Source organism: Pogoniulus pusillus, chromosome 8 (assembly GCF_015220805.1).
Source record: "Pogoniulus pusillus isolate bPogPus1 chromosome 8, bPogPus1.pri, whole genome shotgun sequence".
Lineage (NCBI taxonomy): Eukaryota > Metazoa > Chordata > Aves > Piciformes > Lybiidae > Pogoniulus > Pogoniulus pusillus.
Genome location: NC_087271.1, coordinates 13,346,715 through 13,464,425, shown reverse-complemented (window position 1 = coordinate 13,464,425; position 117,711 = coordinate 13,346,715). Strand labels below are relative to the sequence as shown.

The 117,711-nt window shown below is 43.7% G+C and overlaps 1 protein-coding gene across 6 annotated transcripts; it reads right to left on the bottom strand.

Moving 5' to 3' along the window:
• Positions 1-11,929: 11,929 nt before the first annotated feature.
• On the bottom strand, positions 11,930-77,790 carry ARHGAP29 (Rho GTPase activating protein 29). Of its 6 annotated transcripts, none has more exons than XM_064147311.1 (25): positions 77,132-77,790; positions 76,312-76,504; positions 74,089-74,433; positions 50,747-50,890; positions 35,817-35,913; positions 35,407-35,479; positions 28,242-28,302; positions 27,696-27,833; positions 27,370-27,434; positions 26,775-26,885; positions 26,570-26,650; positions 26,107-26,295; positions 25,742-25,879; positions 24,266-24,456; positions 22,088-22,254; positions 21,424-21,552; positions 21,159-21,257; positions 19,573-19,736; positions 19,151-19,339; positions 18,868-19,005; positions 15,203-15,435; positions 14,181-14,478; positions 13,878-13,986; positions 13,421-13,540; positions 11,930-12,897 (listed from the first exon to the last, which is right to left on the bottom strand). In XM_064147311.1, exons 3-25 carry the CDS (start codon positions 74,348-74,350, stop codon positions 12,008-12,010), a joined length of 4,086 nt encoding a protein of 1,361 aa, XP_064003381.1. In that variant the 5' UTR covers positions 74,351-74,433; positions 76,312-76,504; positions 77,132-77,790; the 3' UTR covers positions 11,930-12,007. The 6 variants fall into 6 exon arrangements, with proteins under 6 accessions (XP_064003381.1, XP_064003380.1, XP_064003385.1 ...); XM_064147310.1 differs by having other exon boundaries at positions 76,392-76,504; XM_064147315.1 differs by having other exon boundaries at positions 21,162-21,257; positions 76,392-76,504.
• Positions 77,791-117,711: the final 39,921 nt, after the last annotated feature.

The following is a 117,711-nucleotide window of genomic DNA, read 5'->3' as shown; positions in this document are numbered from 1 at the left end:
TTAATTTAGACATCAACAGGGGAGGAGGTGGCCAACACTGAGGAAGGGATCCTAAAGAATGTGCAGACCTCTTGTGGCATACAAGGTAAGGAAGAGATGGGAGCAGAATATTTAAGGCCAATCTTAGCTAGAACTGGCTCTGCTGCATATAATGAAACAACGATTCTGCAGAAAGAACATTCACACAAAACCCACTCTGGCAACACTTGGAGCTCTTCACATATTTGGTAAGCCAACAGCTTCAGGCAGTTTTCAGTGTTACTTGATCAAGTTTAATTACTTGAGCCACAGAGCACCACGAGAAGTGAGACCAGTTATGAAAAGCTGTTGCAGTTATAGAGAGTAAATGGAGTAACACTTGATGGTTTCTTAAGCCGTTAGCATATTCGTAGAATCATAGAGTAGCTTAGGTTGGAAGGAACACTAAAGATCATCTTGTACCAAATGTCTTGACCATGGACAGGGACACCTGCCACTAGACCAGGCAGCTCAAAGCCCCATCCAACCTGACCACACTTCCCATAGACAAGGCATCCACAGCCTCTCTGGGAAATCTGTTCCAGTGCCTCACCACTTCCACAGTGAAGAACTTCCTCACATGTAGTCTAAATCTCCCCTCCTCTAGTTTAAATCCATTAGCTCTTATCCTATCAATACATGCACTTTAAAAACGCCCTTCTCCAGCTTTCTTGCAGGTTCCTTTCAGGTACTGGGAAGTTGCTATTAGGTCTCCCCAAAGTCTGCTTTCCTCCAGGCTGAACAACCTGAAGAATTCATACTAACAAATTAATTCTGCAGCTGAGCAAATGAGGAAGAACTGATTTTGTTCAACCTCTCCTCATCTTCCTCTAAATCCCAGATAAGAACTGTTATCTTCCTGCAACAGAAAGATGGTAAGGCCATAAAAATCTGCAGTTTGCCCCTCCTCTTCCCCCTGACTCCTTACTGATTCATCCACCACTATAAGCTTCTTTCTCAACAAGGAAATCCTCAGCAGTACTGAGTCTTAGCTCCCATTCCTACATTTCTGGCTATGTCTGGTGTAGCTGCAGTCAGTCACCCTGTAACTTTCAGTATTGTTAGCCAGAAAATGTGGAGTGCAAGGCTCTAAGCAAGGAAATGGCTGCTGGCATTTGCTCTGGAAAAATTTACCTATTTTTGTGAAACTAAAAATGTAAGTAGCAATTATGCTAAACCAAATAAATCTGAGGGGAAAAACAGACAGCAAGTAAGATTATCCAGATTGTGCTTGGTATCTAACCTTCGAGGATTGTTTTATAGAGCAAAATCCTCATTAGTTACATTTATTGATAGTGATAAGGAGAAATGCTACTTGTAAGTGGAATAACTCAGTGACAGACAACCTAATTCACAAAGGGTTGGGATTTTGCTAAATGAGTCAGAATTTACAAGGTGGTTTTTTTTTTGTTGTTGTTGGTTTTTTTCTTGGCCTAAGTCAAACTATTTAAGCTATGGCATAATAGATGAAGTGTAATCAATGTATAAAACTTTAATGAAGATACCATTGTGCTCGTGGAACACTTAAGAGTCATCTCTAATATATTTACAAGAATACATTTGTATTGCCCCAGGCTCCTTCATTTATAAAACCTTAGAGGAAAGAAAGAAAAGAACTTTACTTCAAAGATGTGTTAATGCATATTAACCTTATGCTGCTTAGAAACCTGGACTAGACAGGTGAACAGGAGACAGTGTGGGGAAAGAAAGAACTTGAGGACCAGAAGACATTGGACAGATGAGCCTCAGGGTCTGCAGCAGTGGAAAATAAATCAGGAGCCCCCAGATATTCTTTCCTGACTACACATTGAAGTAGAGCAAACCACTGTAATACACTAATGGAGTCTGAGCACAATAAAAATGGTGCCTAGAAAGAACTTGTTAGGGACTCCACTTGGGCTCAGCAGATATAGAAATTTCTGGAGTGGTTAGTCCTGGTAGACATGTCTCTTGCATCTTGCTCAGTAAATCAGCAGTGACTTGAGACAGGTGCAATTAGAAGCACATATGCACTAGGAGAAAGGCAGTTTCCAGAAAAGCAAAGCTTGTTGAGACAGATATTAACCCCCTCCTAAACCCAGAGCCAGCCCCGCACCCTTGTCAGCTGTTTGTTCAGGTTTGCACTAAGACAAACAAGGGCTGTCACCAGCCTGAAGGGCAGCACACTCATGGGATGTGATCTGCACTTTGGTTGTTCTCCTCTGGCAGGAACTGAGTTCTCTTTCCAGAGGGCTGATTGGAAGGGCCACCAAGAACAGCTTGGTCCTGTCACCAGCATACTACTGAAGCAGCCTATGGAGCTGTTGCTTAGGGACGTGGCTTTGTGTTGACCCTTCAGTGCTGCATCAAAGATTGGACTGGATGAGCTTGGAGGTCTCTTCCAACTTGATGTTTTCTGTAACTCTGTGAAGTGTGGAAAGACTCTTAGAAAGCCCCGACTCAAGGAAAGAAAAAAAAATAGTACTTTTCGGGTTTACTTTTTTCTCTCTCCTTTTTTTTTTTTTTTCTAGCAGTTCATCCAATAACATATTACAGTATCACAGTATCACCAACATGCAAGAAGGAATTCCTGTACATATTCAAAATTCACATCTATTGTAGGCAGAATGCAAGAAAATTAAGTCAGCAATTGGTTACATCAACCATTACTGTTAGTTTGGATACACAGTATAATACATCTAAATACTGATTGCAAGTCAGTAGGAATAAATTAATTTATACATTTTTAAAAAATCCCGAATTACTTAAACTTCAGTCCTGTCTTAAAATATCCAAGACAACATCAGAAGAAAAAACAAAATGCAAGATTTTTTTAGAAATAATCTTGTGACAGTGTGGTAATTAAAAAAAAGCTTTTTCTTAACTCTGGCTTTGGCATTTTGGCAGGGAAATGAAGAGACAACTTCTACCACGTAGAACTTTTCATCAGACAGCACATTTTGTAGTGTTACAGCTGGAAGCACAGAAAGGTGTCTGGGTCAGGAATGAAGTTAACCATTTCTTTCTCAGCTGGACATACTGGAGGCTGGACAGTTATGCAGTATTTCTGTATTTTACTTTATGTGAGGTGGGTAACAGCAAGGCCTGGAAATGAGGCAAGCAAACAACACAGCACAGAGTGAGGTTTCGTGTTCTGAAGGGCTTCCAAACACAAAAAAATACCTCTTCCCTGTGTCTTGATGGTTCAGTAGAACATATCTGGCCTCCAGACTGTCAACAGAAGTTAGCAAAGGATCCTCTTACCCCACTTATATGACATCAATTACACCTTAGTATCAACAGCTAGCCAAAATTTCTCTAATTCTTCTACATTTGATCATTACCTACAGTTTGTTCTTGCTTTTCTGATGAGTCTGAACTCCAGGGCTATACAGGGCTAAGAACAGTGCTGCAGGTTCCTTCTATCTCCTGCTCCTCAATATGATCCTGATAAACAAGCAGCACCTTTGGCAACTTGATTAGCAGGTGGTTCCAACTGTGTGGCTGCCAATGTGGCCTTAGAGGACACAGAGTTGTGTCCCACTACTCCAAGCCTTAGTCAATGGGATTTTCAACACCTTCCCTAAGTTTCTCCTGCCTCATGCAGGTTACACAAGTGTTTATTTCCAGTGAAGCAGATATTTTAGAGACAAGGCTTCCAGGCTTTCTAGGCAAATCAGAACACAGTAACTGCAGGTGAAAATTTTGTTTCACCCCACTCATTTTTTGTGAATTATTCTGACAAAATTAACATCCTTGTTGTTGCTACACTTCCTTCATGAAACACCTGGGAAGTTTGTTTTTGTAACATTTGTGAGTGAAGTGCAATATAGGCAATTTAGTACCAGTTCTTCATGGATCATCACTCTCTAAGAACAAAGACAGCAAGACACCGCTACAGGAGAGAAAAAAATCAATTTGTCTCATCTGATCTTAGATGTTCTATTTTCTAGAACTTAGAAAACATCAGCAAGCTGCAAAGTCACTCAATACTTAAATTGTGTGTTCTGACTCATATCTGCAGAGATGCAAACATAGTTGAAATAGGACAGAGCTTGTTGAAGTTCTAATAATTACTAAATCAAGCTAGAAATTAGTATCATTGCTCACTTAACGCCCCCTGCAGAAACTGCCTCTCCCTCTTTCCCCGAACCCCAGGTAGCATGGTCAGGTTCAGAAGTAAAAGAAGCACTGAGTGAACACTGAATTCTTTATAGATCTTCAGAGACAGCAACACAGCAAAACCTCCAAGCAGTGCCCACACCAGGCAATGGCTCTGCACAGCCACTACCTCTGTTCCCCTCATTGCCTCACTGTGACTACTCTTCCGAGAGGCTGCTGTTTCTTTCTCATTAACAGGCCTTCAAAGAGACATTCGAGAATCCTCCACAGAACTTCATTTCCCTGAATTTGCCACCCAGCAGATTTAGAGCAGGCCATACCATAGCTCTGACAGCACAGCACCACAGCCAGCGCACTGCTGCTCTGTGTGCCATCTCAGGACCTTCCAGACTGGGCAGATTTGCCAGCTAGCAGCTGACTGACTTCAACCTGGCTTCACGAAGCATGACATGGTCACCTCCTCTTTCACGAGTGGCTTTGATCTAGTCTCTGTAGGACACAGGTTCACATCACAGCTGAGACTCGGGCTGCTGTGACCTTGCTCGAGAAACAACGGGCTTTATAAAGCAGCAGAGGCAGGGCCACTGTGATTAATGGCGCTGCAGAGCTGAGGAATTAGTGCTGCTGCTTGGCTGAAGGCTGTTTAGGCAAGCACTACGGCTCTGTTTGAGGCAATTTAGTAGCTTACTCAGGAAACAAAGATTTGAACCCTGAGATTTTAAGTTATTTGAAGAAAATGTTTCTGTTTTTTTCCCCTGCTGCCTGCTTGTACACGGAGATGAGTCCAACATAAACTAATCTCTCCTAATTAGATTTTTTACATCACAATCGGATGATGGCAGGGTATACCTGTTTTGTACATTCAACCACATTAGCTGTGCCTGTGACTCATTTCTGCTCTCTAAAGGATGGGATCTTTGCAAGCACAGAGAAAGTTTATGTGAGGCCATTCATTTCACGAGGGAAAGGAAAACGAGGGAAAGGAAAACGCAGTTCAATCCCTCTGCTAGGGGGATTGCCCCCCATCGTCATCTGGGCATTTCCTAACCATCTGCATTTTGGTGACAGCAGCAGCAAAAAAGGAGGCATTCCATTCATCAGTCAGAAGCAATGAAAACAAGGAGCGGAAAGAGAGATTTGGTGCTAAATTGTTCTTGAAAGATGACTGTGATAGATACCTGGTAATAGCAGTGCCCTGAGATGCAGTTCATGAGTACCTACATGCAGGGTCCTGAAATGTGTACGTTATCTCTTCACCTACACCACTTGAACAGTTTTTAAATGCCAGCATTTTATTAGATTTCCAGGGTTGTACTGGACTTTTGACTACTGATCTGCTTAAATGCTGTTTGTCCAGCAGATTATGAAAAAATCTCTAATAAGCTCTGCAGGAAAAAAAATGCACACTGGTGTGTAGTGGGTGTGCTCATAGGCCAATACTTCTGATTTTCAGCAGTAATGCTTTCCAGCATCCAGACAGTTTCTTCACTGGTGAGATGTTCCTGCTTACACAGGTAAAGAGCATGTCCCTAGACACAACCTCACTAGAAAGAGAACAGGCAAATGACAGGGGTGTGCATGGATAAATTCATCTCACATAAACAGACACCTATTTGTGTGCATAGTGAAACCCACACAAACACAGGCTAACGTTTGCTGACCTAAGTTTTACACCCATTTATCTTTTGCTGGGGAAAACACCCAAGCTGAAAGTTTTGGAAGTTTTCATAACGTGTTTCAGAGGCCTCCCTGAAACAGATAAGGAGTAACCTAGAGGACAATAATGGGAAGTTCTGGCAAGCTGGGGTCAAATGGTATTTCTTGGACAGAGTTGCTAATAGTAATAAAAATTAAAGAGAAGTGAGGAAATAAATTGCACTGCTCAGATGGCAAAGGACAGGCTGCAAAGAAGTGGGTGCACAGAAACTAGCAAAAGTTGCATCAGTCACAAAGTTGCCAAAATAATCCTTATGGGGAGTGCTGAAAAGAGTAAGAAAAGTTCCAAGGAAACGTCTGTTTTGGTTCTAAGAATCAAAACCAACCAGAATCAGACTCCTCCACAGAGAACTGTGGCATTTAAACAGACCCTGTCCATCTGCAAACACAGCGATGCGCTTATCACCCCAATCTGTGCTTAGACAGCACCCAAGTGCGAACTCGAAAAGCATGGTTTCTGCTCTAGCCTAATCCGGTTTACTTCACATAGAAACGTCTTTCATCTGGCAGCATGGGGGCTGAGGAGTGAGGACTTTAATATTCCCCAAACATTTCACATTTTGGAAGATTTAGGATATTTTTTCACCTGTCAGTGAAAACACTTTCCAAAGATCTCGTCTCTTTGAATTAGAAACAGAACTCCCCTCTGTCTACAGAGATAAACGGGCATGCAGGCAGGACATCTTCACTAGAAGCATCCTGTGAAGCATTCTCCCGTGAAACTTATCTCCACACAGACACAATTCTACAGGATGGCATTGTTCGCAAACATCGGAGATCTCCATCCTCCCTCTGGAAAACAAACAAACAAAAAAACTATCAAGCTACTACCTACCTACCTACCTATCAGTGGAAGGCTGAAAGGGTTTGTCTCCTCTCCCCAACCTGCTATGTTTTACAGTGAGGGAGAGTGCTGAGGACGCAGCATAGCGTCAGAGCTGTCCCTGTCTGCATGGAGTGAACGTCTGTCAGCAGCTGCAGCACGGCAGCTCTCTGCTGAAGCCAACCTTCCAATTTAGTTTAATCTACAGAAACAAAGCTCATCTGCCCTGAGCTCACTCTGTGCTACAAAGCACAGTAGTACATAGAGGAAAAAAAGTATAGACATGCTCTGAGCTAAGTCCCCAATATCAGCATGTATGTGCAGGCTGCCTTCACAGAGCCTCCGGGGCAGTCAGGCCTCGGCCATGCTACAGAAGCTAGAGTTCACGGATTTGCAAGCCAAACACAGACTTCTGAAACACAGGCAACGAAAAACAGCCAAAATTACCACAAAAGCTTACCTCATGTGAGCACTGCTGTGCCAGGTGAAAGAGAAGTGTCCGCAGGACTATTCAGTTTGGCTGCAAAGAAACACACACTCCAGACGCAGCTGGTGCCTGCACAATAACAGCTCTTAGCTGTAAGGAGATTGTTTTAATCCCTTGCTCGATACAGAACAGCTCAATCCGTGCGTTTAAGGACTGCTGAACAAAACCCCTCGCAAAGAGCCCATCGGAGCAGTGCATGCACAGGAAAGCCTGCACTAGGGAGCTGGCAGCACATTGCGACTTCAGAAAACAGAATTACCTAGAAACTCTGGCACAGAAAGTTCTCCTCCTCAGAGGGCAGGCCGCCTATGCCTGCACTCTGCATGACCCCAGAACCTGCTCACCTGAGGGTGGAATTACAGCAACTGCCTCGAAGTGAAGCCCTTTCAAGCACAAGAGCTCAGATCTGCATCAGAACCGACAGAAACAATAAGGCCCTTCAGGACCATTTCCAGTCCAAAAGAAAGCCATTGACCTAAAGAGTCTGCCAGGGCACAGGGCACGTCCAGCCACTGCCCCCAGGCTCCGCGGGGCCGTGCTGCTGAGGCAGCCGAGGTGCAAAGGTTACAAACATCTACAGATGAAGAATTCACACACAGGCCCTTCAGACTTTGCTTTCCAGCACCAAGCAGGCTGCCTCCTGGTCCATAGGTCTGCCTGGAAATTTCTGGAGGAAGCCTCTGCCCACCCCTCCCTTCCTCTTGCTGCTGTCACCATGCTGTGTAGCAGTGTCGCAGAGGGGCATTCTGCCACCTACACTGATTTTGGCGGAGGGGAGAAATTAATTGATGTGAGATAATATTATATAAAAATATTTATTTATTAAACTCAATGTTCTGAACTCTCGCCACCCCCAACCACGGTATATTAATATTCGTTCTACACAGTTATGAAAACATTCTAGGATAAAATATGTACAGTGACTTATTAATTACTAGCAAACATTCAAACTATAAACAGAGAGAGGAGTTTTCCCCGCGGCTTAATGCCTTTTGGGGTCTATACACTATTTGCCCAGCAGAGCAGGCTGGAAAATGATTCTGCTCTATGGCAGAGACAACTTATATTACAGAGGCATCAAAACAATTACTCACAATTCTGATTAATCAATAATCACCCTCCGGAGCTATGTCACAGCCTATCCCTAGTGTCCAAACTTCAGGGGATCTCTGCCCATGGACTTTGAAGCTGGAATCCTCCTGGCTTTAGGGGAAAGGAGAATCTTCCCAGCTTCTGGGGAATGACAGTCTCTGACCTGGTTCTCCTGGTGAAGGATGCAATCTCTGCCTTTGTGCTGCTGGCTTCTTCTGGATGCTCTGTCCAGGGATTCCTAGCAGGCAGGATCTCAGGTGCAGGAGGAGGATATCGTGCTGTCTGAGCACGGTCTAAAGCTGGCCAGACAGGCCAATCGTGTGCAGACAATTCACTGCTTCCTGGTTAACTCAGCGGCCAATCGTGTGCAGACAATTCACTGCTTCCTGGTTAACTCAGCGGCAACGGCACATACCAGCAATGATAAGGCAGCAGGCATGCAAGGTGTGCACGGCTGCTCGGGAGTCTGAGCTCCGTAGGTAGAGGCCGGCAATACATGATCTGGTCCTGGTAACACAGTGGCGTGCAGCTGGCTAGGAGACTATAGGCTCCACATATATATATAGGCAGGCTTAAGTGAGCTCTGCAACTAAGGTACACAGGCAGGCAATTGATGTATGGAGTCCGGGCTATGCAGGGGGAGTCCGCACTGCATGTGGGTCAGAGCATGAGGGTCTGAGCACGTTGTTTACCTGTGTACTCCTATTTATTGAAGGTGGGCCGAGATTAATGATCCCTTAGCAACTAGAATGACCAATCAGGTTGGCAGTCAGCCAAACCTTACCATAATAGGCAAATGCCCCTTGCCTGGACTTTCCCCAAATATGGGAATCACATGGGCTTACACAATTTGTTTACAAACAGGGGTCCTGGCAGGCCTATTGTGCCCCTTTTATCCATTTAATGTGTTTACCTCTGGTTTAGGCAGAAAAACCTGTCCAGGCAGGGCAAGGCATAAACAAGCCTATTTTCGGGCCTACAGGCACTCCACAACAAGCAGTCACGTAGCACATTTGCTTCTTCACTTGTACTGCACAAAAGCAGCCCAAGGCATACTAAAGCAAGGCCATGCAGTCATTCACCAGATGGTGACCAGGTGGTCATTTTCCCATAAAATGATGTGGATTTATGAGGCACCTCCTCACCCATACACACTGGCATGCAGCAGGCTGCTGTGCCCTCCCACTAGCCACTGAGCCTACCTGTAGCTGGCTGTGAGACACACTGCACAAAGACCTGCACCACATTTGAAGCAGAAGCCTTTCACACTAACAAATCATGGAAGCAGATGCTACATGAACAATAGGGTAACAACCAGTAGCAACCAGTCTTAGACCTGGTTAGGAAGTGTTCACCTGTTTCTCACAGCTATTGTAATTCTCCATTTCAGCAGCCTGCTCTGAAGAGCACCCGAGACACCCCAGCCAACTGCACAAACAGACTTTAGTACAATTCCTTGAGCCATTAGCATATTCAGAATCATAGAATGGGTTAGGTCAGAAGGGACCTTACCTGTACCAGCTGCCTTGACTCCATATAAGGAACATTTTCCACTACAGTAGGTTGCACAAAGACCCTTCCAACCCAGCCTTCCCAGACATGGCATCCACAACCTCTCCGGGCAATCTGTTCTTTCATTGTGAATGACTTCTTCCTAACATTTAATCTAATTCTACCCTCTTTCCACTTGAAGCCATTACCTCTCGCCCTATCACTGCAGGCCCCTTTAAAAAGTCCTGCCTCAGCTTTCTTGTACATCCCTTCTAAGTACTGGGAGACTGCTGTTAGGTCTTCTCCAAAGCCTTTATTTGTCCCACCTGAACAACTCTAACTCCTCTCAGCCTGACTTCACGGAAGAGGTGTTCCAACCCTCTGATCACCTTTGTGACCTTTCTCTGTACTCACTTCAGGAAGTCTATGTCCTTCCTCCATGTACTGGGAGCCAAAAAGCTGAGAGGAGAGTTCAGTGCTAGGCATATGCTAAAACACTAAAATCTAGCAAGACAATAGATTTAGTGGTAGCTCAGAAATTCATTTGCTGTCTTGTGACCCTCATTTATATAAGCACCATCCTCTCACAGCTGTGCGATGAGGTTCTGCTATAATGTCCATAAGGTGTCAACAAAGCTATTTCTGCTCATTAACCAATTGTGTGGGATCCTCCCCCACATTCTCAAAGTGGAACAAACTCACATCTATGGTAAAAAGTCCTTATCCCTCCTCTTATTTTATTATGGAACTCACTATGCTAGTTGGGGCAGATAGCAGCATCTGGCATCTTCAGCTTTTCTACAGCATGAGGCAGCTCCTTAAAGAAACAGTTTCTAGCATCGCCTCTGCAAAGACCATAAGTCATGCTTCCATGGAACTATGTCAAGGAGTTGGAAGCTCGGCACAGCAATTTTAGTATCTTCAGTTCTGGAAACTAAAACCAGACAACATCCACTGAATGCCATAGGGGATTTTATTTGGGGTATTTTGGGAACAAGGGCAAAGGGAATGGGGGTAGGCAAGTCAAGTATGTTTTATGTTGTTGCAGACAAGTGATTCTTTGCTTTTCTTGTCCTCTGAGGAGCCTCTTAGTTCTTTTAGCAGCAGAGAGTACCATGCTGTAAGAACTATGCTCTGCAGTATGTGAGGAAGAGTGGAGCAAATTGTAATCTCCCGCAAAAGCATGCCACTCTCCCTGGCCTGGGAGATGGATGCAGCAGAATACCATGCTTTTGCAAAGGCCAAACATCTGTATGTTAATGGGTCAGAAGAAATCCAGGAGTCATTCAAGTGTTAACAAGTTAATATATTTTATAGCAAATATAAACACAGTGTACCCATAAAAAACTTTTAATACAAAGTGAAAACCATTAGATGCACCTACTAATGCACAGTTTGGGTTACTTTCAGCTCTTTCACTGAAACTTGGACACAATGCTCTTCATTTCAGTTACACATGGTGAAACTGATCTACAGCAAGCCAATCACTGCCTTCTCATTCACCTGGCAGAGACAGCACCACCTCATCTGACAGTCTCTCCAGAGAGGGATCCAAACAAACAAGGCTGTGCACATCTGCCCCACTTGCTAAGCTATACAAGAAACTAGATGTGGATTGATTGCTGCTTCTAAAGTTCAGTAAGTGCATCCTTGCTGTAAAACAAAAAAAATTAAGGTGACAAGACAGAGAAGTGGCAATAGATAACAACATCTGCCCAAAATATACACAACACGATACAGCATTACAGGCCACACTGGCCAGTACGTTACGTCTGCTCGGAAGCAAATCTTTAATTATACAAGTCTGAAAAAGGAACAAATGCTCTTGCAGAGCAAAGCACAAGATTTGGTTTATGCTGAGACAGATAACATAATAAAAATGGGAGGTTTAACACCACCTACTCTGACCAACAGCTCCTTTCACTGCCACACGTATCAGCTGTTTCTCAATGAATGAGCACTCCATTCCCCACAAAGAAATGCAGTGTCTCATTCAACCACCCCTTAACCGTAGCTAGAATGGGAATGCAGGAAGTCTTCACAAAAAGCTACTGACTTAGAAAACATTTGACTATTTCCTTCACAACTCCCCAGCCCCCCCCCCCCCCCCCCCCCCCCCATTTTTAAAATGCTGCAAATACAAAAATAACTCAAGTATGGCACAAAGGTGGGATTCCTTAAGAGAAGGCAAGGGATAAGGGATAAAAGGGACAAAAGGAAGCCACCTCTGGCAATAGCAATGGCAATAAATCACAGAAAGTCCAAGAGTAACCAGTACCCTAAACAAAATGAGCTTCCCTGTGTTCCAGTTCTTGGATCCTTTTTGGTCTCAGTCTCTGATAAGTAGGCCTCAGATCTGTGGGCTGACTCTCCTCCAAGCTAGGTTTTTGTTCATTTGCGTTTTGCTCAGGATCATCTGATGGAAGTGTAGAGCTCTTAGCTAGTTTCACAGTGTTATCCTGGTGAGGCACAGAGCTAGTACTGGTTGGTGCACAAGTTTTAGCAAAAGAACACTCTTCATTTTGTTTTGTTTTGTTAGAGGGTGGTTTATAAAATGTCCCCGGGGGTGGCTGCAATGTTCTTGGTGCCCTGAAGGCAGCAGGAGGATTGGCATCAGTACCATTCCCTTCTGTTGCTGTTTCTCCTGACCTGACAGAAAGAGAATATGGCTTACTAGGAAGAGTCACGTTGGCAGAGCTGTTGCCAGTGCTAGAGGATGAAGCCAAGACAGCTGCAGCTGTGGTCTCCAGCGCTTGGCTCTCCTGAGGCACATTAGTCATGATCATGACTGTTCTCGCTGTCATCTTGGACTGCTTGTCCCATGCTTTCCGCAGCGGCTGGGTGTCGTAACAAGGAAGTCTGTGGCAGGTACTAGCAGCAGGGAGTGCCTTCACCTCTGAGGCTTCTTCAATAGTGGGACTCCTGTCAAGGTGCTCTGGACTTACTGCTGCTGCATTGCGAGAATTTCTTTCATTCAGCACACATGGAGGAATCATTGGGTCTGCAGGCAGGCTCAGAGGGCGAGGGGTGGGCTTAGTCCTTGGAACCCGCAGCAGGACCTTGTTAACCTGGTGGTTAGGTTTTGCAGGAAACAAATAAATTTTGCAGCTGTCTTCACCTAAAGAAACAGATGCATCGTCTCTCTCTGAAGCTGGCCTCACAGCATCACCTGGAAACACACAAGGAGATAAACCAGCAAGAAGACAAACCAGCAAGACTTGTGTCAACAGAATATATACTCCATTACTGAAGTACCAATGGTATTTGAGTGGGGTAACAACTTTTAGGTATCCCTTTCACGCACACTAGGAGTATCCTATTCTACCCAAATACTGAAATGTTAGCACTGCAATAGCAGTAGGACACGTACTCCATAGAGACAACCAAGGAAGGCATTAAGGAGGAAAACTGCAAAGAGACACTGTACTACACATTTTGGCTGCTGCTTTCTCACCCCTGAATGTTTGCCGTTACAATAGGTTTCAGAATGTTGCACTGCTAATGTACAGGAAGTGACTGAACTGGTAACACCACCTGAAAATCAGTATAATTAAAAGGGATCATGGAAACGTCTCTTTAAGTCCAAAAGTAGCTGAAATCATACCTATGTTAAAACAAACCACTGCAGGAACACAGGCAGATGAACAGAAAAGAGAAAATTATAGAGAAGATTTTAATTTAGGTTAGCAAACCTGGCTTTTTGGCAGAAGAAATGTTAATATCCAAAACGTCAGTAGCTGATGAGTCTGTCAGAGAATTACTTTTCTTCCAGCCTTCTGGCTTAGTTCCAGTGAGCAGCAACGATACACACTCTGGGGAAAACAATGGTCAGAAGATGTTAAGTTACTGGGTATTGGTTTGCAGCACCACAGCAGATTTCAGAACATACAGTCACAGCACAAGGATCATAAAATAAGTCTCTTCTTTTGTAAAAAAGGAAGAAACACTGTTGTGTTCTCTTATCAAATACTTCGAGTTCTAAGTCTATAAGCACATGTTCTTGAAAGCCTTTACAAGGATTTAATGCTGTTCCTCTAAACAGTATTAGCAAGCACTGATAAGCAAGTTTATCACTTGCTGCATGCTCTATAATCTAACACATCCCCAACTGCTATTCACCGACCCCAGACCTAGCCAAAGTGCACTAACCAGTCACAGATGTATCTGCTTGTTCTTTTGTATTCCTGCTATTGTTCGGTTCCAAAACCAAAGCAGCTGCTTCTGAAGCTCTGCTTTCACTTCCAGAAAGAAGAATACCCTGTTGGCAAAAGTCCGGGCAAGAAGTAAATGAGAACAAGAGGAAAGACACGCAACAAAACCCAAAATCAACCCCCAGTAAAACCCCAACCACAACAACAAACAGCAGAGGTTAACGAGCACCCTGGCATGCTGCATCCCTTGACACAGAGGTTAAGTTGGCATATTGCAGCAGTTCAGGAGAAAGCCACTCACTTCTTTTACAGCACCTAAGGACTTCCTCTGCTGTCGTGGCTCCCTCTCTTCTGTTGTGACAGCAGCTTTGACTGTTTCCTCAGAATGAACTGTGCTCAGAAGTGGTTTAATGGAAACATCAAATATCTTTTCATAGTGTGTTATGAGCAGCTCCACTACTCGGGCTTGGTAAGGGTAATCCACAAGTGATGATAAAGAAACTGTAGCATCTGTCTGACGTGGCCTGATGAGAGTTGGGCCAAATATTATACCAAGGTTGCTGGCTGACATTTTATTTTCATCACACTGCTCTGTAACCCTGTAAAGAAGGGAAAAAGAATCAAACTAAAATCTCAAGAATCAGAAGGACTTTACTACTTCAGAAGCATTTTAGATATTATCGTGTACCTAAAGATGCTGAAAGGCAATTAAAAAAATGCAAGTGGTAGCCAGGTAGAATTTGCTGTGCAGACCATATTTAACAGCAGCTCAGGCTAAATGCTTTCCACATAAGGATGTTTGTGTCTCGTTTGGTTGATGCTATTTGAAAGTGGCTGTTTGGGATTTCTGGAGTCACAGAGAAGGGTGGCTCTCTCATTCCCAGTAGTGATATGGCAGAGGTACATTACCCATTTTACTGGCACATACACATCAATACAATCCAGCAAGAGCAATGTAACCAGCAAATTGTTATTAATAGACACAAACCAAGTTTTGATTTCCTGTTCAATCACTGCCCTGTCTGGGTCGCATCCTGACACACAACACAGGGCCTAAAAGCCACCACTGGTTATTACTTGCTGACCCAAATGCAAGCAAAGAATCAATAACAATGGAGGTCAACTCTTTCCCTCCTTTCTTTCCATGTCATACTCTTCTGTAACCTGAGGATTCCTTAGGCTGGAAAAACAAATTGTAGCAGAAGGAATGTCTTCTAAGGCACTTGAAACTTCTTCCTCTGGTCATCAAGAGTATAAGTTTCCCAGCATGCAGCATGTAGCAGCTTTTTTCCACGTCAGTTTGCATTTGAAGTCTTTTCTCACCTGCGAAGGTGTCCAATTAGGTACTGAAGAGTGTTATAATTTGGTACAGGCAGCTGTTTAAGAAGATCTTTCATTTTAATGATGATCCTGTTCAGCTCAATACAGATTGACTGCCTTGTCCTTGATCTGGGGCTAGCTTGTTTAGCATCCAATTCCTCATTAATGTTCTGACTTTCTTTTGCAAGTCCAATGAACTCATTGTAAAGCCGAAACAAGATCAAAGGTTCTGGAAGCTGAAGAAGCAAGAATATTTCAAAATCATGCTCAAGCCTCAATTTCACCTTCTTTGTTTCCCTCCTTTTCCTTCAACTTTATCTAGCTCAGCATCTTTTATTAGATGATGACATTGTTTAACTTTTTGTTCAGTAGTTCAAAGCACAGTTTGTTACCCGGGATCAGATTCGACAAAAATAGCTTCCTACACCTATCTCCTGAAACCTTTTGCTAGCTCTCTCCTGCAACAGCTTCAAGACTGAGCATTTATCAATACAGGTACAGACTAATCTGCATATGCATTAGTACCATGATAATTTATTATTCCAGGCTTTGATAGTATATCACATGTGGCATCAATTTAAAAAATGGATTTTAGGCCACATAACACTTACTTTTAATTGTGATTGAGATAATCATTAGGTATGAAAATGAAAGTTAATAATAATAAACAAATTCCCCAAAAAGACAAAAACCTCAAACATGACCTGGCTATTTGCTTTACCTCCAGCTAAAGGCAAAAACCAGGGAGACTAAAATATGAAATAATTTAATAATTATTCTGAAATACAGTGTGTCTCTGGATTCTGTCTCAAAGTGTTTTAACTGCATATTTCTAGCACTGTTCCTACAGTTAAAGTGAACAGGTTTACCTAAACATCACACCACCAGACTGGCTACAAAGAAAGTAGAATCATGGAATCACGGAATGGTCTGTGTTGGAAGGGACCTCCGAAGCTCATCCAGCCTAACCCCCTCTGCAGTCAGTAGAGACATCCTCAACTAGAGAAGGTTGCCCAGAGCCCTGTCCAGCCTCACCTTGAACATCTCCAGGGATGGGGCCTCAACCACCTCCCTGGGCAATCTGTTGCAGCGTTTCAGTACTTGCATGGTGCAGAACTTGTTCCTCACATCCAATCTCAATCTGCTCTGCTCTAGTTGGAAGCCACTACCCTTGTCCTGTTCATGCAGGCCTTCGCAAACAGTCTCTCTGCAGTCTTCTTGTAGTCCCCTTTGGGTACTGGCAAGTGACTATTAGGTCTCCCCAGAGCCTCCTCTTTTCCAGGCCAGAGGTAAGGCCAGAAGCCAAGGATGTTGATCCTTTTAAATTGTAAGCCATATTCAAAATCCCGCCCAGCGCCTCCAACAGCTGCGTCAGAGTGATGGATGTCAATCTGCCACCTTTTAACTGGAGTTCAGTAGGCAGAGTACATCTTTGCAATTTTTCCAAAGCCCTTAATGGTGATGATCACAGGATTGGAATAGTCATCTCTGACAGCCAGCAGAAGGAACAGGACAAGACCATGCAGTGAAGGTGCATGAACTCTGAATTCCTTTCATGGTTAATGGGTTTTCAGAGGGACTCAGTAACTTCACTGCACAACATCCCAGACTAATGTTTTCAGATACATACTACAATTCTTTCAGAAAACTCAGCCATGGAGCTTTAAAGCTCCATTCTGAAAGGAAAAGATGGACCATGTCTCCATAATCCCATAAGAAATACTTCCATAGATAGGTAAGTGACAAAAATTAAAAAAAAAAAAACCAAACCACAAAACTAAGGAAAAGTTGAGCCCCTTCCAGAAGGAAATAGGGAACCTGGTCACCCAGGATAAGGAGAAGCCCAAGGTACTCGGTGACTTTTTTGCCTCATTCTTACCAGCAAGGGCTCTAACTACACTGCCCAAGCTACAGAATCTAAAAGGGCAGAAGAGGGAAAAAAGAAAAAGCTGCCCACTGTACATGAATAACAGGTTCAAGCCCACTTAAAGCATCAGAGAGTGTACAAGTCTGTTGGACCACACGAGATCCTGAGGGAATGGGTGGATGAAGTTGCTAAGCTTCTTTCCACCACATCTGAAAAGTCATGGCAGTTCACACCAACTAGAAAACAGGCAATGTAACCCCCACTTTCCAAATAGTGAAAAAAAGGAAGACCCAGGGCACTATAGAACAGTCAAAGTTCTGTGTCTGGCAAAACTACGGAGCAGACCATCCTGGGAACTCTGCTAAGGCACGTGAAGCACAAGAACATGACTGGTGGCAGAGTACCAGGCTTCACCACGGAAAAGTCATGCCTGACAAAACCAGTGGCAATGCCCGGGTAACAGCACCGATGAACAAGGGAAGACCATCAATATAATCTGCCTGGCCTTGTGTCCCCACAACATCCTGTCTCTAAATTGGAAAGGATAAGGAACTGGCTTGATGACTGCACTCAAAGAGTGATGGTGGATTGCTTGATGTCCAAGCAGATAATGGTGACAAGTAATATTCCTGCAGGGTCAGCACGGGGACTGGTGCTGTTTAACATCTTTGTCAGTGACATGGCCAGCTGGATTAAGTGCAGGCTCAGCAAGCTTGTGGACAACAGCAAGCTGCATGGTGTGGTTGACATGTTGGGTTGAAGGAATGCCATCCAGAGGGACCTTGACAGGTGGGACAATGTCAATCTCATGAAGTTCAACAACCCCAAGTGCAAAGTCCTGCACCTGTGTCAGGGCAATCCCAAGCACCAAAAGCAGGCCCGAGGAGAAGCATTTGGGAGTGTGGCTTGATGAGAAGCTCAACATGAGCTGGCAAGGTGTGCTTTCAGCCCAGAAAATCAGCTGTGCTACAGCAAGAGAAATATGGTCAGCAGGTTGAGGGAAGCAATTCTCCCCTTCTGCTCCACTCTCGTGAGACCACACCTGGAATACTGTGTCTAGCTCTGGAGATCCAAGTGTGAGAAAAGCATGGAACTCTTTGAATGTTTGAAAGGGGCCAGCTGGAGGGGGACTTTACAAGGCATGTATTGACAAGATGAGGGGTAATGACTTCAGACTGGAAGAAGACAGATTTAGATTGGACACCAGGAAATTCTTTCCCATGAGGTTGGGTGAGGCACTGGAACAAGTTGCCCAGAGAGGCTGTGGATACTCCATCCACAGGAATTGCCCAAGACCAGGTTGGATGGGGCTTTGAGCAACTTCCTCTAGTAAGAGGTGTCTCCATCCACAGCAGAGGCATGGAAACTAGATGATCTTTAATGTCCCTTCCAACCTAAACCATTCTATGATAATGAACATGACACCACAACCATTGTGCGTCATGAAATACCTGGCAGCCTGTGTTAGCATGATATCAGCAGCTGTGTGAGATGGCAAGAACAGAGAAGTATTTTCAACTCCATATAAGACAAGCAAAGGCAGCAGCCAGAAAGGTTTCACAAATGAAATCTCCACTGCAGCATAAGCCTGTTGTAGTGCATAGTACCAATATTGAAAGAGGCATTGTGCCCATGTGAAACACAGTTTAAAATACAATGTGAGAAGAAGCCTATTGCTAAGATACAAGGCACTCCTTTTATCTCCTGCTGCAGGGCTGCTGGAAAGGATTTTTTCCTCCTTTCTGTTCTGAAAAACATACTACGTGACTTTGGCTTTTCATCTGACCTGTCGAGCACATACCTGACGGAGATAGAGCTTGAGAACATTACTGATATCATGTGCATAGAGTTCAGAGAGCTCAACCAAATCCTTTCCATTTTCAAAAGCTTGACACAGCTTTTCAACTCTTGATTTGGCTCCATTCACACGATAGATACCCTGAAATTAAAAGACCAGCACAACTCTAATTTGAAAGACAAGTGTAGAACAGTTGCTATCAGTTGTACGTCATTGACATCTGAAGAGATTTTATCGTTTTGGTGAAAATTGTTCATAGTTAAGTTTTCCAAACCTTGGACTATACCTTGACGTTCAGCGCTCTGCTCTCGATTTCCGACGTACACTTTTTGATGATGAAAGGAATGCCATCGGGAATATTTTTAGCAGCTTGGACAAAGTCCACTCCAAACAAGTGAAGCCTCCCATGAAGTTTTTTGTGCCCACATTGAATAGCTAAAGTCTCTAAACACTTTTTGTGGCATGCAAGTGAACACTACAGGGGAGGGGAAAAAAAAAAAAAGAAAATCAGGTTTGATACAATCCGTTGCTGTTTGTCACTGCCTGTGTGAGCAAAAGGAAAGGTTCATTTGTCCATCCTGCTTTTGCTTTGAGTTTATGATTCTACAAGCCACTTTTTTGGTACTTTTTATACAGAAAAACAGAGTTTGCAAGACTCCTGACTTTGCACCAATCCCAAGTAGTAAATTAAACTATTTTTCAACTTACCTCCTCACACTCAGCTCCATGAAACATCACTAAGCTGTCACACTCTCTGCATTTAGATGGAGCTCTCAGCTTCCGTAGTTTGTGTGTTTGAGCAGCTTTGGACATATTAGCATTTCTAAAAGGTCCTGGAGAATTTGCAGTTTCAGATGTCAGATCATTTAAACCTGAAAAGAATTTCTGTTACAGTCATTCTAATATCTACTAGGATAGGATATTAATTCTGTTTAGAAGCATGTTGCAGAACCCAGAATTCTGTGAACAATAGCAACTATCAAAGCAGTCTAAAGTATTTCAATCACACTGGGGCAAACCACTGTAGCAGTTTGCATTAACAGAAACAATAACTGTCCAATAGCTCACATAAAAGTGGATTAAAACAATCAGTTTAGTGGTTTGAAGCATTTCCAGTTTGTCCTGCATTAATAAGCACAGGAACATTAAGGTCATTTAATTCCAGCTGCCCTGTAGGCAGGCAGCTGTCCACAAAAGCTTCTTTCTCTGCATTTCAAAACCCTGTCCTAGAGGATGGAAGGTGACATCATGGCTCGGCCTGTAGCATTTCTGAAACACTTGGCAGCAGGGAAGAATTCACAGGCACTTACAGAAGAGAAAGAATCCCTGATTCTGTCTCCTATGAAAACACCAAAATATTTTACAGAGTGTTCCAAAACAGAGTAGCAGCTGCTTCTTTTTGTGGCCATTCTTTTTTCCAAGCAGTGGAAAAGCTGGTAGAAAAGCTATCCTTTGTTTTACAGGTAAACTTAAAATTAAGACATACAGTCAATTGCCCAGAAAGCTTCTTCAAAGCTCATGTATTGATTAAACAATTCCTCTCCAAGTGACAGTTTGCATTCATTGCCATGTTGCCATGATTTAAATATGAGTCTACAGTAGTGTTAACTACAGGCTGATTCCTAGAAGGTAAAGTATACATTTAGGAAGTAAGGACTCTGGAAAAATTCCCTAAATGCTTCAGTAAACAAGCGCTGCAGGTATTTCAGAACTAGTTTGTAAGCTCTGCAGACATTCCAAGGAGCTACGCCTGACATTCCAGTTATTCAGGTTCCAGTATTTCTGGCAGCACTGCCTTCATACAGCCCAAACCTGAGAACGAGAAATGTCTGCTCCAGTCTGGGACAGACATTACCAAACTTGCTTATCTAAACTGAGAACAGTAAGAGCTCAGTTATTACCCTAAACATTTGGGTCCACCTTTTTTCCCATGATTTGCCAATTACCAACTCTCTGTAATCGCACATTTCACTTCCAAATTTAGAAGCGATCTTGCATACTTCAGTGCCATGTGGCTAATTTTAAATGTAAATGTCCAAAGGGAACATTTAATGAGTACTTTAACTCAGGAGGGTGAAGATGTTAGAATATCTTCAAAGGGTCTAGGAGGACAATTCTGCACAACTTCATCACAATGACCTGACCTTTAATTTTCACTTCTCAGGCTCAAGTGGATATGCACTGCATTGCAAAGCAATGCTGCTGGTAAGAACAGCCTCCTACAGCACACGGAAAAGCCTCGCTCTGTAGCAAAACAAGTCTTTTGGGGACTTCAGGTATAGAAACAACATTACCACAGTCTGAAGGAGATGGTGGCTCTCTTTCATCAAGATCATCTGCAGAGGACATAGTACCAGTGGAAGGTGTTCGGGGAAGTCGTCTTTTAAAATCCCCTAGCAGATGAGAAAGATTTTCAGGAAGCTGTAAGTATCAGTTCCACCCAGATGGATACTGCCATTATAGGCTCTGTCCAACACTTGTTAAACTAACAATAATGTCTTACTTATGTCACAATTGAAAGAGGACTTCAAATTAGTTTAACATTAAGAGTCACTGTACCTGGGCTAGCAGATGGAGAATCCATGGATCTTGACTCGCTGCTTCCTCCTGCACTTTCAGAGTCGCTGCACATTCCTCCACTCTGGTTGCCAACTGACCATGATCTAAAGGGTGGTGGCCCTCGTGGCACTTTGGACAGGAAAATCCACAAATTCCAAAGGTCAAGGACAACAGTACATTCTATTTAAAGACTAAGATTGTATTCAGAACAGGAGAATATTGCAGAAGTTACACAAACATACAGCATAGCAAAAGAAGGTAAAACAAAAATCATAGCACACAGCTTCGAGATGCAAGAAACTGAACTTCAGAGCCTGGACAGTCACGCCTTTGCCAAAGACCTGGAATCAAAACAGTATTTTAAACAAATAGATTTTTATCTGCTGAAATGAAGTGGTTTAGTACACTGAACTAGACAGGACTTGCTGTTTGAACTGTGTCTCATCCACTTTGTCAAAGAATGCAGGAATGCATATCGGCAGCTTATCAATATGCATTACCATCAAGCACTGACCTGGTTCCATAGGCTGTGACTTACAAATACATGTCTCAATATCTCCGCTGCTGCATTCCTGACAGAGACAGCAAGTATCTAATTTTTTTTAGTTTTCCCCTGCTAGTTTTGTTTTGAAACTGAACTCCAGGTGAAATGCAGAGCAATTACCTTGGATGCCATTGCTCCTGGAAGAGTTCTTTTCTCCAGTGTTTTGCAAGCGATGATAAAATGGATTTCCCACATCATCTAACATCTGAGCAGGAAAATCTGCTGAATACTGTGATAAGTTCCCATGTGATGTATGGACACTGTTGGCTAATTCCCTATTAAAAACCCTTCAGAAAGAATAAAGTTAAATTGAGAATGAACAAGATAAAAAGACACAGCTCTTCATTTATTTTTATTTTTTTAATCTCTGGGCATTAGAGATACTTTGTGTGATTGTTGGTCATGAACATATGCATTCAACATGTAATTATTAAAGCTCAAATTATAAACCAATAATAATAATGAAAAGGAAGATGGCCATTCATCTGTAATTAAACATGTGCAATTTCCCAGTGTTTCCCTGTCCCACTGAAAATCAGCTTTTTGACATATCAGCAAGGTGTTACAGACTCACAGAACACATCCAGTTGGATGAGCTCATCCAGTCCAACCTTCCACCCAGCACTGCAGGGTCAACACCAAACCATGTCTCTAAGCACCAGCTCCATAGACTGCTTAAACACCTCCAGGGACAAGGACTGCAGCACTGCCCTGGGCAGACCATTCCAGGGGCTGAAAACCCTCTCTGGGAAGAAATATTTTCTAGCATCCAGTCTGAACTTCCCCTGGGACAGCTTGGAACCATTTCCTCTGCTCTTGTCCCTTGCCACTAAGGAGCAAAGGCTGTCCCTTCCTCGCTCCAACCTCCCTTCAGGGAGTTGTAGAGAACAGACTTCAGAAAAAAAGAGATCGGTTGTTAATCTAAAGATCAGAAGAATTCAGCATTCTACTTTTATGCTTCCACCAACTCTCTGCCCAGCAATCAAGACTATTCAACACATAGGCAACAAAATGTCATGCTTTTTAAAAAGCATGGAAGATGTTAAAGCTGCCAAAGAGCCTACAGTCTGTCCACTGTGAAAACCTGCTATCAAAGACAGAAAATTCTTCACAGCAATTGATGTAAAATGCTGAGGCACCCTGTGGACAGAAAGGTCAGGAGGCTTTTCTATAAACTACCTGCCCAGCTAAGGAGATAGGGACTTAGAAACATTAACATTTGCATCTGTCTAGGCTACTGTGCTTTACATAGATGAAGTCAGAAACAACAGAAGTGATCACAAGATCATCCCAAACTAAACAAAAGGTGCAAAGGAGAGAGGAGGAAAAAAAAACACTCCTGTAATTCTCCAGCAGCATAGCTGGGAGAGAACATGAAGAGTTGGAAAGGTCACCGCTCAGTTTCTCAAGGAGCCACATGGTTAAATCCCTGTAAGTAAAAATTTGTGAGTAAGGCCTAAAAATCAGTCTTAAAAGGCAGGAAATTTATAGAGAACAACTCAGAATCTGAGCTTTAACTCTGAATTTCCTGGCTTTTATTGGTAGAAGTCTGACTCAAGGCAAGGGGTTTTGTATTTAGTTTCCTTTTGAAAGATGACAAAGAATGACAACAGCACTTTCCTGCAGAGTTGTGAAACTCTGTGGGGGATTGGAATGGATATGCTGCAGCTGTAGTGCCCAGACAACCACTTCACAAGTTAAAGGTGGAGACGCATTTGGCATACTGACTTTACTTCCACTTCAGCTAAAAACAAAACAGTCAAATCTGCCATTTCTACATGGGTTGGGAAAAAACAAACAAAGAGGCCATCGTAACATAGGGACCTTTTCTAAGTCGTATATCACAAGAAAGACTTTCTGCCAAAAAAAGCTGTGAGAGGTAAACACTACAAAGAAAAATATTGTAGCAGCAAGGTCTGCAGGAGAGGAAAGTGACCTCCTTGGGCTTTCTAAAGTGATGATCAAGTACTGCTCCACACCACATCACAGAAGGCAAGATTCAGTTTCCATACTACCCAGTGTCTGCATGGAAACAGCCAGGAGACAGTCCTTGCCCAGCAGTGGTCAATGCTGCAGCAAGGCTTCCTACAAAGCAAGAGGATGTGTTGCCTCAGGGTTTAAAGTCAGGTTCTGATGTCAACATTACATACAATCGACCAAAACATGGAGTCAAAAGAAACAGAGAATGGTGAAAGACTGAGATGTAGTTCCTTCAGAAACCCTGGTTTACTGTTAGAGATGTTTGCCTAAGATTAAATTCTAAATCAAGCAAACAAAAATCTATAGTTTGGGACTCACCCATCAACATGGGAACAGGGGGTCTCAAAAGAACCAGATTCAATGGGAACATCTTCCTTTGGCAAACTTCTCACAAATTCTGAATACTGCTGGCCGGGGTCATAGAGTTTGGCACTCTCACAGAGGGACTGGCAATTAACAGGAAGACATACAACCTGAGCATGCTGCAGCCGAAACAGATTAACTGTTGCCTGATGGAAAGGGAAAAAAATGTCATTATTTGTAGGTCATTTACTCGATATTTCATTTGTACTTTCCACAACCCAAATTAATACCCCCAACAAAAAACTGTTTCAAAGAAAAAAAGCCAAGAACAGTTATAGAAAACAGAAGCAACATCTGTGAGAATGGAGTTTGGGCAAGACTCCTGAAAGTCAACTGCAAAAGCTTCATCTGTAATGAATATACTGGTAGTCCTCTCCTCTCTGTACGATCGAGTCTCACAGGTAGCAGAGGCAGTTCCAGTGACTTCCCACTTTGGGTTAACCATGATAATCACAATCATGCTACCAAAAAGGCTTTACCATGCTTTGGAGTAAACTGTAGTCACCACTACAACGATGAAGTAACTGGAGTTAAAGCTCACATGAGCTCCATATAATCTTGAGAAAAAAATCTTTGTCCCAACAGGTAATTTAACAAAGAAAACATTCTAAAATTTCTACAATATTTTGTCACAAGACAGAGACCAGGGAAGGGGACAGTGCCTGGCTGCTGCTTCAGCCTTGCGGCTGCAAAGTACTTTACAGTTCAAGTGATACTTGAACTGGCGAGTTTGTCTGAGCACTCTACCAGTCTTGGCCCTATGGGTTGTTTTTTGGGTTGCATGAGGAGGGAGTGTGTGGTTTGGGGTTTATTGTTCTATTTTCCTTCTCCACCTCTCACTTCAGCATGAAATAATCTGTTCTGTCAAAAAAAAAGTATCTATGGGCACATTTACGGGCACCACACACTCAAAGATTTTCTTAAAGTCTGTGTGCAGATAGACAGTTCTGACAACGTTCTGCTTATTCACATGTGTCAATACATCATTCACAACAAATAGTGCAGTAATCCAGACTGCCATTCAAATCAGCAGGCTCCACACTGCACACATTCACATCCATTCTCTGCTGGAGCCAAACCTCTTTGCTAATGACCTGAAGGAGATAACAGGAGTGAGAACTGTGCTCTTCAGTAATAGTACTTGCATCAATATTCTTAGAAAGACTTCAGCAGAATGGTGTAGTCAGGGTTCTTGCACAATAACAAATCCACTCAAGATGTACAACATCCTCTCTCCTCAATTTGTGAAAAAGCTCCAAACAGAAAAAGAACACCACAAACATTACAAGTTTTCCTTCTTTTTCTATTGGCTGGACTTCCATCCTTTGAAAACTTTCTGGTTTAAGCAGTTAATGCTACAGACAGGACTTGCTGTTAGTCTTAACAACATTTACAGATCTGTGCCAAATGTCATTCACGACGCATGCTTACAGCTTTCAGAGTATCATCACACTGGTAAATAAGCTTCCGAAGCTGTGTTAAGACATCACTTTTAAAGCTTTCCAAATAATTTCTTTTTTCTTCAACCTCTGCCATGCTTGCTTTGTAGTGTTCATTGGCCTCTTCAGCCTAGAGAAAACACAAGTATAAGGCACTGACAGACTACAAGCCTTAATATTAGAAACAAGAAAGAAACCACACAAGATGCTTGTAACTGGAGAGTACAGCTTAGAAGAAAAGCCTGAGATAGCATAGCATGATTAACTATGAACGGAACACTTGCTCAGATGCTCCCGTTGGGAAAACATAAGCACAGTGCAGCTTTAGTTTTAAAAACAAGGAACAAAACCTCTTACTTTTTGAAGAGCTTCCTCTTCTAGCCTCCGTTTTTTTTCCAGTTGCTTGCTGAAGTCTTTCACAAAGCTTCCACTTGAGCCAAGATGTTCCTCCTCAGCACGAGCGGTGCAGGATTTTGCCTTTTCATACTCATCTTGACGCTGTGTATATAGCAACTTCGCTTTTCTCAGCGCAGCTTCCAGCTCTTGCTGCAGAATGCCGCAAAATAATTAACTATTTTTATCTTTCAATTAATGTGATGTTGAAAGACCTGTTATGGACAGGTCTGTAGACTGCAGTCCAAAGTACAGTCACAGAAAACCTATCACAACAGTATGTCATGACATGCACAGTTGCACACTACATCCAGTAAGCTCTATACATTTTACATGTGAATTTAAGGCCAAAGCAGCCTAGTTTGAAAGTTTCATCCTTTTGAGGAATTTTCGATTGAACACCTTGAGACATGAAAGAAACACCAACCATTTTTTTCTGCTCTCGCTGCCAAAGCTCCTTGATATCTTTCCTCTGTTTATCCAACTCATTTTTCCTTCCAAGAAGAGGCTAGATGTGAAACAATAAAGGAGTACATAAAAGGCTTGTGGGCTGCAAGTTCTTTTGAATAATCTGTGTTGTCCCAAAACTTATAAAAATCCTACATTACCTTGCCCTTTTCGTTTAAGCTTACCTGCACAAATTTGTTAGACTGGAGAGCAGAAGCTGTTTGCTGCCAAAGGTGATTGCTCTCAATATCATTTTGAAAAGCCGTAATGAATATGGATTGGAATGGCATATAATCCTAAAATCACACAGAACAAAACTTTCAGGTTCTAGGGAAGGCAGAGGGATACTGACATTCTAGGTGTCTGCAGAACAGACACAGGTGAAACTAAATCCAGTAAGATTCTGAAATGTGCATGGAAGTCAGAACTAAGTGCAAATGGAGAAAATTACCGATTTCTCATCTCCTTTTCACTTTACTAGGGAAGTGCTCTGAAAGAGAAGTCTACAAGTTCAAATCATAAAGCCTTAGACAAAAGTATATTGTGTAAACTAGAAAGCCATTCTGCAATTCCAACAAACAAACAATTATTTATCTACATTTCCCTGGGAGATGGGAAGACAAAGTACAGCAGATCTCTTAAGCAGGGATTTAAAGTACAAATACATTCTGCATCAACTTAAAAATTCATTCCTCAACATCACCATGTTGGTGTGGTATATTGGAAGCCCTGCCCAGAAGTATTTCAGATTTGATACTAAAGTCCCTTAGGTGCACTCACCTGGTGTCCGACAATAGCTTTAGCAGTTTCAGCCATTTTGGCTAAGTTTTTAGCACACTCCACTTCTGTAAAAATAAAATTCAGTTACAGTTTACACTGATAATTGTACCACATACTATATGCCTTTTACATTCCTCCTCTGACAGACAGGCTCTAGACAGGGCCACCTTCACTTTGCTACAGGTCATTAATATAGTTCCGTTCACTGCAATTGAACAGCTACTAATTTAGAAATCACATTACTGACAGTCTGCAGTACAGAGGCCTGACAGAGGATTTCATTTCTTCATGACAAAGCTGATTAAATGCCAGAAAAAGCCACTCACCCAAGCTAAGCTTTTTATCTACCCAAGCAACTATGTCCTTGGTATATTTTGACCATGCTTTAGCATAGGACAGAGCCGATTCGATTCCACTGTCATTTCTTAGGAGCATGCTATCGACCTCCTCTGCTTGAAGATGGCCTGAAAAGAAAGCATGGAACACAAACAAGTTAACTGTAGATGTGACTACACACCGAGAGCAAAGCCAATATTAGCCATCTGTGAACGCTTAAGCAGCTCTGATCTGGAGCTGGTCTTTAATGCCAGTTGATTCTAAAAAGGAGTGACAGAGGGTTTAGAAAAAAAATCAAAGGGTCACAGTATTTTATCTGGAAGTCATATGGTCAGCACAATTTTCTGAAAGGAAGTGACCCAACAAAACACCAATCAGCTGATGCCTCCAACCTGGCAATATCAATTCTTTTTTCACAGTGACATTTTAAATTGCGGCACAGGTGTTAAAGGGACAGAGACCTTATTTATAAACATTATTTGCATCTTCTAAAAAGACAGAGAACAGTGTTCATTAACAGTAAATTAATTGCCTACCTTGAATATAATCCCTTTCATGCAGTGAACCCCCAGACTCCACAGAGAGATTTTCAAAAGACTAGCATAAGAAAAACAAAGCATTAAGTTAGCAAAGAAAAGCTCTCACTGGAACTGACAGACTAACAAAATAAATGGCATCATCTGTGCCTTTCTTCTTTTGCAGATAGAGCAATAAACTCCTTTGCGGCTCCCTCTCATTTAAGGCTCACTCAACTGTCAACGGAGATGTAATCCACAGCAAAGTAATGTTATATATATATCTTCGAGTCAACAACCTTGGAACGCTGTCACGAAGAAGTTGAATAGGGACCTGATTTGCTAAACAATTTTTCTTAGATTCCTACTCATCTTTTAAAAAACATGCACACAGACATTATGTAGAAGAGTGCCTTGTGCATGTGACAAGCCACTAAAATTCCGTGTTGCTTCCCCAAAAGTGATGACTTCTACATTACTCACAGGGGAGTACCATAGGCACAAGGGCTGACCAATAACACTTGCTAACCATCTGTATAACCTGAATAAATATAATCCAATAACAAAAAGCATTTACCACAAGATTTGATCTCTAGTTTTGTCCCCATGCTGCATTTTGCTACCCTTCTAATTGTACAAATCAAACTATTTTTAGGACCATACTGTAAGCCAGGGTGCTGAATGAATTTAAATTAATAAGAATTTTACCTGGTAACCACCATCCCCTCTTAAAACACAAAGATAAAACAATCCTACACCATTTCCAATTAACAAACTACTCTTGAAAACTCTGAAGCAGTAAGCAGGAAGAAGGTAAGGACTCAGAAATATCTGCAAAGCAGCCGTCAGCTTTACAAGAACAGCTTCTTTCCATTTCAGACTCTGCTGTTGTTGTATTTTCAGACTTAAAACTAAAGTGGAGCACAGTAACAACGATGCAAATAGTTTTTTGTTCAGTGGGAGGGTTTTGTTTGGTGGGTTGCTGTTTTTTTTTGGGGGGTGTGTCTTGGAGGGCCTGTAGGCCCGAAAAGAGGCTTATTTATGCCTCGCCCTGCCTGGACATGTTTTTCTGCCAGGACCCCTGGCTGTAAACAGTTTCTGTAAGCCCCCACACACCCAGCTCGTGTCTCCCTGGGGTAAGCCCATGTGATCCCCATATTTGAGAAAGTCCAGGCAAGTGCTTTTGCCTATTATGGTAAGGTTTGGCTGACTGCCAACCTGATTGGTCACTCTAGTGGCCAAAGAGGCCATTAATCTTGGCCCATATTCAATAAACAGGGGTGCACAGGTAAACAACGTGCTCAGACCCTCAGGCTCAGATCCCTGCTCAGACGCCACTGCTCGCACTAGGAGCCCCACTTGCAGCTCAGACCCTGAATGGCTCAGACCCCCACGCTTGAACTCCATTGCATAGCTCCGATGCTCAGAGGCTCAGACCCCCATGCTCTGACCCACTTGCAGCTCCCCTGCCTGTGTACCTTAGTTGCAGAAGCTCACTTAAGCCTGCCTATATATATATGTGTGGAGCTTATAGTCTCCAGCCAGCTGTGCACATCTGCACACCACGGTGTTATCAGGACCAGATCCTTCATTGCCTACCTTTACCTACGGAGCACAAACTCCCAGTAGCTACGCACATCTTGTATGCCCGCTGCCTATCATTGCCTGGTAAGCGTGCCACTGCCTCTAAGATAACCAGGAAGAAGACTCTGGATTGTCTGCACACAAGTGGCCTGCTAGCCATGAAGAACCGTGCCAGAGACAGCACGATATTCTCCTTCTGCACCTGAGATCCTGCCTGCCTACATATCCCTGGACAGAGTATCCAGAAGAAGCCAGCAGCACAAAGGCAGAGATTGCATCCTCGGCAGGAGAACTAGGTCAGAGATCACCATTTCCCCAGAAACTGGGAAGATTCATCCTTTCCCCTCAAGCCGGGAGGATTCCAGACTCAAAGTCCATGGGCAAAACTCCCCTGAAGTTTGGACACTGGCATAGGCTGTGACATAGCCCCGGAGGGTGATTGATAATTAATAAGAGCTGTAATTGCTTTAATACCTCTGTAATATAAGTTGCCTCTGCCACAGAGCAGAATCAGTTCTCAGCCTGCTCTGCTGGGCAAATAGTGTATAGACCCCAAACGGTATTTGCTGCGGGGAAAACTCCTCTCTCTGTTTATAGTTTGAATGTTTGCTAGTAAGTAGTAAGTCACTGTACATATTTTAGCCTGGAGAAGAGGAGGCTCAGGGGTGACCTTATTGCTGTCTACAACTACCTGAAGGGTGGTTGTGGCCAGGAGGAGGTTGCTCTCTTCTCTCAGGTGGCCAGCGCCAGAACAAGAGGACACAGCCTCAGGCTGCGCCAGGGGAAATTTCGGCTCGAGGTGAGGAGAAAGTTCTTCACTGAGAGAGTCATTGGGCACTGGAATGGGCTGCCTGGGGAGGTGGTGGAGTCGTCGTCCCTGGGGCAGTTCAAGGCAAGGTTGGATGTGGCACTTGGTGCCATGGTCTAGCCTTGGGCACTGTGGCAAAGGGTTGGACTTGATGATCTGTGAGGTCTCTTCCAACCTTGGTGATACTGTGATATTTTATCCTAGAATGTTTTCATAACTGTGTAGAACGAATATTAATATTAATATACAGTGGTTGGGGGCGTCGAGAGTTCAGAATATTGAGTTTAATAAATATATATTTTTATATAATATTATCTCGCCCCAATTAATTTCTCCCCTCCGCTAAAACCGGCATACAGGCAGAATAACCCTCCGCAACAGGGTGTTGTTGTACTTGAGGTTTTTGTTGTTGTTTGTGGGGTTGTTTTTTTTATTTAGCTTGAAGGTTGTCTCTTTTTAAATGCAAAAGGACACCAGTTATACACACAAATCCCTCAATCATTATTTGCTTCACAGCAAAAGCAGCTTTTCCATATACACAAACATGCAACGTATAAATGATCAGTTAAACTGAACACAATCAAACTACAGCCTAAAGAACATCTTAGTTCCAAAGCCATCTACCAACCAAGCAATAAAAATAATAATCTGATTTAGACATAGATCAAGTTGCATTCAGTTAACATTCCTAGATTTAGCTCTGATTTGACTCTAAAGTATTATTGACTTCAAGTTAATGTTCAAGTGGCATAGTTTTTTGGGGAGAACAAATAGGAGCAAAAAAAACCCTATACTTTATATTAACTCAGGAGACAGAAGTTCTGGTCCTAACAATTATTTCCCATTCTATAAGAACAGAAGAACTTGAAATCTGAGAACTGACTACTCCTTTCCAGTAATTGAGGCATGCTGTTAGGGCAGCTCATCAACACTCACTCCTTCATCCGCCCCACTGCAAACACATAATAGTACATTTTGAAAGCAAACACCTGGATGACTACTTTTACTTATGTCCTACAACTGATTATCAGAACTTCACCTCTAGAGCTTACCCCCTCCAGCATCCAATTAATCACTGTAGTGAGCCTAGCAACAATTGAAAAAGCCTGAATTTGAGAGAAATTTCATTTCTCAGCTTCACAAGAATCACAGAAACATTCCGGTTGGAAAAGCCCTTCAGGGTCACCAAGTCCAATCCAGAACCCTACTCTACAAGGTTCACCCTATACCATATCCCCAAGCACCACATCCAAATGGCCTTTAAACACCCCCAGGCTTGGTGACTCCACCACCTCCCTGGGCAGCACATTCCAATGCCTGTCCACTCCTGCTGGGAAAAAATTCTTCCTAATGTCCAGTCTAACACTGCCCTGCCGCAGCTTGAGGCCATTCCCTCTTGTTCTGTCACTAATGACCTGTGAAAAGAGACCTGTCCACAACCTCCTTTTGGGTACCTGTAGACAGCCATGAGCTCTGCCCTCAGCTTTCTTTTCTCCAAACTAAGCAGACCCAGCTCCTTCAGATGCTCTTCACAAGATTTATTCCCCAGGCCCTTCACAGCTTCCTTGCCCTCCTCTGCACTGACTCTAGCATCTCCACATCTCTTGTAATGAGGTGCCCAATACTTAACACAACACTCGAGGTGTGGCCTCACTGGAGCTCAGTCCGAGGGAACAATCACCTCCCTGTTCCTGCTGGCCACAGCATTTCTAATCCCAGCCAGGATGCCTTTGGCTTTCTTGCCCACCTGGGCACACTGCTGGCTCATATTCAGCTGCTTGTCCATTACAAACCCCAGGTCCCTTACTACAGGCAGCCTTCCAGTCACATTGACCCAAGTCTGCAGCACTGATTGAGGTTGTTGTGACCCATGTGCAGGACCTGGCATTTGGCCTTGTTGAATCTCAGCCCATAAATGTTGCCCAACCAATCTCTTCTGCCTTTTGACCCCCATTACCTAAGAACTTTAATCATGATAGAGGCAAATCCCTGCACTCATTTTGAATATTTTATCTTTCTCCTTTTTCATGCTCTCAGATGTCCACAGCATTGAACATTATTCAAATGGTTTGCGTGATAAAAGGCAAGACATGTCTGTCTGGTCTTTTTCAATATATTCTGAAGCTATTCTGGTTTTAATTAAAAAATTACCTTTTCTTCCACCTTGTACTTCTGGTTTTAATGCAAAGACTTAAGAACTATTACAGTTGCTAAGAGAGAGTACACACATCATTAAACTTAAGCTTCCAAGCAGAATCTCTGAACTAAAGAATGCAGACTCCCCTGTAGTCAAGAGAAGCATGATGAGCTCGCCACCCCAGCACTTAAAGCAATTTTTAACATCTTAGGAAGGTCCCTAATTTATCAAACAATTAAAATATCTTTCCTTAATTAACCCTCAAAGCATTTACATGTTAAATTCTACCAAAATGTTATTCTCTAACCTTTTTGAGATACAGCTAGCTGCTATGTTCAACCACTGAATGTACACATCAAATAGAGTTAATACAGCTAATGAACTATTTTGCATTTAACTCCTCCTAGCACTCACTTGCTCCTGGTGCCCTCCAAATTGCTCTCTGCAAATTAAAGTGAAATGCTTCATCTGTTAGATGTGTATTTATTTGCCTGAATGAAAATGCACTTAAATATAAGACAGAAGTTGAATCGGTTTCTCCTTGTGTCCTGGAGTCCTGTATACCCCAAAATTCCTCTCCCTCCATGGTTTGAATGGGAGAGGAAAGGCGCAAAAACCCTGTTTCCCCCGCCCCGCCCTGCAGGCATGAAGGGGGGGGGGGGTGGAGAGAGCAAAGGGTTCTTCAGGCACGAGGGGTGACCCATTCAGATGCCCGCGTTGGAATTGGGCTGGTGATTGGCTGTGGTCTTCACACCTAGGAAGTGGTAAATCGTCTCTTTGTCTAGAAAAGGTATAAATATTGGGGTACTTCCCATCTGTGGGTTCCCACCCTAGAGTTCTCCCCCGCCTGGATAGTTCCTGCAGAGAGTCCCCTGGCACTGTGAAGGACAAGCTCCTGAAGGACAGGACCGTCCCTGCTTTAGAAGGCTTCCCACCATAAGCACCTCCTTTATGCAGGCTTGATAGGCCTTAACGAGCCTCAGATGTCTTTTGAAAGAGAGCGAGAAGACAAGCATCTGGACCACCCTTTCTCTCAGACACCCTAACTCACCAGTGAGTAAACTTTCTGCTCAGCCTGATTAATAGCGGGGAATGCTGTGTTTAGTAGCTCAGCCTTTTCCATCTCCTGACTTCTAAAATTGTCAAATTTATCTATGGTATCCTTGTAAGATCTTCTCAATCAAACTGAATCTGCTCATTAAAACTAAATTAATTTCTGTATATAGTTTTGGGAGTGGGTTTCAGGAAAATAAAATAATTCTATTTTTATATATATTCCTGACTTGGCCACATTAATTACCTGCCTCCACAACACCTTGATACTACAAAATTTGTAATTGTTCCACTCCACATTAGGAAACGCAAATGACTACCAAAAACCAGGCTTTTCAATGTAACCTGAAGCGTCTAGAACAGAATGTCATCTTCTCTTTGCTGAACTGTACTTTCCCCTTGCTTTTCCCCAATCCCCATGGTCAGAGAAAATTATCTTTTTAGCCAAGTATTCATTCACTTTGCAATACAACATAAAGGACCACCTTGCTCCACAGGAACACACTGGCATTGCAAAGCCATTACCAAATTAGAAGGCTGGTAAATTCAGCACCTTACTTCTGGCTCCTGAACTAATTTGCCCAAATAGTACTTGTTCAGGTCATCTCATGAGTTACATGAGATGCTATCTTCTGTTTTATTTCATCAGCAACCTAATTCTAAGTCTGCTGGAACCAGCTTTCCGAACAGTCTCCTTCCCTTCCACATTATTCGCAAAGATGAGTTTTGTAGCAGCTACCTAAGTGGAACTTGTGTAACCATCCATCTGTAAAACACTGAAAGGTTAAAAAGACTACTTCTCAGCTGTAGCTGCACTTCATTGCTATGATCAAGCCTCTGTGCAGAAATGCTAAGCTTCAAGCACATGTCAACAAAGCCTTAAAAAAACTCCACAGCCTAAAACTTTGCACTTTTTTACACCTTACCATATCATACACACCAATCACCAGCTGCATTTTTGCAACATTTGCAAAGTTGCAAACAACTTTGAATTTGATTTTACTGGAAAACTTGCTCCTGTGTGCACAAAACTCAGAATTTGGTAGTGCGCATTTTTCATCTCACCTGCCAAGTGTTTAAAAGGGGAGCTTAAAATGCTCCTGTTTTCCTTTGACTGCCTACAGGATGTTGACAGCACTATTTCAGTGCTCTAAGTGAACGGCTTTTGAAATAGCTACAGCACAAACTGGGCTCTGGAAGAAGAAAAGGTTATTGTGTGATGACATTGATCTTCCAAAGCCGTAAGAGAGGTCATTAAACTTTTTGCTTCTAGGTCTAACAGGTCTGTTCTAACTGCTTCAGTATGCAAATCGCTTGAGTATTTTACTTTTAAGTGTTTAGTCCTTTCTATGTAACCAATTAAAAGCCCTCTCAAGTACAATGACAGCAGGCTATGAAGTACCCATCTGAACGCTAGCCCTTGAATCACCACTGCCCTTTAGAACTGAGGGCACTTTCAAGTATCTGAAACTTGGAAAACCTTTTTCTTGTCTTTTTTTTTGTTTTTAAACACTCAGCAGACTCCAAGTGGCCCAGCTCTATGATGCACAGCTTCAGTGGAAATGAAAACCTTTAAAAGATAACATTCCACGCATTTAGCCTACCTGACTTCTGCGAGATACAGGAAGCCCCAGTGACAAGCCATTGTCTACATCTCCCATAAGGAAGTCTGAAACACTGCCAGAAAAAAAAGAAAAAAGGATTGTGTTACTTCATTTCCTTACCTCACCAAGCAACGTCAGAACATTAAGAACTAACATTCAGACAGTGTTTCTAGTAGGCTTTCAAAGTTCTGCAAACCATTTATAGAAGTAATCTTAGACTCCACCAGCATTTCCCTGGTCAAGAGGGAAAAAAAAAAAAAAAAAGCAGCACAACTGTTCTGGATGTGGTTGAGATTAGTTTATCAGCTAATACTTATCCAAAAGAAAACTGTTCTTGATGCTATTGTTTAACCTTAGTTTGATTGAGTTCCAACATGCTCTTTAAACACTCCTCCTAGATTCCAACTTACATGTTTCCAAAGGTGAATGCCAATGTTTCAATAGAAGAAAATACTTCACTGAAGAGTTCTCTCTTGTTCTCTTTGTTAACTTCTTTGAAGTTCACCGCTCAAGAAGAGAAACGAAAACAAAATGGTGAAAGGTGAAGTCAAGCAAGCAGATTTACTAGACCTAAAGACATTTTACTACACAAGATGTCCCACAGAACAGCAACATTACACTCTTCCAAACCACTGGGGAAAAAAAAACAAAACAAACAAAACACCACAAACACACAAACCAGTTTAAAAGAACATCACTAAGAAGGCAGACACTAAAGGAACAAACACAATCCAGATGCTTCCTATAACGACACTGATTACTTTTTCACTTCCTTTATCTTCCTACTACAGAAGCAGCTTTATGTGGGAACATGATGGTATGGTAAGAGGAAGAGGATAATAGTCATTTAATCAGCAATAATCAAATTACACAGCAGCAGCAATACGGCAAAGCAGCTCACAACCATTTCTTTTCTGGGCAGAAACATTAGAATTCAGAATAAATCACAGGACGTTAGGAGTTGGAATGGACCTCTGGAGATCTTTGAGTTCTGTCCCCCCGCCAGAGCAACAGCAGTAGTTTATGGAAGTGCCCCTCCCCGCCCCTAGGTGCCCAGCTGTATGCAATCCCATGTCTCCATCCAGAACACAGGATTTCTGGCTTGAGGTTAGACAAACAAAGCTATCAAAAGGTAGCAGCCATTGCAAAACCCTTTAATCATTAGCTCCATGGTCTGGCAAAAGCTTTGCCTGCTAAACGTGGGGAATAAACTCAGCATAACTGTTGCTATTTCCAAGTAGGTCAGAGGCCCTTTTCCTTGACAAGCTAGATGCTTAACACTGGTGGTCAAGTATTTAGTGTATCATGATGGAGCCTTTAACACATTTCCATGACTAACTGAAATAATGAGACAAGAAGAACGATCCATCCAGAGCTTCTAGTAACAACTAGAGGACAAAGGAATGGAGCTGAGAAAGAAGATAAAAAGTACAACCACTTCTGCTTCCACCTTAACTCTTAAACCACACACAACTGGGAAATCTTCTGTAAAGAAGTCACAAACGCTCCTTTGAGCTGCAGCTGAGCTCTCTGAATGGAAGTATTCTCAATTCTACACTGTGAGAAGTGACTTTCACACCACTATTTTCTGAAAGTTTGGATGTTTTCAAACAAGGTAATATTTTTAATTCTCTAGATGCCCACGTGACACTGGCATCTGCTTCAGACACTACAATGAGAGACACACAGCTCATTCCCACACTCCACTTTGGCAAGATCTGAGACAATGTTACTTCAGGGATCTTTACACTTCAAGTACAGACATGGAAATAATGTTCTGCTTCAGAAAATAGCAAAAGCTAAATCCATTCAAATGTTGCCCATTCTATACCTGTTTGCTTAGCAAATTGAAGAAATAGACTTTAAAAGTACTAAAAAACTTTCTGCCAAGTGCCTAAACACTAATAGGTAACAAAGAAAGTAGTCAGTCATCTGCTCCCCAATCAGACTTCCTTTGTGAAAGGAAAAGTTTTTAACCACTGAATTAACACAGATGAATCCATTCCTTTTTATGGAGTATGCCAACAGGCCTGATCAAAATTTTTCTCACATTTCTATACATCATAGCTACTGTCACAACAACTTGCAGATGTAGAGAAAAATTGTTTCTGGTGCCTCTGGTACTTCTGAAACGAGACTTGGTAAAGCTCCACAAATGGCATTAATCTTTTAAAAGCTTTGCAAGCAACAGTGGATTTTTCTATTGGTTTATATCGATATTAGTTGAAAACCTCAGCTTTCCAAACACTATGCTGCTTGTAAGTCTAAACATTGCATTCCAAATGATTAGGCACCAACAGGTGCTGTGAGATCTATTGATTATCAGCCCCTAGTGACTGGAAAAAAAATCATTTGACATCTGGTATGAACCGCAACCTATTTCAGCAAGGAACCAATACAGAATGTCTGTACATTCAGAGCACTTACCACTGAAGCTCTCCTAGATTCATCAGCTGCAGTGTCTTCAGAGAAAGCCTTTCCTTCACTTTGCTAAGGAGACATTAACAAGCTCTCCCTAAAGAAACTCTGCCCGTTTCGCTCTGCCTTCCTGCTAAGCTCTACACCTCAATACCAGAGAAATCTATTGCTCTTAGCAGTCACTACCAAGGGAATAACCAGCCTCAATTTTTGCAGAATGACCACTTCTCTCAAAAAAGGGCTGTCCACAGTCTTAGCAATCCAGTGGAATAAAAATAGCTTTCTTGTAGCTTACTACCACTGGAATGCTGATGTGCTTAACATCAACTTTAAAGCATGCACACTCTTTCCCCAGGACATCCTGACTGCACACAATAGCTACTGACAACAATGAACTAGAGTAATCTTTCCACGTCTGGAAATGACAGCTAGCTATCTATAATTCCACAGATTTCAAAGCTTAACAACAATCTTAAGACTTAAATAACATATGACAACCTTTAAAAGCCCACATGCAGCAATATATCAAAGCACAAAACCTCATGCCTGAAATGCAAGTCTAGTTTGCCAGAATGTCAAACTAGAGTTCCAAAGCCAGCAAAGTAGTCTTCAAACTGAGGTAGGTCTGGCAACCTCAAAACACTGCAAAGTTTCAACTCTTGGGTCATGCCATCAAAAGCTTTCTAAATCTAGTACAGTACAGGCTGGGGAACCAACAACAGCCACAGAGTTTTTGGAAGCGAGAACACAATAAACTGAAGCAACACTAGAGAACACTTCAGCAATGCTTCTGAAACTAGGAAGAGGCAGCTGTCAGCTGTCAAAACCGAAGTGCAATCAGGGCCTTTAAAACATGATGCTTTGCTCACGACAACCACAGCACACAAGCTTCTGCAGTGCCATTGTCCCCTTCCAATAGAATCAAAATAGCACAGGAAACCCAGAGGAAGCAGCCACGCTGGAGACTGCAAGAGTTCTCTTGCTTCCTCCTCCCCGCCCCCCCCCCTCCCCCCACCCCGCAATAGACACGTGCAGGACTGGCAGCAGCAAAGCTACCTTGCCAGCTGTCTGTAGAGCCTGGACAAGTCTAACTTACACCAGAATGTACTCTGTGCAGGTCAATTTTCTCATACCTAATATACAGATATAGTAATGCTAACATCTGTTTCGTTACACAGGAACACGTCTTCAGTTCATACTTCTAAGCAGTAAGCAGCTGTCTGACCCACTGGAACGGAATACTTCTGCAACACATTTTCTGTTCTTAAATTCCCAACATTGCTTTCAACAACCTTTCAGAAAAATTTCCAAACCAAATTCACCACCCAAGAAAACAGAAAACCCAAACAGGAAGAAGGAAAAAAAAAAAAAACCCACAAAAAAACAACCACACAACTCCCTTTCCCCAAATGAAGATGTTCAATACTTATTAACTTCTGTCTTTGAAATAATGTTTAAAAAAAAAAAAACACCACAGGAGGAGGAACCTGAGTAAAGAGCAGGAGTATGCAGACTGGAAAGAAGAAGAGTATTGCCAGGATTTCACAGATAAACAGCATCAGTAGGAGGTCCAGGCCCCACTGTTCTACTTTTAGTTCACTCTGCTATATAATTTCCCCAGCCTGTAGTTACTATCAAGTTTGGCAGTCACTCCAACTTTAGCTGGATGCAAACAAGACAAGTTTCAAGAACTGTTTCCTACTCATTCCCTCAGTTTTACTGTGAATTTGTATTACAGCAACAAGGCTGAAGTTATTTCACCTTGGTAGAGGAATTTAACCTTGATGCAGAACTATCAGGAAAAAAAACCCACACCTAAAAAGTGAATTTCTACATGTAATGTGCAGCTTTCAGCTTTAGCAGGTGTCTCAGTTCTAATTCAAATTCCCAGAGACTCAAATATATATTTGATAGCACCGATAACAACTTAGAGAGTGCCCTTCCCTCTTCCTCCTTCTTTCCCAAAATAAAGGAACTAGATGTAGAGAGAGAAAAGATAAGCACAGCCAAATAAATAATCTCACTCTGATTTGAAAGTTAAAAGAAGAAAAGTTTATTAAAACAGTATCTGAGGTAGTTACAATGGTACAGGGAAGGGAAAACAAGATACAAAAAGTGTAAATAAATGCCTAAAATGTGATTTTTTATAGTAATGGGTTTGTCTACCTCATAGGTGATGGCCACGTGGTAAAACAAAGAGAACCAGGAACAGGATGATGATGCTGGTAAGCAGAGAGGCAGGGAGCGAGAACAGGAAGTCCCCCTTGCTTTTATAGACCTTTAGACAGGAAGGGGGAGTGGGCTAACCACCTGTTGGCGTTCAGACCCACCCCTGGGGAGCGGTCAAGACCACCTAGGGTCAGGTTCAAGGTCACTCCCCCTGGAGGGTTAATCCTGTACAGCAGGGATCTGTGTTCATTCTACTAACTCAGTTAAGTTAAAAGATGCAGTTTATAACATGAGATGAGGAAAACCATATACATCATCAACAATTCAGAAGACACTTGGTGGGAAATAACAACTCTGAGTCTGACAGCATGCCAGGTTGGGAAAGAGCTTTCAGAAATAGAAGTCTAAACAGGTTTGAGGCAAGATGCTTCAGCAATTCTCAGCTCTTCCAGACTAACTGAGGTGTCATTTGAAAGACATCCTTCATGAGATACTCAGGTAAGCATTTATAAACAGTACAGTCCAAGCAAATGGACCCAGAGAACCCTGTCATGTCCAAGATAAGAACCAGAGAAATTAAGGTTTTTTTCCCCCCTAAAGTTTTCCTGCAACCTCAGTCTAAAATAGTGAGCATGACATTGTCTGTGCTGCCAAACACCATGCCCTGTAGCAAGACTAAGATAACATACTATAGCTAGTTTTTCTTTCAATCTGTCCCAAACAGAAGTATTAGACATCCAAAGAGAACTACGAGCAGATTCAAATTATTCCCACTGAAGGACCCATAAAAGAGCTGAGAGGCCTGAAGGAAAGGCACACTCATTTTTACTATTATTCAAAATATTCCCAACTGCAGTAAATTAAAGGGATATTCTGTCTGTACATTGAAATCACAGCACAACTCATCATACCTAGAAGAACAGGTCACAAGCCAGAGTCACAGTCATCAGTTACAAAAACTTTGCAGCAAAGGCTGTCACTTCGTAAAATAACTATTTCCCACATATGAAGTTCTAAATACAAACTAAATTTGAAATCCTAGCATTAAGCAAAGATTCTGAAAGGTCTTTCTAAAACCTAAGTCAGTTATGCTTCTATTTCTCAAGGAGAAAAATTAATTTTAAAAAGAAATCAATAAAACTGTGTAAATCCCAGCTTGCTTCTATTTAATCCCCTGCTAAATATATGGCAGAAATTTCCCATGCCATGTTAATCTTCTTTCTAGCCATAAATCTGACCAGAGACAGGGAGTGCTTCCACATGTTTTTATATATCTGTCCTCCACTGACAAAAAACAGATGAGTCAGATGAACTTTTTTTCACAGTATCACATTAACACAGCCTGGGAAGACAGAGGAAAAAGGACATCAATTCTGCTGAGCCAGCTGCTCACATTCTTCCAGCTTCCTGTTTATGATAAAATTTCATTCCTTGTAGTGAAATAACCATAGCTGAAAATCTGCAAGTGCATGCATCACCAACAGGCCACCATGAGCAGAACCTGGATTCTGACATTCCTCATGTGGCTACAACTCACCAGAACAGGATGGGGTTTTCCCTTAAGCTACCTCTGTTCCAGCAGTGTCACCCTTAATTCTGAATGCAAACGTGAAGCAGTATGACACAAAAAACAGGTCTAAAACCCAAATGGGTGCTAAAGGCAAACTGTCTTCACGTTTAGCGTAGGTTATGCTGGGCGGGGCAGCCTGTGTGCAGCAAAACAATGAAACCTCTGAAAAGTGGGATTCAAGTACCAGTTGTAAAAAGACAAAACCCTGCAGCTCTTCTCTGCAACACTTCCATCTCCAGGCATGTGAGGAATACAACAGTGGCTGAACAAATACTAATAGGCATTACTCATGTCTTCATAGTAAAGTACTTGTTCAGAACAAATGGAGCAGACTGAGACCACCTCCTTTAGTATGACCCAGAGCTTCCTCTCCTTGTAATTAAGTTGGAAACACTATGTGATGGTTTGGGGGTTACCCCGCCCCTCCCACACTTTGTATTTGCCCCAGCTAACTCAGACGGACCCTGGGAATATAGATGAAGCAATTTATTTACAGCTAGCAGAATTTACAAGCAGCTATTTACAATATGTACAGTTATATACAATTATATACAGAAATATACAAAGGATAAACAATACAAAAGCACAACTCCCCTCCCAGAAACCTGAGTCCCCAGGAGGGGCTCTCAAACCACCCCAACACCTCCCCCCGGCCCTCTCAACCTTACCCCAGTTCTCAGGAAGAAAAGAGGTGCAGCCAAGAGGTTAGGGAGCAAGGTTAGTAGGAGCAGGGTTAATGAGATGTGACCAGGTCCAAGGCAAAAGCAAGAGTGAGAGACAAAATGGAGAAAAAGTCTTTCTTCTTCCCAGAGTTCTCAGCGAGACTGTGAGAGAAGTTGACATCAATTGTTTTCATTTCACTGCCCGTTATCTAGTTCTTTTACCAAAACATTCTAGCTTGCTTCAAACTAGCACAATCCACCCCTTGTCTACTTCGCTCAGAGTATCGCTGAGAATTATCCAATCTAATCTAAACCAATATTTACACTAAAACAATATATACAAGTTCAGTTCACACTTCAATCAGATGTAGGTGATTCAAAAGCTCAGAACAGGGACTCCCAGGTGATGTTGGGTTCGTGCTCACGTACTGTAGATTCTATCGTAGATTCTCTCAGTGTTGGGCGCCGATGTTACCTAGAACAGAAAACTCCTAACAGCTTGAATTTAAACTCTCTCAGCTAAGGTTAAATTTCTCTGTGGAATACACTGAATTTCACCATTCTCCTGCATTACCCAGTATGTATGACCAGGACCTTCAGCAGAAACCACCCCTCGGACAGGTTTCCCTTCGCCCGAAGGAGAAAATACCCAAACAGTTTTCCCTAACAGATTCTTCTCATGTACAACAGGAACTTTATCACCGTCTACTGTTTGGACCAAATCTGATTGTGCAGGTCCTGCTCTGTTTACTGAACCTCTACTATTTACCAACCAGGTAGCTTGTGCTAAATGTTTGTCCCAGTTTTTCAGAGTTCCACCCCCCATGGCTTTTAGGGTGGTTTTCAGCAAACCATTGTAGCGCTCAATCTTCCCTGAAGCTGGTGCATAGTAGGGTATGTGATAGATCCATTCAATACCATGCTCTTTGGCCCAGTTTTTCACAAGATTGTTCTTGAAATGAGTACCATTGTCTGACTCGATTCTCTCTGGAGTTCCATGTCTCCACAAGATCTGTCTCTCCAAACCAACAATGGTGTTACGTGCAGTAGCATGTGGAACTGAATAGGTTTCCAGCCATCCGGTGCTGGCTTCTACCATGGTCAGCACATACTGCTTGCCAGAACGAGATCGAGGTAAAGTGATGTAGTCAATCTGCCAGGCTTCACCATACTTGTACTTTGACCATCTCTCACCATACCATAAGGGTTTGATTTGCTTAGCCTGCTTAATAGCAGCACAAATGTCACAGTCATAGATGACTTGGCTGATAGCGTCCATGGACAAGTCAATTGACCTATCACGAGCCCATCGGTATGTTCCATCTCTACCTTGATGTCCAGATGAGTCATGGGCCCACCGAGCTAAGAACAGCTCACCTCGGTGTTTCCAATCAAGGTCAATGTCAAGTTCAGAGTTGGTATCAACTTGAGCAATCTTAGCAGCTTGGTCTGCCTTCTGGTTATGTTGATGTTCCTCAGTGGCTCTGCTCTTAGGCATGTGTGCATCTACGTGCCGCACCTTCACTGGAATTTTCTCCAGCCGTGCATCAATGTCCTGCCATAGATCAGCACACCAATTAGGCTTTCCTTTCCTCTGCCAACCATTCTTCTTCCAGTCCTTCAGCCAACCCCATAGAGCATTGGCTACCATCCACGAGTCGGTGTAGAGGTAAAGGATAGGCCAATTCTCACGTTCAGCCACATCAAGAGCAAGTTGAACAGCTTTTACCTCAGCAAACTGACTGGATTCTCCTTCTCCATCTTTCGTTTCGGTAACTCTCCTGGTTGGACTCCAAACTGCTGACTTCCATCTTCGCTTGTTCCCAACAAGACGACAGGAACCATCTGTGAACAAAGCATAGTTCTTTTCCTGATCAGAGAGATCACCATAGGGAGGAGCTTCCTCAGCACGAGTTATTTTCTCCTCTGGAGGTTTGGAACAGTCTGTGCCTTCCGGCCAGTTGGTGATCACCTCCACCAGACCAGGTCGGTCAAGATTACCCATTCGTGCTCGTTGGGTTATCAAAGCCATCCATTTAGACCAGGTTGCATCTGTGGCATGATGTGGTGATGAACCTTTGCCCTTGAACATCCAGTTAAGAACTGGCAGTCTAGGAGCTAGAAGCAATTGTGACTCAGTTCCAATCACTTCAGAAGCTGCTTTCACTCCTTCATAGGCTGCTAGAATCTCTTTCTCAGTTGCAGTGTAATTTGTCTCTGAACCTCTGTAACAGCATCCCCAGAAACCAAGTGGACGACCACGTGTCTCATTTGGAGCTCTCTGCCAAAGACTCCAAGTTGGACCATTGTCACTGGCAGCTGTGTACAGAATGTTTTTAATGTCCGGACCAGATCTCACAGGTCCCAAGCCCACTGCATGGACTACCTCTCGCTTAATTTGATCAAAGGCTGCTTGTTGTTCAGGTCCCCACTCGAAATTGTTTCTCTTACGAGTCACATCGTGCAGAGGTTTGACAATCTGACTGAAACCAGGAATGTGTAGTCTCCAAAATCCCACCACACCAAGGAAAGAAAGTGTGTCCTTCTTACTGGTGGGAACTGCCATGGTAGAGACTTTGTTGATCACATCCTGAGGAATGTGACGGCGACCATCCTGCCACCGCACTCCCAGAAACTGAATTTCTCTGGCAGGTCCTTTGACCTTGTCTCTCTTAATGGCAAAACCTGCTTGCAACAGAATGTCAATGATTTTGTTACCTTTCTCGAAGACTTCCTCAGCAGTTTGACCCCACACAATGATGTCGTCGATGTACTGGATGTGCTCTGGAGCTTTACCTTTCTCCAGTGCATTGTGGATGACTGAGTGACAGATGGTTGAGCTGTGTTTCCACCCCTGAGGCAAACGATTGAACTGATACTGGATTCCTCTCCAGGTGAATGCAAACTGAGGCCTGCACTCCTTTGCTATGGGAATAGAGAAGAAAGCATTAGCAATGTCTATGGTTGCATACCATTTAGCCTCCTTCGATTCCAGCTCGTACTGGAGTTCCAGCATGTCCGGCACAGCTGCACTCATGGGTGGCGTCACCTCGTTGAGGGCACGAAAGTCAACTGTCAGTCTCCAGTCGCCTGTAGGTTTACGCACAGGCCAGATGGGACTGTTGAAAGGTGAATGAGCTTTCTCGATGACAGCCTGATCCTCTAGTTGACGAATCAGCTGATGAATGGGCAACAAAGAGTCACGGTTAGTTCTGTACTGCCTATGATGAACAGTTTGAGTTGCAATTGGCACTTCCAGGTCCTCTATGTCATGATGTCCCACAACTGCAGATTCATCAGAAAGTTCAGGTCTAATGGACAATTTCAATTTATCATCCTCAATCTCTACAGATTCTATTCCAAAAGCCCATTTGTGACCCTTAGGATCTTTGAAACAACCTTGTCTCAAAAAGTCAATTCCCAGAATGCAAGGCGCATCAGGACCAGTTACAATAGTATGTGTCTTCCACTCTTTACCAGTTAAACTGATCTCAGCCTGTATCTTAGTTAACTCTTGAGATCCACCAGTGATTCCAAAGATAGAAATGGACTCTGTCCCTTTACAATTAGATGGCAATAAAGTACACTGAGCCCCTGTGTCAACTAAAGCCCTGTATTTTCGAACTCTTGAACTGCCAGGCCACCTAATGAATACATTCCAATAGATTCGGTTCTCTCCACTGTCCCTTTCCTCCTCCTGGCTGGAGGCAGGGCACCCCTAATGCTGAACATGGCATGTAGGGTGTACACAGTGATTGGTGTTGTTGTGAGAGGAACTGCAACTGTTGGAACAATTGCAGTTGCTCTCGGGAGCTGAAGAAGTGACAGCTACTTTCCTGGCATTATTGCCTCTGTTTCTGCCACTCTGCAGATCCCTGACCCTCTTTGAAAGAGCTGAAGTAGGTTTACCATCCCATTTGTTCATGTTCTCCCCGTATGTGTCACGCAGAAGTATCCACAGTGACGCACGTGATTGCTGCTGTCTGGGTGGAATTTGTCTCCTCCTGGGCTGGAATTGCCTTGCAGGAGGTGGGCGTCTGTTCCTGACTGCAGAAACATGCACCCATTCAGATGATGCAGGAATGGTATCCTTTGCCAGATTGGTAATGTTTTTGAGATCCTCCTTCAGTTCTTTCATGCTATTTCTAATGCCATTCTCAATACCTTCCTTAAGCTCTGTAGTCATAGTCTTTATGGCACAGATTAGGCCAGAATGTGACAAGCTATCCTCAATCTGCCTGAGCTGATCAGTGAATTCACCAACAGTGAAAGACCTTCCATTATCACTCCTTGCTAGAAACTTACTGGCCAAGATGTTAGCATAGGATGAAGGAGCAAGCTTAATAAGCTTCTTCATGAGACCTGTTCCCAAAGGAATATCGTCAGGCTCATGAGTGCCATGATCTCCATAAAGCACTTCCTTCACAGCAAACTCCTTCAGAAGCTTAATTCCCTGCTCAACAGTGTTCCACTTCTTGGCAGCCCATGGCAAATCATCTCGGGAAGGATATCTCATAGCCACAGCCAACAGAAGGCGTGTCCACAAGCTAACCCTACCAAGAGGACTTGCTAGGTGTTTGTCCACTCCACTCTCCTTAGTGAGTGGTCCCAGCTGCTTGGCAGACTTGTCTCCTACCTGCAGGGCATTAGCACCAATGCCACGGCATCTCACTAGCCAGCTTAGGATTGGCTCACCTGATTCCCTTGTGTATTCCTTCCTAACTTCCCTGACCTCTCTGAGTGGATCCTTGGAGCCTTGGATGTCATCTTCCTCCTCCTCTTCCCCCTGTTGATCTGGTGGTACTGGGCCTAACAGAACCTTCCTCATAGCATTCCTAAACTCATTGGAACCATCCTCTCTCTTGGCAGCTAACCTCACAGCACTCCTCTCACTTGAGTATTGTTGTCTCAGCACATCTACAAGGTCTCACAGACTAACTATCTCCTCTTCCTCCTCTTCTTGCTGATCACCAGAGGTCCCATCTCTTACATCCTCCTGTGAACCACTCTTTGTCTTAGCTTTTGCCTTAGCAGGTGCCAGAAGGGCCTGAGCAGCAACAGACTTGGATGTGTCTGCTGGAGGATTTGAATTATTGGAGGTCTGACTTGGAGCTTGTGAGTTCAGATCTGCCTTGCTTTTAACAGGAGGATTTTGGTTCTGGTCTGCTGGCTGGGGGTTTGAATTGGCTGAGCTGGTGTCATTAAGATTTGGACTGACTGGGCTAGCGTTACCAGCATTAGTAGGATTACTTGCCTGTCCTCCTGGGATGCCTGCCAACCCTGAGGTGTTATCATTTTTGCTAGGGACATTCTGATTTTGGGTACCTGCCTGTCCTCCTAGGGCTCCTGCTAAACTCTGCCCGTTATTGTTTTTGTTATCCTTATCATTGTTTATGTTATTGGCAGGAACACTGGCTGTGTTCCCAGCACTTGGAGAAGGAGGGGCAGAGGCTGGCAAGGGGGAAGCCGATAACTGTGTTCCCTTGTTTTGCTGTGAAAGAGACTGCTTCTGAGACACAGAATTTTTCCTAGCTCTTACAGAAACTGGTTTTGAATTTTTCACCAATAATGCCAAAATTAATATGAAAATTAAAATCATGAGGCAAATATTAAAAACTGTAAGAAGAAAAACAGTTTTACACGAGCATGTACCTATACAAACAGTTGGAATTCCTGTCTTAGGCTGAATAACTCTCATTAGAGCCATATTTAAAGCAGAATTTCCATTGATTGTCACATTATTGACCAGAGCTCCTGTAATGTCCTTGGTAATATTCTCAGAGATATTAAAACCAGCATAACCAAGAATAAAATCACCCCAGCTCCAGAACATATCTGAAACCTTAGCTTTAGCCTTATTATAAGCCAGATCAATGAAATAAGCAACAATTTGAGCTTTTATCCAATTAAATGTCAAGAAAACAAAACCAGACCAGAGCAATGCACCAACCAAATACAATAGCTGCTTGATTAGCTTCATCTTAATTCCCAGAGCTAATTTCCAATCACTCCAATAACTAGCCCCACATTGGGAAAGCCAATTAAAAATGTGATGGTTTGGGGGTTACCCCGCCCCTCCCACACTTTGTATTTGCCCCAGCTAACTCAGACGGACCCTGGGAATATAGATGAAGCAATTTATTTACAGCTAGCAGAATTTACAAGCAGCTATTTACAATATATACAGTTATATACAATTATATACAGAAATATACAAAGGATAAACAATACAAAAGCACAACTCCCCTCCCAGAAACCTGAGTCCCCAGGAGGGGCTCTCAAACCACCCCAACACCTCCCCCCGGCCCTCTCAACCTTACCCCAGTTCTCAGGAAGAAAAGAGGTGCAGCCAAGAGGTTAGGGAGCAAGATTAGTAGGAGCAGGGTTAATGAGATGTGACCAGGTCCAAGGCAAAAGCAAGAGTGAGAGACAAAATGGAGAAAAAGTCTTTCTTCTTCCCAGAGTTCTCAGCGAGACTGTGAGAGAAGTTGACATCAATTGTTTTCATTTCACTGCCCCTTATCTAGTTCTTTTACCAAAACATTCTAGCTTGCTTCAAACTAGCACACACTACAAGACCAGGTCACTACAGAGTGAGTTCGTGTTTGCTTTAACTAAAGAACCAGACAGTCAGCCTCTCCATTCTAGCTCTGGAATGTATGCTGCTTATGAGATAGATCAGTAACTCACAGAGAAATTAGTGAGAATGCTATCAACAGCAACCATACGCCAAAATCTTTTATTCCATCAGAAATACTATTTATTCAGGCTGGAAGAACACATCTGTATCAGATCAGCACCGTGCACCTTATCATCACTGAACTCCAGATCCTGCATCAGGAGTCTTAAAGTTAGATTTTTCAGTACTGCCAAACTATTGCCAATGAGAGTAATGCAACCAGAGAAAAAAAAGTCAGACTCGGGCTTAGTTCCAGCTCAAGGACAAAGACTGTTCCTACAAGAAAATCACCCCATTCTATGCCTTTTTCCTTTGAGAAGTTGTTCATCATACAAGATCATCTCTAAGACAGTTCAAGTTACAGCTGAACAGACTTTTCAGATGTACCTGAAGAACAGGCTTACAACCTGACTCATGTGAACACACCTGAGAAAGGCAACTGGAAGATGCCTTTTCCTTCCTTCTTTCCTTTGCGAAAATAACACAATGAGGACTGTATGTCCTCATAAACAGAGTTTTCTCACAGTTAATGTATTAACAGTAGTTAAATTCAAGGGCAAACATTAATTATATGAACTAAAGTCTGTTTGGGGCAAGGGCAAAAATTAAGTGGTATTTGTGATTACCTGTATGGCCAAAAAAAAGGCATAGTACTAAAGCAATTTCTTCTTTACACTACCAAGAGAAATGAACAAACCCTAACACAGCTATTCAAAGAATCAGGCAGAAACAGCTGCATGTATGAAAATCTGTGAACCATTGCATCTGCCTAGTGTAACTGAAACTGGATGGTTGAACTGTGTGCACTGAGAAAACGCTACGTATGGCATCAAATTCCAAGGGCTGCAAGTACTCTGAAGGACTGGTTTATGTAATTCAACGGTGCCCAACTCTGCTTCAGAAGTATCAGAGTAGGAGGGAGAATACATAAATTTGCTGCTGGAGATGGTTCAGCACTAGAAATTCAGAAAGTGACCTGGGATTGCTTATAGACTTTACATCACACAAAAATTTACAAAAAGGACAAGAGTTACGAAATCTATCAATGATACCATGGGAGACAAGGAAAGTAGTTCGACTGCTCATGGCTGCCTACAGCTACCTGAAAGGACGTCGTGGAGAGGTTGGTGCGGGTCTCTTTTCACAAGTCATTTGTGATAGAACAAGAGGCAATGGCCTCAAGCAGCAACTGAACGTCCAGTCTAAACCTATCCAGTCACAGCTTGAGGCCATTTGGATGTGGTGCTTGGAGATACGGTTTAGGGTGCACCTTGCAGAGTAGAGTTGATGGTTTGACTTGGTGATCCTGAGGGTCTTTTCCAACCTGAATTTTTCTGTGATAAGCCTGCAAGACTTTTTTTTTGTTGCTCTTGACACTTTTTCTGTGCTTATGACCCATTTGTGAAACCTACAAGTGGTAGGCCTTTCAGAGGATTTGGATTGCTCATTTTGGCATTGCTTCGCTTGTTACAAATACAGTAACATCCCTACCAACTCAGAGAATTGAGCAAAGATCTCTGGCACAACTCCAAGTGGGCACATGATGCACACAAAGAAGAGCTCAAGTTCAAAGACTTGTGTTTGGTTGGTTCGAGGGGTTTTTTTTTATTGCTTTGGTTTTTTTTTAATTACTATTTATTTGGTGTCGCTTTATAGCTATGTTCACATAAAGAGAATTTTGTTACAGGAGAACAAGTTATTCATTATTACTTTCCACTTAAAAATGGTATTTTTAAACAAGTGTTAAGGTATTACTCTTAAAAACCCTTTTCTTCTATATACAGAGTCAGCCAAGTCACTAATTGCCATTTCCCAAGATCATGAAAGGCAGTAATTCCTTACCTTTTACTTTTGCAATAACTGTTCCTGCAGCGCTGAGAATATCAACTGAGTTCAGAGTCTGATGTTTATTTATCACTGCTTTTAAAACACGGAGCAACTCCCCGAGACGTTCGTGTACTATGTGATGCAGGCCATCTTGATCTTCTGGGAGGGAAAAAAAATGAAAAGAGGGCGGGGCAAGAGAGGCAGGAGGGCGGGGCAAGAGAGGCGGGAACAATAAGGAAAAAGAAATTAAAAAAGGGGCAAAACCAACATTAGAACAGTGAATTAATGTCCATTTCTCCCAAAAGCTGAAGCAAATATACTAAAAAACCCACATCAAAACCCCAATTCTACACCTATGTCCCAAGGGTTCTGACTGAAAGCATCTTTTTCTGATGTGATTTCACCAGCTACCATGTTGACAGTTACATATATCAACAACCCCCCACCAAAGCAGATTTGGATTGTTCATTGCAGACTTTTTCACCCAATACAAATTCAAGCCCATCTCTGTATATTCATAGAATTAAGCACAGATTTGTGACAAATATTGGCCGTCTTTTAAGTCAAGTGTCAGTCCGATCGTGAGCATCTTTAGCATACAAGCCTACACCTGCATATGTCTGTCTTTAGGCACCTTAAAGAAGTTGAAGACCTCACTTTGGTGGAATCAGGTGGAAAGTGGAGTTCTCAGATACACACACATGATGATTTTTATGGCATATGTCTCCTCCTGTGTGCCTCTAAACCCCACCTCGTCACCTTAGTTTTGAACAAAAAAAGACAAAAGTAGTTGCTGCCCAGAAGATCCAGGTTAAACCCCAAGCCCTTCCCATCCTGTTACAGAAGACGTGCTGCTGTACAGAGATGAAGTTTCACCTGCACTGGAGTGCTGTGTTGCAAGTTGCAGTAAAAAAGCTTTTGGATTTGGTAAAGTCTAGCTTACAAAAAAGTAAAAGAGGACCTAACAAGAGCTGACTCTTTTCATCCTGAGCCAAAAGGAACAGCACCTCTGTGCTGACAAACAGGTCAGTACAGACAATCACAGCACAATGCAGACGGATCCAGCATCACTAAGAACAACTGAAAGCCAAGCTCTTCACTTCTGGCTACAGAACATTATACTAGGCTAGAGGCACCAAAGCAACTGAGTCAGTCCAGTACATCCCTGCTCTTCAGTGGGCAGGCAGGGAAATTGCACACAAATGACACATGACTGTATCAAGGACAAGTCCCAGCCTCCCAAGCACTGCTCTGCTTCAGGCTTTACCACCCTGCACGTCAAATATTAGGACACTTTTTCAACTCAGACTAGCATACACATGGTCAAAGGGAAGACCTGATTCACAAGATGGACCAATGCAAAAAACACTTTATCATTCACCTGCACTCAGCATGCTTTTTCCTGATGAATGGGAGTAGAAAGCTCTATATGTTACAGGGCACACAGAAGTCTAGGGAAACAGATCTTACACAGCAGCAAATTAAGAAGCACCTATGCAATTTATTAAAGAAATGCAGATGTGGGGCTCTCTTAAGTTATGTTTATACAAAACAGTTTTGAACTGAAGACTCAAAGTCAGCAAAAGCAAAGCATCCAGAAGCTGGCACTACCTGTAGCTATGATACAGCACAAAGGCTTTAGTAGATGTAGGCTATGACAAAGACACTTGGATCTAAAGGCACACCGTAAGTCAGTTTGGAACCCAGTGGAGAAAGCATTCTAGGCTTGAAGCAAGCAACAACAGCAGAAGCTGGGACTCTAGAGAAAAGTTTATTTATATGGGATACAAAAGAACATTAGAAAAAAAAAAACTCACAAAAGGCAGGGAAATTGTGGGAAGATTTAACTATTTACCAATGTCTTGCAGTTAAATATAGCACACCTTGGGTCACTAGACAGAGCAAGCATGAGTCAGATTCAGAACAGCAAAGGCTGATTCTTCACCTGAAAGACTTGTGAAACTTCTTTCCACAAAAAGCTTGCATGGAAACAAGGAGAGGCTGAACAAGTTCTTCTAAGTTTCCCTCTGGGTTACTACTGCTGAGACAAATGCCTCACCAGGGCAAGCCATGGGTCCAGCTAGCCTGTGCCTTACATAGCAGTGTGTGGTGCCACTTAAAAGGCAAGACGGGTCCCATTCTTGCAGTCCAGGCCCTTAGCATCCACAATTGCTACACCACAGATTTTGCTGTGCACTCCAGTAACTGTTTACAGATCTGCTGTCTTTGAAATAACTTCATTTCTTTTGAACTTTTTCACAACTTCTCACTCAACTACTCCACTCTTTAGTCTAATGACCTATTATACTAAACCAGTGTATCCTGCAACAGTTCAAGAACTCCCCTAAGCATTTCTGGGTTCAGAGGACATGTCCAACTTGTTTTTATTTTTCTCTAGCTATTTACTTTTTGTAGTCATTGGCGCTCAGACAATGAGTTAGATACAGCTTTAGTCTAAGCCAGCCATTGCCACCTTCTAGCACTCAGGGAAATTCTACAGCTGTCAAAACGAAACCAGACCATTTGAAGGTTCTTTTGGGCTTTAATCCATCAAAGCCTCAACTGTATTCCACCAGTGCAAGAATAAATGCTGTTGGAGAATACTGGGCAGCTCCTGGCAAAAGCAATGGGGGAAAAGGAATGACAGCAGAGCTGTGCTGATGCCCACAAAACCAAGTGCATCAGACAACACAGAAAATATATCTGAAAATTACAGTAACATTATTCTCAGGGAATAAGATATTAGGTAAAGGTAATTCCAGTTAGCTCATTAGCACGTATATCAAGTCTACAGACTTCATTGTTGCAATACTTAAGGAGGAAGTCACATCCATCTCTTCTTACAAACCTCCAAAGGCAGTCAAATATTCTACAGTCCTTCACTAGGATGAACAATTTATACTGGACAGGACTGGGACAGATAGGCTTCTACAGAAGCATTTGAAGGTTGTATGGCACAAACCTCCTCCATCAGTTGCCTCTAACCAGATTACAGGCAGTCCTCACAGGAAAGCCATAAATATTATGGTCAATTGATGGTCTGCACAAGTGCAGCACTGGGCCAGAACCGCATCTTTTGCCTTGCCAAGATGAATGTGTGTCACTCTCTTCTGATGCACAGGTGTCCACACTGTGGCTGGAGAGAGTTCCTAAATCATGCAGCCAGCAATGGCCTTGCACACAGGCCATAAGGAAGTCCTTTTAATGACATGGTGAGTAGGCTTTTGGCTCCTTAAGAAGTAGAGGAGGGGAAAGAAGGCAGGAAAGCAGACAAACCAGTCCTAAAGATTACTCCCACTTTGAGTCTTCTGGAGAGTTCACTGTGACCCACAGCTACAGGCTTTTCACTACAGGATAAAACAGCCTCAAGGTTCCTTACAGGCTACATATAGACAAAAACATACGAAATACATAAATCACACAAAATATTAAATTAAACCATATCTGATCCCCAAATGCAGTTTCTTACTATTAAGGTTTGGTAATATCTTATCTGACCAACAGATTTCAGGAGAAAAGTAAAAGCGGAAGGTGGAGAATTGGGGCAGGGAGAGTGCAGAAGAAAAGCCAAACAACTTTAAGGGACACAAGCCTCTTCAAGCCTGGGACAGAAGCTGTAAGCTTCAGAGGGAGATGTGAGTTGAAAAGAACTGCTGAGTTAATGTTTATCACAGCATCCAGTAGAAGGCTGTCACTAAAATAATGACATTACTTATTTTTACTCTTATAAGCAAATGTCTGGCTACATCCAACTGTATTATTTGTTTACAAAATATCTGAAACATTATTTCTATGCCTTCAGAAGACAAAAGGTCTGTGACACAAGCAGCACTGTTGAGGCAGAAGCTATTGGAAACCAGTGACCGATGCTCACACCAGACACCAAGGCAGAGATTTCCTATTCAGGATGGATTTATAAACCTCAGGTAGAAAATCAGTGTAAATATGCCAGATTAACAGAAACAGTTTTAAAGAAGCAGTCCAAAAAACAGCTAAGAGACCAAAACAACAGTAGACCAAATAACTGTTTAGAGTGAAAAAGCATTTGTGACAAAATCATCTCCAAGAAGATCCATGGCAATTCAATTACTTCATAAAAAACGTCATAAAAATTAATGCACACTATTTTTTATTTCAGTCCCTTATCTCACTGCACACATTCATCTACATGAAGTCAAACAGAAAATTCCTCCACCAATGGGTGCTATAACTTTTTAAAAAACTAAGATCTATTTTCCAGCTTCTGACAAATTGCAATACCATAGAACACCAGTTAGTACTTGAGACCAGAGGACTGCAACTCTGAGTGCCTGAGCACAGCTGCTTGCTTAGTTGTCCAGTTTCCTGGTATTTCCTGAAAGCCATCGGTCAGCCATCCACCCTCCAAAATAAACAACAGAGCTCCTAAAACTGAGGAGAAAAAGAAAATAAAAACTTCGAAAAGCATGGATAGAGCTTAGCAGCCCATCTGTGAATTCTCTTTGATTGGGGTTTAAACTGTCCTTTGCATTAGCTGAAAAAAGACTCTTCCAACACTTACAGCAACCACACAAAGCATACTCTGTAGGAGAACGGAGTGAAAAAGCTCAGAAACCTAATGCACAAAACCGATATAAGAAGTGTTAGCCAAGCCATTTCATTAGCACCAGCGTCCCACTCCTCCATCACCACATTTTGTAACTGCTCCTCTATCTTTAATGGACAAATAAGCATAAGCTACCTACTTTCTAATTTGAGGTATTTCCATCAGGAAGCCTTTGTTTAGTAAACGTTAGCAAGCAATAATTGCCTTACAGCTATGGATTCTCTTAATTTAAAACAAAATAAAAATTTGCTTATGAGGCTGGTCAGTGCCAGTCACTGCCCCTGCCAAGTCAGGGCTGCTGACAATAGTCGCAGTTGGAAAAGGCACTGCTGTGTCAGTTGGCTGGTACTCTTTTGTCTGACCTGATTTATTGGTGGCCCAAACATTTCTGAAGCTGTTTATTTCAACAAATGTTTGCCAGCACAAGTTTAAATCCTGGCTAATAGAACAGTTTTTCCCCTCTGTGGCCATGGCATTGCTGTGCAGGCCCATGCAGGAGATGCAGACATCATTCTGTTTACAGCTTCCGCACCCAGGACACAAACACTTTCTAACAGCAGCAGACTCCAACCAGCCGTAAGAGAAGGGCAACCACTAATACAGCTATTGTTTTGTTGTGACTTGTTCAGAGCTGAAGTTTGTCATGCTAACAAATGTAGGGTATCAGTCTAGAAAAATCAACTGGTGTGCTAGTTTGAAGCAAGCTGGAATGTTTTGGAGAAAAGAACTAGATAATGGGCTGTGAAAAGGTAAACATGGTTGTGTCTCTTCTCTCACAGTCCCGCTGAGAAGTCTGGGAAGAAGTAGTAAAACATTAGATAACATTCTCCATTTTGTCTTTCTTTCTGCTTTGAGCTTCAGACCTAGCCACATCTCCTTAACCTCACTGCCACTAACCTTCCTTCTTAAACTCTCAGCTGCACCTTTATTCCTTTCTCAGGATTTGGGGTAAGGTTGAGAGGGCAGGGGGAGGTGTTGGGGTGGTTTGAGAACCCCTCCTGGGGACTCAGGTTTCTGGGAGGGGAGTTGCGCTTCTGTATTGTTTATCCTTTGTATATTTCTGTATATAACTGTATATGCTGTAAATAGCTGCTTGTATATTTGCTGCTGTAAAATAAATAGCTTCATTTATATTCCTGGAGGCCTTCTGAGTTAGCTGGGGCAATTCCAAAAGTGGGGGGGGCGGGTAAGAGCCCAAACCATCACAACTGGAAAATAATACATTCATGAAAAGTTACTGAAGTCAGATTACAGAAGAATTTCAAAGTAAATATTCTAATTAGGTCTTTCCTGAAGATTTTTATAATTAGTAAAATGTGATTTACTTCATGCATTTAGTAGTTTGCAAGAATGCTACATGCATTGAAAGGTACTATCAGAGTGGAACAACCTGCCATGTGGCTCTCTGGAACCACACATACATATATGCAGAGTGGCCTTTTGACTGAGGGGGAGGGGATACAGACAAACCCTTCTCATTTCTTGTGAAAAAGCTGACTACAAACAAAGCAACATGTGTCTTTGCACAAATAGTTTCTACATTTACCCTCACAAACACAATTAAATATTTGGTCTTTGGTAAGTACCTACCATGAACTAACTCACTCTGTGGATATCACTACCACTAGTTTAAGATGAATAAATGCAGCTGATTGAGAACACTTAAATGCCAGTTGTGTACAGTGCCACTGGCAGAAAGTAACTGCCACCCTTCCTAGGCCAAGTCTCCCTTTCCAAATCTTCAGTAGATTGCTGCATTCCTGGTACCAGCTAAGCAGCCTGCACTTCATCTCCCCTTTTACTGCCACTGAAACAGAGAAGAGTCAACTCTGGTTTTACACACCACTGCACATCTTCTGCATAAATCCAAATCTCCTGAGGAAGGAAAGGAAAAGAAAAAGAGACAGAACAGTCTTGCAGGGTGGTAGCAAGAACAAGCGCACAAACTGGTAGTTTCCAAATATCTGAGTCAATATGTGACAATGAACTATGTGGAAAGCACCCAGTTCCCATCTCTGTAGTTTAGGAAACAGACCCAGATCAATCCAACATTTCAGACAAACTCATCACTTTTCTTGTCCTCCTGCCCCATCAGACCTGCTGAGTCTGCCTGACTTGACAGTGATCTTAACTATCATGTTTCTTCCTTTATTTGGCTGTATAAACATGCTGCAACTGCAAGGAATGAAAAACAAGAACTCAAAGAATTTCTGCAATAATTTAGCCTGATAGAAACCTCTACCAAGGATGAAAACTGTCAAAGCCACTAGTGAAGTGAACACCCTTCAGTCCTGCAGAATTACAAACTACCTACTCATATACAGATCAAGAAATAGGATACTTGAAGCTTTCAAAATAGCAAGACAGCCATTCCCAGCTCTTTTGTTAATCACCATCATGGCAACTTCTGTTGACTTGGCATTATTAAAAGGCACAATACCAAATTACAGAACACATTCTTTTGGAAGACGCCTCCGAGCTCATCCAGCTCAACCTTCCACCCAGCACTGCAGGGTCACCACCAAACCATGTCCCTGAGCATCAGCTCCACAGGCTGCTTAAACACCTCCAGAGATGGTGACTGCAGCACTGCCCTGAGCAGATCATTCCAATGGCTGAGAACCCTCTCTGGGAAGAAGTATTTCCTAGCATCCAGCCTGAACCTCCCCTGAGGCACCTTGGAACCATTTCCTCTGCTCCTGTCCCTTGCCACCAAGGAGCAGAGGCTATCCCCTCCTCCCTCCAACCTCCCTGCAAGGAGCTGTAATGAGCAATAAGCTCTGCCCTCAGCCTCCTCTTCTCCAGCCTGAACACCCTCAGCTCCTCCTCACCGCCCAACTGCTCCAGGCCCTTCTCCAGCCTCGCTGCCCTGCTCTGGACAGGCTCCAGCCCCTCAATGTCTTTCCTGCAGTGAGGGCCCCAGAACTGAATACAGCACTCAAGGTGTGGCCTCCCCAGTGCTGAGCACAGAAGGATGATCCCTTCCTGTCCCTGCTGCCCACCCTGTTTCTAACCCAAGCCAGGATGCCATTTGTTTTCTTAGCTACCTGGGCACTGCTGGCTCATGTTCAGTGACTGTAAGCCTGCACTCCCAGATCCCTCTCCAGGTTGCTTTGCAACAACACATCCCCAGGTCTGTAGTTCTCCATGGGGTTGTTGTGACCCAGGTCAAGGACCTGGCATGTGCACTTGTTGAACTTCACACAATCAGTCCTCATACAATTAGACAGAGCCCTTGTCAACATGAGCTCCAGCATCTACTGCAACCCATGTTCTAATTGCATTATAAAAGCAATAGCTAAACAATTATTTCAATGAAGAATACCTAAGGACATGTGAAGCCCTTAGATAGGACTTCACATGAATAGGAATAGGGAAAAGAAAGACCTAAGAATAGTAACTCAAATCCTTATTTAGAGAAGTAAGAATTCAGTAAGAATGCATTTCCTCCAAGCAGCTTATTAAATACGGTATATTGAAAGTAGCAAAGTTTTAGTTCCTCTTTGATTTGCAAATGTTTTTTTATAATACAAGAAAGGATTTAACATTTAGCAAATCAGTTTGCTAGCTACTGATAAACTACTGAATTCCATCTTAAAAATAGGTTGTGTAAGTTTACGTGAAAACTAAAAGGCACAAGGTGTTTAGAGATTTTTTGCTTTGTTAAAAGCGGCAGCTCTCTCTTTTTGAAATAAACAGGGTAAAGGTGTAAGCTTTCTAGTTGTGCAGAAAAATTGCTCTTGTATAAAACACAGAATTACACCCATTAGACCAGTCTTCCAGGTAAAACTTATGTCATGATGAGCTTTTGCTTAATACAACAAATACCCGAACAGGGACTGGCCAAAACAGATCAGTCTATCCATTTAGACCCAATCATTAACCCTGCTGGGTAGCCTCTGATGAGCTCTTAAGCTGTGGTGAGTTGTGTTTGTTTTTAAACAGGACTAGCATTCCTACTCAACTTCAATTACAGACCAATTCTGTACTCCTGAAAAGTCAAAGCTGACATCAGAAGTCCTCCTTGACTATGTAATAGGGCCAACCAAGACTAGATTCATATTCAGAATTTAGTTACAAAAATCAAGAGTCCTTAATTTGGATCATTGTTTTTTTTCCTCAAAAAGTCAAGAAAATAGATGATGCACATGCTAACTGCATCAGAATAATCAAGATCTCATCATTCTGCCGACACCAAAAGCAGTTGCCAACTGACATCAGAACAATTGTTACTTCACATTGAAATTCATCTATGAACTCCCTGTTTGCATATCTGGGGAAGCCTTCTGGAAAGAAAACCTGCCACAATGCAGCTTTTCATTCATCTGTTTCAATATGCTGTATGCTACATTCCTTCAACTTTTGTATTCCACTAGCACTGAGATTCCAGTCAATGAATCCAGATGTGTTCAGCCATGCAGTTTAATCTTTAGAATACATCAATCTTTTATTAACCCAAAATTTGAAGACCAGAAACCAGTAACAAAAAATGCTGGAGGTTCCTTATTTATGGTTTCTGACAAATGAGAGTGAACACACTAGGTGGATTTTTTAGCCATCATTCATATTTCTTCAGTATCTCAGGAGTTCAGAATAAAACTAGGTGAAGATTATGCTTCAGAACTTCCAGAATACAATTTCATAGAATCAAGCAGGTTGGAAAAGACCTCCAAGATCATCCAGGCCAACCTATCACCCAGCCCTGTCTAATCTTACTCTGGCAGTAAGTGCCTCATCCAGGGTCTTTTTGAACACCTCCAGGGACAGCAAATCTACCACCTCCCTGGGCAGCCCATTGCAATGCCAATCACTCTCTCTGGCAACAACTTCCTCCTAACATCCAGCCTAGACCTCCCCCAGCACAACTGCAGACTGTGTTCCCTTGTTCTGTTGCTGCTTGCCTGGCAGAAGAGACCAACCCCCACCTGGCTACAACCTCCCTTCAGGTGGTTGTTGACAGCAATGAGGTCACCCCTGAGCCTCCTCTTCTGCAGGCTGCACACCCTCAGCCTCTCTGCAAAGGGCTCTGCCCATCCATCCAGCCTGTCAAGGTCCCTCCGCAAGTGTGATGGTTCAGGTGTTACCCGACCCACACACATTGTAAAATCACCCAGATTAGACTCAGCGGCTCTGGAAATTGAATGAAGCTTTATATTTACAGCTTTGCACAATATACAAGTAGATATTTACAATATGTACAGTAATATACAGAAATACACAAGTTAAAAGGTAACACAGAAACACAACAGCCCTCCCAGAAACCTGAATCCCCAGGAGGGGCTCTCAACCACCCTTCCACCTTCTCCCACCTCTACCTACCTTACCCCAGATCCTGCCTTATGTTTAAGGTAGGTTTGAGGGTCGGCCGAGGGGTTACAAAGCAGGTGGATTAGTCACACAGATGGCAGGTTAGGTTAGAGAGAGAGAGAAGTTCAGCCCAAAGTCCAGGCAGCAACTGTGTTATCTATGCTTGTGTTCTTGTTCTTATACATCTCAGCAAGCCTATGAACGAAGTAGACATCACCGTTGTTTTCTTCTCACAGCCTGTCATCTAACTCTTCTCACCAAAACATTAGGCTCAAACTAGTACAGCAGGGCTCTCCTACCCTCCAAAAGATCGACACCTGCTCCTAGCTTGGTGTCACCTGCAAACTTACTGATGATAGACTCAATTTTAACTTAGAATGATGAATTGCCAAGTGGACACATGACTGTGTTCTTTAGGATCAATACATCTGCAATGAGCCTTTCACCAGAAAGTCATCTCCACCAGGGTCAGCAACTATACTTTGATAGGATACTATCTATTTCTGATTCAAGGTCTTTTCAATAAAACTTAGTAAAGCAATGCCTGGACTGAACAGCTTCTAATAGAATAAACTGTTTCAATAAAATGAGGTAACTTTTATGCTTTAAACAACTATGTTATGGGATTGGGTTGAGTTCTGAAAACCTGTGACTTCACAGCATGAACCCCTGAAAAAAAGAACAAGATGAAAAAGGAAAGATTGTCCCCAGAAAAGTTGACTCCACCACATCAAACAGGAACACAGACAGGGCAGTATGAAAGTTTTCCTTATTCAAAAGAAAATAAATCTAACTTTTCCTAATGCACATTAAGAGATTGTTAAAAAAAAAAAAAAAGGACAACCACACACACACAAATGAAACCCTCCAAAAACTACCAAAAAACCTACCCAAAAAATCCAAAACCAACCAAAACAAAAAACCCCAACTAACAATCCAGAAACCAAACTCAATCTTTAGCTCATACTTCTAGGCTAAAATACTACTTGTTCTACATGGCTGCTCCTTCCCTCCTTCCACTTTGAATCTCTGAGTGAAGAAGCCGTTTCATTGCTGCCAGCCCACCCAGTTTTCAAGGTCCCCAGAAAGGCAAGATTATGAAATTACAGGGTGTTAAACAAGAAGTGTTCAATTTCTAGCTTGTTGATAGAAGAGTTCTGCACAATCGATTCGGAGTTTAGGTGAGATTCAAGCCACTAAAGCAGCAGCAGCCTGTACCGTTGGTTGTCCAGAAAACTAGTGAATATAAATGATTATTGGAACCTCCAGAAATAAAGTCCTGCTGAAAACACCACCCAAGAGTGAAGCCTGACTAACTCATAGGGGTGACAGAATGATAAGACATTTGAATGCTCAAGATGCAATATTCCAGACTTCCTTCTTGCTCAGAAATACAACGTTCCAGTGTCAGATACTTCACACCAAGATATTTCTGACCATTTTGTATGAAGAGAAGATGCTACAAAACTGTCATGATCACAGTTATTGATGTTACACTGGCACTTACATGCTCCAAAACAGAAATCTGCTGCACAGCGCATTTTTAACTGACTAGTATTTTTTCACAAATACTTCACAATGGAAACACAAAAAGAACAAACCACAGAATCTGTTTGCTTTATCCTTCTTGATTCACACAGCAGTTCCTCCCAGCACTACAGAAGCTGTCATTGTAGCTAGTCAATGCCGAGAATGGACGTGCAGGTGAGTAAAAGCTACAGACTGTGTATAATGGTTTAAAGCAAAACCATCAGGTTAGCCTGCCTGCTCCCCCATCACACAGATGAGGAAAAAAGAACACACCAAAACTGAGCCTTGAGATAAGGAGTTACTAGTTATATTACATATAACATAATCATAATTATCTTAGCTTAGCCTGCTTGCAGAAAAGGAAACCATAACATAGAGTACAACATCACAACTAACTTAGCTTAGCCTATTTGCAGCAACACAGAAAAAAACAAACAGTTCAGCACGAAATAGAAAACCAAAAGAAACCAAACTAGCAGCTGACTCACTCCCACCTGTCTCAACACCACGTCTGAGGAAAGGGGACAGCACCTAAAGCAACTGGAACCCAGAAGCAGCAACAGGAAGCCTCCCATGTTGCAATCTGAACTTCAAGCCCCATGACACCTTGCTCCAGGCAGCACTTTCATTTTGAAGCTGGCAGGAGGTAGGATGCGGTGTGAATAACAGCAGACTAAAACTCAACTCAAGACAATGTGAAAATTATACTAGAAATAGGCATAACTTGGCCAGCTCCTATCTGAAGAGAAACACCACTCATTTAATTTGTCACCTGACAGCATGAAGCATTCAGTGCTGCGTAATAAGCTTCCCTCATTAGCAAGAACTCAATGTATTTATACACTCCACATCTACAGCTTTCTTTTCCAAGTAAGTTCTCAGCAACCTTCTCTAAAATTCCATGTCTAGTCATCAGCCAAAGCCAGCTAGCTAGAAAGAGTTCTCTGTTCCTCACTTGTTTCCCTGTTCTTAACACAAGGATTTAAATGTGAATATCAGAGAGCATTTAATTTGATCACCAAAATCTTAATCCTAATGTTAGTTTCCCCTTCTTTACTCCTAGCATAAGACATTCACCATGGTCACTTTCTCAAGGCCCTTCACAAACTGTCTTCGTTCAATTCCTGCATATAAAGCTTTAATTTAAGCAAGTTGCACCTTACCAAAGGAAGCACAGAACATACAGGTCTATCCCTCCAAAAAGCTGCCTCCCTTAAAATGCTCTTCTGTTGGTCTGAACTTGTGTGCTGAGACCACAGCCCACTCGGTTGATCAGTACTGTTCTATTTCTCTGAATCTTCAACTTTAGTGATTTCAGGGAGATTTTTTTTTTTCTCTACACACAATGTCAGCATTAAATAACATCTGGGCAGACTTTTTAGTCCCATAGCTGTGGTAGCAGGTAGAACAAAGTATTCTACACATCCTATATGCAACCAATTAAACAAAACTACAAAGTAACTTGAGCACCTCACTTTATTCATACACATTCATATCACTGTCAACATCAAAACTGCAACAGGAGTTTGTGACCACTGCACAGTCTTCAAGCTAACAGAGCTAACAGTAGCCTATAGTCCAAAAGCAGAATATCAGCTTAGGTGTTACATTTGTTAACAGCACAGAGACCAAAATCAACTACAACTGCATGGACTGGAAAAATGTCAATACTCTGCTCAGGAATTTGGTCCACAACCGTATAGATTTCAAAACATCTTCTTGAAAAGGCATGGGTGAGAGAGGGCACATTTATCCTCTAACTTTACCATACAGATATCTTCTGCAAATACCTACAATGGTGCAATTCACTTTAATCAAGACATTATTTTTAATACATCTTATCTTAAACTTTCTCACCAGGACTCCCACATCCTAAAACTAGAGTCCCAGAATCTACCCAGCTGGAAGAGACCTCCAAGCTCATCCAGTCCAACCTTCCAGACAGAAGTGCAGGGTCAACACCAAACCATGTCCCTAAGCACCAGCTCCACAGGTTGCTTCAACGCATTCAGGGATGGTGACTGCAGCACTGCCCTGACAATTCCAAAGGAGACATAGCAAAACATAGCCAGACAGAGTTGGAAGTGATACTTTTATCTTTCCAAAGTTTTCCCTTTAGCATTCCCAGTACACATACCAACATCCATAATAACAGAGTCATTCTAAGTCTCACAGATCATCACAATTTGAACATTAAGCTTTCTGATTTCCCCCCTACGTTCTCTGATATATTTACATTAGAAAACAACCCAGGCCTCAAAGGTTCCTATGCTGTTACACACAAAAGCATGCATATAAGGGGAAGAGACACAGGTCCCAGCTTTCATGCTCCAATCACCCCTCCAGATCAAAGCAACTGAAGCCATTTTAAATGCTGCTTCATAAAGTACAAAGACTACATAATCAAGTGCCCTAAACACAGAAACAAGTTTTGTTGTTCCATTTAATGGCTTTTCACTGCTCCTTGCTTTAGATATTTTTCACTGCCATTTGAAATTTAAACACAGAGGATTTCAGCAGCAGCAACTGGATTTGCTCAAATATGTGAAACAGAGCAGCCAAGTCAGAACACAAACTCTGAAGAGGTGAAGTTTGATAAACCATCTTTTTTCTTAAGTTGACAGTCTCCAAGATAAAAATTACCAAAACTGGCAGGTAGAATTCCTATGTAATTTTTATCACACAAGCACCTCCAAACAAGTATAAAAAGGTACCAAAGGAAATCTACTCCCTGTTCAGCTAAACCACAGCCTCAACACAAGAATTCCTCCAGTCCTGATTTGCAGTTACAACGCGCTGCAATCAGTGTCATTAAGATGCAAGTTTAACCTAAACATAACCATTTTCTACAGCCTTACATGAGTCACCTCAACTCCCTACAATAAGGGACATTTTAAGGAGACAAAGGAATGAGCACCCATAAAATCCTTACTTGCCTTAAACGAAAGGAAACCATTACCTTAAAAAAAAAATCAAGGTGCAGGTTCTGTATCAGAACTATCCTGCCATGCAGTTCTAGATCCAGTCCATTACCACAACATGAGCTCTAAGGTGAGCACACCACTGCAAGTGCCAAATCAGATTAAGACTTGCTTGGCATCAGCAAACAAGTCAGCTTCACTCCTGCCACCCAGCTACATAAATAGGAAGAGCAAACTGGTGGAAAAGGAATGATTCAGTCTGTGAAGTCTTCATGAAGTTAAGGTCAGTTAAATGACCCTCAAGTCTATGCTGTTAGGCACACAAAAAAGGATTCCTTCTTATTTTATGGTGCAACTTTGATAAATTGACAGATCAGAAATGAGAAAATGACCTATTTTGGTGGATTCACAATGATACAGTTTGCCTAGAGCACAATTAGGAGCCTGATTTAGGGCAAAGGGGATTTGCTTTGCTTTGGTTTGTTGTGTTTTCTGAAGCACAAAAGCTCCTACATGTACACAGGAACTGCTTTTAAGAACACAAATTTTTGCACTGAATATGGATCAAATCTGATCGTGTATGTTGGGGCAGACTTTTTTAAGAGACACAAGCTCTTGTGTCCAAGTATCCCCTTGTTTCTTCAGCTGCAAACTATATTGGAAGAGTTCTTGCTTTTGAAAAGCCTAACTTTGTATTTGCCTGAAAAAAAGAAGATATGTTTTTTTATCCTCTCATTACTCAACTTTTATCTAGCTAATGCTACATTTTCAGTTTCCTTAGTCTAATTCCTATGATGAGAAGGGAAGGTAATTAACAAACTAGCTAAGGTTCTTGAAGTCTTAAGATTCTTCTTTCTACATCACAAATGTACAAAAAGAAGTAAAAATGCGTTCTCAGCTTCTATTACATTTTTGCACTTCTGGAGCAAGTTTTTAAGTCTCAAAAAATCCTTGTGCTCCCTTATAAATAGTTCAGACTTTTCCTAAAAAGATATATGCTAATTAAGTCAGGGCAAGTATCTTTACCACACATATGGTTTTACATTTTACACACTTGCAGATCTTCAAGACACTCCTCCACTCCTGACTGCTGATTTTAGACACTATAGCAACAAGTGAACATTTGTTCTGAAGGAATGCTGAGCATGCAGCTGGGGGAGGGGTAGTACTATCAGTCACAAACTTATCTGCTGGTGCACGGAGTTACTATTTAACTTCATTCTTCCCTGAAACTGAAGAAACAGCATTTACTATCCAATGTCAGAGACGTGTATTTAACAGGTAGCTTAAAATTTGACTATGAAGGGCATAGCTTTGCTCCAACTGAATTCAGAAGACTCAGGGTTTATTCCTCTGCTTGTTCAGAGTACTGGAAACTGCAGATTAATTAAGCAGTGCTCTAATACTGCAAACCTGTAAAGCAAGAAGAAATGCTCAACTCCTGTGATTTTGGTCACATCATCTGACAGCCCAAAGCTCCCTAATAAAAGCCTGCAAGATGGCAGACTTGTAGTAAACAACATGCTTGGGCAACACAGACTGAAATGATTTGAAGTGAAAAGTAGAAGGTTCTCTCAGTTTACGTGCAACATTCCTGGGGGAAAACTTGATCTGCAGCTATGTCTGTCTCCCATAAATTTGCATTGTTAACTACTGGTTTTGGGTTTCTCTCTGATTGTTGTGGGCTTGCCATCATTTGGCCTTCATGAGTCCATTTATGGAGAGAGTTTTCTGAAGTACATCAGACATCTATTTTCTCTGCAGAACTTCTCAGGTTTGAGAAATCTGGCACTGGAAAGGAACAAGACTCACATCCAGGAATCTCCATGATTTCTGCTCATGAGAGACCAAAAAGGGCAGGCTGAAAGAGGGTGTGAGGGTAAGGGAAGTATGGGAAAATGACCAAGTTGTCTCTGGGTTGCTGTGGTCCTAGAGTTCAATTAAGAGCAGCAGTTTATATGCCCCTCTGTTTGTTGTTGTTCTTTGGTTAGTTGGCTTTGGGTGGTTGTTTCTTGGGTTGTTTTGGTTGGTTTTTGGTTTTGTTTGGGTATGGGGTTTGGTTGGTTTTTTTTTTTTTTGGTAGGGCTTATTTTTCTCTGAGTTTTGCCACAAAAAGCATCGGAAGCTGTTTAAAAAAAAAAAAAGAGAAACATTACTATTGACTTTGAGTTCTTAGCAATAGATTTGCTTGTGAAAAATATGAATATTGACTCTTCTTATCCTTGCTTACATCCTTTACATTTCTTAGTTTGAAAGGCTATTTCACATTTGTCAAAGAACAGTTTCAGATTGACAGAACTAATATTTAGAAGTGACTGTTACTTGGAGATATGTGACAAGGCACACGATAGAATTTCCAGGTCAGAAAGACCGGAAGTGCATATGTCTTCGCATCTAAAAGCAGCAGGGTTTATGAAGGCAAATTTAAGAGATGCCAAAAGCTCGGAGTCAAGACAACTGATCAGTCTGCCATCTACAAAAGGCATTTTCTGTGTGCTGCTCTCTCTATACCACTCCCCACCTTTCATACATCTCTGTCAAGATTAGTACTCAATAGAGAACAGAGTTGGTTCAGAGTTTAGTAGTGCATGCTGTAATGCATGGTAGAGTGCCATACTCTGCTTAGACTCTCAGAGTATTGTTCCATTTTAACCTGTAGCCAACTGCCTTGCCAGCTGCCTCCTTCTTTTGCTAGTACTCAGTACAAGCTTACAGGTAGCTCATGAAAAGTATCTGCCTGAAATCTCCTTCCTTCCTTGGACAATTTTTCAGGCAGATCTGCCCCCAGAACTAGCTTGCTATGCCCTACCAGTGCCAGGAAGAAGTGATGAGACCACAGCAGCTCACACACAGTTTCTTTTCTAAACTGCTGCAGAAATACACTATTAGCACGTTCTAAAACAGAGCCCTGACCATTACATGCTTTTATAAGAAAACAACACTTTTAGCTGCACCTTGCAGATTTTTTGAGAGTTATAGAAGTGTATCATCAATTCAGTTGTTGTAGTTTTTACAAGAGCACTGTAAGAAGTTGATCCTTCCACTTGCTTTACACCTGTCCTATTGTGCTTCAATCGTGCTTTACACGCTACTGCAGCTTAGAAGGTAACCTCTACCAACTCTGCTGTGGGAACAGCAACATTCAAAGGTGCAAATAAAAATTGCTTGGAATTCACCTCCTAATGTCTTAGTGGGTTCAACAAGAGGATGAACAAAGTTATTACAGGTTAACACATTTAAAACACGCAGTTAGTGTCTTGTGGACCAAGACCAGGTAGAGCTACAATCTACCAAAAGGACCACATTTTAATACTAAGTTACAGAACTATTTTTCACATATTACAAGTACACAACACTTCATAAAATCCTGGAAGTGATCAACATTAAAATGTCTCTTCAGACTACTTGTCAACATCCTCAAATGTTCTAGACAGTTTTATCCCGTGTAGTGAAAAAAGAGAAAAACAGAAACAACACGCTACACTTAACATAAACTCCTCTGCATTGTCCTGAAGGTTCTTGAAGGTCATATAATTCACAAGCAGACAGTTTACACATTAGATAAGCACTGTGTTCTCATGATCTCTTAAAGTTAGCTGCTCTGACAACTTCACTTTCCCTTCTCCATAGATTTTGGGTTGTGGGGTTTTTTGTTTGTTTGTTTGTTTTGTTGTTGTTGTTGTTTTTAGTTTAGGATACAAAGTGCTATCAAACATAAAACCATCACCATCCCCCACCAACATTCTACAATCAGTCCAACTTCCCTCAAAACTAAAACAAACTCCAAATATTCCTCCCAGAGCCTGTGGCAACGAAATGCAAATGTTATCAGATCCTTGCTTAGCTTGCCCACCTCCCAAGCATTCGTACCATGAGGTACAGGTAAATACAGCCATTTTAGGGTGTATCAAAGCGCATGCCTTCCATTGAGAAACATAAAGAAAGGAATGAAGAATAAGCAGCACAATTACACCTAGGGTTACAAATTACCATCATTTTAATCTGTGATCTTCACTGCAATAGCCAATGAACTTCAGATTTCCCTACTAAACACAATAAATTGACTTTTAAAAAACACTGCCTAAGAAACAAGACATTAATGTTTTACACTGTAAAAAAATAAACAAAAGCGAGATGCTAAAATTCTTAATTACACTCAAAAAGCACAGCTTAGCAGGCCTGGAAACACTGAAAAGATCTGATATTTTTTACCCTCAGGCACTATATTCAGTAGGCAGTTTCTGGGTTTTAGTGTAGCATGCAATTAGTACCAATCTCCAAGGTTTTGAAGTCATTAGAGATTAAAGGTTCCTTATTTTGAGGAAACTATTTAGCTTGGCATACATTTAAAATTGTCCCACCAGGCTGAATATCCTATCCTTCTAAAAAGGACCTGATAGGTTTCAAGTTGGGTAGCATTCCTCTTTCTTGTGAAAGCACTGGTGCTGCTATGAAAAGGAGGCAGACATTCCTGGACAGGCCATCCAGCTTCACCAGTATTTTTAACTGTGCTTCGGTCAGGGGGCAAAAAAAAACAAACAACAAAAACACACAAAATCACGCACCACCAACACACTACAGCAAAACAAACCCAAAACCCTCTCAAGAAAACAGAGCAAAATATGATCTTGAAAGAGAAATCTACAGTGAATGGTAAGAGCTTTATCTTGCTATTCTGCTTTCTAATATATTTGGGTAAAAGAAAATAGTATATTAATACTGTAGAATAACCTACAATTCACATTAGCTGAAGACAGGATGAACTTGAGGGGAAAAGTGTTCATGAAAAGGATGCAGAATAACCCACATGAAGCACAGTATCACTAACTTTAAAGCAATCTTCAAAGTGTGATAAAGTAAGCAATAATGCCAAAACATATTCTGAAGTACATCAAGAAGATTATATATCAAAGTATAAAGTATAATCACTTTCGCACTTTTAAACCACATGCAGATTTTACCTTTACAGCTATTCATAACAAAACACAGTATTTCCCACAGTTCCAAGGGCAGACCTTACAGCATAAAGCATGTATTACATTCCTTACTAAAAACAAAACACCACCAAAAAAATTTTACAAAAAAATCCACAACCAACCAAAAAAAAAAAAAAAATCAATGAGATAAAGAGATGTCACTAAACTAGTAGCTAACTATCTTCAGACTGGGGAAACAAGGATATTTCTCTCACCTCTGATGTGATACAAGTAAAAGCTACTACTTACTGTTCAAAAGTGAAACACTTAGTAAAATATCTTCTACTCAGGTTGCATTCTAAGTATTCTTTTCCCTGGTCCTCTTAAACCCTGTATCTCCTGTTCTCCAAGACAACTTAGCACGTAGAAGGCACACTGTCTCAAAAATCCAGCAAGGCTTACTTGCATTAAACCCATGCTTTGGGAGAAGAATTAACCAAATTCATTTACAGGATTTACTTTCAGTATACTTTATACACTTCAGATTCCTGAGTATTTTTAATGCTGTGGTCAGGTTGTTAGGCCCTCAGCAAGCCTCCATGGGACACAACTTCTTGGTTCCTAAAACAGACTTAACCATGGAAAATTACTTCTCTTTTCTAGTGTCACTACTTCTGAAGACCACATATACCTCCATCCTTTAAGCTGTACTTCACTGTATCTTCTACCTTTTCAAAGAAAGGTCCACCTGGAAGGCAACAACCAATTTCTCACACTCAACTTACAGCTAAAAAGTTGGACCTCACAATAAAATGAGAAGACTCAATTGTTTGCAAGCCATTATAGCTTAGGATGTATGTCAGAGCGGCACTAAGAACTAAACCTGGAGTACGTGGCAGAATACAGAATGCCACCTCCAAAACTGAAAACTCACATCGACAGCCTGAAGAGCAGTACAGATAGCTGGGAATGAGCTGAACTAAGAGCATACTCTCAAGTTCTGCCTTCCATGCAAGCATTTCTGAGGAACTGTTTTAATTCTCTTCTTAGACGAAAGATTAACTTATTTTGAGCCTCTTCAAGATATTTCAGTGTGCTCTGACCTCAGAATACAAACACTAAGAATAAAGAGAACCCTTCAGATCAAACACATACATAACGACAATGTAACTATGCTTACAAACATCAACCATACAACAGAACCTCTCCTATCCTGACATTTAACTGAAAACGGGACCAAGAGACCAGAGTACTAACAAGCACTACAGGATCATCCTGTCATTAAGTACAATCATAGTAAAAATAAGCGTGAAATAGCACTAGATTCACTACCTAGATTCAGAAAATACCCAGATATCTTTGATAATGAAGGTATTGGCAAAGTATCCTCACTGCTAATAATAGGTCATTATACCCAGTGAGCACAATGTCTAGATTCAAAAAGGCATTTTTAAAGAAGACATCAAAAAGCGAAGCATATTAAACAGAGATTTCACTCAGTATAAGAGACTACCACAGCTCCTTCCCATCTAAACAGCTGACAAACTTTTCAGTTCTGCTACATTCATAGGGTTTTGGGTATGCTTCTTTTTCCACAGGTTTGGATTAGGATTTTTCATGGGAGGATGGAGCAGTTTTGGGAGTTTTATGTTTTGTACTTGGTGCCAGAAAGGAAATTCCAAGGTTTTAAACTTTTATTTCAGCTTAAACAACAAACACCGTTAAGTGAGAGTTGGAAAATAATCAATGACAGTGCTGGGTTTGGGTTCGCCCTACAGTTGAAAAGTAAAACCCAAAATTTATCCAGCATTATGATAATGAGACTACTGTGAGAAATTATATTAGCATAACACAAAGAACCTTGAAATCTACAGAAAATGTCTGTTGTATAACACTCCTTCCTTAAAAGAGATCTTAAATTATTCTTCACATTATGTATCGACCTACAGTGGTACTACACAAAACGCTGCAACAGACCAAAGGCAGTTATGGTCTAGTTTAGACATGAATACATGTTATAATCCAAAACAGTTTACATTCTTCACCCAAGATAACAGTAACACCAGACCAGACTGTTAAGCAAATCAAGGGTATCTTCCAAGACAGCTAAGAAAACACACAAAAGAAATACAACCATCGGTTGGTACAGCGTTCAAGGCGTGCACCCACTGGAATCAGCCTACCTACTGGTGCAAACCCCAGCAAGGGAACAGCCAAACCTAGTCAACAGAAAGCTGCAGGGTCAAAAGTGAAGTGGGCAGACACTGGAATGAGTCCCTACACAAACATGCCAAAGCAGCAGTACTCCAAGCAACAGTGGATAGGGAAGCTGAGGAACAGTACCTAGAGGCTGAGGCCCAGAGCAGATTCCATGAATGGCTACCAGGCCAAAAGCTTGCTGATGCAACCCTGTTGTGTCACTTACATACAATCATCTAGGAGAGAAAGGATCTCCAGATCACCCAGCCCAGCCATTCTGCCCAATCCACAAAGTCTGTCACTACACCATGTCCCTGAGCACCAGACCTACATGGTTTTTAGACATGGTAACTCCACCACCTCTCTGGGCATCTGCCACTTCTGAACTGCTTGAGGAGACATACAGCATTTACACACCACAATAGTTGTTCTCCCTAGGTAGTAACTGAATTATTTAGTTCTTATTTCAGAAACTTTGGATCAGAATTTTACCATTCCATAAAATTCTAAGTCAAGTTAATAGATGACTGCTGTCCAAAAAAGGGAAGAATATTGTTTTAATGTCACTGCAATTTATTCCACCTTGGGAAAATTATTGTGACTAATTTCAGGATCTGCTAGCATTATTAAGCAAAATTTTACGTGTTAGAAGCAGGTTCAATTGCGCTTGTAAAATCGTGTTAGTTTTTGGACAGACAACTGTAAACATTTCCAAATATAGTTGAGATGGAGAAATGCAACCCAAATCATGAAGCTTCCAGGAGGCTTTCTCCAGGCAGTGGTAAGCCAGCACAACATTCCAGAGCTCACTGTGGTGAGAGTTTCAGGATAAAAAAAAAAAAAAAAAAATCTCTCTTTTATAAATTAACAACCCTTTAAAAGTACAACACTGTTTAGCAAGTTAATTCTACACCATAGTATAAAATAAGACAACTCCTGTCTTCCACGTTAGTTTTTTGTATCCAATTCCAAAATTGGGAACTGAACATTAATTAACAACTGCTGCATGGAAACAGACATGCTTCAGGATTCTGCGAGTCCTTTTCTGCAGGATGCCCGTTTCAGTGTTAGTAGTCACCAGACACTCCACCTCATAAATAATTCTGCTTATCCTGTGTGCTTAGCAAAAGAAATGTTTACAGAGCCTTTGCTAGGCTCAAATTATTGCTCTCAAAAGATGTGTTCATGTGGTCTGGCAGTGCTGCTTCAGTTGTACACAAACTCACCTGAAATACAGAGCTGAATGGAGGCTTTCATGATATACAAAAGTGCTCTGCATGTCATTTCAGCTATTAACATGACAACACTGCTATAGAAGTTTAATAAAAGCTTCCCTGCTGACGACCAAACCCAGCCAAATACACTTTCCCTAACAGAAGAAATCTCAATAATGTGTGCTCCTCAAAAGCAAGAAAATTTGCAGTTTCCACCCTCTAGCAGAAGACAGCAAAGACTATCCTGCTGAAGAAGAAAGTGCAGTCGCAATCAACCTGAAAACTCAAACTACTAGCGTAACAGACTTTGACAAAAACAAATCAAAACCTGCCTAGAGTACTGAAACATAAAATACTAACAAAATTCTTTGGAATCACAGAAAACACCAGGTGACTAATCAGTTGATGCACTCTCTAAATTTAGGCATCAGTCTACACAGGCTGCTAAAAGCCTATCTCCCCTTGTTATGATTATGAAGCATATTAGACAGTGTTCTGATGAGGAAATATAGAATCCAAAGTAACAAGCACTATTTCCTGCAATCATCACACTGGGGGAGGAGAGGGGAGCTGAAGGGGAGACAAAGGGAGGAAGGTAAAGGGCAGGGGGAAATAATCCCAGTAAAGACTAGTTAAAAGCAGATGGAGCTGTGAGCTTCAGAAAATCTACGAACAATTGACACACCTTCTGAAAGAATGGCTTCCTTCAAACAGAGCAGCATATCTGCAAACTTCCTGACATCGTTCACCAGCTGCATGATGTATTCCGGATCCACAATAGGATTGTCATAGCAGTCCGAGATGGAGCTAATGCTGCTCAAAGAGCTGCTCTTGGTGCTACGGCCCATTACCCAATTTCCCGAGTTAGTGATGGTGAAGAAGTTGGAGATGGAGAGTCTAGCTAATCCCAAACCACGCCTGTTACTTCCACCGTTCTGTCGCAACATCCCAGCAGCCACTGTGCTTAGAGAGCTCTTGTGGTTAACAATCGGCGTTGCTTAATGTCCATTGGGCAAACCAAAGGTGCAACCTTTAAAAATGCAGAGGGGAAAGAGGTGGAGAAGTCTGATTAGTACAAAAATATGTGAAGTAATACTTTTGTACTGACAAGATGCAAAGCTTCTTTCATGATGATACTGCTTTGCGTTACAGTTTTATTTAAAGCATTATAAAGGGTTTTGCCTGTTTGAAGCTATTTAAATTTGTACCACAGCACTTCATAAAAAACAACAGCATAAAGAAACTAGGTTCAAAAGTGAATTATGGTGCATACTTATTTTGGGAGAAAAGTTTCCTCTCTGAGTATTTATTTTGGAAACCTGAAGAGTCAAGCTCTTTACCGTGAGACCTCTTCTCTACCATGAAATGTTATTACAACTGAATAGAATTGCAAAGACCCTTGATGAGATACAGACTGTGAGCAAGATCCCCACGTGCATCGAGTTGTATTCAGCATCCTATCTCTTCAGACACCAGTCAGCCAGGGTGAATTTTCCTTGTATAGTTTGTGCCAAGCAAGAAGCTGCAGCCTGTCACAGTTCTTTCCAGAAAGGTAAGCATCCTGAAAGAAATCATGAGGGCTTACCACCCTGCTACCTCTTAATATGAAAGGCATAAAAAAGTAAAGAGATTTTAATATATTTCACTATCAAAGCTCATCTGCAAACCTCAGTGCAGTTACACTGAAGGGTGTTGCTCTGCTTGAGCAGGCTTTGTAAGTCCCATCACAAAAATGCACAAACTTAAGGAAGACTATACTGGTACAACTAAAGAACTACCCACATTCAGAATGGCAAACAGAAGGCTACTGCAAATTTCCGTATGCCAGCCTAAGAGATTCACTTCAAAGCAGCAAACTCCAGGTGGCAGTCAGGTACGCTTCCAGCGGCTCACATGACTATTATTTTCCCCACATCAGGAGAAATTCTCAATGTTTACATTACATGTGAAATGCTACACGGGGAAAAACCAAACTGGAACATGGCAGCTAAAAAGTTAACAGGAGTTGCAGATATATCTCTCCGATTAAATTATTTTTAGTTAAAACTAACTGCCGTCTGAAAATGCAGGTTGAAATAAGTCAGGCTGCCTACGTTTGTAGTTGGTTAGACCAGCCGAAGTAGCAGCACCTTTAAAATTTTGAACGCTCCCATTACGTATTTCAACAGGTGTCACTGTAATGCACTTCAATTTTTTTCCCATTATTTCTGCTTCATTTGCCTTTGCAACTTAAAAATATCAGAGGAAACGCAGTCAAAGCAGTTGTTTTGTAATTAATCTGGCAAGCCTTCCAGGGAAGCATGTGCTGGGGGGAGAGGGAAAGACAACTTCAGGATTTAACACAAATTAACTGTTCTAGCTACTGTTTAAAGTTGGTACCTATAAGAATACACAAGACCATACCAAAAAATGTAGATAATTAGGCAATTCCAAATACCTCAAGTAGACTGAAACGAGATTTACATTAAACAATATTTAAGGGAGGTTCTGTTCCCACACACGATTCTCAGGGCTACAGTTTCTTTGCAATTCCAACTTCCAATTATAAGGTGAGAAAAAAGCCACAGAAGCTTCTCTGCTGTTAACAAGTGTGATATCTATTTATATCGACACAGAGATTTTCATATTATTTAAAAGACACGTCTCTTTCAAGTCTACCCAGCCTCAGCCAGCTCTGAGTAGCATGATGTGTCAAACCCGCTCCCCTAACAAGTTCATGCTTTCAAGGCTGTGCTGCTTTAGAGATACGTTGCATTTTTATTGAAACAAGTAACTAGTCACACAATAATGCCACCGCTCAGAAAATTATGAAAGTGATGACAAGGTGTTTCTGAACCGAAGAACTCGAGAGAAACTTTAGCTGTCAAGTAGCAGCAGACCCGAACCAACAGTTTAGTAAGAAAGTTACCGTTTCCCGGTAAATATCAGCCCTCACTCCTGCTGCGTTACAAGGCAAGCAGGGAACAGTTCCCCTCCCGGCACACATGCCTTTCATTAACAGCAGCGGTTCATATTTCTTCAGGAGTCTTGCTTTGAACAAGAAACTCGTCCACCGGCTTCTCCGTATACGCCTCCAGACTCCTCTGGTTCAGACTGGTCCACTGCCAGCCCGCAAGGGAAAAAAAAAGGGGGTGTGGGGGGAGTGGGAATAAAGCGTCAGCTATTTCAGAAATTTGCTCTCCCAGCACAATTTCCCCGGTAGGAACCGTGAGGGGGAAGGAAAAAAAAAAAAAAAAAAAAAGGAGAAAAAAAAAAAAAAGAGAGACGCTTCCGAAGGAGCCACATTGTCGGGCTGTTGCCAGCACCCCGGCCGAGGGCAAGGCAGCTCTCCGTGCCCCGGGCGGGGGTCGGCCCTCCACCCTGCCCCCACCGCTAAACCGCACTTCCTCCATGGCCAGACTGTCCGCAGCCGCCCGGCCGTGGGGGGAGTGCGGCAGGTAATGGGCAGACGCCGCGGTGGGCACCGCCGGGAGACAGCTTGAGGTGCGAGACAAGGCGGCGGTGGACCCTTGGTCACCTCTCGTTATTGCTCGAGAGAACCACTAGGCGACATGCACTAGGAGAGCCGACGCCCTCAGGCTCCCTCACGCTGTCCGCGCTCCACCGGACGCTCGCCGCTGCCTTGCTCCGCGCTCGCTCTCGAGTCGTCCCAGCGGCGGCAGGCGACGCCCCCCCCCACCCCACCTCGCGCCATGGCGCGTTCCATCTCCCCTGGCCACAGCCCTTACCGGAGCCGAGCGCAGGCAGCAGTCGGGCCGCCGCGGGCCCTACGCACTCCCGCTTCGCCGCCCATGGAGCTCACTCCCCACAGCGCGACCCGCGCCTCCACCGCCCCCTCAGTCCCGCGCCCCGCCGTTGGCCAGCGCCGCGCCGCGGGGCGGAGCCCGCGCGTGCTCCGCCCAGGGAGCCACCGCCTTCTTGCGCGGGGAGAGAGCCCACGCAGCGCCGTCTGTGACGGTGGGCTGCGGCAGAGGAAGGTATTTGTCCTTCCCTCTCCCGCTGCGCGGTCCTCACTGCGCCCAAGGCTAGCTAGCCGAGGAACAAGAGCACCATCGCTTCAGGTATAAGGTACAGTCCGCAACTCCTCCTGAACGGCCCTCAGAACGGCCGGGTGTTGAGGCTGTGTGCGGTAGAGCCCAGGCGAAGGCGGGGAGGAAGCTGTCGAGCTGCGCAGCAGTTACGGGCGCGCACAAAACAAGCTTCAGAAGCCAGGAAAAGCCCCAGTTCAGAGTACGCGGTGTTTAGCAAACAGGATTAACTTTAACTCATTTTCCTAACAAGAAAGAAACAGACTGTGGCAAAGAGGAGAGTGTGTGTGTGTGTCTCCTACTCGGCCCCCGCGCTTTCTGCTCCTGGATCCAGTGTCACTCGCTGCACATCCCCCAGTACCGTTCTGAGCAGGATACGCTCACTCTGACGCGCACTCGCGCGCTCTGGCGCACGCACATTCACACATGCACGCTCACGCACGCTCACATGCGCTCACACGCACTCACGCTCACACGCGCTCTCACACACATGCACACTCGCACGCTCACACGCACGCTCACACGCGCTCTCACATGCACACTCGCACGCTCACACGCGCTCTCACACACATGCACACTCACACGCACGCTCACACGCACTCACGCTCACATGTGCTCTCACACACATGCACACTCACACGCACGCTCACACGCACTCACGCTCACACGCGCTCTCACACACATGCACACTCACACGCACGCTCACACGCACTCACGCTCACACGCGCTCTCACACACATGCACACTCGCACGCTCACACGCACGCTCACACGCGCTCTCACACACATGCACACTCGCACGCTCACACGCACTCACGCTCACACGCGCTCTCACACACATGCACACTCGCACGCTCACACGCGCTCTCACACACATGCACACTCACACGCACGCTCACACGCACTCACGCTCACATGCGCTCGCACACATGCACACTCACACGCACGCTCACACGCACTCACGCTCACACGCGCTCTGACACACATGAACACTCGCACACACACGCGCTCTCACACACATGCACACTCACACGCACGCTCACATGCACTCACGCTCACACGCGCTCTCACACACATGCACACTCACACGCACGCTCACACGCACTCACGCTCACACGCGCTCACACATGCACACTCACACGCACGCTCACACACACTCACGCTCACACACGCTCTCACACACATGAACACTCGCACACTCACACGTGCTCTCACACACATGCACACTCACGCACGCTCACACGCACTCTCACACACATGCACACTCACACGCACGCTCACACGCACTCACGCTCACGTGCTCTCACACATGCACACTCACACGCACGCTCACACGCACTCACGCTCACACGCGCTCTCACATGCACACTCGCACGCTCACACGCACTCACGCTCACACGCGCTCTCACACACATGCACACACACACGCTCACACGCACTCATGCTCACACGCGCTCACACACATGCACACTCACACGCACGCTCACACGCACTCATGCTCACACGCGCTCACACACATGCACACTCACACGCACGCTCACACGCACTCACGCTCACATGCGCTCTCACACACATGCACACTCACACGCACGCTCACACGCACTCACGCTCACGCGCTCTCACACATGCACACTCACACGCACTCACGCTCACACGCGCTCTCACATGCACACTCGCACGCTCACACGCACTCACGCTCACACGCGCTCTCACACACATGCACACTCACGCACGCTCACACGCACTCATGCTCACACGCGCTCTCACACACATGCACACTCACACGCACGCTCACACGCACTCACGCTCACATGTGCTCTCACACACATGCACACTCACACGCACGCTCACACGCACTCACGCTCACACGCGCTCTCACACACATGCACACTCACACATGCTCACACGCACTCACGCTCACACACGCTCTCACACACATGCACACTCGCACGCTCACACGCACTCACGCTCACACGCGCTCTCACACACATGCACACTCACATGCACACTCACACACACTCACACGCACGCTCACACGTACTCACGCTCACACGTGCTCTCACACATGCACACTCACGCGCACTCACGCTCACACGCGCTCTCACACACACGCACACTCACACGCACTCACGCTCACACGCGCTCTCACACACACGCACACTCACACGCACGCTCAACACGCAGTCACGCTCACGCGCTGTCACACACATGCACACTCGCACGCTCACACGCACTGTGCTAGTTTGAAGCAAGCTAGAATGTTTTGGTAACAGAACTAGATTACAGGCAGTGAAATGAAAACAATTGATGTCAACTTCTCTCACAGTCTCGCTGAGAACTCTGGGAAGAAGAAAGTCTTTTTCTCCATTTTGTCTCTCACTCTTGCTTTTGCCTTAGACCTGGTCACATCTCATTAACCTTGCTCCCACTAACCCTGCTCCCTAACCTCTTGGCTGCACCTCTCTTCTTCCTGAGAACTGGGGTAAGGTTGAGAGGGCCGGGGGGAGGTGTTGGGGTGGTTTGAGAGCCCCTCCTGGGAACTCAGGTTTCTGGGAGGGGAGTTGTGCTTTTGTATTGTTTATCCTTTGTATATTTCTGTATATAATTGTATATAACTGTACATATTGTAAATAGCTGCTTGTAAATTCTGCTAGCTGTAAATAAATTGCTTCATCTATATTCCCAGGGTCCATCTGAGTTAGCTGGGGCAAATTCAAAAGTGGGGGGGGGCGGGGTAACCCCCAAACCATCACATTTTTAATTGGTTTTCCCAACGTGGGGCTAGATAGATTTGGGTGACTGGAAATTAGCTCTGGGAATTAAGATGAAGCTAATCAAGTAGCTATTGTATTTGGTTGGTGCATTCCTCTGGTCTGGTTTTGTTTTCTTGGCATTTAGTTGGTTAAAAGGTCAAATTGTTGCTTATTTTATCGATCTGGCTTATAATAAGGCTAAAGTTAAGCTTTCAAACATGTTCTGGAGCTGGGGTGATTTCATTCTTGGTTATGCTGGTTTTAGTGTCACTGAGAATATTACTAGTGATATTACAAGAGTTTTTGTCAATAATGTGACGATCAGTCAAAATGCTGCTTTATCTACTGCTCTCATGAGGGTCATCCAGCCCCAAACTGAAATGCCAAATCCCTGTGTGCTAGTTTGAAGCACGCTAGAATGTTTTGGTAACAGAACTAGATAATGGGCAGTGAAATGAAAACAATTGATGTCAACTTCTCTCACAGTCTCGCTGAGAACTCTGGGAAGAAGAAAGACTTTTTCTCCATTTTGTTTCTCACTCTTGCTTTTGCCTTAGACCTGGTCACATCTCATTAACCCTGCTCCTACTAACCTTGCTCCCTAACCTCTTGGCTGCACCTCTCTTCTTCCTGAGAACTGGGGTAAGGTTGAGAGGGCCGGGGGGAGGTGTTGGGGTGGTTTGAGAGCCCCTCCTGGGAACTCAGGTTTCTGGGAGGGGAGTTGTGCTTTTGTATTGTTTATCCTTTGTATATTTCTGTATATAATTGTATATAACTGTATATATTGTAAATAGCTGCTTGTAAATTCTGCTAGCTGTAAATAAATTGCTTCATCTATATTCCCAGGGTCCGTCTGAGTTAGCTGGGGCAAATACAAAGTGTGGGAGGGGCGGGGTAACCCCCAAACCATCACATTTTTAATTGGCGCCCAACGTGTGGCACGAACCCATGACCCTGAGATTAAGAGTCTCATGCTCTACCGACTGAGCTAGCCGGGCAAATACAAAGTGTGGGAGGGGCGGGGTAACCCCCAAACCATCACATTTTTAATTGGCTTTCCCAACGTGGGGCTAGATATTTCAGTGAGTGGAAATTAGCTCTGGGAATTAAGATGAAGCTAATCAAGCAGCTATTGTATTTGGTTGGTGCATTGCTCTGGTCTGGTTTTGTTTTCTTGGCATTTAATTGGATAAAAGCTCAAATTGTTGCTTATTTCATTGATCTGGCTTATAATAAGGCTAAAGCTAAGGTTTCAGATATGTTCTGGAGCTGGGGTGATTTTATTCTTGGTTATGCTGGTTTTAATATCTCTGAGAATATTACCAAGGACATTACAGGAGCTCTGGTCAATAATGTGACAATCAATGGAAATTCTGCTTTAAATATGGCTCTAATGAGAGTTATTCAGCCTAAGACAGGAATTCCAACTGTTTGTATAGGTACATGCTCGTGTAAAACTGTTTTTCTTCTTACAGTTTTTAATATTTGCCTCATGATTTTAATTTTCATATTAATTTTGGCATTATTGGTGAAAAATTCAAAACCAGTTTCTGTAAGAGCTAGGAAAAATTCTGTGTCTCAGAAGCAGTCTCTTTCACAGCAAAACAAGGGAACACAGTTATCGGCTTCCCCCTTGCCAGCCTCTGCCCCTCCTTCTCCAAGTGCTGGGAACACGGCCAGTGTACCCGCCAATAACGTAAACAATGATAAGGATAACCAAAACAACGCCACAGAGTCTGGACAGGAATCGAACTTGGGACCTTTAGCACGGCAGGCAATGTCCATGCAGGTAGTCCACGCAGTGGGCTTGGGACCTGTGAGATCTGGTCCGGACATTAAAAACATTCTGTATACAGCTGCCAGTGACAATGGTCCAACTTGGAGGCTTTGGCAGAGAGCTCCAAATGAGACACGTGGTCGTCCACTTGGTTTCTGGGGACGTTGTTACAGAGGTTCAGAGACTAATTACACTGCAACTGAGAAAGAGATTCTAGCAGCCTATGAGGGAGTGAAAGCAGCTTCTGAAGTGATTGGAACTGAGTCACAATTGCTTCTAGCTCCTAGACTGCCAGTTCTTAACTGGATGTTCAAGGGCAAAGGTTCATCACCACATCATGCCACAGATGCAACCTGGTCTAAATGGATGGCTTTGATAACCCAACGAGCGCGAATGGGTAATCTTGATCGACCTGGTCTGGTGGAGGTGATCACCAACTGGCCGGAAGGCACAGACTGTTCCAAACCTCCGGAGGAGAAAATAACTCGTGCTGAGGAAGCTCCTCCCTATGGTGATCTCTCTGATCAGGAAAAGAACTATGCTTTGTTCACAGACGGTTCCTGTCGTCTTGTTGGGAACAAGCGAATATGGAAGTCAGCGGTTTGGAGTCCAACCAGGAGAGTTACCGAAACGAAAGATGGAGAAGGAGAATCCAGTCAGTTCGCTGAGGTAAAAGCTGTTCAACTTGCTCTTGATGTGGCTGAACGTGAGAATTGGCCTATCCTTTACCTCTACACCGACTCGTGGATGGTAGCCAATGCTCTATAGGGTTGGCTGAAGGACTGGAAGAAGCATGGTTGGCAGAGGAAAGGAAAGCCTATTTGGTGTGCTGATCTATGGCAGGACATTGATGCACGGCTGGAGAAAACTCCAGTGAAGGTGCGGCACGTAGATGCACACATGCCTAAGAGCAGAGCCACTGAGGAACATCACCATAACCAGAAGGCAGATCAAGCTGCTAAGATTGCTCAAGTTGATACCAACTCTGAACTTGACATTGACCTTGATTGGAAACACCGAGGTGAGCTGTTCTTAGCTCGGTGGGCCCATGATTCATCTGGACATCAAGGCAGAGATGGAACATACCGATGGGCTCGTGATAGGTCAATTGACTTGTCCATGGACGCTATCAGCCAAGTCATCTATGACTGTGACATTTGTGCTGCTATTAAGCAGGCTAAGCGAATCAAGCCCATATGGTATGGTGAGAGATGGTCAAAGTACAGGTATGGTGAAGCCTGGCAGATTGACTACATCACTTTACCTCGATCTCGTTCTGGCAAGCAGTATGTACTAACGATGGTAGAAGCCAGCACCGGATGGTTGGAAACCTATCCAGTTCCACATGCTACTGCACGTAACACCATTGTTGGTTTGGAGAGACAAATCTTGTGGAGACATGGAACTCCAGAAAGAATCGAGTCAGACAATGGTACTCATTTCAAGAACAATCTTGTGAAAAACTGGGCCAAAGAGCATGGTATTGAATGGATCTATCACATACCCTACTATGCACCAGCTTCAGGGAAGATTGAACGCTACAATGGTTTGCTGAAAACCACCCTAAAAGCCATGGGGGGTGGAACTCTGAAAAACTGGGACAAACATTTAGCACAAGCTACCTGGTTGGTAAATAGTAGAGGTTCAGTAAACAGAGCAGGACCTGCACAATCAGATTTGGTCCAAACAGTAGACGGTGATAAAGTTCCTGTTGTACATGAGAAGAATCTGTTAGGGAAAACTGTTTGGGTATTTTCACCTTCAGGCGAAGGGAAACCTGTCCGAGGGGTGGTTTCTGCTGAAGGTCCTGGTCATACATACTGGGTAATGCAGGAGAATGGTGAAATCCAGTGTATTCCACAGAGAAATTTAACCTTAGCTGAGAGAGTTTAAATTCAGAGTGTATAATACAAGCTGTTAGGAGTTTTCTGTTCTAGGTAACATCGGCGCCCAACACTGAGAGAATCTACGATAGAATCTACAGTACGTGAGCACGAACCCAACATCACCTGGGAGTCCCTGTTCTGAGCTTTTGAATCACCTACATCTGATTGAAGTGTGAACTGAACTTGTATATATTGTTTTAATGTAAATATTGGTTTAGATTAGATTGGATAATTCTCAGCGATACTCTGAGCGAAGTAGACAAGGGGTGGATTGTGCTAGTTTGAAGCAAGCTAGAATGTTTTGGTAACAGAACTAGATAATGGGCAGTGAAATGAAAACAATTGATGTCAACTTCTCTCACAGTCTCGCTGAGAACTCTGGGAAGAAGAAAGACTTTTTCTCCATTTTGTCTCTCACTCTTGCTTTTGCCTTAGACCTGGTCACATCTCATTAACCCTGCTCCTACTAACCTTGCTCCCTAACCTCTTGGCTGCACCTCTCTTCTTCCTGAGAACTGGGGTAAGGTTGAGAGGGCCGGGGGGAGGTGTTGGGGTGGTTTGAGAGCCCCTCCTGGGGACCTAGGTTTCTGGGAGGGGAGTTGTGCTTTTGTATTGTTTATCCTTTGTATATTTCTGTATATAATTGTATATAACTGTATATATTGTAAATAGCTGCTTGTAAATTCTGCTAGCTGTAAATAAATTGCTTCATCTATATTCCCAGGGTCTGTCTGAGTTAGCTGGGGCAAATACAAAGTGTGGGAGGGGCGGGGTAACCCCCAAACCATCACACCCTGCAAGGATTTCTACTCGAAACAGAGCATGGCAGGGATGCTGGGCATTATACTGGCTCTTGTAGTTTTAAATTTCATATTAATTTTGGCATTATTTGTGAAAAATTCAAAGCCAGCTTCTGTAAGAACTAGGAAAAATTCTGCGTCTCAGAAGCAGTCTCTTTCACAGCAAAACAAGGGAACACAGTTATCGGCTTCCCCCTTGCCAGCCTCTGCCCCTCCTTCTCCAAGTGCTGGGAACACGGCCAATGTTCCCGCCACTAACATAAACAATAATGATAACGGGCAGAGTTCGGCAGGAGCCCTAGGAGGACAGGCAGGTACCCAAAATCAGAATGTTCCTAGCAAAAATGAAAACACGTCAGGGTTGGCAGGCATCCCAGGAGGACAGGCAAATAATCCCACTAATGCTAATACTACTACTAATGCTGGTAACGCTAGCCCAGTCAGTCCAAATCCTAATGACACCAGCTCAGCCAATTCAAACCCCCAGCCAGCAGACCAAAACCAAAATCCTCCTGTTAAAAGCAAGGCAGATTTGAACTCACAAGCTCCAAGTCAGACCTCCAATAATTCAAACCCTCCAGGTCAGACTCCTAATGATTCAAACGCTCCAAGTCAGACCCCTAATGATTCAAATCCTCCAGCAGACACATCCAAGTCTGTTGCTGCTCAGGCCCTTCTGGCACCTGCTAAGGCAAAAGCTAAGACAAAGAGTGGTTCTCAGGAGGATGTAAGAGACGGGACCTCTGGTGATCAGCAAGGCGAGGAGGATGAGATAGTTAGTCTGCGAGACCTTGTAGATACATTGAGACAACAATACTCAAGTGAGAAGAGCACTGTGAGGTTAGCTGCCAGGAGAGAGGATGGTTCCAATGAGTTTAGGAGTGCTATGAGGAAGGTTCTGTTAGGCCCAGTACCACCAGATCAACAGGGGGAAGAGGAGGAGGAAGATGACATCCAAGGCTCCAAGGATCCACTCAGAGAGGTCAGGGAAGTTAGGAAGGAATACTCAAGGGAATCAGGTGAGCCAATCTTAAGCTGGATAGTGAGATGCCGTGGCATTGGTGCTAATGCCCTGCAGGTAGGAGACAAGTCTGCCAAGCAGCTGGGACCACTCACTAAGGAGAGTGGAGTGGACAAACACCTAGCAAGTCCTCTTGGTAGGGTTAGCTTGTGGACACGCCTTTTGTTGGCTGTGGCTATGAGATATCCTTCCCGAGATGATTTGCCATGGGCTGCCAAGAAGTGGAACACTGTTGAGCAGGGAATTAAGCTTCTGAAGGAGTTTGCTGTGAAGGAAGTGCTTTATGGAGATCATGGCACTCATGAGCCTGATGATATTCCTTTGGGAACAGGTCTCATGAAGAAGCTGATTAAGCTTGCTCCTTCATCCTATGCTAACATCTTGGCCAGTAAGTTTCTAGCAAGGAGTGATAATGGAAGGTCTTTCACTGTTGGTGAATTCACTGACCAGCTCAGGCAGATTGAGGACAGCTTGTCCCATTCTGGTATAATCTGTGCCATAAAGACTATGACTATAGAGATTAAGAATACCATGAAAGAACTGAAGGAGGACCTTACAACCTCAATTTCCAATCTGGCAAAGGATACCATTCCTGCATCATCTGAATGGGTGCATGTTTCTGCAGTCAGGAACAGACGCCCACCTCCTGCAAGGCAATTCCAGCCTAGGAGGAGACACTCACGCTCACACGCGCTCTCACACACATGCACACTCACACGCACGCTCACACGCGCTCTCACACACATGCACACTCACACGCACGCTCACACGCACTCACGCTCACATGCGCTCTCACACACATGCACACTCACACGCACGCTCACACGCACTCACGCTCACACGCGCTCTCACACACATTCACACTCACACGCACGCTCACACGCACTCACGCTCACACGCGCTCTCACACACATGCACACTCACACGCACGTTCACACGCACTCACGCTCACACGCGCTCTCACACACATGCACACTCACACTCACACGTACTCACGCTCACACGCGCTCTCACACACATGCACACTCACGCACGCTCACACGCACTCACACGCACGCTCACACGCACTCACGCTCACATGCACTCACACGCACTCACGCTCACACGCGCTCGCACACACGCTCACACACACTCACACTCACGCGCTCTCACACACATGCACACTCACACGCACGCTCACACGCACTCACACATGCACGCTCTTCTGGTGTACTCAGCTCTCTTTTTTTCTGGACGAACCTCGTAGTGTCATCCAATAGAGGTATGACATCAGACCATACCCTCAGGGTAGGAGCGGATTCTACCCCACAGCCCAAATCTGGCATAAATCAGCTTCCGAATATAGCTGCATGCGCACATCTATGCACGTTTTTCTAGTTAAAAAGAAAAGGAAGTTGGAAAAGCAGAAATAGGGAGCATCAAGAAACTCGGTTTCCAGCAACAGCAGAACCTTTAGACCTCTGTACAGGCTCCATCAGCTCACAGTGACTGGCGGCAGCAGTAGTTTTTCAGTTTTCTAGAGAGTCAAGGCTATAAACCCACACTTCTTTCCTTACTAATGAAAGGCCATTTTAATTCAGCAATCTTAGTTCAACCCCTGGAATGGGACATAATTTTGATGATGTATCAAAGCCCGCAGCATCTAATTCTTAGCTTTCAACCCCAGCAGTTTCAGGCTTTGACTTTACATCTTGAAATTTCCATTACTTGCTCCAGTCACATTCCCCAGTCACTCCAGCACACTTCCCATTCAGGATTTTGCATCAGAGCACCAGCCTTCTCCTTCGTCCCTTCTTCCTCTCCATATATGTCTTAATTTCTTCTATTGGAAGAATTTCATTCAATTTCTGTCAGAATTTATAAAGCCTGAAACTAAGCAACCAAACTAAACCAAGTTGCGACATATTGCAAAGTACTTCACATTAGCTTTAGAGATAACTTTACCTTAAAAAAATCCTAAATAATATATTACACCAATTTAGAAATCCAGTAAATGGGTATATATTCTTCAAGTCTTTTAAGTAGGGAGAAAAGCAAAGAAAGAAAACAATGCCCTGAGCTTCAAAAAGAGATTGATCCTTCAAGAGATTGATCCAGCAGATGTCAAAATCAGGCCAAAGTAAACAATTATCACAAAAGCAAGGAACTACAGCAGGGAAAGTGAGTTAAATAGTACAAACAATGATCACATCATCAGAAAAGGTATTAGAGGTTTATTGTGGGTAAAGTAATTGAAAACATCAGATAAGTGTTCAGTAGGAATTAAAAAGATAACCAAGAAATCCCACCTATACTTATCAGTAGACAGAATACAAACCAACGGATACTACTTGGTCTGCCAAACTCTTGTTGGAAAGGAGGGTATATAGACTCTGGTCCTTACAGACACTCTTTGAAAACAGAACTACCTTTATCTTTGCACAATTACACCATTCCCAGGCATGTGCTAGGAAATGCAGTGCAGAATAATCTCAGCTGTGCCAAGTACATTCCCAGCTCTAGTCCTCTCACTGTTTCTGAAGTAGATGTACTTTGCATTATGCTTCAGCTCCTCCATGCTTTAGTCTTCCTTCTCTCTCTCATCTTGGGTCCCACACAGGCTAACTTGCATCCATATAAGATTTTTTTTTTAATGGGGGGGGGAAATCATTTATTTGAAAGAAAATCAAACCAAACCCACACCTTTTCCGAAAGTCACCAAACATAGCAATATCCTGATTACATGCTTTTATGCTTCTGAAATAGTTTGTTTCAGGTGCTTCTGATTTAAAACACACGAGTTACATTGTGGGAGGCTGAGCTCCAAGCACATTTTGAGAAGTGGATTTGAGCCCACATCTGCCACCTGATGCAAACGCTAAGTGAAGTTTTGGGGTTTCCTCAAACAACAAACATTTGTCCTTCTCCATCTTGGATTGGTTTGGCTTTTTTTAAAAAGCTCTTTTCCTCCCCATTTAACTGCCAAATTTAATGTGCATTCCTCCTGAATCAAAACTAGCACAAAGCAACTGCACCCATGTCCCAGAGTGAATATCATTGATTACCTCCTAAATTGTCCTGGAAAACATTACGTGAAAGAGAAATGGAAATAACAGATCCACCTCCCAGAAAAGAGTCTCAGCTGTACATCAGAGTTTGCAACTTTTTCTGCAGTAAATTCGAGGGAGGCTTAGGCAGCTGACAGCTGCTGTACCTTGGTCATCATTTGCTAGTCTACAGGGCTAATGTCTCTTTTTAACCAAGCATAACCTAATGCAAAACAGCCTTCAGGAAAGCAACAGAAGTTCCACAGGCAAAAGATTGTGTAAAGTTGCCTTTTTTCTGCACTTCATCCAGATATCACAGTTTGCTTGGAATTAACACTTGGTTCCTTCAACGAGCAATCAGTTATTAGGCAAATAGTGATGGGGCAAATAAAAGTAGTACAGTGTCTCAACCACATATTTTCCTACCAAAATTTCATTTTTTTAATGCTGAATTTTCCTGTGAGCAGTCACTGAAACCTGTGACTCATTTGCATGACTCTTCTTCACAACAGAAAACATGAACACAGTGGAATAAAAGCTAGAGCACCTTTCTTTTAAAGAACAAAACAAATTAACCTCTCCAATCTATAGAGTAAAATCCCAAGTACCTGCTTTTCCTTTCTCACTGTTGAACACAAAAGTTCCTTTGAAATTCAAGGAAAAGCCTGCCTGATGAAAGCTGCTCTATACTGCAGCTTTCAAACCCTATGAAGAGGTGAAACATTTCCAGGTAACAGCATTAATGTAACAAGAATCAGGAAAGTGGCATGTGTTAAGAAATCTCTTTCAAATGCTGTCTCTCCTCTATGTATCTGCAGAAATGCCTGCTGTTCTAGGCTAACTTGAAGGCACAAATTAGGAGTACAAAGCTTACTGCAAGCAACTGGGCTTCCCAGTTTAGGAGAGACAGAGACCTGCTGGAAAGAAACCAGAGGAGAGCCACAAGGATGACTGGGGGACTTGGAGCATCTCCCCTATGAAGAGAGACTGAGAGCCCTGGAGTGTTTTACTCTGGAGAAGAGAAGGCTGAGAGGAGATCTGATCAATGTGTACCAATATTTGAGGGCTGGGTGTCAAGCAGTCAGCAACAATAAGCCAAAGAGCAATGGATACAAACTGGAACATAGAAGGTTTCATCTCAACATGAAGAGAAACTTCTTCATGGTGAGTGTGACGGAGACCTAGAGCAGGCTGCCCAGAGAGGTTGTAGAGTCTTGTTCTCTGGAGACTTTCAAAACTTGCCTGGGTACATTCCTGTGCAGACTACCCTGGGTGATCCTGCCTTGGCAGGGAAGTTGGATTTGATGATCTTTGGAGGTCCCTTTCAACCTCTAAGGTTCTGTGATTCTGTGATAAGAGTTGAATATAGAGCTGGATATTGCTATTGTTAACTGCCAAGTCAGCAATGGAAGCAACAAAGCAAGAAGGGAAACCAATCCTAGTCACACACTGAGCACTACTATAAATAATTTTAAACAACTTACTCAAAGAAGCAACTCAGTGGAAGTTTTCACCTTCTGCTTGCATTCCAGTGAGCAGAACTCTGCTCTCATATTCTATTTACCCCCAAGAATTGCCTGCTAAAGGCCATCACTATTTGTACATCACAAAACAGATTCAGCTGCTCTCTGAGAAAAAAAATGTGGGATTTTTGGTAAAACAAAACTTCTCCCACAGCTACATTTTAAGTTTTAGCGTTCAATGACAAATACCTGGAACCTGAAAATTATTTGCATGAAGTCTGAGAAAACTCAGAAAATTGTTCCTCCAACCACACTGTATCTACTGCTGGTTTACCGAATATTTTCTTTCCCTCTCTCTGGCTATAGTAAATGCCACCCACCCAGCTACCTGAAAATCCATCAAGATACTTTCTAGAACATTCTGCACTTCAGCCAGTGCACCAAATGCCCTTAGGGAAGCCACCTGAGTGAAACTGCAGCAGCCATTGTGCTGCTGCAGGAATGAGCCTGCAGAGCCAACTGATAGAGAACAGCACTCCATCTCCTGCAGACATTCTTCTCACCCAGGGATTAGCCATCTCTCTATTCTCAGTCCTCATCTTCAAGGCAGACCACAAAACACTTCAAAAGATGAGCAAGAGAAATGAAATCCATAGCTTTACCAGGTATTAAAAGATAGATTATTTAAATGTAATGGCTCATTACAGTTCACCCCCAAGAAAATCCCTCCATGCTTTTTATTGTGATGAAGAAGACCTCTCTCTCTTTTCTGTGGGAGGTCACTACCTTTCCCTATGCTAACAATCCTCTTTTCTCCATCAAACTCCTCTAATTCACAATTATAGCCTGTTTTTTTCTCTCAGAAGTTCTAGTAAATATTTAGCCTAATGCAGAGCAGTTACTTTCAGTTAGCCTCAAACCTGATGCCCCAAAACATTTTGCCTTTTTCTTTTCAGTTACATCAGCTGATTTAACTTAAAATTCTTTCCCTGGTCTCTCCTCTTTTTCTGTAACATCCTGCCTTGCTCAGGATGAACCGCGTATGGTAAGAAACTATTCCTCAAAACCTATGCAGAGCTGGAAGCACAGTGAGAAATGCAACTGTACACAGAACAACTGCATTTGCTTCCTCCCCCAGGGAACAGACTGCCTCTGGCACCTTGACTCCCAACTGCCAAGGACAGTGGGCAGTGAGAGGAAAGACTGCATGAAGCAACTTCCAGAAGCTTCACAGCTTGCCGAACACACTATTAACCAACAGTGATCAGAGCACAGCAAGCTGCTGGTTTGGGAGCCAGGAAGCCTGCAGCTAACCACTCTGGCTCAATTGGCCCCACCTGCTGTACAGGTATCGTCTGGATTTAAGGGAGAGAGAGACCAACAATTAAAGTTTAGCAGAGACTAGGTGATTTGGCTGGGCTCTGCTTGTAGGTGGTATCTTGCCAAAGACTGCCAGCTGAGAGAGACAGGTGGTAAGCCAAGCTGTTGGTGCTGTATTTGACTTGCAGAAGAAAGGGGTTGCAAAGCAGCTTCTGTTGGGTTTGCATTTTGAGTGGAGGATTTGAAGTACACTGTAATATACAGAGGCAGTTTGTGAAAATCCTTGGGTTGCCAAGCTTGCAGGATGCTCGGGGGGAGCTCCTGCTGTCACTCTATTTCTTTCTCACTGCTCTGGAGCATGCAAAAATGCTTCTGAAAGTGCTGACTGTTGCCACTCTCAGATGTAAAACAAGAATTACTTTTTATGTTCTCCACATTTTACAGCAGCTGAAGTGTCAATCAATGTGATGAGAGAAAAATAGTATGTGTCACTAGAAACTCTTGCTCATTTGCATAATTACTAACCAACAGTCAATTCAAATGTAACAAACAAACCCTCTAATCCTGCATAGTTAACTAACTATTCACATAGTTGTAACTACTGTTAGAGAAAAATGGAGTGCAACTTTGGAGCATTTCTTTGCTGGAGCAAACAGCAGATTTCAGGTTTCCAGACAGGTCCCTATGTAGCAACCAAATGCACTACATGTGATCAAGTGGTTTCTGTTTCCAGGTCTATTTTTTTGCCTCTTCCTTCCTCCTTCTGCCTCTGATATTGTGGTGTGATTGTCCAAATCCAGTCCCAACTGTCCCAGGTTAAAAGAATCCCCACAGTTAACGGTTTTACTGTTCTCTGGGATCATTTTGCCAAGAGAGCAAGTATGGCTTGCCTGAACGCTGGCAAGAGTTTGTTAGGATAGGGAGCTGCAACCTCACAACTTGCTCTAGGGGGAGCTGGAATATTTTTTTCTCATTGTAGCTTAGGGTTTTCTGTGCTACTTTCGTAGACTCTATTTGGCTTCCACAGCCTTCCAGATTTCTTGCAAGGGATCATATTTTTATGTTACAGCCTAGACAAATAAAAGAGAGACTCTGTAAAGGTTAGCATTGTTGGCACTTACACTGTTACAAAGTTTGTGCAGGAAGAAACTGTTTTATGTTCAGTTTTTTATGCTAACATATCTGTTCCAGATACAATGATGTATGTTTTCTGTTTCACAGGGCTTTCTTCCCACTCTAGGAGTCAAAAAAAAAAGGGGGGGGGGGGGGGAGGGGAGGGACAGGAGAGGGGCAGGGAGAAAAAAAAAAGTTAAACCAAAGCTATTCCTAGCTGCTTGAAATTATATAGGCAAAAAAAATTGCCTTATAGTGTATTCATAACAAGCTATGTTATTCTTTTATAAGTATTTTCATAAGAGCATAAGTGAGCCTTGTTTGGTGGGGGTAAGGAATAAAGGTGGCTGCTATTGGCTGGGAAGAGCACTGGAGGTGATCATGGTGACTCTGAAGTGAGTGGATTCTGTGTGCTGTTAGAAGTCTGTATCCAAACTGTGGCTAGATGACCTCTCCAAATACAGGTGGGGAAGGATGATGTACTACATTCTCCTGTGCATGACTAATGGCCAGGATTTGGTACTTCAGGACCAAAAAAGACTGGGAAATGCAGGCCATTCTCAGCATAGCCAAGCAAAATATGTCTTGCCCTTACTGTAACTCATAGATAATTAAGCCCTGTGCTAAAGTAGATCTAATTATTCTGCTTTTTAACTGTGGAGGCAACGTTTGACCTTATGTGCTATTTTGAAGCTAGCTAGAATGTTTTGGTGAGAAGAACTAGCTTACAGGCTGTGAAAGGAAGACGATGGTGATGTCTACTTCACTCAGAAGTCTTGCTAAGGAGTTTGGGAAGAAGAAAGGAAAACATTAGATAACACTCTTGCCATTTTTTGCCTCTCTCTCTGGCTGGGCTGCTGACTGAGCTGCATCTCTCTAACACACCCTCCACTCACCTTTGCTTCTTAACCTCTTGGCCGAACCTCTATTCTTCCTTGGGACCAGGGTAAGGTTGAGAGGGGCAGGGGGAAGGTGCAAGGGTGGTTGAGAGCCCCTCCTGGTGACTCAGGTTTCTGGGAGGGGAGTTGTGTTTCTGTATTACCTTTTACTTTGTATATTTCTGTATATAACTGTATATACTGTAAATATCTGCTTGTATATTGTGCTAGCTGTAAATAAATAGCTTCATTCATATTTCCAGAGCCAGCTGAGCCTAGTCTGTGTGATTTCTAAAGTGTGGGGGGGTGGGGAACACCCAAACCATCACACCATACCATTACCAAGGCCAGAAGAACATAACCCAGTTATACTGTGTGGCTGATTGCAAGTTTTCCTGAGTTTCATATACTGGTCACGTTACCTGAGGAAATATTTTTTGCGAGGCACCTTGTCTGGTGGTTTTCATGCTGGACTTTATAACCTGAATGTCTCAGTCAAGTTCTTTCTAATGCCTTCTCACCAAATGAAGCATTACAATCTGCTTTGTGATATGCTAGTCTTAATTACTTGTATTAACTTAGGTCTTTAAATGTGCATCCCAATGTACTGAACATTGGTGATGATATACACTGGAGAGTATAATACAGCTTAATGAAGTTGCTAAAGCGATTACAATGGGCTCCTGTGTTTGGAAAGTACAGTACTGTTGCCCATCTCTTTGTGTCAGTGAAGTCAGGTCTCTACCAAAGCCATGTTGTCAGGAGGGCTTTGTAGCAAGTAACAAGGTTAGCAACTAAGGTGAGTCTCTGGAGAGGGCTCTACTTCCAGTCCTGCCTAAATGTCCACCATTTGTTGATGATACTTGTCATCTACAAAAATCCTCATGCTGCTGACAGTGATGTGTATGAATGCCTCTTGACTATGGATATCAGCTTCTGACAACTCTCAGTATGAATGCCTCCTGACCAGCTGACAGGGTTTTCAGGAGAGGACTTGCTTCTCTGAGCTTTTCCACCCATCAGCATTTCCTTTCTTTCCAAGTATGGGATACAATTACAAAAAGAAGAAAGAGACATCTGCTGTGCAGTTGTGAGACTGGCTCCTGTGAACAGATCTGGTATAGATAAATGTCAGTACAAAAGATGCAGGCATGTGCCTTTTAAGGGTGAGAAAGCTACCAAACACCTCTTAAATATCTTTGAATGTGCTGATCCCTGAATTACTGTACTAAAGCTGCAGTGAAAATAGCCAACTCTTCAGTTTTGGATGAAAAGATGCTTGGTTCCAAGGCACAATGCCTGAGCAGATCTGAGCTGTGAATCTCCCTGAAGCCTTGGTGCAGCACCTGAATTCCAGAGGGACACTTCCTCCTGACCTTAATGGCTCTTTGCTTGGGGCACAATTTGTTCAGCTGTCCTATAATGAGGCTCCTAAATCTTCCCACAATACATGGAGTGTAGGTGCCTACAGGATTCCTTGCAGGCCATGCACTGGGGCATCAAGCATTAGAGCCCATCAGGCTCTCACTGGACTTGGCCCAGAAGCTGCTAAATCAACAGTAGTTCTGCTTGGTTTTGGTTTGTTTCTGCTTTTCCTTTAAATGAGCCTGATTGACTAGCTGCACATCAGCAGATGCTGCAGTAATATGAGATTTGAATAGCAGATGTGATAACAGACTTTGGCCTTGTTTTAAATGACATATGTTATTTTTTATTATTTAACATTTTCTTGTGCAACGAGAATCCAGTGTTTCTGCTCTCTGAGAAACTCTCTATTGACTAACAGCTACAATACTAGGATTACTTCTATGTTATACATCTTAGAACACTTCTGCCTCTAAAAGTGCAGTATCAGTACATATTTTGAAATATGAAACTGATCACAGAAGGCCTAAGTGATAAGCGGAGAGAATAGATCTATTCCTGTCATCTTACCTAGATAAAATAATTCAATGCTTTAAAATCATAAAAGGAAGTCTGTAAAGCTCTGTTAGTTTATGTATGTGGCATGAAAATACAGAAGACAATTACAGCCCATTTGAGATGGATTTCTAGATCAGACATTAAAAAAAATCAGAACAGAGAAACTCGGAAGTGGAGTCTCTGAGTGGAGAGGTGAACATTCTAGGGATAGGCCATATAATGGCAACAATGGATAAGTTAATGTCATTATTTCATTGGAGCATCAAGAGCTTTCTGTCCGGAAGCACAGCTTGGATATTCCACCTGCTGCTATCTTCCCGTGCCACTGTTTTGGCTGCTGCTGCTTTTGCTGCTTCGCCACTGCTTGACTCCATCCCCATCTTCCTTAAGGTTATTGTATTTCTGTAGTTGTTTATTATCCTTACACTGTTATGTTTAAACTATAAAAAAATACAATTTCATTTTTCCTGACTTGTGGGAGAATTTCTCCCGCAGCGGGGCATGAGCTGTAAACATGAGAACTTGTGATGGGAGAAAGTCCTTGAGCTGGAAGGCACTGTGAGCAACCCACGCACACCTGTTGGGGGCTGGAATCTGCTGGCCCCTGGGGCGGACACAGCTCCAGGGGGCTGACCCTGCCAGCTCCCTGAGGTGGGACCACGGGCTGTTTTGATAAGGGTAACCTATCTGCACCCTGCACGTGGCTTTGGGCCAATCTGTACTGTCCACTTGTACCAGCCCCAGGCTGGCTGGGTACACCTCCTTTGAGCACTGTATAAGACACTGCATTACCCTAATAAAATTGCACTGATGCACAGAAGCTATAGAGTCGACTCGTTAGTGCCCCGATCCGCGTCTCGCCAGCCTCCGGACCCCAACACTGACTTTTCCTGAAATCCATGTTGTAGTGAGTTTACTGAGGGAGGGATCTGCTCTAACGCGCTACGACAACTCACTGCACTGAAAATCACAGTATTTTAGCAATATTATTCTGAGAAAAGCCATGAACAGCTTGCACTTCCTAATAGCTATTAAAAATTAGTTTCACCAAATCTGTAGTCTTACCGAGATATCCAAACGACACAGAAAAGAGCACTATTAGATGAAAATAAACACACACCGCCCCAAGATCTACTTGACCCTGTTTCAAGTTCTTACTGATTTATTAGCACCTTAGCAGTATGGAGCTGGTTTTGCTACCAGCATGAACAAGAAGTCAAAACTGACAAAGTTGCAAAGGTAGTGAATGGAGAGAGCACTGATGTCACTTGGGCCATGTCAGAATGCACTCCCACCGGAGACCCTCCTCAGCTTTCTTCCGTGAATTGGCTTGTCTTCAGAGAAATATAGGGGGATGCCATGTAACTATTCCCAGCTTGCCCCACAATTCAGAAAGATCGTAGAGAACAGCTTAGGCTGTTCCCAACCATGGGAAGGGACACCTCTCAGCTAGTCCAGGTTACTCAAGGCCCCATCCAAACTGTCCTTGAGCATCTTTAGGGAGGGGGCATCCACAGCCTCTCTGGAAAATCCATTCCAGAATCTTGCCACACTCATAGTGAAGAATCTTTTCCTAAGGTCCAATCTGAGGAAGATCATTTTAAATACCATCCCTCCACCACCACCCTGGTAAAAGATGAGTTCTGCACCACTCCCCCAGATTGGAGCAGCACCCTTTTCTGTAGCTGTGGATACATTATCAACCCAATCTCATATGTCATCTTGGATGACTGTAAAGTGGCTTTTAATGCAAAGTGGCACTTCACTCAGAAACTTCTAAGCCTGGCCACATCTTCACACACATGTCTCAATAATGCTGAGGAGACTCACCTTGCCAAAGAGAGCACAAATCATCAGCCAAACAAAAACACCAGCGACATATCCTGGTCTCTGCTTAATGTCGGGATGCCTCTGTGAGGAGACTTAAATCAGGTCAGGTGCATAGAATCCTTTTTCTTTGGCAGACACTACCAGTAGCTGCTCCATCTTGAGTCTACAGAGGCGAATTCCATTTTTCTAGAGCTAGAGGTCTTTAGTGAGAGCAGATCACAAATCAGTATCCCTGATACTTCTTTTGCAGAGCAGCTTTGGAGACCATCTTTTTTTCTGACAGACAGCCTCAAAGTCAGGACTTATCCACGAGGCAGCATACAACCAAGAAAGAAAACACTGGCAATCTTCTTTAGGACAGGAATGTGACTCCAATGCTGATGTAGCATCTGCCATCTAATTTCAGTCACCTCTTCCAAGCAATAGAAAAATCTCAGAGACAGTTTTGGCTGCCAAACATTACAGGCTTTGAAGTCTGCTGGCAGGTAGAAAGCTTTATGTCAGTGACCTACAAAAACATCAAAAGATATGTTGGGGAATGCTTCTGCAGGGGCTGGAAATCTAAAAGAAAATCCTCAAATATGGCATTGGAGTACTTCAAAAGTAGGAGACACAGAGAAAACCAACAACGCTGGTCAGAATCAGAAACAAAAATCTCTGAGTTCAGGAGAAGTTAGGAAGCAAATAAAAGGGAGAGATCTGTACTGCTTTTTATGGTCACAGCGTACATGTTCTGCATGAGCAATAGCTGTCTTGTCTTTAAGTTGTGTATGTCAGTAGGCTCAGAGAAGTACATGCAGTAAATGCTTCCAAAGGAGACTCATAAATGAGATGCAAGTAAAAAGAAAAATACTGCTATTTAAAGGTACCACATAATCTATATGTACTTTTTAAATATCATAGTTTATAGTGATATAGCAAGCACATATTAGTGACAGACACCATCACTAAAGATCAGGTCCTTCAGATAACCTACCAGAATCCAAATGTAGGGCTGAAAAGACTCTAGGTGAAGCCATAGAAGTAGAAAGTTTACTCATCTGTGGATAAACCTCCATAGTATAGAGCATTTTAGAATTTCTGGTACCTAACATAAGAAGGTAGAATTTATGTAGGAGGAACTTTGAAACTGGAAGTAGGTGACACTTCAAAATATGAATAACCAGGTTGGGTAAGACCAAGAATCCTGTAAGACCAGTATCCTGTGTCTCATAATAGCTACAAAGGGATGCTTAAGCAAGATATGAAAGGCTGGACAGGAATACAGAGCACTTTCCCTGAGCTTCCAGCCAGCCATGGCTGAGAACCCTCCCGAGCTAACTGTATATCTAGTAATTCCCAGTTAATTCCTCTCCCATCAACTGACATAGTCCTCTCCTGAAATTCAACTTTTGGTGAACACATCATCCTGTAGCAGGGAGTTCTCAGCTTTACAGACACTGGAGTTGTGTGGTTTTTTTTTTTTTCTCCTTCTAGTTTTAACATCTGAGAATCACAATTACCATATTGAGATTTAGGCTGGGGTTCTGAATGTGGCTCCTGATGCAAAACCTGTTCTGTGAAGACAGGCTCTATCAGAACAGGCTGTGGGAACAGGGCCCTTGTGCAATGAGCAAAACAGATCAGGAAAGAGGAGGAAGTGGAGCAGCACACACTCTTGAGCATCAGAATAACCACATGCAGATGTGTTCAGCATGCACTGTGGCAGCCCTGTGTCACTTGCTGTGGTGTACCATGGTGCTGGAGTGCAGTTCAGATTCCTTTGGATGATGGGGTTTGGTGAAGCACTGTTTTCAGTGTACAGCAGTGTTTTCAACTATGGGAGGATTTGCTGCCACTCTGGACCTGTACCGCTGTCTATGTGCTGGGGATGCATGGCAGAAATTGATTCAATTTTAAATTTTGTTTGGTTTTTAATTCCACTAATTAGTAAACTAGTTAGTAAACACTAATTGCCTGTTGCCTTCAATGTGGAAAGAGACATTTCCAAGCAGATGGTACAGTAGATCAGATTTTTCCTGCTTTGCATCCATGCAATTAAAAAGTATAGAAACTGTGAAAAAGAATGCTGTTGAATATATCAGGCACAGTAAGATAGATTAAGCTCTTCAGATCACTTACTTCAAAGGTAACATAAAACCTTTTTAACTTTCTTTTTTTTTTCTTTTCCCCTTCAGGAGGAAACTAAAGCAGTTCCCTTGTCTCTAGGGTGAGTGGCAAGCCCTGACAAGGAAAAGCAGGACACATTCCTTCCTTCCTTTATAGCTAGTCACTGAATTGCTCCCAACACATTCCAGATCTGGTAGGATAGCTTAATTGTCTTGCCCTGGAGGCCGTTGCCTGAACTCCTGACAGTTAATGTAACACTATGGAGTGAGGCACCATGACTTCTTCCTGATGAAACTGGATTCTGCTCCTAGTCCCACGGTCACAAGCAGCTTCAGACTTTCATTTGCATATGACGATTTATGAGTTTCCTGGGTGTTATTGTGCCTGTAAAAGTCTGAATCCATAAGTGCTTCCCAAACATAATTCCTTTCTAAAGGCTTAGACATATGAAAGATAAAGACCTGTTATCTGCCTAGAAAAGGGAATGCTGCTGCTTTGCTTGCACTGGTGGTGAAATAGGGAGAGCAGGTGTGCAGTGCTACTTGACAAGGCAGCCAAAAGTTGGCAAAGCTATTCAGACAGCAATTCTTGTCACAGAATGCTATCAGCTGGTGCGCTGGGTGATAATTACCCATGTTGGTAGTTACAGACACCGGTCAGGCAGAATGTCAAGAGGAGATTCAGGTCCTGAATCAGCAGAAAACCAGCAAGTTTATACCTTTTCCCAAACAAGTAACAGACAGCTAGACTAGAAAAATACAAATATGCTAAGTGACTTGTCACTGTTATGTCCTTGTTCTGTTCCTATGATAATTTATGAAGTATTTTGTAAAGAGCTTTGAAAAGAGCTCTTTGTAAAGAGCTCACTGGTGTTGCCTGACTCTGGTCCAAGTGAAGCATGGAATAGCGTTGGAACAGATGTTTCCTAGAAAATGTTTTGATGGTTTGGGGAGGAATTAGGAAGCTCCACTAGACAGCAGCTTATATGGCATGGACAGCCAGAGTGTCAGCATGGCCCAGTGATGGCTCCTCATTCATATGTCCATGGCACCAGATGGGATTAATCCTAGGGTGCTGAGAGAGCTGGCAGATGAGCTGTCCAAGACACTCTCCATCATTTATCAACAGTCCTGGCTCACTGGAGAGGTCCCCAAAGACTGGAAGCTGGCCAAAGTGATGCCAATCCACAAGAAGGGTCGAAAGGAGGAAACAGAAAACTAAAGACCTGTCAGCCTGATGTGGTGAATAGTCCCAAAGGGCACAAAATGGGCTTGAGCATGTCCTGTCTTGTCCAGACATATTTACCTGCCTGCCTGCATTGCAGCCAGAGGTGGGAAAACAGGACAAAAGAAACCTAGGCAACCTAGTGTGGTTTAATCCAGTCACCTGAGAGGGGCTTCATAAGGCCCATGCCCCTGTTGCGTGCAAGGCGCATGTGCCCCCCATTTTGGAAGCCAACAGCCTGTGGGTTCTTCCTTTTTTGGCTCGATTTGAGTGATTGCCAGAGGTGATTGGGTAACTGTGTGGCCAATGAGACCATTAGCCTCATCCATTGTCCTATAAAAGGGGGTGTCTCGGAGGAGTTTGTCTGCGTTTTGGGGGAATGAAATGCGAGGCCGAATTTCAAAGAGTTTAAAAGATTTAATATTATAAACACTAGAAATCCCCCTCCCCAATCTTATTTACAACCTGTGGTACCACCCCAGGGGCTGGTAAGGGTCAACCCCCAGCAGGTGTGCGTAGGGTGCTCACAGTGTCTCTGAACCAAGGTCTTTTTCCCAAAACAACGGCTCATGTTTACAGCTTATGCCCCTCTGGGGGAGAAATCTTCCCACAGCTAAAAAGGGTGGCTGTAGACAGATCCCAGGGCTGGTGCTGTGGGCTTTTGACCTCGCAATTATGGTCCTTTGAGCCACAATTCTACCCAAATAAGAGCTTTGCAAGAGGGCTTTGCAACCCTCCACCACAGGGGGTGAGCAGATGAATAAGGTGCTTGCATGCTCACTCCTTCCTTGCTCACTTGCTGCTTGCCCGTCCGCCACCTCAGCCATCTCAGCCAGCAGTTGATTCTACATCACAGCCCAGGACTGTAGAATTCGACACAGGACTTCTATTGAATATTTTCCTGCCTATGTTTTGGGCCGCAGACATTAGGACTAGTGAGTATTCTTAATTCTTTACTCAAGTTACTAAAGGAATTTAATTAACCTCACAAGCAGTGAATTAAGCCACCAGACTCTCTATCAAAGACATTTCTAAAACCTTTCAAAATTCCATTGTATATAGACCTGATCCTTTTATGACCAGGTTACCCACCTGGTGAATGTGGGGAAGGCTGTGGATGTAGTCTACCTGGACTTCAGCAAAGCCTTTAACACAGTCTGCCACAACAAGCTCCTAGCCAAGCTGGCAGCTCATGGTTTGGACAGATTCACTCTGTGCTGGGTCAAGAACTGGCTGGATGGCAGAGCCCAGAGAGTGGTGGTGAATGGTGCCACATCCAGTTGGCAGCTGTCACTAGTGGTGTTCCCCAAAGATCAGTGCTGGGCCCAGTCCTGTTCAATATCTTTATTGATGACCTGGACGAGATGATTGAGTCCAACATCAGTAAGTTTGCAAATGACACCAAGCTAGGAGCAGATGTTGATCTGTTGGAGGGTAGGAGAGCCCTGCAGAGGGACCTTGCCAAGCTGGATGGGTGGGCAGAGGCCAATGGGTTAAGATTTAACAAGGCCAAGTGCAGGGTTCTGCATTTTGGCCACAACAACCCCAAGCAGCACTACAGGCTGGGGCCAGAGTGGCTGGGGGGCAGCCAGGAAGAAAGGGACCTGGGGGTAGTGGTAGATAGTAGGCTGAAGATGAGGCAGCAGTGTGCCCAGGTGGCCAAGAGAGCCAATGGCATCCTGGCCTGCATCAGGAACAGTGTGGCCAGTAGGACGAGGGTGGTTATTCTTCCCCTGTACTCAACACTTGTCAGGCCACACCTTGAGTGCTGTTTCCAGTTCTGGGCCCCTCAATTCAAGAGAGATGTTGAGGTGCTGGAACATGTCCAGAGAAGGGTGACAAAGCTGGTGAAAGGCCTGGAACACAAACACTATGAGGAGAGGCTGAGGGAGCTGGGGTTGTTTAGTCTGAAGAAGTGGAGGCTCAGGGATGACCTCATTGCTGTCTACAACTACCTGAAGGGAGGCTTTAGCCAGCTGGGGGTTGGTCTCTTCTTCCAGGCAACCACCAACAGAACAAGGGGACACAGTCTCAAGTTGTGCCGGGGGAAGTATAGGCTGGATGTTAGGAGGAAGTTCTTCACAGAAGAAGTGATTTGCCATTGGAATGGGCTGCCCAGGGAGGTGGCGGAGTCACCGTCCCTGGAGGTGTTCAACAAAAGGCTGGATGAGGCACTTAGTGCCATGGTCTAGATGACTGGCTAGGGCTGGGTGCTAGGTTGGCCTGGATGATCTTGGAGGTCTCTTCCATCCTGGTTGATTCTATGATTCTATCCTGCATCACTAAGTCAGTATTTTGAGTTGTATCCAGAGATGCTGGCAGATGTATTTTCCAATCCTATAGCTGCTTGTGATTAATTTCTGAAATACAACTGTGATGATTTGTGCTCTTACCCGCCCCCCCACACTTTTGGAATTGCCCCAGCTAACTCAGACGGGCTCCAGGAATATAAATGAAGCTATTTATTTTACAGCAGCAAATACACAAGCAGCTATTTACAATATATACAGTTATATACAGAAATATACAAAGGATAAACAATACAGAAGCACAACTCCCCCCCAGAAACCTGAGTCCCCAGGAGGGGCTCTCAAACCACCCCAACACCTCCCTTTGCCCTCTCAACCTTACCCCAGTTCTCAGGAAGAAGAGAGGTGCAGCCAAGAGGTTAGGGAGCAAGGTTAGTGGCAGCAAGGTTAATGAGATGCAGCTTCATCAAAGCCCAGAAGCAAAGTGAGAGACAAAATGGAGAATGCTATCAAATATTTACTTCTTCTTCCCAGAATTCTCAGCGTGACTGTGAGAGAAGGAGACACAATTGTTTTCATTTCACTGCCCATTATCTAGTTCTTTTACCAAAACATTCTAGCTTGCTTCAAACTAGCACAACAACTGAGGGACAGAGCAGTCACAAATAAGTGCAAGGCTCCTACTACAGTGAAATTAATGGTATCATTTTCTTCTTGAGCTCGAAAGATTAAGTTCTGGAGCACACAACAAAACATATCTGACAATGTTGGTCACTTCTATCTTAGAAATCACCCTCTGGATACCCACATCAAGTGTTAGGCTTATACAGGCATTGTTAGGAATTTTTTTTTTCTTTATGTGAGCAACATTAACGTATCACAGGAAAAAAAAGGAATACCTGCTCCTCAGGTATCTTGTACAAATGTGCTACTGCTTGGCCCTCATGACTACTGAAATGTTGCCCACAGTAGACTGAGAGTGACTCAGGCTAATTTTACTGCTGTGACAGCACAAGGAATGCACTTGTTAAGTACACCTTTGACAAATTAAAAATTGAGAGATCTGTAGATCATTAGCTTTGTATTCAGGCTACTAAAATTATTTCTCACATCTTTTAGAGGTATTCTATAGAATTGAAGTCACACAGGCTCTACTATGTCACCAGTGAGCAGCCCTTGCTGTACAGATGCTCACCTTGATTGTGGCTCATGCTCTGACACTAACACAGTGTTCAGTTCTGGGTCCCTCAGTAAGAACATTGAGGGACTGCATCCTGTTTAGCCAAGGGCAGTGAGGCTGAGGAAGGGCCTGAAGTAGCTGGGCTATGGGGAGGGGCTGAGGGAGCTGGGAGTGTTCAGGCTGGAGAAGAGGAGGCTGAGGGCAGAGCTCATTGCTCTCTACAGCTCCCTGCAGGGAGGTTGGAGGGAGGAGGGAGCAGCCTCTGCTCCTTGGTGGCAAGAGATGGGAGCAGAGAAAATGGTTCCAAGATGCCCCAGGGGAGTTTTAGGATGGATGCTAGGAAATATTTCTTCCCAGAGAGGGTTCTCAGCCATTGGAATGGTCTGCCCAGGGCAGTGCTGCAGTCACCATACCTGGAGGTGTTTAATCAGCCTGTGGAGATGGTGCTTAGGGACATGGTTTGGTGTTGACCCTGTGTTGGAGAATTCTTGTTAGCAGAGGACACAGAAATGATAAACATGAGCAACCCGTGATGAGAAACGTCCTTGGGACGCTGCTAGCCCAGGAAATCAAACTGTAAACAACTGAGCACCCCACACACAGCTGCAGTGGGCAGAGTTAGATAGCCAAGGGGGCTGGAGTAGGTGATCTGAAGGGCTGACCCTTAGAATGTTATGGTATGCTGACCTATTGATGCCTTACAGGTAACCCTGTACCCTCTGATTGTAACCAATCTTGGTGGAGCATGCCTCTTGCTAGAATGCATATAAGTCACTGTATCACGGAAATAAAGTGGATTTGACCATCTAACCATATTGGTGAACCAAGAGTCATTTTACCCATAGCGCTCCACCGACAACCCTGCAATGCTGGTTGGAAGGCGGTCTGGAGGTCTATTCCAATGGGATGTGTTCTGTGATTCTGTGACAGTCACCTCTAATGCATAGGGAGATAGGGCCATGAAGATGAGGTTCATATGGATCAAGAAAATAGTAAGTCTAGCTGCAGGATTTAAATGATCTGTCGAGGTTACAGCAAATGCAGCTGTTGTCCTCCATTACATATGTAATACTTGCAGGGATTATTTCCTTTAGCATTTGCTTCTTTAAAACGTTCTAAGTGTCAGCTGAATGATTTTCAAATGTTACCTTGTAGCAGCGTCTCTGTAAAACGTTTTAAGTGTCGCTGAACGGTTTCCAGCTGTGACCCTGCGGCACCATCCCGTGGCAGTTCCGGTAACTGCACGGCTCTCGGATGCTCTTTTAGCTGCTGTTAACTGCCTGTGACTTTTCCGTGGCAAGTGGCCACACTGTCCAGCAGTGGTGAAGCAAAGGATAGTTTAAAACTTGAGCTTCATCTCTTTCTATGGATAAGTATCACAATGGCTGCTCTAGCAAAGCCTTATGCATGGGAAAGTGGTGTGAAGGGAAGACAGTTTTCCCTAATACCCTAAAATTGATTTAAAAACATTAATTCCCCTACAGCTAGTATGATTGATAGAAATAAAATGTAGATTGAAGAAGAAAAAATCAGATTAGACAAGCTGAAAATCTTTATCCCCATAGCCCAAAACAAACCAGAGAGAAGACTCTGGGAATGGTGCTGTTAGAATATTTCAGACCAATATGTAACATCAGGGTGGTATGTGACTGAAGAGCAGGCATGTGATGGTTTGGGCATTAATCCGCCCCCCACACACTTTTGAATTTGCCCTGGCTAACTCAGAAGGCCTCCGGGAATATAAATGAAGCTATTTATTTTACAGCAGCAAATATACAAGCAGCTATTTACAATATATACAGTTATATACAGAAATATACAAAGGATAAACAATACAGAAGCACAACTCCCCCCTAGAAACCTGAGTCCCCAGGAGGGGCTCTCAACCACCCCAACACCTCCCCTTGCCCTCTCAACCTTACCCCAGTTCTCAGAAAGAAGAGAGGTGCAGCCAAAAGGTTAAGAAGGAAGGTTAGCGGCAGTGAGGTTAAGGAGATGTGGCTAGGTCTGAAGCTCAAAGCAGAATGAGAGACAAAATGGAGAATGTTATCTATTGTTTACTTCTTCTTCCCAGACTTCCCAGCGAGACTGTGAGAGAAGAGACACAACCATGTTTACCTTTTCACTGCCTATTATCTAGTTCTTTTACCAAAACATTCCAGCTTGCTTCAAACTATCACAAGGCAATAGAGTACCTGACTGTGAAAGGGAGGGAAAGGATAGAAGTGACTTCTTTCTGAGAAGTCCCTGAATTTGACAAGATTTTCACGCAAATAGTGAAGCAATGAATAATCAGATGTAAAAGTAGACAGGATTGCATTGGCTTTAGCTGTCGGGTTTGGTTTGGCTTCAGAAATAACTTGCTTTTCTAGGCAATGTGCACATTTTATTCAAGTAAATGGTAATGAACCATGTTATATGATGGCATAAAAAAACAGCAACAAAGCTGGCAAAATTGTGGTTTTTTTTTTAATATTGATTCTAACATAGGCAAGAAACTAGCTAAAAGTGGTAAGGTACTGAATGATGTGCTAGGAGAAGACCGTATTTGGAAGTAGCAACACAGGATGGTCTGGTTTATACAGGATGATGACAAGTGTGATACAGCTGTTAAAACATCACGATTTACTCCCAGCTGAGGTGTTACCTCTGGAAATAGAAGGGACACTGGTGATCCTTTTGAATGGCATGTGCAAGAAAATCATGTGCAGAAGAAGCACTGACAGCTATGCCGTGACCACTTCTGATCTCAGAGACAATGAATAACAAACCAGTATAAACTGTCAATTTGTACATAAGATTAGCATTTAGAAGGAAGATCCTATTCTATAGGCGTGAACTCCTAGAACAGAATCGGAACATTGGAATATTTTTTTTCAATGGTGATTCTAAACAAAGGAAACAATTTGATACAGTGCAGTCACTAATAAGAACCGGACTTGATACGTGTCTCTTCCGGGTCCATATTCTTCTTATGCTGCTATCCTGAAGATTAACAATCCTATCAGCTAAAAACTGGTTGGAGGTGTTAATTTATTAGAAATAGCTAGGAAGAAGCTGAATGCTACTGTCCTGGAGTCCTGGAGTCCTGTGTGCCTCAAAATTCCTCTCCCTCCATTGTTTGAACAGGAGAGGAAAGGCACGAAAAATCTTCCTCACCCACCACCCCCCCACCCTGCATGGGTGAAGTGGGGGAGCAAAGGGCCCTTCCAGCACGAGGGGTGACCCATTCAGATGCCCGCACTGGAGTCGGGCTGGGATTGGATGTGGTCTTCACGCCTAGGAAGTGGTAAATTGTCTCTTTGTCTAGAAAAGGTATAAATATTGGGGTACTTCCCGCTTTGGGGTTCCCGTCTTAGAGTTCTCCCTCACCTGGATAGTTCCTGCAGAAAAAGTCCTCTGGCACTGTGAAGGACAAGCTCCTGAGGGACTGGACCATCTCTGCTTAGAATGGCTTCCCACCATAAGCACTCTTTATGCAAGTTTAATAGGCCTAATGAGCCTCGGATGTCTTATGAAAAAGAGAGATGACAAGCATCTGGACACCCTTTCTCTCAGACAGCCTAACTCACCTGTAAGCAAACTTTCTGCTCATCCTGATTAATAGGGGGGGAATGCTGTGATTAGCAGCTTAGCCTTTTCCATCTCCTGACTTCTAAAATAGTCAAATTTATCTATGATATCCTTGTAAGATCTTCTCAATCAAACTGAGTCTGCTAATTAAACTAAATTTATTTCTGTATGTAGTTTTGGGGGCGGGATTCCCTAACTCCACAACAGCTACCTTGAACTGGTGAGAAGATAGATAAATAAGATATCTATCTTGACATGACTATAGAGGAATGTTCTAGTTTGAAGCTAGATAGAATGCTTTGGTGAGAAGAACTAGATTACAGGCTGTGGAAAGAAAAACAGTGGTGATGTCTACTTCCCTCATAGGCCTGCTGGGATGTATAAGAACAAGAAATAAAAACATAGATAACCATCTCACTTGGGCTGCTGCTGAGGAACTGGCTGAGCTGCATCTTACTCTCTAACCTCACCCTCCATTTTGGACTAATCCACTTTGCTTCCTAACCCCCTGTCCAAAACTCCACTCTTCCTTGGGACTGGGGTAAGGTTGAGAGGGGTGGGAGAAGGTGGAAGGGCAGTTGGGAGCCCCTCCTGGGGACTCAGGTTTCTGGGAGGGCTGTTGTGTTTCTGTATTAGCTTTTTACTTTGTATATTTCTGTATATAACTGTATATACTGTAAATATCTGCTTGTATATTGTGCTAGCTGTAAATATACACTTCATTCATATTTCCAGAGCCAGCTGAGTCTAGTCTGGGTGATTTCCAAAGTGTGGGGGGGCGTGTAACACCCAAACCATCACAAGGGAATTGTCACAAGCAGAGTGAAATGTCTGGGTTAATTGAGAAGTTTGCATTAACATTGCCTTGGAGAGACAAGCCAACCAACCTCACAACCAAAATAACCATAAAAGGCTGCTTTGGCTTCCCAACTCAAGGATTTGCTACAATAGATACTGTTTGATTTCTTTTTCAGAACAGTGGTTTTAATTAGTATCTGGGAGTTCAGCTAGAGCTATTGTGTGTCTAAGTTGAGTCTTAGACAAAATATTTCTTGCTTTTGGAGGATATTGTTAGCATTAAAGCACACCTTGAAGTGTGCTAATCATTGTTCTCACATTTTTTCCACCTTTCTGTTATTAGTTCTTTTGCTTTGTTCTGGAAAACGCCAATTCCAAGAGCACAAGTGAAAATATCCTCAAAGCGTTAGGACTGCATTCACTGTGTGATTTTGTTTTGCACTCAAATGAAAGTTATTAATCTGAATTTTTTTGAGACTTAATTTCGGTTGTTACCCAAAAGTCTGGAAGATGATTTAAATGTTACTGAACCAGTGAGGTACTGATTATGTGACCACAGCTAACCTGAACCATCTTGGAGTCTCAGATTTGCTGCTGTGAATGGGAAGTGTTATGGTAGGCCTAAATAGACCAAAATAGGTCTGAACATGTACTGGCTTGCCCATACGTGTTTTTCTGCTCTCCCTCCTACTATGGGGAGAAGCAACCACAGGAAAGAGGACAAAGAACCTGGAGCCACTGAGTCTAAGGACTTTGGCTTGCCCAGACTTGTTCTGCTCCTGTTTACATCCTGTAGTGAACAAGGTACATACAGCTGGCTTGTGCCTGCCTTTTGCAAGATCTATGTTTTTTCTCAAATTTGGGTAAAGTAAGCCTATGGCTTCATCTAATATTGTCAAGCTCAGCTAACTGTCATTCTGATTGGCTGTTCTATGTCCAAAGGTCCATTAGTCTTGGGCTGTATTGATAAAAGAGATGAGCATGTAACACAACATGTTTTCATATTTGCTTGCCTGCTGCTGCCTGCTGCCATTGTTCTCTGCTTCTGGCAGTATTCTGCCTCACTGCTATATTGCATCCTGAACTGCCTGGAAACTGCCTGCCTTGAGTTTACCGGAAACAGACTTTAAATCCCTCCACATGATAGACCTGCATAGCCAGCATGACATCATGCTAAGACTGCACATTGCGAGACATCCTGCCTACACCTGAAAGTCTTCTGCCGAGACAGAAAGTCCTGGAGATACACAGATCATCCAGTGGTGCCAGGATAAGGTCAGAGATCATCTGCCTCCTTTCCCCAGCAGCCTGTGAAGTCTAAGAAGAATTAGAAGCCTCAGTGGCTAAGAAATCACCAACAGAACCCTCTGCAAGTGTTTGGGTACAGTTTGAGGCTGTAATTAGTCCCAGGGAATATAGAAACACAACTCCCCTCCCAGAAACCTGAGTCCGCAGGAGGGGCTCTCAACCGCCCCTCCCAATCCTCTCAACCTTACTCCAGTCCCAAGAAAGATTAGAGGTTCAGCCAGGGGGTTAGGAAGCAAAGTGGATTAGCTTAGAGAGGTGCAGCTCAGCCAGCAGCCCAAGTGAGAGTGGTTATCTAATGTTTTTATTTCTTGTTCCTATACATCTCAGCAAGCCTGTGAGAGAAGTAGACATCACCATTGTTTTCCTTTTACTGCCTGTAACCTAGCTCTTCTCACCAAAACATTCTAGCCTGCTTCAAACTAGCACAAAGGGGGAAGAGAGAAGGGCACTCTATAAATTGTTATTTGGTTCTATCAAATATATTTGAGTCTCTGGGAATTTAAATTAGAACTGAGACAATTAATTTGGCATCTTAATGTGGGGCGAGGTAGAAAATACTTATTTTAGACAAGATTTGGAAGTTAAAAATTGATGTTTTGAGGGTTTTAATAATTCAAGCATTTGGATGGCTATTTTGGTCCTGGACTTACAAGTTCATAGCGTATCATGTTTTCTGGATAGTGATTGATATGGTATGGGAATATTGTAAGCTGTTACCTGGGCGAATGTATGACTATTTATTGGATTCTGTTGGAAATTTAACCGCTTTTGGCAATGTCTCTGAAACATGGAATAACTCCGAGAATGTGTGCTGGGACATAGTACATCCAGATATTCTGGGGGAGAAATGGTACTTCCTAGCAATATTTTCATTGTGTTTAAATTTGATTCAGGGAGGCTTTGTTGCGTTTTTAGCCTGGACCACATGCAAGCCACATTTGGTGGCAGCCATTAGGACTTTTGGGGAAGAGATAAGCAGGGGGAGAGGTGGCCCACTCAGTACCTGCCACTGCAGGGGATATCGCTGTAGAGGCTCTCAGACTGGCCCTGACTCACTGATCATGAGCAGCCCAGTCGGCCACGATGGGACGGTCCCTGTCCCAAGCACAGCTCTGCCCCAGGTTCTGCCCTGAACTCCGCCCCAGGTTCCGCCCTGAGCCCCGCCCTGGGCTCAACCCCCACAGACAATGATCTCTGGCACTCTTGCTCTTGCCCCCATGACTACCCTGTGATGGTTTGGGTGTACCACGCCCCCCCACATTTTAGAAAATCACCCAGACTAGTCTCAGCCAGCTCTGGGAATATAAATGAAGCTATTTATTTACAGCTAGCACAATATACAAGCAGATATTTATAATATATACAGTTATATACAGAAATATACAAGGTAAAAGGTAATACAGAAACACAACTCCCCTCCCAGAAACCTGAGTCCCCAGGAGGGGCTCTCAGCCACTCCTGCACCTTCCCCCTGCCCCTCTCAACCTTACCCCAGTCCTAAAGAAGAGTAGAGGTTCAGCCAAGAGGTTAAGAAGCAAAGGTGAGTGGAAGGTGAGGTTAGGAAGATGCAGTTCAGTCAGAAGCCCAAAGCAGAGTGCGACAAAATGGTGAGAGTGTTATCTAATGTTTTCCTTTCTTCAGCAAGACTCTGAGGGGAGTAGACTGTTGCGGAGGGGCAGTAATAATTCGTGGCCGAGTCAGAAATTTATCAAAAATAGATATTTTTTATTTTTACAAAACCCGCCCCCACAACTATATATACAAAGATTAATTTCGTTTGATAAACAGGTTAAGTTGCATGAGAATTCTACGAGGATACCATTAATAATCTGACTATATATATTTGGAAGTCAGTTTTTGGAAAAGGCTTTAGCTATTAATTAATAGCGGTTTTCTTACTAAATTAAGCTAAGCCAAATAACTCACTCAGGCTGGCTCGTGCGGTCTGTCTTCCTCCTCCAGCGGCTACAGGAGTCGTTAAGGGTCGTTAAGGGTCGTTAGGCAGACAAAGGTGTGCCTAACACCAAGGCAAGTCCTTTGGTCTCTCTGCAGTGCAGGCACAGGAGAGTGAGCGAACTCGTCCAGGCACAGGCAAAATCCAAAAGCGGGAACCCCAAAGGCGGGGAGACCCCCAATATTTATAACCTTGGCTAGACAAAAGGGCAGAGTTACCACACTTTAGGCGCGAAAGCGCACGGCCAATCCCAGCCTGGCTCCAGCGCGGGAACTCACGGGGCAGTCGCCCCCTTCACGGGGCAGTCGCCCCCTTCACGGGGCAGTCCCCGCCCCCCTTCACGGCTGCAGGGCAGGCGAGGGGGGGGGGAAACCAGGCGGCTTTTCCCCTTTCCCCCCGAAGTCCGGGCAGGAGAGGAATTTAGGGGTACAGGACTCCAGGACATCCCACCCCGGTGGTAATGAGCATCTTTGTCTAGATCTTGAGTGAGAGGTAATCCCCCTTCAATTTAGGAACCTATTAATATATATATATGGCTTAGCCTTTTCCAGCATTAACAATATACAACACATTAATCGCCCCAACAATATTTAACAATACTTAACAAGGCTTAACAATAGCCCAAACAGTATTAAATAAAGCTACACAGTCAATTTGAAGATTGCTCTGTTCCTGGTAGAGCAACCAAGTTCATGGCAGAGCCTTGGATGCTCTGAGTCCATGGCTGGAGGTCACAGTCCGTGGGTCCTGATGTCATCATCCACTGTCCACCCCGGTGATATGACTCCATCTCTCGTGTAGCTGGTTCTCCCTTTCCCAGGTGCTGGTCAGGTGGTCAGGAACTGGTCCTCTGCCTCGACCTTAACCTGTAAGGAGACAAAATCTGCCTCGGCCTATAAAGGCCAGGCTTGACAATTAATAATTGGGGACGATCCACCGTGCACTGATCCGGTGGCCTTTTCTACTGGGGCAGGTGGTCGGTGACCACGTGGCTCACCTAGGCAGCAGGTCTTTATTCTGGGGGCTTCTGTAGCTCTCCCCGTGACTGCTGACCATTAAAAGCTGCCGAGCCACTATTACGGTAATTCAGTGTTTTGCCTCCCGTGTGGGAGACGAGAAAGGGTTAACCTTTCTGTCTGGGGACGAGCTGCAGTTCCCAGCGGGGGGGCTGCCGCTTCTGGGCGAGCCGCTCTGGGAGTCACCGCTGGGCGTGCCGCTGGCCCTGGGTTTCTCACGGCTGCCTCTGGATTTTGCAGCCGATTTCTGAAGGCACCGCACTAGATCCTTCAGCTGCCAGTCTGCCAGCTGCCTTAAAACAGTCTTTGGTACCCCTAAAGTCAGGGCTTGTCTATACCAGCTGTTCTTTTCTCTGGGTCTCCAGTCACTCTGTGGGTCTCTGCCCCTTCCCCTCGGGGAGAAGCCTGAAGGACCGGTCCCCCTGGGGGGGCAGTCCTGCACTGGCCGGACCTGCCTGCGCAGAGTCCTGGGATTTTCTGGGGGAGAAGCACGAGACTGTCTCTCCCCAGCCCCTTTTCCTTCAGGAGACCCAAACCCAAACTGCAGCCCGTGGGCATTCAAGTCAGTTAACAGTTCAGCCCAAGTCATTACGTGCTCTTTAGCACCATCGTTCTCTGCATTTTCTCCAAGCACACGTTCAATTTTCTCAACGTTCTTCATTAGTTGGATTTGCAGAGTTGCTGGCAAACCCTTCATAATAGGGTGCAGTCTCTCCGGGTCCACAGGGGCATAAAACGGGCAATCATAATGTCCCTTATCATAGATAGCCTGGACACAGGCAAGTCTGCGGAGAGCAGTGATGAGCTCAGAGGAGCTGGTGACCTTTAGTTCCGTCGGCTCCCCCCGGTAGGCTGGACGGACACTGCTTGCCCAGTAAGCTATCCGAGCGGTGAGGCTGTGTGTCCCCTCGGGTTCACGTGTCAGGAACACATCGTCCCCCCAGTCTCCAGCCGCTTCCTGCGAGTCTAGAAGGACCCGGTCCCCGCCGGCTCGGGACACTCGATACACATAGTCAGCGACTGAGTCCCCAGGATCTCTCGCATATTTGACTTGTAAGTCACTGAGCTGTGCGTCTGTGAACTGCTTTTTGATCACGGAGGTCCCTGCAGCTCCTTTCCTGCCCTTCACGGACTCAATCCTAATCACAGGCAACACGTGCCTCTGCACCTCGGCGCCCTCCTCACCGGAGCTCTCTTCTCCGCTAGCTACGGGAGAGTCCGGTCGGGACCTGCGCTTTCTGCGTGGCTTTGAGGCTTTCTGCCGCGCAGAGGCATGTGCAGAGGAATTCTCTGAGTCTCTGGCAGAGTCTTTTGTGCCTGGTTTCGGGGAACTCCTCTCCCCCGAAGAGCCCCTCGGGGCATTCTCTGCCTTTCTCCCCGATTCCCGCGAATCACTCCATTCAAATTCAGACACGGAGACCGAAGAGGTGGTGTCTGCAGGCGTTACAAGCCTTTCTTTCATCCGGGCAGTCAGTGCCGCGGTCAGGCTCTTTGTCTGCGCCAGCATGCTTTCCCATATACTTTGGCATTTAGCTTTTTCGGCTAATAAATCCTTTTCCAAGGCCTGAATTCTTTTTTCATAATTTTCAAATTCGGCCAGAGTCTGGGTCACGACTGACCCCAGAACAACAGAGAAATGCTCCGTTGGAGACTCAGAAATCACAGGGTCTGAGCGCTCAGCTAATTTCTCCAGGATTTTCTCCGGATTTTTACAATTTTTCTGAGCCCAAATTAAATCAAGACCTGTGATTAGGCATCCCTTTTCTTGTAGAAATTCTATGATTGAACTACCCTGCATACACTGCGCCATAATGTTGCGGAGGGGCAGTAATAATTCGTGGCCGAGTCAGAAATTTATCAAAAATAGATATTTTTTATTTTTACAAAACCCGCCCCCACAACTATATATACAAAGATTAATTTCGTTTGATAAACAGGTTAAGTTGCATGAGAATTCTACGAGGATACCATTAATAATCTGACTATATATATTTGGAAGTCAGTTTTTGGAAAAGGCTTTAGCTATTAATTAATAGCGGTTTTCTTACTAAATTAAGCTAAGCCAAATAACTCACTCAGGCTGGCTCGTGCGGTCTGTCTTCCTCCTCCAGCGGCTACAGGAGTCGTTAAGGGTCGTTAAGGGTCGTTAGGCAGACAAAGGTGTGCCTAACACCAAGGCAAGTCCTTTGGTCTCTCTGCAGTGCAGGCACAGGAGAGTGAGCGAACTCGTCCAGGCACAGGCAAAATCCAAAAGCGGGAACCCCAAAGGCGGGGAGACCCCCAATATTTATAACCTTGGCTAGACAAAAGGGCAGAGTTACCACACTTTAGGCGCGAAAGCGCACGGCCAATCCCAGCCTGGCTCCAGCGCGGGAACTCACGGGGCAGTCGCCCCCTTCACGGGGCAGTCGCCCCCTTCACGGGGCAGTCCCCGCCCCCCTTCACGGCTGCAGGGCAGGCGAGGGGGGGGGGAAACCAGGCGGCTTTTCCCCTTTCCCCCCGAAGTCCGGGCAGGAGAGGAATTTAGGGGTACAGGACTCCAGGACATAGACATCACCACTGTTTTCCTTTCACAGCCTATGATCTACTTTTTCTCACCAAAACATTCTACCCTGCTTCAAACTAGCGCACTACCCATAGAACTAAGAAGATGAGACCTTTCCCAGACATGGATCCAATGGAAGGAAGCTCTGCGGGAACCAGCACCCCCCAGCAACATACACCAGATGGGAATGGATTTGATAGCCAATGGGCAATCTCTTTTAGCCTGGCTCTTGAGCTGCTGGGATGAAGGAGCAGAAACTGTGGATTTAGATCAGAGGAAAGCTAAGCAGTTGGGGTCCTTGTCAAGGAATGGGGGTGTGGATAAAGAGCTGAGGAGGCTGGATGGCACACACACACTTTGGGCCAGACTCCTCACAGCTATGAGACACAGATACCCTCCAAGGATGACATGATCTTCCACCCTCTTAAGTGGGCTAATATGGAACAGGGGATCATGTACTTGAGGCAAATGGCTGTACAAGAGATAATCTGTGGAAATGGCCAACTGCCTCTGGACCTAGATGATGTCCCTATGAAGCCAGCCCTCTCAAAGAAATTGACCCAAGGTGCCCCTTCGACATATGCACGCACACTGGGAGGGCTGCTTTTGGGCAGATACATGAACAATCTTCCAACTGTCTGGGAATCTGTTAATAACCTGAGGCAGTTTGAAGACAGTGTCTCCAGAAAGGCCCTGATATCAGCTGTGCAAACCCTTATCCAAGAGATGAATGAGCTTAAGGCCTCTGTCTCTGAACTGCAGAAGGCAGAGGACAATTACTCTTCACCTTCTGAATGGGTACAGGTCTCAGCTGTTAGAAACACACACTGCCATACTCCCCCTCCTCCTCGTAGGAGAACAGTCCAAACCTGACAGGGGACACCTAGGGGCTCACTGTGGAGAACACTGTGTGAACACGGGGAAAACATGGACAAATGGCATAGCCAGCCCACTTCAGCACTATGGGCCAGAGTGAGGGAACTGTAGGGTGCAAACACAGGGAATAACTCCACCAGAAGAGGGGTTGCTCCAGTGTCCCGCAGGCAATCCTCTCACCCAAGGGGTGATCCTGCCAGTAATTCAGGTCCATGTGCCTCATGTGGTCACAGTGCTCAGCATCAGAGTTGCCCTGTGGCCAGGTGGAGAACAGGGACAACAGAATATATTGGGATGTGTTTGTGAAATGGCCTGGCACTTCTGAAGCAGAAAAGTACCGAGCTTTGGTAGACACCAGTGCCCAATGCACTCTGATACCCTCCAGCCATAGGGGAACAGAAACCATTACAATCTCAGAAGTCACAGGGGGGTCTCAGGAGTTGACTATACTGCAGGCTGAGATAAGCCTCACCGGGAATGCGTGGGAGAAGCACACCATAGTAACTGGCCCCAATGCACCTTGCATCCTGGGGATCGACTTTCTCCAGAAAGGGTATTTCAAAGACCCAAAAGGCAATAAGTGGGCATTTGGCATAGCAGCTTGTGGTGGAGGACCACATAGGCCCAAATGGTCGTGTTTACAAGTCTATTCTTGCCCGGACATGTTGTCCCCCCCCAAAAGTTGTTTTCCTGCCCAAACCTGGGGAAAACAAATTAAGGGGGACAAAGGAGCACAATAAGCCTGGTGCCTTCGAGTCTGGCCTGCCTGCTTGCAAGGTTGTGGTAAACACGTTGTGTAAGCTCACGCGCTTAGGGTGGGGACCCACCTGAGCCCCCTCCATATATGGGGGTACTGGACCTGTGGATTTCACCTTATTTGGCATGTTTTGGCCTGCTGCCAGACTGTTATTGGATAGTATTGCGGCCAAAAAGGACCATCAATCTCGGGCACACATCTCATAAAGGGGGCAATTCAGTGTTCCTGCCACCCTCCTGTGGTGGAGGGTTGCAAAGTCCTCTTGCAAAGCCCTCATTTATACAGAATTGTGGCTCAAAGGACCATCAGTCGAGGAGTTAAAACCTTGCTCTCATTTACCTGCATGACTACAGCCGCTGTCCCAACCTCCGTTTCTAGCTGTGGGAAGATTTCTCCCCCAGAGGGACATAAGCTGTAAACATGAGCCGTTGTTTTGGGAAAAGGACCTTGGGTCTGAGATACTATGAGCACCCTACGCACACCTGCTGGGGGCTGACCCTTACCAGACTCTGAGGTGGTGCCACAGGTTGTTTTGGTAAGGAAATAACCTATCTGTGCCTCACATCTAATTTTTGAGCCAATCTGTATTGTCCACTTGTGTCGACCCAAGTCTGGCTGGCACACCTCTTTTGAACAGTATTTAAGATGCTGCATTATCCTAATAAAGCTGCATTATCCTAATAAACTGGTACTCTCGCTCACTCGCTCTCACACACACACACACACACACGCATGGCACAGCTCGGCACTCGCGCTGCAGCATCGAAGCTACAGCCGACTCGCCAGCGCTTTGATCTGCGCCAGCCTCCGGACGGACGCCAGCACCCAGCTTGGCTCGGACCCATGGAAGCTCAGGCAGCGCGCCCCAATCCACGATATTAAGGACTTTCAGAACTGAATTC

Coding starts and splice junctions, on each gene's coding strand:
- ARHGAP29 (XM_064147311.1), bottom strand. CDS start 74,350: ATGTTGCGACAGAACGGTGGAAGTAACAGGCGTGGTTTGGGATTAGCT. Junction 19,737..21,158: donor ACCATCTCCTTCAGACTGTG/GTAATGTTGTTT, acceptor AATTCTTTTCAG/GTTTAAATGATCTGACATCT. Junction 19,340..19,572: donor ATGGAGCTGAGTGTGAGGAG/GTAAGTTGAAAA, acceptor CCTCCCCTGTAG/TGTTCACTTGCATGCCACAA.